The sequence below is a fragment of the Tachypleus tridentatus genome, chromosome 12, assembly GCF_004210375.1.
Source record: "Tachypleus tridentatus isolate NWPU-2018 chromosome 12, ASM421037v1, whole genome shotgun sequence".
In the NCBI taxonomy this organism is placed as follows: Eukaryota; Metazoa; Arthropoda; class Merostomata; order Xiphosura; family Limulidae; genus Tachypleus; species Tachypleus tridentatus.
Window position 1 is genome coordinate 73,874,352 of NC_134836.1, and position 144,179 is coordinate 74,018,530.

At 35.7% G+C, this 144,179-nt stretch overlaps 1 protein-coding gene and 1 pseudogene across 2 annotated transcripts in view; one reads left to right on the forward strand and one right to left on the reverse strand.

The window, feature by feature from the left end:
• Positions 1-2,648: 2,648 nt before the first annotated feature.
• On the forward strand, positions 2,649-121,347 carry LOC143233612 (putative polypeptide N-acetylgalactosaminyltransferase 9; annotated as a pseudogene). The gene is made up of 13 exons (XR_013018251.1): positions 2,649-2,864; positions 47,563-47,659; positions 79,421-79,987; positions 87,316-87,482; positions 96,909-97,073; positions 103,790-104,003; positions 107,453-107,570; positions 110,645-110,831; positions 111,909-112,037; positions 114,860-114,970; positions 115,472-115,585; positions 118,315-118,443; positions 119,366-121,347. The product of XR_013018251.1 is annotated as a putative polypeptide N-acetylgalactosaminyltransferase 9 (transcript).
• An 11,532-nt stretch (positions 121,348-132,879) lies between these two features.
• Positions 132,880-144,179, reverse strand: part of LOC143235372 (galactosylceramide sulfotransferase-like) — a 15,526-nt gene continuing 4,226 nt past the window's right edge. The window contains exons 2-3 of the mRNA XM_076473479.1: positions 137,822-137,949; positions 132,880-134,041 (exon numbers count right to left, since the gene is read on the reverse strand). Coding sequence (XP_076329594.1) covers positions 133,009-134,041; positions 137,822-137,907 — 1,119 coding nt within the window. The 5' untranslated portion in view covers positions 137,908-137,949 and the 3' untranslated portion in view covers positions 132,880-133,008. The remainder of the gene's footprint in view (positions 134,042-137,821; positions 137,950-144,179) is intronic.

Below are 144,179 nucleotides of genomic sequence, written 5' to 3' on the forward strand. Positions count from 1 at the left end.
TACTCTTCTACCAACGAAGAATAGGATTGACCGTCATATTATAACTCCCACACGGCTGAAAAGGCAAGCATGTTTGGCGCGACGGGGATGCGAGAACCCACGACCCTCAGATTACGAGTCGCACGCCTTAACACGCTTGGCCATGCCGGGCCAACTGCATTAGTATAACAATTGATACTACCATATTTTGTATCAGCTTGCCTATGTGAGAAGCTGTTGTATTTCTGATTTAAATTAACCTTTAGCTCACGTTGTATTACCCCACCCTCCTTAGAAACATTTACATGTGACACTGAGCTAGATATAGAGTCAATATTTTCTTGTGAAACTATCGAGTTGCTCAATTATTTACTATTAAATAAATTTGTTTTGTTTGTTTTTGAATTTCGCGCAAAGCTACACGAGGTCTACCTGCTCTAGCCGTGCCTAATTCAGCAGTTTAGCAGTATAAGTCTAGGGGGAAGGCCACTAGTCATCACCACCCACCGCCAACTCTTAGGTTACTCTTTTATCGACTAATGGAAAAGAACAAGCAACATGGAATCATTTAATAAATATTAATTAAAAATATATACAAATATTTCTAAATTTCCATCTAGATCTAAGAATAATTCCTTAGTCTCTTTGTAACATTAAATGACGGCGGTAAAGAGGAAGGGGAGCTTGGTAGAGCCGAACCTACTGTCAAATGTGTCTTAACCTCCTCTGTAGCCACCGCATCTGACAATTGGGTTTTAATGTGGTCCAATTAGCCTATAGGTAGTAGAATACGGCTTCCTCAAGTTTTTTGTAGAGACCACCTCAGCCCTGTCACTGATAAAGTGTTGGCATCGTCCCTGATAATACTCTCCCCCCCCGTATAATTTAATTAACAGCTCTTCCTTAATAAAGCTTGTTCTTTCTATTGAGGAAGGAAAGCAGGATGATATGTGCATAACAAAGGAAATGAAGTTTGCCATTTTGTGAATTAGCCAGGTTTGATTTAATTACCAGCATGTTCTTCTACAGAAATAAAGATCCGAGGTTCGAGACATTATGCCGTTGTAGTTGAGAATATTTCAGTGTAGCAATCGGAATTATTTTCATAAATGTGAGAAAATAAATAGATTCTGTTAACTGAATAACTGTAGTAATTCTGCATGTATTTCAAACTCAAGGCAAATGTAGACACCGTGAACATATTTAGTCAAAATACAGATATTATTCATTTATTCTGCTCAAAGTCGTTAGTTAGCAGCAAAGTTGTATACTCTTGCACCATGAACATATTTAGTCAAAATACAGATATTGTTAATTTATTCTGTTCAAAGTCGTTAGTTAGCAGCAAAGTTGTATACTCTTGAAACAAGATTGTTTATTTAAAGTGTGAAAAGGTAAAAATTACGATTTTTTTTCGAGAGGAGATCTGAGGTACTTGTAGCATCAGCTACCTCAACTCCTGTGCGAGTAGATATCTTTTTAAACGGCCTGGCATGGACAGGTGGTTAAAGTACTCGACCCGTAATCCGAGGGTTGTGGGTTCGAATCCCCTTCACACCAAACATGCTCGCCCTTTCAGCCGTGGAGGCATTATAATGTTAGAATAAATCATACTATTTGTTGCTAAAAGAGTAGCTCAAGAGTTGGCGGTGGGTGGTAATGACTAGCTGTCTTCTCTCGAGTCTTACATTGTTAAATTAGGGACGGTTAGCGCAGATAGCCCTCGAGTAACTTTGCGCGAAATTAAAAAACAAACAAACAATGTTTTAAACGTTTTATTTTATGTCTGTTAACGTTTTCAACCGTGGCATAACGGTTTAAAGAATGTTTTTTTGTTGTTATTTTTTGAAGTACAAACTTTTAGCTCATAATTCCTTCATCCCTTGACCGATTTGAAATTTAATTGCAGTTATGGATTCAGGAGGGCAAACCCTTTCTTAGATGTGTTTGATTAACTTACTGTAATTCTGCGTAAAAGAATTTCAGTTTGAGGATAGGTTGTTAGAGGTTCTGATGAGTAATAAATTCGAATTGGGCATATGCAGACCCCACGTTTGGTATTTTTGACGCACAAAAATATAGCTAATAAAAATTTATATAAGAAAATGCAACTAAAGTCGAGGTTCGTGGGTTCGTATCCCCGTCGCACCAAACATGCTTGCCTTTTCAGCCGTGGAGGCGTTATAATGTGACGATCAATCGCACTGTTTGTTGGTAAAAGAGTAGTCCAAGAGTTGGTGGTGGGTGGTGATAACTAGTTGCCTTCCCTCTAGTCTTACACTGCTAAATTAGGGACGACTAACGCAGATAGCCCTCTAGTAGTTTTGCGCATAATTAAAAAACAACAACAAAACAAAGCAACTAAAGTCATTAAAAGCTCTGGTATTTTGGAAAGCAAGTATTAAAATTAGGATTGAGATCATTTTTAACTGATCTTGTCGAGTGCGTTATAAAACATATACTTTTATATATTTTTTATTACCTGATGGAAGATATAATATATTAACATTTTCAAGGCAGGCTACTTTTTTGTCCATCCAACGTAAGTATATTATCAGTTAATTACACTGTATTATTTTTCTTAAAGTTTATGTGAAACAATAAAATAACATTTCCGCAAGAACGTTTGTGACCACCAGAGGGTTTCCTTCTTCGTAACAGTTAGTTTCACCACATCTAGTTCATGATTTGCGTGTGTTGAGTTTGAGTGTTATTAGTACACGTGTCTGGTTTATTATGGAAATTTTTATAGGCTTGTCTTTTTACGCAACATTTTAGTTTAAAATTAATGTTTGATTTTGAATACAGTATATATATATATATATATATATAGAATGTACTTGATATAAATCAAAATGCCTCTTCAATTTGAAAACTTTAACAAGGTAAGTAACTGAGTTTAATAATACGAGTGTTGATATAGGCCTACTGTCATTTAGTTTCAAGGTTATTTCATTATGAGTAGGCCTTGGTAAACATGAATTTGTAATATTTGTGTATAATTTAAGTGACATATAATGAGCTGGCCTACGCATATCTTTTTAGAAGGTAACTTCACATATTTTCCCAGTTACTGATTTATTACTTCGTAAGGCTAATTGTTAAGTTAATACTTGTTCTTGGTGGTAATGGTATTATGGTAAATCGTAAAACTAAAATTTTATGGTAAAATCACACACTGATGACATAGTCAGTATTAATAATATTATTATTAATATTATTTTCATGCACTGTGATTTATGAAAAAAAGAATGAAATGTTAGCGCTTGCACTAGTAGTGTGTGTTAAATATTTCATTCTGCCCACAAGGTCGCCATCTCCAGTACATTAAGAGAATAAACGTAAAACAGGTTACTGATATATTCATATATTACATCTATAAAGTTTAAGTTATATTTCAATATAGAAAGTCACTGTTTTCTCTTCAGGTTTGTAGGTTGCTGCTTTGGTTCTGTAAAGTGTTTGGTATATATCTGAAATCGTTAAAAGATATATAACCTGACATAAACCTTTGAATTTGAGCTAAGCATTTGACCTGTTGATACATGTTCAAATTCTTATATCAAATGTAAATATGTAGTTAATCAAGAGGAAAGAAGTAAATGATTTTGTTTTCCAGTATGTGTACACAAAATGGGGGCAAAGAATATATAAACAGACTGTTTTAATATAGAATGTTATGAAAATGTAAAGGAAATGTAGCTTCATTGAAAGAAATGAAAATAAAAACACAAACATGCTAAGCAAATGAACAAATCATTAGACGCACATTTATTATATTAAAACAAATGCACATTCTAATATATTTCACAGCTGCTACAAAGGAGTAAATTTTGCTCTTTCCCAAATATTTATAACTGAATGTGAATTTTTTTTTTTTAATCTGTTAAAATTTTATCTGCACCTTACAGGAGAGACTGTGAATCTCAAGATGTGTGAACCAGGGATTTATCACTTAGATAAAAAAAAATGAATAGAAAACCTATCATAAGTTAGTAAGGGGGGGAAAATATATTTTTTTTTCCATTCTTGTTGGATATTCAGTTTTTAGGGTTTTCTTTCTAAATGATTTCTAATGCCTTACTAACAATAGAAATCTGATATGCCTGTAATTTTCGAAGTCATATTTTCTGTTTATAATAGGGATCACAAATCCAATTTTCCAATCACAAAACCTTCAGTAATCGAGGATATCTTTTTACCATTAACAACCCCCTAAGTGTGATCATTTCATTGATTATGACTTATTGAAAATTCATCTTTATCTTTGTTGCTTCTTTTGTAGTTCACATAAGGATAAAACCTGTATTTAAATATTCTTATATTTTCTGTATCATCAAGAAATGAAAATTTATAAAACCTGTTAGGCCTAAATTTTTAAATCAATCCTTCATTATATTTTTAGTACATCATTATTAATTTTTTTACTGTTGCAGTCTGTAAAAGAATTTTATATTCTGTCTTGTATTGATAAAGGTGTATGTGTAAACCTGTATGTTTTGGTTGAATGGTATGCTGAATCAATAGAAGTAACTTAGGAAAAAAAAGTTGGTATTCTTGTGAATGTGTTGGATAAGGTTATTCATTAAAACCCAATAGCTAGTTTTAGTAATACTTATCTTGACACTAACTTTCCACAGAAAATTGTTATAAACAATGAGACTTTGAGCAACTCTGTTTAAAGTGAGTTTAACAGAACTTGAAAATGAACAGCTAATGACATCCAAACCATTTTATTAATTATTTAAATACAGTTCTTTAAAAAAAATATTGGTATTTGCAGTAGTTAAAGTTGTTTATGGATTTCTATAACACAATTACAAATCATTACATGTGAGAAACGTGCTAGAACACTTAAACCTCTTACCTTTCCACTTATATTAACCCTAAACTCTCATCAAGCTTTGGTTATAAACTCCAGTAACCTGTTGAAGATAAAGTGTAACCTGCTTGATAAACACTTGCTATTATATAGCACAGATACATATAGGTGTATAATGTAGGACAGTGACTGTTCTTACAACTTTAACCTATTTCTCACAGCATTTATTTGTTTTGAAGAACTGGTTTGTGCTGATATGAAATTCAGAAAAGATAAGAGCAACTCTGCTTGCTTAGCTGATTGATATAAAAAAAGTATGATGTCTCACACTTGGAATGCACCTGTAGTGGAAGAGAGATGGGAAGACTTTGTTATACTTATTAATTACTGAAGTTTGTTCAGGAGAACCTGCATAAGGAACTAGTTTTCTTGCTGAGCGTGGATGATGGGTAACAAATATTTTTGTGATGTTGCTATTTATATTTTGTTATGGAACAAATATTTTTGATAAGCATTAGCATAACTTAGTATTTTCTTATCTCTTTAAGGAAATTATTAACTTATCAAAAAGTTGACAAGGTCTTTAGGACTATACAAGTCACCCACCTGTATTTCAGATAAGGCCTAACTAGTGATTTGAAGAGAGAGAATTACTTTTAACTGGCATTGTCTGTAGATAAATCAGTCAAATTCTCTTGACACTGCTTCTGTGTCTTGTGTTAATTATCCAGTTCTATTCCTAAATACTTTTCTTCAGTCATGTTATTGAGTGGATTTCCATCTATATTAAATATTTCAATTAATGCAGCTGTCATTAGCAAACTTTACTAATTATTTGTATGTTTGTTTCTAATTTCATGCAAAGCTGCATGGGGGCTATCTGCACCAGTTGTCCATAATTTAACAGTGTAAGACTGGAGGGATGGCAACTAGTCATCACCATCCACCACCAACTCTTTGACTTCATTTACCAACAAATAGTGGGATTGGTTATCACATTATAATGATCCCACAGCTAAAAGATTAGACATGTTTGGTCGACGGGGATTCGATCCTGTAACCTTGAGATTGGTAGTTGAGCACCCTAACCACCTGGTCATGTCGGGGCTATTAATATTTAGGCCTTTCTTCCATATCAATGAGTCAAATAATCTAAAACAACAAAAGTTGTAATGCAACCAATAACTATTATAAATATTAGTAATTTTATTGTGTTTTTATGTAGTGTATATTTTGATATTTTATAATATACCTGTGTACGTGTATCTCGTATATAATTCATATTTTTAATTTTCATACATGTGCATATTATGTACCTTACAGCTGCTAATTACTCTTATAAAGAGCAAAAAAAAAAAATTAATTTAAAGCACTCTGTTTGAAAAGCTCAAATATCAGAGTAGTGGTGAAATTTACTGTTTTGTGACGGTCAATCCCACTATTCGTTGGTAAAAGAATAACCCAGGAGTTGGCGGTAAGTGGTGATGACTAGCTGCCTTCCCTTAGTCTTACACTTTTTTCTAACTTGGGGTCGGGTAGCGCAGATAGCCCTAATGTAACTTTGCGCGAAATTCAAAAACAAAACAAACAAGTAACAACAGTCTATCCTAATATACCGTATTATTTCGAATTTAAGACGCACCCCACTTTGAAAAAGGAATTTTCAGGAAAAAAATTGGATGATGATAAGAGAGAAGTAAATACGTTTTAAGAGTTTTTATTAACGAACCAAAAATGTTAATGCACTTAAAATGAAGTATAATAATAATTACACACACACACACACACACACACACACACACGAAATTTAAAATTTTCATTACAGTAATGTTTCTTCCTGCTTTATTTAATCAGAATGTTACTCCAATGTTTCTTCGGACTCACTGTTACATTGTGAAGTTAAAGCATCTTCATACTTGATTCACTATTGTCTCAAAAAATGTCATCTTTCGTTCCATCTTCAAAATCTGACAGCAGTTTATTACTAATTGTTACCATAATGATAAACCTTATCTTTTCATAAATTTCTCACACTAGCTACAATTATCCTTGAAAGGAACACCACTATTTCCTGCATATTCTCTGGTTTTTAACATTAAGACTTCTTTTGTTACAGACATTCCTTTATTTCATAACTCTCTGAAATGTGTTAAAACGACAGCATCAATTTCAGGATGTCTTCCTTTTCTTGGGCCAGAAAATGACTTTCTGCTTTTCTTTGAAGAACAGAACTTGGTTTTCATACCACGTCAACGACCTACATTTGCTTCACTTGCTGTGTACTTTTTACTGGCTGCACGATTCCCAATCTGTTCTGCGCACAAAATAACTTCTTTTAAATTCGGCATTTTACAATTTCCTTGGTTTAAAAAATACGTTAAAATAGCGTTCGAACAACAGGAAAGTTGGACAAAGACTGAAGACGGTGATAGACCGGTAGATACGCTGATATCAGCAAATTTGATGTTTTGTACTTGTTTTTGTAGTCATTTTAAGCTAATTTATTTAAAAATATAGTCCCATTTGTTTGTTAATACAGGTTTTTTCGAATTTTTTTGTTGTTCGAGGAAAATGATGTTTCCGAGACTTTCGAAGAATAAAAAACACCTTGAATTTAAAACGCACCCTAATTTTCAGTTCAGAAAAATGCAAAAAATATGCGTCTTAAATTCGAAGTAATACGGTATATTTAAACACAACGTTCATCGAACGAGAAAGACAATGCGTGTCTCAGGGTGATATAGGATGACTCTCGTGAAGCTCTAAGACTACAAGTGGAATTTGGTGACAATCACTCAAGCAGTTCGTGTCAGTTTTAAAATGAACACGCAGCAATCACGTGTTTTTTAGTACATTCGGTTAGTTTTTTTCATTATACCACATTTCTTTTTACAAACTAGGTATCTTCTTATCTTGCAAATATACATCAGTAACTGGGAAGGAGTTTTGTGTGCAAGAAATATTAAATATCATTTCCTATTTATTTCCCTAGTTCTGCAACGTTTAATTAATAAAATGTCTTTCCTGCTTTTTTCTGAACGTGCTACCCCTTTCAGCCATTCGCGAAATTCAAAACAACCATCCAGGTTCGTGAATTATTGGTGCTAGTACTCATTTTTACCATAATAAATACCAAGCTTACGTCATACACTTAGCTGCACACTGAAAACTGCACAGCAAATGAAACAAAATGTGTAGCAGCAACTGTTAAACATGAAAACTTTCGTAAACAAGACATACGTCTCACCTTGAGTGTAATATTGAAAACTGAAAATACGAATTTTCTTTAATACCATATCTATCTGTTTGCTCCTAACAAAATTTAGAAAAAAAACAAACCAAACAGTGATCAGACTGTAAATTGTTATAGTATTTTATATCGGTTGTATTGTCAAGTTGTCATTGGTTATATACGCAAAGGTTATCGGCCATTTATGGCTTGAATTTCAACATTTTGCCAAGGGGGGACTCTCCTCAGACATCCTCCAAATTAAAGGGGATAATCCCTCGCAAAAAATTCAAATTTACATCATTGTTTTGTATACTAAAAAGTCGAATAACGCTTACATTGTAGGCCCGGCATGGCCAGATGGTTGAGGTACTCAACTCATAATCCGAGGATCACGGGTTCGACTACCCGTCACACCAAACATGCCTGCCCTTTCAGCTGTGGGGGCGTTATAGCGTGACGTTAATCCCACTATTCGTTGGTAAAAGAGTAACCCAGGAGTTGGCGGTGTGTGGTAATTGACTAGCTGCCTTCCTTCTAGTCTTACACTGCTAAATTAGGAACGGTTAGCGCAGATAGCCCTCGTGTAGCTTTGCGCGAAATTCAAAACAAACCAAACCTACATTGTACCGTGTATTTTGGACTGATGATAATGGTTTCTCCAACATGGAAGTCCCAGTCATCAAAACGGAAAGTTCTAGAAGGCTGTCTCATCACCCAACTTAACACTAAATCCTTGTTTGGAATTAACGGAAGATTTACTTTCGACTAATTGACAAAGATTTCCACTAACGTTTTCAACACGATGTTTTATATTGCCTACACCCTGTTAAATCTTGTTTTTAATATTATATTGATGAGTCTTCCATTTCTTACAAATCTTTCCCTTAGTTACTGTTTTATTAATTTTGTGTTCATATTTTGTTCAGTTACCACAATTGTTTTTCATTCTCTTGTCAATTTTAATCCTGCTAACAAAAACAAAAGGTCAAAAATATTTATACAAAGCATTTTTCTTACTCTGCTGTTCCTCTCCTTAGCGGCATGTCTTTGGACTTGTGGAGCCAAAAATCACGTTTTGATACTCGTAGTGAGCACAGTTAGCCCATTGTGTAACTTTGTTCTTAATAACAAAAACAGAAAAAATACCGTGCTCCAGAAATAGTCTGTGAATAGAATATCTGTATATTTTAATGTCTTTTTTAGCCTAATTTCAATGTTACAGTGTTTACTGTTTGACAAACGGTATCTGGCCGAAACGTTGGACAAAATAAAACTGAAGAAAGTTTGTATTTAGTTACATTGATTTATCTTTTATTAATCTCCTACATTCCACAATAAGCTATGAAGTTATATTTTGTTTATCGGACTGGCCGTAACAAAACATGATCTTCTGAGCATATGCACTAAGCAATGTGATATAACGTAAATTTAAATAAAACCTGAAGTTGGTGAATTATTTACAGAGGGCGACACAGTTTTATTCAGATGTATTAGACGAATTATTTCGGGTCACGAATAAACCTGTTGTCAGCCCAACTGATAACCAACAAGTTAGTTATTTAGGCCTAAAGATGCATTGCCCTAAGGTATTTAGGTCTAAGGACGGGTTGTATTCATAACGGAAAATGTCGCATACCACAAAGTCCAGTAAACCTGTGGGCAGACTTGTAAACGTTGGTGAAAAGGGGAACATGTTAAAATATGGTAGGACTTGGGATAAATGACATTAGTCCTAATGGAAACATTTACTTTTAGGGCGTTAGGGCAGTACGCCGTTCGTCGTGTATGTGAAGCGTAAACGTTTTCAGTTTCGTGGTAAGTTGTTCATTTAAAATATTTTTCATATTGATCGAAAATTAAAGAAACTGAATATCAGAAACCAACCGGTTTTGTCTTACTTGTTCGAGAAAGTTCGGGCGAGAGATTATTAAAATAAGTGCCTAGTTTGCGTGTCTGAGTGATAGTAAACATAGTGTGTAGTAATTAATACGACTAACAACAATGTACACACCGCTAATGTATATTTTAGAAGAAACACATGTAACGACATTACTAGCTTGAGTTCTGGCCTGGCATAGCCAAGCGCGTAAGGCGTGCGACTCGTAATCCGAGTATTTCAAATTGCTACCAATCAATCGAGGAAAAATATTGCTGGAAAAATTATTTACCACCAGATAAAAGGAACTTTCAGTTGATCGTCTGATTGATTTCTACCTTCACTGTGTTCATGGATATCGCTTGGGATCTTGTATGAGGCTACAGCTGAAAACTGCGCTATGGGGTGAGTTGTTTAAAATATCATTGGGAAAGAATAATAAACATTTTGAAGAAAAACTCATATCTATGCTATTGTAATGTAGAAAATGATGCACCTTTTGCGTGCACGTTTCCTAATGTAAATGAACTTTTAGTGTTTCGCGACTTCAGATGAAACTGCCTTTTTCGATTGTCTGCTTTGCTTCAGGTTGTGTTCTCAAATATTGTCATTAACCTTCGTTAATTTCCCGTCGAACGCCAGTTCGGGTTTTACTATCAGCATGTTATGAAGAATAGAAAATGGATTGCCCATTGAGAAATATAAATTTTGTTCTTGAATTAACGAATGTTGCTGGATTTTATTTAATCGGGCGAGAAAACGAAGATAAGGTTAACGTCGGAGATTAGCTTACGGATTTCATGTTTCGGAAGGAAATATCTCTAAACCACGACGATGTGAAACGTTTCCTTGACGGTGTTGTATGAGGTTCCCCATCATTGAGATGACTGTAAACTAGAATAGGTAGGGTATCGCTCAAAGAATTCACGGTATATCCTTTCGTAAAATATAAATAGACTTGTCTTAGTACCGGTGGTTCTTTTTGAATGTTGTTTTGTAAACGAGTTTGATCTGAAATGCTTCTTATACATTCCGTGCTCCTGGGCATGATTATATCATTAAAACTAATGGTATAATTATTCTAGTTTTTACTATTTTCACAACGTTTCGACCAGTGATTTCTCCAGTCGTGGTCATGTGTTATATTACACGCACTTTTTGTGTGCGTGTCGCCACGAGGGAGGTTTTTCTTGTATCGCTAGGATTCGAATCTCCCATACCGTAATACCGTACACGGGCATTCTAATTACTTCTCTGGTAGAGAAGAAAATTTTTGAGATGTTTTGAAAGTGCCTCTATTTTTATCTCTAGGATTTTGTCTCAGATTTTTTTCGTAATACTGGGACGACCATCTACGTTGTTTCATCATTGTTTGTTCAAGAATTTTTATACTTGCGTATTAAGAGCAGCTATTTTTCACGGACTTCCAGTGCACAAATCTGAGGTTCGATTCAAAGGCTAGACGAATTAGAAGAAAAATACCAGAGATAAAAAAGAGGTGTTTCCAAAATATCTCAACAGTGTTCTCCAGATAGCTAGAGATTAGAGTTGACCTTATCCGACGTTTGGGAGTTTGATTCCTAGCAATTCCACATATAGTTTTCTGGCTGTTACACATACAAAACAATTGACTGCTCGAAGTGTTGTGAAAATAATAATACACATAGTAATAGTCCGAATCATTATACCATAACTAATACTAATACCTCGTCTCGTTCATTCTGCCCCTCGGTGTGGATTCCTGTACGTGGTGAGGGGACCGCCCAGGGAAGGTTCTGTTCTTTCAGTTTATCCACTCTGGGATCTAAACATCCACCCACGTGTTTGCCGTGCGTGGTAACCCGTGAAGGGGAGGAGAGGATCCTGGTGGTTGATGGGTCCAACTCTAACGCACCACTTTGACCTTGAATTCCTGTATACGGATGGCCTTGGGGTAGCCCCCTTGGGTCAGTTGGCTGGTCCACTTGAGCTAGGATCAACCAAGTACCAGTGTTGGATGTTCTCAACAGGTGTGGACATTCTGTCTGATGCTAGTGTTTGGGTATAGTGTTCATGAAACCTTGGCATTGCTGCATTGTCCTTGTTTGATATTGTAGTGCGTCCCCTCGTAGGGCTCCATGGTGGGTGGGGTCAGTAGGCACCAAAATATTCCTTTTTTATTATGGATCCTCCAAATAAAAATTTAAATAAAATAGTGAAAAAACTATCTTTAGGTAAATGACCATGTCTTGAAGATTTTGAACAGCAAGCTTCAACATTTGTAACACCTCTTGTACCTCATTTTTTCATACTACATTCTCTTTCAGACAAACCTTTAGGGCAAATGTTTCTCTTTTTCATTTAGAAGGAACTAGAGGGACTTGATAGTTCTTCAAAGTCAGTGAGGAAGCTTTGATCTAGTGACATATTGGTGGAAACATCCACATTTCAAACACAGTGAACTCCTCTTGCATTCAAAGGCAATTGTGGATATACCTATTGAGGTTACACCTCATGCTACTTTGAATTCATGACCAGGAGTTATTGTTGAGAGGGATTTGAATAACATCCCAGAGTCGGAGATTCTCGCTGGTTTTTCCACCCAAAGAGTTTCTACAGTAAGGCGTATCTGCACTCGCAAAGATGGAATTATGGTGCAGCCCAATGTCCTCATTCTCACATTTACATCACCACGTCCATCTGCCACCATCAAAGCAGGCTATCTTAATTGCAGAGTACAGCCATGCATTTCAAGCCCTCTGCGATGTTTCCAGTGTCAACCGTTCGGTCATTTGAAGTCATCATGTCGTGGTTCCTTGATGTGTGCTCGTTGCAGTGGCAAGGACCATGATGTCTATGAGTGTGAAACGGACCCTCATTGCATCAATTGCAATAGCTCTCACCCGTCCTACTTTCCTTCTTGACCTAAATGGTTGGAAGAAATAGAGGTGCAGCGTTTGAAAATGATCCATAGCATTATATATCCTGAGGCTCAAATATTTCTGTCCAACACCTCATCTCGGACGTATGCTGCTGCACTTCGTTCCGCAACTACAGTGGGAGTGCAAACAGATCTCTCTGTGCCTCCAAAAGAATCATTTTCCAAACAAATGAAAAGCTTTTTGATCTCCATTGTTAAAAAATTTGATGAATCAACTTCAACACCTATTTCTGTCCCTAACATAAATTCCAAATAATCCCAAGATTCACATATTTTGGTTCCAGGTACAGGCATTTCCTCAGATACATCTTCTCCCACCCCAAGATGGAAAAAAAAATCACTCGTTCACGTCCTCAGTCTCTGGAATCCCCTTCCAACAACAAAAACCTGCCAAATCAACCCAGGGCAGGATCCATGGAGGTCGATAAGACCTCCCTTGAATAAGGAAGGTAAGGAAAAAAGACGTGGTCATAAACAGAAGGGTCTCCACCCCGTTCGCCTACACGAAAATAAAAATGGCTACACAGATGCAATGAAACTGTGGAGGTTTACGATCTAATCTGGATGACATTCAAACACTGATTGCTTCCTGCCATCCTGTTTGTCTTTTTTTTTTACAAAAAACATTTCTTAAACCTGCAGATATAGTCACCTTTCGGCGGTTTTCTTCATACAGAAATCGCAGGCTGTGTGATGGACGAGTGCATGGAGGGGTGGGCACTGTTGGTTAATCAGCATGTGGCCACCCTGTCTTTGCCACTTGACACACCCTTGGAAGCCGTAGCTGTCCGTGTTTCCTTGGGTCACACCATCACTGTTTGTTCTCTCTACCTGTTGCCTGGAGAGACATATGATCAATCAGATCTTGGTGCTCTCATTGAACAGTTGCCATCTCCCTTTCTACTTCCGGGGGACTTTAATGGACATTATCCCATCTGGGGAAGTGTTGTTATTGATAGGAGGGGTTGCTCTGTAGAGCATATGCTCTCTGATCACAACCTTTTTCTTTTCAATACTAGTTCTACTTATTTCCATGCACCTAGTCAGTCCTTTACTGCTATTGATCTCTCAATTTGCTCCCCTTCATTATTTTCCCATTTTTCATGGAGGGTGGACAATAATTCACTAGGTAGTAATCATTTACCTATAATCTTGAGATAGACATGGCGTGGTCGATGCCACCCGACTCGCGTGTCCTGGTGGAAGCTAGATCATGCAAACTGGCCCTCTTTCACTACTCTCACAAAACTTGATACTGACATCGTCTGTTAGCCATAAATAGACAACTCTGTGGCAGCAGTAACTGACTGTATTATACAAGCAGGTGCTCAATGTATTCTTAAAATCTCGACACGTTTTCCACTATATCCTCGTTCATTGTGGAATCCTGCCTGCCATCTGGCACGGAAGGCTTAAAAACTAGCCTGGGATACTTTCCGTAGATATTCTACACTCGCTCGATGGGTAAGACGTCAAAGCTAGAAGGAATCTTGGATTAAGTTCACAACTTAGATTAGTGGGCAATATAATTCTGTCCCTCTCTCAATCTTGTTCTCTGATGGCCAAGAAGTAGCTGATACCCGAGACATCGCCGATACTCTAGGTGAAAGCTTTTGCCAGGTATCTAGCACTTCTACTTCACCCTCTACCTCCTTAGCCATCAAGACTCAAGCAGAGTGATCACCTTTTTCCTTTCAGGTTGATCATCTTTGACTATAATCACCCTTTACGCTGGTGGAACTCAAATTGGCCGTTCATTGATCTGGTAGTACATCGGTTGGACCTGATGATATACACTGACATGCTGCGTCATCTATCTCCTGCTTCTCTTGCTATTCTTCTGATTATTTTTAACTGGATCTGGCAGGAGATTGTTTTTCCTTATGCCTGGTGCCAGGCTATTGTCCTTCCTTTCTCCAAGCCTGGGGAGGATCCCAAGATTCTTTCAAATTACCGTCCAGTTGCTTTGACGAGCTGTCTGTGGAAGGCCTAAGAGAGTATGGTTAATGCTCGTTTTGTTTGGTTCTTCGAATCAAACCACCTCCTCTCGCCCATTCACTGTGGGTTCTGACGAAAGTACTCCACCATGGAGCACCTGATTCGACTTGAGCGTCAATCAGAGAAGCCTTTCTCAAATGACAACATCTTATATCAATATTCTTTGACATTGAGAAGGCTTATGATACAACATAAGCCCTGTATTATGTTTATGATTATGCCCTGTATCTATGGGCATAAGATGATGCCCACTTTTATTAACATTTTTTTAATAGACAGGAGATTCCAAGTTCGTGTGGGTTCCATATTTTCCGGTTTTTTTTCCACAGGAACTTGGAGTCCCTAAGGGCTGTGTTCTGAGTGTCATACTTTCCAGTATAAAAATTATTGCCATTACTGAATAACTTCTTCTCACTGTTGCAAATTGGCTCTATGTCAATGACTTTCACATCTCATGTCAGTTGTAAAACATGAGGTATATTGAACGGCAGCTACAGACTGCCCTCAATCGTTTACTGAAGTGGACTAAAGCAAACGGCTTTAACTTCTCTCTCTCTCTCTCTAAAACCGTTTGCATGCACTTTTGCCGCCAACGGGGTGTTTACCCTGACCCTGAACTCCATATCGGTGGAGTTGTGCTGCCTGAGACAAAGTTCTTGGGGCTTATCTTTGACATCACTGATTAAGCTGACCTTTATACCACACATCAAGCAGCTACAGGTCAAACGTACAAGAGCACTGAACATCTTCCGTGTCCTCCCTTCCACCACTTGGGGAGGGGTCGATGTTCTGTGCTAAAGATGTTGTGCTCTTATTCCATCGAAACTCGACTATGGATCACTGGTCTATGGCTCTGCTAGACCATTGGGCTTAAAGATGCTAGACCCTATTTATCTTCAAGGGCTTCGGCTCTGCACTTCCCCAGTTCAGTGCTTATACATAGAATCTCATGAACCTTTTTTGCACCTCCACTGCTTGCAACTATCTCTACTATATGCTTCGAAACTTCGTTCCTTACCAAAGCATCCCACCTGGGGTTGTGTTTTCCTTCCTCGATGGACCATGCTTTTTCAGACCAGATGGTTTGCCATTGCTCTTTGTGGCCTTTGTATCCAGGTGCAGTTGGATGAATTGGGTCTGTCTTTGGATAACATTGCTGTATCCACTGGTCAGCCCATCCCACCATGGCTTCTTACAGTCGCCAGTTGTGATCTATCTTTTAAGTCATCTGCAAAAAGTAGACACTCCTGTTTGGAAATACTGTCTGCTATTTGATGAACATCTTTCAAACCATCCTTCCATTCCTATTTATACAGATGGTTCGAAATCAGGTGACTTTGTGGGCTCTGCGATGGTTTATTGTGGCTCGATGGTTGTGCGTAGAATCCTCTCTACAGCTTCTGTGTTCACTGCTGAACTGTATGCCATTTCTCTTGCCCTGGATCACATAGATGCCAAGCAGTACTCAAATTGTACTATTTATACTGACTCCCTTAGTTTTCTAATGGCTCTGGAATTGCTTCACGTTGGTTCACACCCTGTTCTCACCGATATTGAAAACCAATTGGCCCATTTTTCATTAATATCTACTTCTATCTAATTTTGCTGGATACCAGGCCACGTTGGTATTCGCCGGAACGAGCTTGCAGACACGGCAGCTAAATCTATCTGCTCTGGCACTATCACCACTGTGCCTATTCCATACATGGATTATGGTCCTGTATTCAAGGCTCGGCTCCGTGCCAGCTGGAAGTCGACTTGGAGTGAGCATCGCGAAAACAAGCTTTTCTAAATAAAACCCTGTATTGGACTTTGGCTGTCTTGCTTCCGTAAGGATCGGAAAGCGAAAGTTGTTCTAACTACACTACGCATTGGTCACAGATTTTTAAGTCATCGTTTTCTTTTATTCGGAACTGATGCACCATTGTGTAGTTTGTGTAATACTGAGGTCACATTAAGCCACATTTTACTTTGTTGTCGTCGTTACGACTCTTAACAACGGCACAATTTTAAAAATGTTCTGTCCCAAGATTTTTCCATAACGTTAGACAGTGTTATTGGTGATGGTGACACTGTCCACCTTGGTAATGTTTTTAGTTTTTTAAAGGCCATCAATATTTTTAATGCCATTTAAGTTTTTTAATTTATACATTACACCTTTTTAATGTGGCTCCCTTTTAAAAATCACAGTTCATTTAGTTCGATTTGAAATTAGAAACTGGCCGTAATATTAAGTAACTCGAAACCAGGACTGGAAAGGCCAACTTCAGGTGACTGATGGTGGTTTTTGTTTTTAATTGTTAGTTTTCCTGGTGAGTTATGATTATTACAGTCACGCTACAGAAAATCCTTTACAACTTGAATTACTGTTGTTTCTCTCTTGACGTTATATACTAGATGTAAACATTGGTTTTATGCTATTTTTTTATACTTTGTTTTGTTTTACATTAATTTCCTTTTATGAATTTTACTAAATTTACTTTTAATCGAATGTTTGGCGCAGATAGCCTAGCTTTTTTGTGCCATAATACACTGAATAACCAACCAACCATTCATTCCGTAACAATAAAAAAACATTACGCACGTTGTATTACAATGTAATGCATTGTTGTGTTCTTACCAAGCATCTGCTTTCTACGCTTACAAAGCATTGTTATAATTAATTGATTATATTTGTTTGTTGAGCTATGGATGGCTTGATGAGTTTTGGATTTAGCGAAATGCGTCGTCGATAGCCGACGCTATTCTGGTTAAAACACTTTCTTTTTAAAAATCCACAAGGGACTGGTTAAAAACGGTTAAAATGATAATGTTTTATGAGAAATATAATTAATTAACAGATGATATTTAACATACGAATGTATAAACAACAAAAACAACATCGGTACAATTAACCCTCGTTTTGTAAGATAGTGTATTTTGAATAGAATCTCTCGCTGTGCTTGACATGTGAATTATGTTAACTCAGAACAAGTCTTTGTTTCGGTCGGTATAATGAATGATAAGTAAATGAAGTCCTGAGGCGAAATTTGGAACAGTGAGAGTGTATTTATTTATTGGAGTTTCTGTTGTGAAATAACTTAAATATAAAAAACAAAAACTTCCACTTCTGATTGAGAATAATCAATAATATGAGGTTATTGATTTTATTGTATTTATGAAAAGTCATACAGCGGTTAAAACAAACAGTTGGCGTGAAAGAAGCCAACGTGTTGGACCAGTTCTCATTCTGTGATCAACAATCCAAGGTTGGAAACGAGACTCATTTTAAGAATTTTTCTGTTCAACCGAACTTGGAGCTTACCGGAACAGCAGAAGGTCTCGTACTAACTTAAATGTTAAAAACAAACATACACGTGAAATAAAATCGGTTTCAATCAATGTTTGTTTTGGCAGCTTATTATCCCCTCTTTAACCGTTGAGTTGAAACCAATGTTTTGGAAGTGGAATGAATACTTGTATCAGCGATGGGCCAAGATCTTCGTGTTTGTTTTATATTTTCAATCTTGTTGGATGTAAGTTGTATGCGTCGATCAAGTTTTCATTTTGTCACAGTGATCAAACTGTTTCCAAAGATTGCTTTTACGAGACTTTCAACTAAAAACATTCAACTTCACATTGATAGGTTTCAGAAGAACGCTCTGAATTTGTGAGACTGACTATACTTACTTACCACAGTTTGTAGTTTGTTCCTTTGACTTTTTATTGTTTCAATATACTGCATTTGTTAATACCCACGATAGGATGAGCAGTTTTAAACTAATTTCACTGATGTAGTTCTGTATACGGAAGAATGGTTCTGTGTAATCAATAGATTTACGATACAACACAAGTCAGAATCGCAGTTTTTCTTCACTTTACAGCATATTGTGTCGCATATTTAAATAATCTATTTATTTAGAATTAGAACTTTAAAATACTGCAAAAAAGTTAAGTCGTGAGAAGAATATGAATATGTCGTTCAGAACCAACATTTCCTAGCTGTCACTGGCTTTGTTACTCAATTTCACCTGATCGATTTGGTCAAATTATGATCCTGATCTAGGAAGAGACTCCTGAAGTCCGGTAATGGAAATTAGGTTTTGAATTTGAGTTGTTGTTTTTTTTTTTAATCTGGTATCGCAAGGCTGACGGATAATGACAGTTCTCCGGTACTATAAAACCTAGCATTACTTTATTTAGGACTGAATTTCTTTAACCGTACTACGTGGAGGACATAAATGTCTTTTGACAGCCATTAACCAATCTGAAACCCGGTTATCTCAGAATATGTAAATGAGGAAGTAGGCTTAGAACGTAAACTGCAGACAATGAATGTCAGAAAAACTGTGTTTTAGTCTCTCTAATTGCTTTTCGCCGAGGCACTTATACCCCCATACTGTTCTGACATTGAAAACCGCTAGAAGTAATGTAAAAAGTATGAAAAGACTATTTTATAGGGATAGCATCTTTTGGTTGATGCACCGTATTGTGGTTTTGAGGGTCTAGGGCTCCAGGCAAACGTTTATGCACAAGGTGTCAATGGCTCGTAGGTCAAAACTTGTAGGTATCAAATTCAGTTGCTGATCATCACTCTAGGAGCAAGTTGCAAGAAACGTTGTTACTGTAAACTTATGACTGAGATAATTAACACTAAATAAATAGTTTTATAATATCGTTTTAGAATATATTACCGGATACTTTACTAGTATAATCAACAACAAAATGTTAGTCTAATTGTCAAACTTTAATTGTTGTTAGTCTAACTACAGTAGCTACAACAATTAAAGTTTGACAACAACAAAATAGTCTTATCTGTTACAGTTTCAGACATTTTGAAGTGAGTTTCTGGTTTTTTAAAACAACGTTTTAAATGCCATTTCAAATAAGTACGTATTTATTTTTGACCTAATTACAGCGTTGTTTAACCACAAGTGCAAGCTTAGAAAATTGCTGGAAATTTGGTTGGTTATTCACGCGATGCAAACATCTACGTTAAAAAACAGATTTTGAGGGTTTGTTGTTCATTAACGTATTTTTCTTACAAATATTACCTCTTGTTGAGCCCACAAGACTTGTACTTGGGCCCTGAAACATGTGCGGGCGTAGAATAGTGTTGTCTGTATTTAACTGTACTTTATAATGACGTATTCGCTCTGACCACTTTTATAAAAAACGACAAACAAGCTCGGAACTATATGATGGGGTCACGAGAGAGATGCCTTCTTACTCCACGTGTGTGTGTGTGTGGGATCTCTTCTATTACTCTAAATCTAGAGAATAGTTTTGTGTTCTAGAAAAAAATTATAATTGATTCAAATGTATTTCCCACATTCTCGACACGTATGACATCAATATGGAATAAAACGAATCCTACAATACAGGTGTGCCCTCAAAATTTTGTATCCCCATTATAAAAATGTGTGGAGAAGAGGGTTGTATTTTTAATCATCTTCCGTAGTGTTGCGTGGCGCCCCTTACAGATGCAAATAGGGGCTATAAAACCTATAGGAATGGGAAAAGGAAGGTGGGGTGGGGGTAGTGAATCAGTCATATTAAATGAATTTTTTTCATAAAACGATATTTATTTAAATATTTCATGCGAGATTGGAAACCCCAACATAATTTGTGCTTTTATGCTATACCCAAAAGGCAAAATATGAGACAAATTGTTAACAAGTTTATTCCGGGTAGTTCTGTATGACATGTGTGAAACTTTGCACATTCACTGCTGAACATCCAAAGTCTGCAAAGACGAAGTCCACGCTCACTAGGTGAAGTTTAACGTCACTCAACGTCAATAACGAGTATGCCCCCCGTGAGCATCAATAACTGCTTGGCATCTCCTGCCCATGGAAGCGATGAGATGACGAATCACATCCTGTGGAACGGCTGTCCACTCAGCCTGCAAAGCTGCTGCAAGCTGAGGTAGAGTCTGCGGTTGAGGTTGTCGCCCTCGCAGACGGCGGTCCAACTCGTCCCAAAGATGTTCGATGGGGTTTAAGTCTGGTGATTGGCGGGCCAGGGAAGAACGTTGATGTTGTGGTGTCTCAATAAGACAGTGGTGAGTCGGGCTGTGTGAGGACGGGCGTTGTCATGTTGAAAAACGTCGTTGACGTTCACCATGATGGGTTGCACATGGGGCCTAAGAATCTCGTAGACGGTTGCGTACGCTCTGATCGGAAATCCTACGCAGCCCTGGTATGGTTGAGGCAGTAGACGTCGCAGTGGTGGTCCTATCCCGAAGGTGACGTAACCGGATGTTGCTATCTTGTGCAGGCGTGGTCACACGAGGTCTGCCAGATCGTGGACGGTCACGAGTAGATCCATGTTGTTGGTGACGATTCCATAGCCTTGTGATGGTGCTTGGGTGGACATTCACAGCTTTGGCAACATCTGATCGAGATTCGCCTGCTTCCAAGCGACCAATGGCGTTGTTGCATTGTGCTTCAGTCAGTCTTGGCGTAACTGTATTGCGTGTCGGTGGTTTAACACTGAGCTATGGAAACCGAGAACCCGTCACTTTTATAGGGATTTTGCACATGTTGTACTTGCAGAACATGCAGATCTCTCAAACAAATTTATTGGACACGCATGCGTTTTGGCGAAAACTCCTATGTTTTCCTCCGTTTTCAAAGTGCACAACTTTTATTGTCATTTTGGTCTGACAATCAGTGCCTTAACACGTGTAACATCACATACTCTGAGCTTGTAACGTTATTACATATATTTCTCTTTAAAATAACATAAATATCTCTTTTGCGTTTCTTTTTTTGAAGAGTATATTTTCCCAAATCACAGGCCTGTCGTAAATGTCTTCATCGCGTGCCATTTGCGGATAGTTTCCTGCCAGCTGACCACTTATTCACTTATGTTTACAGCGAATAAAAAACATTTTTGCACGTGTCCTTCTGATGTGATTTGTATCGCAACAACTATAACCGATTATTTTGCGTTTCATTGTCACATTGCAGAGGGTGAAATACCCCCTAAAACATGCGTATTGTCAACAACAAAAAATCATGAAATGATGCAGATCATAAAGTGGATAAGTTTAATAAACTGGATCATTGTACTGTGTAGAAGTCTATCTGGTATTGTTTGTGTATTAGAGTATTTGTGCATGAACTTTGTGGAAGTGGTTTTTGGTACTCTATATGCTGTTGTAATTAATGTATTCTGTAATGATTGTAGTTTGGTTTGCAGTTGTTTTTTACTTACGTTAATCCATGCACGAGCTGCATAGTCTATAACTGGTCTTATATATGTTTTGTATATTTTAAGGATGTTTTCAGGTGTTCCATAATTTTTACCAGTTAGACTCCTAGTATAGTTTATTCTTCCCCAAATTTTAGTTTTTATGTTATTTACATGTTTTATCCAGGTAAGTTTAGAAATATGTTAGTCCTAAAAATTTTGCAGATGTAGCAATCTGGAGAAGCGCTCCGTTCATGTAAATCTGGGGTTGTATTTTTTGATGTTTTGTTGATTTTGAAAATAACACTAATTGTGTCTTAGCTGTGTTTATTTTAATTCTATATTTTTGGCAGTATTCACTTATTCTGTTTAGTTGTGGTTGTATGTCAGTGGCTGCTATTTCTGGTGTTGGGGCACTTTTCCAAATTACTACATCATGATCGAACTGTGACGAGTATCCAAGATTTGGGTCTTTAAGAGGCATATTATTCACATACATGATGAAGAGAATAGGACTAACCACCCCTCCTTGAGGGACGCCAGCTTCTGTAGTGAAGAACTCTGAGAAAGTTCCCTCTACATTTACTCTGCATTTTCTATTTTCCAAAAAAGTTAGATAACCAGTGAATAATTCCACGCGGTAGTCCCATTTCATTCACACGGAACCGAAGACCATTGTGCCATACAGTGTCGAATGCTTTCTCGATATCAAGGAAACAAGCGACAGTACATTCTTTTTTATTAAAGCTGTTTATTATCGTTTCAGTTAACCTAATTAAATGATCTGTCGTTTGTCTAAATTTTCTAAATTTGTTTTGTTCTGGTAATTTTTAAAAAGTAATCTCCAAAAATGTGGAGAGTCTATTACTTATTCGTTCAAGAATTTCACCTACGCAGCTGGTCAGGCTGATTGGTCGATAACTATTTAGCTTATTAGCTGGTTTTCCTTCTTTGTGGAACATTAATATATTAGCTTGCTTCCAAGAAACTGGGATGTATCCAGAATAGAAAGATAAATTAAAGATAGTTAATAGGTGGTCAAATAATTTTGGAGTGTCTGTTTTGTGAAGAATTGTTTGAATGCCATCATTTCCTGATGATTTGTTTTTTGAATTTTTGATTGCTTGTTTGAGTTCAGTTAGTGTGATTTTTTTTTTTGGTGAGCATAGTGTTATTAGTATTATTGTTAATATTGATTGGAAAGTATGGTTTGTATAATTTTGTTATTTGTTACGTGATTGTTTACTTTGTTACAGAAATAGTTGTTCATATGTGGGTCATTATATGTTTTGAACATGTTTTGTAGTTGTCTGAAAGATTCTGCTTTTTCTTTGTTGGTGCTCATTAAGTTGTTGTTATGCTCCAGTGTTGGGTATTTTCTTATAGTGGGTTCATTGGTGAATCTTTTTAGGTGCGACCAAAACTTTTCTATGGTCTGTTTGTTCATTTAGTTGGGAGCAGAAGTTATTCCATTTTTCTTGTTTTAGCAGCTTAATTTCTGCTCTGATTTTGTTTCTGATGCTGTTTATTTGTGTTTTTATTTCTTGATCTCTTTTTGCCATGAGCTGTCTTCTTAATTGTCTTTGTTGTTTTATAATTGTTAATAGTTGTTTGGTTGGTTTCCATGCATTGTTTATGCTTGTCTGTTGTTGCTTTGGTACAGTGTCCGTAGCTGCTTTTAGTAGGCACTCTATTATTATTTGATTATAACTATCAATTTCTGATTCGTTGTTAGCTATATGCTTAATTTTATCTGGTAGTATGTTGTTTAATACTTTTTGATATTCCTGCCAATTAGCTTTTTTGTAGTCAAATTTGTCTTGTTTGTAGATTTTATCTTTATGGGGGATGAGATCGAAGACACACCATATTGGAAGATGATCGCTGTCAGCATCTTTTCCCACATTAAAATTTATTAACTTTTGTCTAACATTAAATGAGGTGAGACAGATGTCTAAGATATCATTTGAATTAGTCGCATAGGTAGTATGTGTGGGTGTAGTATCGTTAATAATGGTTATGTTATTATCATCTATGAATTGTAATAGGTGTCTGTCATTTGAGTTAGTGGATTTACATTCAAAGTTCTTATGTTTACTATTCAGATCACCTATTATAATTGTATTTTGGTTGTGGGAAAAGATGTTGTGGATTACGTTTATGTCAATGCATTTAGTTGGTGAACAATAAATACCTGCTACTGTTATTATTGAGTGGTTTTCTAAGAGGATATTAACCATTATATTTTCGTTGTTACTGTTCATTTTAATTTCAGTAATGGAAAGGTTGTTTTTGTATAGTAGCATAACATCAAGTATAATGGACTGTTGCTTAAAAGAATCCGTTCTAAATTTTGCGTAAAGCTACACGAGGACTGTTTACGCTAGCCGTCTCTAATTTTGCAGTTGAAAGACTTAGAGGGAAGGCAGGTAGTTATCACCCATCGTCGACTCTTGGGCTACCCTTTTCTCAATGAATAGTGGGATTGATCGTCACGTTGTAACGCCCATAGGGCTGAAAAGGCGAGCATGTTTTGTGGGACAGGGATTCGAACCCGCAACCCTCATACTTGAGGGAGTCGCTTGTTTTAACTACTCTCACCACTTTGTAGTAGTGTGTTGTCTGTGAATTAGACAACAGACATTAAAAGGTCACATAAGGGATACTTAACGTTGGAGTTTGTAATGTCGTGACGTCAGTAAAACATGCGCCTACCAAAAATTACGAGAAGAATTATGCACTATGTGGGTTACAACACAGCATGAAATATGAACTCCAAAAATAAGAAATGAAAATATTTAGTACTCGTAATTTTGGTTTTATTTACTCTTGAAACAGAACACTTTTGAGAACTGTACGGAAGTTCATTTAATATCAGTATATTATGATAATTAATATTAAGTCATATATACTGTATTAGGCAAGTTGTTTTAAGCAGAAATATATTAAAATTATCCATGCTGCACTTTATAGTTGTTAGTTTGGTAATAGAGATTATGGATAAAATGAATCGTACTATTAATATGTTATTCATTTTAAATACGTGCAGGTGTGGTGTTATTTACAGATACTATGTATATATGGACTTAACGGATAAGTATAACACCATAATGAATTAATATTTTGTTTTGTTATAATGACTATTTGGTGTCGATCTTGTAAAAATGCTGGTCAATTAGTCTTTAGGAGCGATTAATAGTCTTTGAAATATATCAGTGTGTGGGTGTTAAAATGCGTACAATTTACTGAAATTTGTTTTAGAAGTATTGGTAAAAGGTACGTTAAAATTCAGTAGACTTTCTCCGTTGCATCTAAACCCTTTTTATTTTAAAGTTGAGTATCGAGGGACCGGTATGGCTTAAGGGCTAATGTACCGCGATACGGATAGAAGGTTCCAACTGCTGACCACACTTCACATCTTGAGCTATTGGAAGGTTGTAAAATGACAATCAGTCCATGTGGTGGCGGATGTTTCTGATTGGTTATCCTTTCTCTGGTCAGTTGTTCAAGGTCGGTAACGGCTTTACTCGCACCACGTCTTGATCTGGCCGTTTAGAGTGCCTGTACAAAAAAAAAAGTTGAAAACTTCCAACATTTTATTCCAAGGTACAAACGTAAGCAGATTAGATTCCTTTATTTATTTTTTCCAGTAGAGGGAACTTCTTTTGCAAGGGTTTCGTAACACAAAACAGTAAAGTACTTGTATGTAAGTCTTGATTCTCATGGGCCCGACATGGTCAGGTGGTTAAAGCGCTTCACTCGTAATTTGATGGTCACGGGTTCGAATCTCAGTCACACCAAACATGATCGCCCTTTCAGCCGTAAGGGCGTTATAATGTAACGGTCAATCCTATTATTCGTTGGTAAAAGAGCAGCCCAGCAGTTGCCTTCCCTCTAGTCTTACACTTATAAATTAGGGGCGGCTAGCACAGATAGCCCTCGTGTAGCTTTGCGCGATATTCAAAAACAAAACAAACTTGATTTTCACTGGCAAAGTTTCTAAATACGTGGAAGTTTACGACTTGTTAAAATCTTGAGGAGGTTGTTTGTTATGTGTATTTTTATGAATTCTATGTTATACAAAGACTGACGTTTTTTTATTATTTCAAAATTTCGCTGTTGAGAAACGTCAAAGGATAAGAAATTACCTCTTTGTCCAAGTTTATGCTTTCACCTATGTGTGTTTTTCAGTAAGATTTTTTGAAAACGGCTGAATCAATTTGGACTATGATGCAACTTAAGCCCTCGTGTAGCTTTAAGCGATATTCAAAAACAAAACAAACTTGATTTTCACTGGCAAAGTTTCTAAATACGTGGAAGTTTACGACTTGTTAAAATCTTGAGGAGGTTGTTTGTTATGTGTATTTTTATGAATTCTATGTTATACAAAGACTGACGTTTTTTTATTATTTCAAAATTTCGCTGTTGAGAAACGTCAAAGGAGAAGAAATTACCTCTTTTGTCCAAGTTTATGCTTTCACCTATGTGTGTTTTTCAGTAAGATTTTTTGAAAACGGCTGAATCATTTTGGACTATGATACAACTTAAGTGATATTTTTTTTTTGGGGGGGTTTAAGGCGAAAGATTAAAGTTAGATGAAGATCACAAAAGTAAAAAGAAATTCCATTTGTTGACACGGGGACCGATTTTTCACTGTTTTTACCCTATAACTCAATCAAAAATAGTAAGAATTTTGATGAAACGTGGTGGATATTTGTAGAGTACTATTACATATTGTCTTCTAAAGTAGGTGTGTCCAATGATAAAGATGGTCATACGGACACATTTTCGTATTATTTTGATAGCCGATTAGGATCAACGCTGCCTGGCGGAAGTATGTGCTATATAGAGTGATCCCTATATTTCTTAATATAAATGATATCAGATTAAAAATTAAGTAGGTAAAAAAAATATAAAATCGCATTTTGCCAGATGAGTTTTATAACCAGGTATTTCAAATTCGTATTTTTGTACAGATCGAGTATGGCCCATTTGATAGCGTGTCGGATTGTGAATCTAAGTTTCTTTGGTTCACGCCACACTTTGGGGCTGTGAGTGCGCTATAAAAGTGACTGTCAAATCCTTTTGTTGGATCAGGCAGGACAACTCAAAATTTATGGTGGGTGATGATGACCAGATGCTTTTCCTCTATTATATCACTGCTAAATTAAGAACGGCTAGCATATATAGTACTGGTGTAGCCTTGCGCAAAATTCAACAAAAACAGTTGCTATACTTAGCTATATAAAATTACGGTATGTCATAAATCACAATTCTTTTTTTTATTTGTTCCATGACCACTGTTTACATCTGTTTTCGATTGTTTGTTTATCTTTTTTTTTTCTGTTATACGCTTGCTTTTGAATGACTTATGTTTAGCCGTGGTATAACGGTTCCAAGTTTCTTTTTATAGTACAAACATTTAGCTCATAGCTACGTCATCTCTTTACCGATTTGATATCCAATTACAATATTTGACTAGGGAGTTCTAACCGTTTCGACTGATATATTTGACCCCGTGTTAATTCGTATAAAATTAATTTAACGTAATCCTGGCTCAAATAATTTTAATCTTAGAATAGGATGGTAGAGATTCTGATAATTTTAGTCGAATCTGGTATACTGCTTGGTATTGCTGATGCACAAAAATATATCTGATTTACTCTAATCTTGCTTAAACGAATTTCAAGTGCCGCGACTATTGATGATTTCCTCTTCTTCTATGTATGAAAAAGAACACGTTAATGAACCTGAAAAATCCAATTTTCAGCAAATGTTTAAATATACTTGCAGGAATATTTTTCTTTTGTCATTCATACGCAACGAAATTCTTTTTCTTTCTAAAAACACCAGAAGATAAGTACCTGGAACGAACACAATTGATGGCTTTACGTAATGTTTCGGGTATGACGTAGTTCTAAGTCGTTCATACGAACCACCTGTCGTTACTAGCTCCTGAGGTGTACATGCTAAGATCGTTTATTTTTGACACACGTTTTGTATGATAACATATTTTGAGTGTTAAATATTACCTTTCCCAGATTTCAAGACAATTTTTAGAAGTGGGCGGGAATTGATTAAGGAGTTAAGTTTCATTAATATTTATTTTATCTTTTTAAATTAAACTCCGTAGAGTTTCCTGACATAAACCGTGAAGATTCATGGTTCGCTTTCCATTGCTGGAAATACGTGTTTTTCATTTGATACTGTGGTGCAAGACTGTACTATAATCGACAGCCAATTTCACTACTTGATCAGATAAGAGTAGCTGTCAGAAAATGGAAGATTAAATATATCTATATAAATATGACACTACTGTCTGTTCATTTAACTACTTCACAAATTTGGGATGGGCTTTCATCAAAATTTGCATGGGGGTTCCATTTGGGCCATGCAGGGGGAATACACACAAATTATCAGATTTATATTATGCGTTTTTCGGTTTTTATGGGCTTTTTTACCATCAGCTCCGCGTAGGTTTATTGGATACATACGGAGATGCATGTTTTTTTACAGTTATACACAAGAGAATGAACTTTTCGTGTCGCAAGATAACCTTTTATTAATCACTAATTTACACAACTTCCGTCCCTATGGATGGGTACTCCAGCTAGTTATGAATAATAAGTTTATGGTTACGAATGATTTAGATTTATAAGCCCCCAAAATAAAATATATTTTGTACTTCTGACACTAGGTTGCGTAAAAAGGGTGTTCTTTCAATCTTGAATTTATTTTTTAAGGTTTTTCTCGAAGCAAGCAACACACGCCACCTAGACGTTATATCTTTTGTAACAGTTTTCGTACTTTCACACACGTGAATATGAAGTTATGTTAATCAAGGAAACAATTTATCATTTATTATTTAATATAATTAAACATAACTTGAGATACGAGTCGTGTGTTATTATTTTTAGTAATTTAATAATAAATGTTATAGGGCTGGAATGCTGCCAAGTTAGGGTAAAGATCTCAAACTAGAAAACTAACGTTTCAGTGATGTCGAGAAAGCCCATTTGTAGACAGAAATAAACAAGTAAAAAATTTTCTCAACCCAAACGAGCCGTTTTTACATATATAAAGCTAACTTTTATTCTTAGGACTTACATTGTTTTTATATTTAAAATGAATTAATCGTTAATTATTTGAGACTACTTGCGTAAGTGTTAAATTTAATTACCGGGAAAATAACGTGTAACTCAATTTCAATAATCTAATATAGTGTAATTTTAAAACCATTGACTTTTAAAACACGTTTCAAAAACTCGTATCTATTAATTTGTCATATACGTAACTGCACTACAGTATTAAAAATTTTGAGATTTGTTTTTTTTTGCATACACCTTGTTTTGCCAAAACAGTGAAAAACTGACCTATGTATATTATTTAAATAATATTAAGGTTTTTATGAACGTGTGAGGTATAAACGTGTATTATAATTGTAAAGTATATTTTATTAAATGTTTTAATACCGTAATCGTATGTCCTAATAATCGCATGCCGTACGACAAATATTTCAGTTTTAAAGTTTCGACACCTGCTATTTAGATGGAGAGGTTACATGGTGCCTAATTCCATATTCTGGGGGAGAGGGACAAAATGTGTGGCTCTATCAGAGTAGAGGATTAGGAACAACCATAGTGTTATGTAACTTTCTGAGAGTTTAGTTACGAAAAGCACCTCATTTTGAGCGTAAACCGAACAAGAATTTTTTTATATACAAGTGTCAAGAGTCAACTCCAATCTCTTTTGCTACATCACCACTCTAGTAATACTATATCCTGATTATTGTCGTATGCAACTTCATAATAAAGTGTTATTACGTTTTATTTCCATCCTTTCCCCCACACATTACGATGGCTATGAGTAATCTAGGAAGTAGGGTCTCAACTGCAAATGCTGCTTTATGAAATTATCTATAAATTGCGCTATACGCTGTTGACGGGTTGTCTTCACTAGGTGTCTCTGACCTGGTCACTTCTGTGATAACTAGGGTACACTTGAGGTTAAAGAAAACCGTGAAATGACATATTTATAAGCATATAAAACTTCGGGATCATCGAGTAGAAGCTTTCGGGTAATAAAGACAAATTGGAAAATTTAAAGAACGTTCTTGGAGTGTCTGTCACATGAAAGCTTGAATATACGATATACTACAGGTTGTTTTTTTACTATGTAAAATACGGTTTTATCAGCAGCATACATGATACACATGTTAACTTGTACTAGCATATGTTGATAAGGTTTACTGTGACTAAGACACGTGCTTAGCTTCACTGTGTAACATACGTTAGCGAACTAACCTTCAATATAACGCATATGTTCACGTGCCTGATTAGATAATACGCACGTGCTAAGCTTCAGTATATAGCATTTTCACGTGCCCAACGTCACTAAAGGACATAATCACACGATAAGCTTTTTTAATTGTAAAACACGTACTAAGCTTCACTAATGTACGTAGTCACGTGTTAGGTTATTTTTAATCCAAAATGGATCGCAGAAGGTATAGTTATATACAAAACGTTTTTACTCTAAAATTATTTGTATAATAAAAATTATCCTAAAGTATTTTTAAAGAAGGAAAAAAAAAATTTCTAGACTTGAAATGCGTAAGAACCGTATCTTCCCCTCAACTGATCTGTGTCAAAAAATTATCTGGCCATTAATGAAAGTGGGAAGTTAGGGTACTTTAGCATGTAATATACTTTGCTTTCTTTAAAATTAATATTAACAAACAAATCGCTCTTATAACGAAGGATTCTTTAACATACTTTGAAATTTAAAAAATATTTGTCATACTAGAATGAATTGAGATTGAAAACCAATCTCAATATTTCTAGGCGTTGTGTAAATGATATCACAACAGTTTGTAACGAGGACTCTATTTTCACTTGTGTACTTAAATTGCCATTTTCTTTAGTAATCTATTACGTATTGATCAATGTTAAGTTTTTCTATAGCACGTGCATAATGATTTGTCATTATACCACAGTTACACGGAGTCGAAACTCTTTGAAGCTTATAGCTGTATGCCCTACTTGAGCGCGTGTTGTAGCTCTTACTATTTGCTCATTAAAGCACATGTAATCAATTTCTATGAAGTATCCTTACGTTCGAGGGTTAGGAAAGTACGGGCTATTTGTTAGCTTTAAGTAAAACTACTTAGGTTGTAAGTAATTTGTATTCATAAGTGTGTAATATGAGAATAAGTTCAAAGCTGCCTAGATTAGTGTGAACTCTGGGTTTGATTGTATCAGACACGAGTTACAGCAGATTTTCTGAGATATAACCAAACGTATGTGCACGCTATCGGAAATACACCTCGAAACATCTTCGCATGCAAACAGTGGATTATTGTGAAATCTGTCTCATTTGAAAAACTGATAACTTTAATAGAATCTTTAAGGTCTCTAAAGATCGATCAATAAATCTGTTTATTACAATCTTAGTATATTTTTAGAACAAAATTATTTTGAGGTTTGGAGGTTCAGACATTCGATTCGCGGGTTTGAATCCCGAACATGCTCGCACTTATAGTCGTGGGGATGTTTAAATGTGTCGGTAAATTTCACTGTTCATTACTAAAGAGAAGTTCAAGAGTTAGCGGTAGGTAGTGTTGACCAGTTGCCTTTCCTTTAGTGAATTAATTCAAAATTAAAGACAGCTTGTCGAGATGGCGCTCCAGTAGCTCTCCGCAAAATTAGAAATAACCAAAACAGTTTTAAGAGTTTTATAGATTGGCAATAGAACTTCAATGCTCGCATTAAATGTTCCTTTGTTGATTACTGTAAAGTATATCAATAACTTGATTTAGCTTATTTTCTTATGCACTGCAGATTACGAAATGAGACACTAGTCCCCTTCGTACACCCTTGCGCTATTCCAAGTACTATTCTAACTCGAAATACGTGGCTTAATGCTACTAGAAGGTACGAATCAATTCAATCAGATCAGCTTTCGCTGTTCTTAAGGTCCTGAAATACGTGACGTAATGCGACTAGAAGGTAGGAACCAATTCAATCAGATCAGCTCTCGCAATTCTCAAAGCCCTGAAATACGTGACGTAATGCGACTAGAAGGTACGAACCAATTCAATCAGATCAGCTCTCGTTGTTCTCAAGGTCCTGAAATACGTGACGTAATGCGACTAGAAGGTACGAACCAATTCAATCAGATCAGCTTTCGCAGTTCTCAAGGTCCTGAAATACGTTACGTAATGCGACTAGAAGGTACGAACCAATTCAATCAGATCAGCTTTCGCTGTTCTCAAGGCCCTGAAATACGTGACGTAATGTCATTATAGGGCATGTTTTTCAAAATTATACCTCGCTTTCGGCTTCTAAATGGAAGTGAATGAGAGTTTTTGGTATTTCTCAAAGTTTTTAGTTCACAAAAGTAACACAGGTAATCAAAGTAAAGTCTTCTCTGACTTCCTGTATGCATCACTGTCTCTCCAACTGTGTTTTAATTCTTGTTTTTCATTATTTTTCATACTTTTCACCAACTTTAAGACTGAAATATATAACGTAATTTCTTACATTCTTGGATTGAAGCTTATATCTTTTCTTCCATACTTAATTAGGGTAGAATGTTTTTCGTACTTATCTGTATCTAATGTTCTACAGTACTGTTTTATTATGCATAAAACAGTTAAATATTGCCTCATTATGATGGATCAGCGGTAATCTCAAAGGCTTATGTCGATAAAATTAGGGGTTTTATCCTTCCTTCTAAATAAACACTTATCCGTGGAAGTGCTGCCATATAAACAATCTAAACGAGAAGACGAAATTCTGGGTTCGATACAATACAGGTAGCCCATTTGTTTTAGTTATGCGCTTGAATAGACGGTTGCATTTTTCGTAGAGTTGCGGCCATATAATCGAGTTAAATGGAAAGACGAAACTGCGTTTTGTTCATCTACATAACGAAAGCATGCTATTTCTACTTTGAACGTCTGATAGCAAATGCCGGTCTGTTGGAAAACGTCACACGCAAAACCTTTTGGAAATTTTCAGTTACAGCTAAGTTATACATATGCTTTAGAACCTTGAAAACTTGCCATCCTAAATGAAACCGGTTTCGAATTCTTGGTAATGCAAGAGCTGTAACATTTACTTACTAGAAGGAAATTAATAAACTAGCAAACTCGGGTCGACACAAAAACGGGTTCCACGGCTTGAAATACCTTAGTCTTACCTTCGTACATAGGCTGTTAAACAGGGTACTTGAATCGCAATTTGTGGGTCTCAGGCTCGAACTCCGTCATCGAACAGGCTCGCTCTTTCAGCCGTGTGGGCGTTATAATTTTACGGTCAATCTCCCTATTTGTTGGTTTAAGGATTTGTGGTGTGGTGGGTGGTGATGTCTGCCCCTTAGTCTGTCACTGCTAAATTTGGGACGGTTAGCACAGATATGCCTCTTGTAGTTTTGCGCGAAATTTAAAACAAACTAAAACCCTCGTGAATGTTCACGTGGATAAAAAAATCAATAGCCAAGGAGGGAGGTAGTAGTCAGCACTTGATCCTGCCAGGTCACGTGAACAAAGCAACGTACAATGAAACGTACATGCGTGTGGAGGTAGAAGTTTTCGTTAGTACCTGACCATCCCAGATCCAAAAGGATCTAAATCTCGATCCAGAGATCCATCAAATCCACTATACGCAAATGGTAAGCATCAGAAGATTTGGATAACTAACAGTTTACGTTATAACATACATACGTGTGTTAGTGTGACGTGGATGTAAAGTAGTAATACAATCATGATATGACCGAGTAATTAATTATCTCATGAGAATCTTAGTTGTAATGTTTTTGTAGTTCAGCCTGGAGAAACAGCTTACCGGGCGAGGTAGCTGGAATGTTTTTGTCTTAGTAATTATCGCAACATATTTGGCACGGTCAACTTTGGTGAGTGTCTTTGTGTAATTGTAGCCATTTCCTGGTCCAAAGTAAATGTCAGGGTATTGAGGTTTGGTGTTGCACTTGCTTTGTGCAGACGTAAATTATTGTGAAACAGTTCACAACAAACAACGAACCTCCGTATCGCGACCAGAGAGAACTGCTTATCGCGAGGAACGAGCAATGTCAGCTGTAGGCTATTGATAATGTCAATACGTATAAGGGTGTCTAAATCTAACACTTGTATCTGGGTAGCTTGGGATATTAAATCGTGAAAGCTTTGGTTAAATATCCTTAGATGTTGAATTTAATAAACAAACTGCATTCTTGTTTGAGACCGATGTAGTTCGAATTGTGTACAGATAGAACTAAGTGTGCTCACAACTATCGTATTGCACAGAATTTCCTCAAAGAAAATTCATTTTCTCGTGTCGCGAAATCGCAAAAACTGCTGGTAGTTTTCAAAAGCAAATATAATGTTAAATTTTAATTGTTTTTCAAAGAATTTTGTGCACAAGATTTTAGTCTTTTCACAGTATCGAAGAGCTGTTGTAATGATGTAGATATAATCACGAGAAGTGTGTGACGCTGTCTTATTCTACAGATAGCTCTCAGTGTTTTTGGTGTAAAAAAAACAACAACAAAACGCTTGGTGGGAAATAAATAGTAACTTAAGTCTTTAAGGCTGATAAACCACGAACAACATTATGAAAAATAATCCGTATTCCCCTTGTCTCTATTAATATTACTACCACATATTTAGCTCCAAGATATAAGGGTTTCTTTACTGTTAAGAACACACAAATGTTTCTTAGGTGACGTCAACATTTGTTAACGATCCTCCAGTTTCCCTCGCTCTCAGAACGATCATATAATGGCGTGTGAAGCAACTGTCGCCATGTAAGTGTTGTTTTATCGGTGTTACTTCCGTTCCATGTGGTTGTGATCTGATGTTGAGTTACTATGGTGTTACGAACATTAATGACATAGCCTTTACTGCCTTTATTTTGTGAAGGCTAGGACGTTCAGTCTGTGCTTTGAATTTTGAAACGTCAGAGTTTGACATGGTAAGATACTTATTTTAGGAAACTAATGTTGAAATTGTGCACATTATAGAAACACTACTTGGTATATTGCAGGGTTTATGACTTACAAGCTTCAAAGAAATTTACGAATTCCAAAATGTAGGCTTAGATGACAGGTGTTTTTTACTCCATGAACTGCTCGTATTTACTTCTAAAATGGGGCGATATTTCGACTTCTATACTGACGCTTCCTTTGGGCTGAAGAATTTGGGACGAAGTCTGTGAAAGAATAAGGAAAATCATATGCTTGTTGTATTGGACAACACATTTTTATCTCGTGCTCATAGGGTGTTCTCGTGCTACCATGTAGAGCTGCGAAGTAGATTCAGTGATTTGTGGAGGCCTTCCATTTCTGGAATGGAAACTGGCGTTTTTTGTGTGTGTATATTCCAGAAGAATAGACAAATGAGAGACATTTTACTTTCCAGAAGTAAACCACCGTAGGAAGAATATACGCGCATGTTACACACGTTAATGAAACAGATTAGGTCAACAATCGTGTGGACAGTCATATACATTAATCAGATATTTCAGTTGTGCACAGTACTCTGTAGTTTCATATTAGCACTTTTAATCATTATAGCCTAATGGTTTGTAATTAGAATTAACCTGGTTGCTGGACAGTGCTGAGCACTTCGTCTCGCTGCTTTAGTTGTAAAGTTTGTTTAAATAAAGGTATTTTAATTCACCGTAAACCCTTAAACTTTATTCACATTGACATATATTTCATAGACAATTTCGATCTTCTCTGCCGTGAGAAGAAAAATAGGATTCTAACAAAAAATTTTTTTTGACTTGAAAAGAAGACATTCAGAGCAACTGTGACGGTCAGTTCCACTATTCGTTGGTAAAAAAAAAATAGCCCAAGAATTGGCAGTCGGTGGGTAGTGATGATTAGCTGCCCTCTCTCTAGTCTTCCACTGCTAAATTAGGGACAGCTAGCGCAGAATACCCTCGTGTAGTTTTATGCGAAATTCAAAAAAGACTGCACTTGTGTTCTCGAGAACCCTTCCGAAGCTCCTGCGAATCACTTGTCGAAAGTTTACTGAAAACCCCACTTGTTTAATTTTAAACATGGTTAACGAATATACCTTTCCGTGTTTTTTATTTTTGTTTTCAAGAAAATTTATTGAAAGTTAATTTTGAGTGTGAAGTAAGATCAAACGTGTATTTTCGTTTGAGGAATAGTTTTTGTGGTCTAGTATTAGTGTTGGGGGCTTCGGGCTGCTGATTGGAAGCTCAAGGTTTGAAACAAGAGGCCACTTTTTCAGCTGTAGAAGCGTTATAATCGTAATAGCCAATCTTGTTTTTTGATTTATAATAAAGATAACGCCCGTGTAGAGACGGGTGATTCTAAGTGACTTCCGTTTGGATAGTAGGTGAAAACTAGAGAAGGCTGAAACACAACAATAGGGGTCTCTGACTTCACTGTTTGACCCTCTATGAGCGCATAAGGTTTTGTTAGGGTTGACACTTCCAATTTCAGCTCTTTCTGCGCAAGTTGATATATGTATTATCAGTGCTTCGAGTGTATGTTTCACACAGTTTGTTCGTGTTGTCCTCGAAAAATGTTATAAGCAGATTAACACCTGAACACATTACAGCTGAAAGCCTATGCATCTTGTGTCTGATAACTTTCTGTAATCAGGCCTTGTTTGTTTTTATCATCGCCTTTTCCGCGCAAGGAATCACGGGAAAGAAGTTCGAACGACTCTAGTTAACATGCCACGAGATGCCCAGTTCGTGACAGTCGTTCATCAGATGTGGCTTTTCCTGGTTACTTGAAACGAGCACGTGTTGTTTCTTGAACAATATCAAAACGTCTTTGCAGCTTATTGTGAAAATAATCTGAGTTAGATACGACGTAAAGCATTCTGTATATACATATGTACACATAGGAGGTGAGAGGCATTTTTTAAACTTTTAGGCTAACGTTGACATATTTTTACACTTAAAGATATCATTATTATTATTTATAATTAGCTTAAAAACAACACATAATGAATCAAAGATTGATACAATTAAAAAAAAATTGTTACGTCGTATTTTAACCTGTAATCAATCGAACAGGGCGAACCTATAAGTATTTTTTCTATCTGTCTGTCACTCATTGATTAAAGCGCTTTAGTGTATTTTTATTAAGTTTTAATGTTTCAGTTATAGGTAGTGATTGTCAGGTTTTGGAAGATGTATCGTTTTTAAGAATATTTACATCATGTATGTATATACTAAGGTTAAATCTCTGTACCAAATAACGTGGAAACTCTGTTCGCTTGGTTGCTGGTTGTGAGAACTTATGCACTAGGTTACCGGTTCAGATTTTTTTGCTGACCACATTTTAAATAGTTTTAAATCGGCAAACCATAATGGGATTTTTTTTTTTTTTTTTTACTGTATTGCACAGTTTTACGGACTACCCGAAGGGGACCACAAACTGAGAAGCACACCGCTAGATTAATCTCTAATTCTATAACGTGTGTGTTTTCCTCATAGCAAAGTCACATCGAGTTATCTGCTGAGTCCATCGATGAGAATCGAACCCCTGATTGCAGCGTTGTAAATCTGTAGACTGACCACTGTACCAATGGGGGACCTCTAAATCTATAACGCACGTGACTGTATTATATAATCTAACTTGATTTTGATTCGTTTTGTCTGTTATAGTTGAGTCGCTTACTAGTAAACAACAAAAGTTACTGGTATGGTTTATGTAGAAACCGGTTTCGAGTAACACATTCAAGATGTATCGTGTGATATACATGGCATATAATATGATTAATTTGACGTGCCAACATATGTTTACTTCCTTTAACATTAGCAACTGTGTATGGATAATGCATATAATAATTCTGTCCTATTTCTTCATCAAGTTGGTTCATTATTTTATTTTCCATCTTATAAAATTCAGTTTTTCTTATTATTTGTAACAATATAATACTTGTTGTAACATTGTGCTTAACACCAAACAGACGAAAACAATGTTGACGGATTTTTAGATAATACACAAAGTTAATCATTGGGTTGATCTGTGCTGTGCCCGCCACAGCTGTATAAACCCGATTTTTAGCATTATAACTCTGACTCGCCTCTGAGCCACTAAGAAGAAATCACCATTGTTTGGAATCAGTGGTAATACACTGAAAATCCTCTGTTATGATAACTAGTGTCGATGTCATCCTGATGCGATGTTAACATCGAAAGAAAAGAACATAAACCAGTCAGTCACGTTGTCTGTGAAGTTTTGCACTTGTAATAGTATTCTATGGATTACAGTTGTCTTTGAAAAAGTATTCGTATAGACAAGATAATCCTACGGATCCCAAACTGAATTCCTCAAGCATTAGTAGAAAATATTCTCTGAAACTTCCCTGAAACTGAAAACATCAATATTTTCAACGATAATTTTATTCATTGCAGTAAATTTATAATTGCAAAGAACAACTTGCAATGAAAGTAAAATGCATCAGAGTAGCCGTTATATAAAGTTTCCATTGAATCGTAGGGTTCGTAGTCGAAGTGGTTAAGGCTTTGGAAGGTCTAAAATTAAAACATTTATGAAACCCTGGGTCTTAGGGGGAATTGTGGGAAGGCAAGAGGGAATAGATCCCCCTTGTTATGTGGGGGGGTATTTGCACTACGCTAAGTCAGACTTTGTTTTTGTTCTCCTCTCCTCCACTTTGGTGAAGATAAGCCTAAAACACGCATTATTTAATAGAGAAGAAAAGATGTATCATCGAATAATATTTAAAATATTCATAATATTCAGAAAGTAGGTATGCCTGTAAGATTAACAACAAAAAGTAGGTATGCCTGTAAGATTAACAACAAAAAGTAGGTATGCCTGTAAGATTAACAACAAAAAAAGAATAATAGTGAGAAATAACCTGTATATACTATATACACTAATAAGTGGTTATGTTTTGATCATAATAATAAAAGTTGAATTTTGTTTTTAAATAGCGTGAAAAATTAAAATTCGTCTGCATTACCGTTTCTGCTATTTTTCTGTGATTTTTACTGTTTCCACATAACGTTTTAACTGTATATATGTTTTAAGTTGATTCTATAACTAAGATTTTGTTTCGAAAAAGTATTTAAGATCTTAATTAAGTTTATGAAAGTTTATATAATTTTTCATTTGCTGATATTTCCTTAGGTCAGCGGAAAGTCTACGGACTTGCAACGCTAAAATGTGGGGTTCAATTCCCCGCTGTTGACAAAGCAAATAACGCTATGTGGCTTTACTGTAAAACAAATAAAACACTGATAATTACAGTATTTCAACAGGCTTTAAATCCTATTTTATTGTAATTAAATATGTGAATGACAGAACATTGTAATTGGAATGAATACACACACACAGGGTGTCCTAAAAATGTATACACACTTTGAATTATTATAAATACAATGTTTATTAAAATATATCTAGGTTTTAAAATCCAAGTTTAAGAAGACAAGTGTAGAATCTTTTGAGTTATCGCAGGTGTTCGAACTGATGACCGTTCTGATCCAGGCACTGCTGATAACGCGGACAAATGGAATTGCAAACTTGACGAATCATTTAATTTGATATTTGGGTGCATTCTTTTTCAATTGCTGCTCTCAGCTCATTGATTATTGCAGGTTTTGTGCTATCAACCTTATCTTTGACGTATCCCCATAAATAAAAGTACAGGGGTGTGAGGTCTGGTGAATGTGGGGGGGGGGAAATTCAGTGCTACATCTCCGCCCAATCCATCTGTTCGGAAAGTTTTCGTCAAGATAGGTCCTCACATTACGATGGTGGTGAGGAGGTGCTCCATCTTGCTGGAAATAAAACTCCTCATCTCCAAATTGTTCTCAATGTGTGACACTACAGATTCTTGCAGCAAGTTAAGATAAACGAGACCAGTGACTGTGTTTTCGAAAACGAATGGTCCACTTACGCCCAACGCTGATAATCCACACCACACTGTAACTCCTAGTAAGTTTACGTGGTGTTCAACCGTAACATGCGGGTTCTGAGGTGCCCAGCAGGTGCAATTGTGACGATTAACTGAGCCATTTAACTTAAATGTGGCCTAATCGCTCCAAACAATCTTGTTTGGAAACTGTGCATCCTCTGCAGATTTTGCCAGGTACCACTCACAAAATTCAACTTTCTGATCAGGATCATTTTCATTGAAGGCATGGACTAATGCCGGAATACAACTTTTTCCAATGAACGCACTTCAATATGCAATGGACGCTCGAGTTTTGGAATTCCTCTCTCACGAGCTGTTTGCCAAACAGATTTTCTTGGAGATTGGTGGATACTTTCCAACAGCTCTGCTTCTCGTGTGGGACCGGTGGACGCTTGCGGTCTTCCAGAACGCCCTTTATGGACGTCTTAACCACTTCTATTTGTTTCAAACTTATCTCTGATGTGAGTAATGGTGAGTCGCGTTGGTGGATCTGTTTGAAACTCCCTTCTAAACCATCATTGCACTTTAGCTACATTCTCACACTTCCAGTAGCACTTTAAGATAAATTTTCTTTTCTCAAAACTAATTCTTGCTTCTGCCATTACTTCAAATCAGTTGCACTTGTAACAAAAAAAAAGTTTGAGTTATAATCATTCAAAGTGTGTGTACATTTTTTGGGACACCCTGTATATATATTCGTTGTTGTTGATTTTCTGTACACAAAATCTTTGTTCTCCAGAATTTATGGATATTTTAAGGTGAGAATTTAAATTTTTTAAGCATAAGATACATCCACAAGTTCATGGTTGAATACGCTTAAAACATTGGTTTGGAGTGACGTAAGAAATTAGTCTCAGTAATTAAATTATGTTTTGTGATTTCTATAAACTCCAAGAATCGAAAGAAACAAGTTTATAGCTGGAGTATGTTTACTTGTTACGTTTACTACTGTCAACTTAAATGAGGGTGGCGTTACTAATTGAGCCGTATTGTGTCGTTTCGGCCAAAGCAACACTTTGATTTCCATTAATAAAGCGAGTGTACAGGAGTGAAGGCAGGTATAGAGTGTGCTTCAGTATAGTAATATATCTTGGTAAACTTTAGCGATTTTCGATAAGTATGGCTTAAAGAAATTATTTGTTTTATGGAACTCAATGATTTATTGCTCTGCATGAAACCTAGAGCTTTGACAAGGTAAAACGACTGTTATAGAAAAATTTCAATCGCCACCTTAGTTATACAACTAAGATAACTGACGATCAGTCATGTAATATGAAAGTTTAATTAATTGGGTATTTCTTCTATATGGCTAAGCGGTGAATTTGCGCGCTTTTAACGTTAAAAACTGGGTTTCGATACCCGTAGTGGGCAGGGACAGATATCCCGTTATGTAGCTTTGTGTTAGAACAAAAAAAAAAAAATTTAGTTTATGCAGTGTATAATGGTTTTTAGACATCTGTCTCGTTTGTCATTCTGATGTGAACCACACATGCGTGAACTATGACCTCATGTTTATCGCAGAGGTCATACAATCGCCTTGTTATGCAGGAAACTCGTGATGATTGGTTGTGCTGTTAATAAATGTGACCTGCTTTAACACTAATTACATCTGAACAAGGCAGGGTATTATTTACAAAATGATTTGTTTGTTTGTTTTGAATTTCGCACAAAGCTACTCAAGGGCTGTCTGTGCTAACCCTCCCTAATTTAGCAGTGTAAGACTAGAGGGAAGGCAGCTAGTCATCGCAACCCACCGCCAACTCTTGGGCTACTCATTTTACCAACAAATAGTGGGATTGACCGTCACATTATAACGCCCCCACGGCTGAAAGGGCGAGCATGTTTGACGCGACGGGGATACAAACCCGCGACCCTCAGATTACGAGTCGCACGCCTTAACACGCTTGGCCATGCCGGGCCCGTACAAAATGAACAGGTATCTACTACCTGCTAATTCCTGCTAGCTACAAACGTAGGGTACCCACTTCAAGAATGAGTAAAATGTTAGCACCCGCAATTATATGCTAAGAAACTTCCCAACGACGACACGAAGATCTACTTTCTTCTTACAGATAGGCCATGGTTGACCCATATAACAGGCGTATACTCATTTTAATAAAATCTAGAACCAGGCCTAATTCCATTCTCGTATAAGAAAGTTACGCATATAGCAGAAATATGGTTGAGTATAGGATTGGTGGTCACACTGACATTCGAGTCCAGTGAAATAGTGGCATTCACGTCGCACGTTCTAGGAACTTCCATGGTGCTTCCTCTACAGGCAAGTATGTGGTCATGCTAACATCAGTTTCTAAACCATAAGAAATAATATTGATTATATGGACAACTGATGAGATGGACACTTCACACTTACCTAGCTTCAATGTCATTGAGCACTCACCTGGGATGCTCTTGGAAGAATTATTTTGCATCATATTGGCTCCAGAACATTACAAAAACTACTCTTTTTTTCTTTTTTTTTAATGCTGGGCTGATGCATTCCAAAATCTAATATAGAGATGTAAAAAGCACTTCTCCAGTTGACTCCATAACTCCACGGAAACTGATCGTTCAGGTACCAAAGCAACCCTTGTTCATCGTGATGACCATACTGTAGAAGTCCCATATTATCAGCTATAAAAACACTTCTATTAAATGTTCATTTACGAACGTAGTCTAAGGGATCAGCCATCTGAATTCCAGAACAATTTATGCAGTTTTAAATTAAACGTTTGGTGGAGATTGTCACAACCTAAAAATGACAAAGTCAGGTAAATTGTATGTATTTGTAAATCCTACACATCGCTTTGTACGATAACTCGGGTAACTGATTTTAGGAAATTAAAATAGATTTTAAATGGTTCTATTTCCACAAAGTTAAGGACTATTGGCCTCTGTTTTGTGTACACTGTAATAGGTGGGGACTTGGGAAAGTTTTATTGCTGTAGTTACCTGGCAAAGAAGTAATTAAACAGTGTTTCCCTCTACTTCCGTTTATTTTCACCCGTTAAAAGGGGACTACGGTGGCTTACAATGTGTACCATTGTGTACTAGTCACTTATCGACTTCATTTGAGACGAACTATACGGTATGGGTATTTTGACGTTAGATTAAGATCTACATTTAACCCGAGACTTCTGTAACACGTCTTCTTATGGTGCAAGTTCTTAGTTATGTTTGTTACCGTATATGCATTTAATTCTCTCGTGTTTTTGTTTTTAAGAAACCTGCACAAACATAATTAAAAAGGAATAATGTTATTGACAACCGACGTGGAGAGATTAACCATTCGAATTCGTTCCTTGGGAAACCAGAGCTTAGAAACAATATTCAATCTCCTGTTCTCGCGGATTCGCGTCTGCTGGATAATTTTTATGACCAAATAGCGTGTTGGAGAATGAGAGAATATAGTTCAGTGAAAGTTTGGTACAGGTGCTGTATTACTTATGTCTGATGTGCTTGTAAATTGGAATACGTAGACACGTAGTAACGTTGCGATGCAGGGTGAGAGAGGTTTGTGATTTGATTTTTTTGTTGTTGCTGTTGTTCAAAATATGCAGGTACAATGAATATATTAAAAGTACATAAGAATTTGAGGCATGAAGAGCTGGTATGCCATGATAAGCAATGCTGACGCGGATGAAAATTGCAGATTTGAATTATGTTTCACCATAAAAAGTATTGAAAGCGTACAAATACATAAACAGCATTGTTATTGTACGGTAATTTTATTTACTACCTTAACATATCATCAAAAGTAGGATATAAAAATTTACTCTTTCATGTGATTGTATTTAATACATTGAGTGATAAGAAATATCTCTAAAGCATGGGTTTGGTTTGTTTTGAATTTTGCACAAATTTACTCTAGTGGTATCTGAACTAGTAGACCCCAGTTTACCTGGGATATAGAATAGAGGGAAGACAACTGGTCAACAACAGTCATTTCCATCTACTCTTTTACTGAAGAATAGTGGGATTGATTGTCACGTTATAACGCTTCTACGGATGAACAGGCGATTATGTTGAATGAAGAAGATTCGAACCCGCGACTTTAGAGTATTAAAGATGATTACATTGTATATATTACACTATGCGAAGTTCTAAAGAAATTAAAACTTCTGCGCAACAAAAAACAACACAAAAAATAGTTTTTCACGATACCTTGATCACTAGAGGGCCAATTTACTGTAAAACCATCTTTATCACTGGTTTCTATATTCACAAAGCTTTTAATTGCGCTTGTATTCAACACCAAACTCGCAAAGAGTGGTGCATTTTATTTTTATTTGGAGATTTGTACATCTTAAATCTTCGTGACCTCGCATCAGGATGCCACAAGAAGGTTAGTCAACAGTGGCTTATAAGAATGTATTTTTAACTTCTTCTAACCCCATTAATTAGTGGAACAGCGCGGGAGTGTGTTGGGACCTCCACAAGTGCAGGTTAATATCTAAATGTTTTGGTAGGTTGGGGTAATTCAATTCACATAAATTAGTTAGCATTTAAGATATTTTCTGTGAAAAGAAATATGCAAGCATCAGTAACATTTTGAAACGCACTAGTTCTGTCATACACCAGTTACACAAATATCTCGAGTATTCTTATTGCATAAGAAACACTTAGTACCAAAGGAGTTTGGCTTGACTTTTCCATAAGCCATCGGCACTGCCAAAGCTACGCTGCTGTGCTTTCATCTCGATCTTGTGGATGAAGGGAACTGGGTTTCTATGGCCCAAGGACTTTAAGTATGTTATATGTAGCAATTCTTTGGAAATGCTCGCCTCCTCTGGAAGCACTCCACGTTTCAGCAACGTCCAGTATATTAAAGACAGAATTTATCAGCACTACAACATCACGTTATAACCATTCTGACGCATGCAGGTATGGCCTGGTGTCAGCTTTCTCGTGTGTACAGAGACCCAAGGAGCTGTCACAGATGATGGTTCTTAATGTCGACAACACCAGATTGCCATTGGTGGACAAATGTGTTTCCTTCACACTGATTGGAGGGTTATCTGCTCAGCTGGAGTTTAAAATAGTTCAGTTTGTTGGATTTCTACCTTCAGGATTTCATATTATTTACTTAAATTTAGCATCAGGTTCGACTCACGCTTGCTGCAAGTCATTAATTTCGGACTGCCTTGGACGTATTTGCCCCAAATGACATTAGGTCTTTCATGACAAGTATATTTGATCCACATAGATATTTTGTGATCTGCCTTTGGTCTCGTCATGTTTGATGCTTCTGCACTATCGACAAGAAGGAAACCTATGTTGTAAAAAGAATGGTCACATGATATTGCTAAAATCTTAGCAACCTGTTGAACACTTACTTGCTAAGATTTTAGCAATAAAACGTTTGAGTTGACATGTGATGTCAAAATCTGCAAGAAATACAGAACTGTGGCCTATGTAATAAAAAAACTGATATTTCAAACAACATCAGACTAAGATTGCATATTAATCTTTTTTTGTTGTTGTGGAGTATTCTGAGTGGAGAATAAAGATTCGATTGGCTACCACCACGGTGTTAATGTTAAAATCGCACCCTTTTGCTTATTCGAATGTTTGATACTTCGTCTATTTCCAGTACTGTAGTGAAGTCTACTAGATCCTGGAGTAATGATATTAGCCGTCATTTAACAATAACGAAGTTAACAATTTTACAATCCTGCTAAATATAGACGACAACTAATAAGTCACCTCTTTCTTGTCGACGAACTTTAAAATCTTTGTGAAATAACGTGTGGTATCCTCGGTGAAATCGATTTGATGCAACGTCTTTGTCGACCATTCATTTAATGTTTATGAATAAGAGAAATCCAACAGTTGTCTTCTCTGGTGATTCTCCTTTGTTCTCCAGCTCGAGGTAAAGTGGTTGGAAATTTTGAAAAGAAACGAAAAACGTTAAGCAGCAAAGAAAGAAATCAATTTCACGTGCCCTTTATAGAGAGATGCGTGACTGTGTAGCTCGGGTTGCTATCCAGGAAAAATGGTTTACTTTGTAGATTAATCTTATTGTTAATGTGCTAAGTGTGGTTAAAACACACTGATAAGGTTTAGTTGCATCAGCCTGCACGTTCTGATTTTTACTCTGGTCTGTCTATTAAAAATTAGGAACTGCTATCGAATTTATAACATTTGTGTAACTTTGAGCGAATATTCGAGCAAACATAAACGCACATTTCTTAAAATATTTTAAAATATCTCAGATTTGTTTGCTTTTTAAATAATTGTATTTCGTAATTTTTGTAAATACATAAACCAAGACAAAACACATGAAAGTTTTATGAACATACCGTTTTACCGGGTCGTAAAATCGTGGTAATAGACAATGTTTTCTTAACTAACTATAACAAAAGTGCCTGTTAACGAATATAAATTATTTTAGTTAATAATAAATATATAACTTAAAGACATGTAAAACGAGAACGCAATAGTAACTGAAAAAAATTGCGAAAATTAGTTATCTGACAGAACACGCGTGCGCTGGGGAACATTTGGTCTGGCTGAAATTCCAGCGTATGTGAATAGAATGCTCAGAATCACAGAAAATATTCATGTAGCTAAACAGAAAGTATGTATACTGGATACTTCTGTAGATAGTCCTAAAGACGGTATAATGCTTTACCTTTAAAAGAATAAATGTTCTTGACCCCAATATATCACCATATTGCCTTGTTTTATTTATTAAGGTCATTATCACTTGTTTAACTATAATAATAATAATAATAATTAAACTGATATGTAATTAAATGCAACTAAACACAACACTAGTAACAGATGGATAGCATAACCCTCTAATAATTATCATAAGCTCTATTGGGCCTGTCGTGGTCAGGGCGCTCGACTCGCATTCTGAGGGTCGCGGGTTCGAATCCCCGTCGCACCTGACATGTTCGTCTCTTCAGTCGCGAGGTCGTTATAATGTGACGGTTAGTCCCACTATTCGTTGGTAAAAGAGTAGTACAAGAGTTGGCGGCGGTGGGTGGTGATGGCTAACTGCCTTCCCTCCAGTTTTACACTGCTAAATTAGGGACCGTTTGCGTAGATATCCCTCGTGTAACTTTGCGCCAATTTTCAAAACAAGCAGTAAGTTTCTAATATACTAACCAACCATCCCTGTTAAAACTTGTGTGAACCAACAGTTTCTACTCTCCTGACCAAACACTCCTAAGTGACCCAACACAGTTTCTACAACTCTCATAAGATTAATTTTGAATCCAACTCGTTTAAATAAGCTCTGACTTCATCACTGACTACAGTATATCTTAAATTTTTGCTACTATAACATCCTTCACCGAAGCTTTTACCTTCGCCTATCGTCTATAAAATGAAATATTTGGTTTATATCGTTGTTTCGTCTAAACATTTGTATCTCTGTTTATTCGTCACTTTTATGGAAAAGGACGGTTTAGTCTACGCTTTGACACATCTGTTGCACACTTACTTCCGTGCAAAAGGACGTATTTCGACCACATTATATTGCGTATGTTATGTCGGATATTGTGTTTTTACATTTTTTATATCTATATTTCTGTATAAAACGACTTTTTCTGTTCTTTATGTTACGTCTTTGTTTTGCCAGATCATTTACCAATTCTTTCATCTTTACTACTTCTAGGTTATTACATTACCTCAAATATCTTGGCAGCTATTTTACAAGAAGTGAAAGTAACTGATGTAGGATTGGATGCTCAGGCCTGCACTGGAATATAAAGGTATAATGATTAACTTGCTTCTGTCATACCAGTCAGGGGTGGGGCTAGACCTTCGGGAAATCATTGCTTTGAACATAAATGTCACATGCTTTTTTTTATGAAACATTTAGAACTCTAATGTTTAATTTGTAAGGGAATTTTTTATACACATTTTTAGGGCTTGGTGTATTAATATTTCATGTCATCCGTATTGACATACCAATATTGTTTTCCGTATCCGTGGTTACGAAAAAGTGTCGATTTTATAGACATGAATGTATTTTTGATATGCATATATACGGCTATATGTTATTTTTGTACTGAGAAAATACACACTGATTACCATTAATTAAAGTTAACAGACAACTGTATTTACTACTTTTATTCGAAGTGGTTATCGTTGTTGTAGTGGACCCGTATGGCCAACTGGTTTGGGCGCTTCACTTTCAAACTGAGGGTCGTGTGTCCTAATCCCTGTCCCACCAAATATGCTTGCCCTTTAAACTGTAAGGGTTTTTATATTGTGGCGGTCAGTTCCGCAATTCATTGGTAAAAAAACAGTCCAAGAGTTGGCGGTTGGTGGTGGTGACTACCTGCCTTTCCTCTGGTCCAGGAGTTCCCAACTGGTGGGTCGCGACCCCTTGGGGGTCGCGAAGCCTTGGCAGGGGAGTCGCGTAGCCTTGTTAGAAGTAGCTTGGGATAACATTAATTTTATTTCATTAATTACATTTTCATGCTCTTACATTTTATTTTATTTTTGTTTCGGTGCAAAGCAAAACGTGTGCTACGTTAGTTCAATGTCATTAGGTGATATTATGGGTGTATGTATGCGTGCCTGTGAGTGAATCTGCCTGTGTGAATGTGTATGTGTCTGCAACTGTATGTATGTGTGTACTAGTGAGTAGCGAGTATGTGAGTGCACGCGCATGTACGTATGCTTGTGTCTGTTTAGCTGTGATTATGTGTGTGTGTGTGTGTGCTCGCTGTCGACACGTGAGTCACATGTCCGTTGCTGATTGGTGGATGACGAATCGCGCGACTGGCCACGCTCCCTTCCCTCCCAACACTTACCCCATCATTACTCTACCTGCACCCCCCACAAGTAGTCAGTGTAAGATCTACAGTTGCCAAAGCGTTCATTATTCAACATTTTTATTTTATTTTAACAAGGAGATAAGTAAGCAGTAGAGGTGAGTTGTGTCCATGGCTAAACGGCGCAGATACTCAGAATGCTACCTCAACATTGGCTTCACCACTGTGCTCGCCAACGACGGCATCGAGAAACCACAGTGTGTTTTGTGCCATGCTGTCCTGATTGCAGAGTCAATGAAACCATCAAAAATCAAGCGTCATCTCGAGACGAAACATCCAGAACACGCAAAGAAGGGTTTGGATTTCTTCAAACGGCATGAACGGCGTCTTAAAAGCCAAAGAATCGATAGAAGTGGGTCGTTTCAGCAGCAGAGTGCAGCCGTAGTGGAAGCTTCATATGAGATTGCATTCGAAATTGCTAAACAAAAAAAGCCTCACACGATTGGAGAAACACTTCTTAAACCCTGCATGATGAAAGCAGTAAATCTTATTCTTGGAGAAGCCAGTGCAAAGAAGATGCAGCAAGTATCCCTGTCAAATAATACTACACAGAGGCGCATTTCTAAAATGTCTATGGATGTGAAGGAACAAGTTTTGACTGAAATCAAGGGTTCCCCTTTGTTCTCCTTTCAGCTCGACGAGTCAACAGATGTAAGTTCATGTTCTCAGTTGCTTGTCTTCGTGAGATACATTAATTCAGGTGACATCAAAGACGAATTCTTATTCTGCAGTGCACTTGAAACCACAACAAAAGCTGATGATGTCATGGAAAAAGTTTCAACTTTTTCAAGACGAAGATCTTCAATGGGAAAACGTGTGTGGGGTTTGTACGGATGGGGCACCGGCTATGCTAGGATCGAAATCAGGATTCCAGTCGAGAGTGAAGAAGCTAGCACCTCAAGCAAAGGGCATCCACTGCATGATTCACCGATATGCTCTCGCCAGTAAGACTCTCCCTGCCTCTCTGCAGGAAGTGCTTGAATATGTAATCAAAATTGTAAATTATGTGAAGACTCGAGCACTCAACACTCGCCTATTCAAAGAACTAAGCAAAGACATGAATGCTGACCACGAAGTCCTTCTCTTCTACACAGCAGTACGTTGGTTGTCGAAAGGAAACGTTATTAATCGTGTCTTTGAAATGAAAGATGAAATAAAGCTATTCCTGGAGACTCGAGAAAGGAAAGATCTTGTAGCTCACTTCGAAGATGAAGCATGGAATAAAAGGGTTGCGTACATAGCCGACATTTTTGACCAGCTGAACAAGCTCAATTTGAAGCTTCAAGGAAGGGAAACGCATGTTCTCCTTTTTCAAGATAGTCTTCGGGCCTTTGTTTCCAAACTGCAGAACTGGCGTCGGAAAACCAATCTTGGAAACATCGCTATGTTTGGAAAACTTTGTGGAGTGACGGATGAGTCTCAGATCCAACTGGGATGAGATTACCGAACATCTTCAGTCTCTAGAAAAGGAAGTCGAGCGTTACTTCCCTGAGCTATCACAGGAACAGGAGGCCCTGGTAAGGAACCCATTTTGTACTGAACTTGATGTATCCAGCATCCCAGATGATATCCAAGATAAATTTCTGGATCTAAGGAACGACTCTTCAGCTCGTGATCTCTTCAAGGTGAAATCCGTGACTCAGTTCTGGTGCGCTATGTATCAGTCATACTCCAAAGTCAGCATGATAGCTTTACGTGTCCTTGTTCCATTTGCTTCTACCTACTTGTGTGAGGCAGGATTTTCCACTCTTGTCAATATAAAAACAAAGAATAGGAACAGATTAGATGTTGGAGATGACATGAGACTGGCTCTAACAAACGCTCGGCCACGAATTTCAAAGGTTGCTCCTGAAATGCAACATCAGGCATCTCACTAGCTGGGTTGGATAGCTGTTCAAACCTATGTTAATATTATTTTAAGAAATATATGTTCTTTTTGTGAATTCAGGTTGGACCAATGTGATTTAATTTGCTAATAAATAATTACAGAATTTTTAAATATTTTTTAGATGATTCTTTCCCTCTCCTTCACAGAAAATAAAAAAAAAATTAAGCTGCTGATAGTAAGCCCTAAGTAGGGGGTCACATGGGTTTCAAACTTTTAGGTGAGGGGTCGCGAGTGCCAAAAGGTTGGGAACCCCTGCTCTGGTCTATCACTGCGAAATTAGAGACGGCTAGCACAGATAGCCTTTCTGTAACTTTGCGTGAAATTCAAAACCATACTAAAATCGTTGCTTACCCGAAACTCCTAGGTTTTTGTGACAAATGTTGTCTCGTGACTGATCAACATTCTATATACTGACTCTAAATATCGACCCAGGAGTTTTATATAACTGAGAATAAGATATCTATCATGTTTTCTTTTTCCTTTCTCTCTTTGTTTAGTTTAGATTTTTCCGCCAAACCTATTCAGACAGTTGACACACTATCATAGTGTGTCAGAGTTTGTAATTTAATTTAAGCAAGATGAAATACGGTATTGTCAGAGATGAGTGTTATTCATCTATATTGGCGGATTCTAAAGTCGTGCATTTTTAGTTGTTTAGGGTTATTTAATATATCTAATTTTTTACAAAGTAAAGAATGTTCCGCTATATCTGTATCTTACAGAATATTATTACCAGTAACAATTCTTAACAGTAGTTTTAATAATTCGCTTCTGTTTCTGTGTGCCCTCAATAGTAAGTGGCACGTTGTTATAGACCCAAAATCCTGTTACACACTAAACTGCTTTCTGATAATAATGATTGTGTAAGGCCCCCGCATGGCCAGGTGGTTAAGGCACTCGACTCGAAATATGGAGGTCGCGGGTTCGAATCACCATCACACCAAAAATGCTTACCATTTCAGTCGTAGGGGATTTATAATGTTCTGATCAATCCCACTATTCATTGGTAAAAGAGTACCCCAAGACTTGGTGGTGGTGGTGGTGATGATTCTCTTCCCTCTAACCTTTCACTGCTACATTAGGGACGTCTAGCCCAGATAGTCCTCGAGTGGCTTTGCGCAAAATTCAAAACAAACATCTCTTACATATACATTTTCACGCATTTTATTAATAATAAACGTATGGACAGAAATATAGTTCCAAATTGTTTTAGTATAGTAGATTTTTTATTGTTCATTGTTGGTACATTGTGGTCAGTATAAAACGTGTTTCAGCTGTTAACAGCTTTTGTTTATTAAAAACTGATACCAACTTCTAATATCTGGTCGACGAGAAATGTGAAAAAGAAAATTAGACGTGGTGTCTAGGTAATGTAAAACCTTGAAAAATTAAATTTAATTAGTTAAAAATATTGCAAGTCCCTTTAGTTCTAGAATGTTACATTGTAAGCGATCAGTTATAGATTTGTATTTTTAATCGTGCAAATCTGGGAATGATTTAAGGTGGCGAGCGTTTAGCCCCGAAGACTTAATGTTCTGTATTTATTCAGTGATACCTTACAAACCAGTGTTGTACAAAGCTCTGAAATGTAGCTTGTTGCTAGTAAAGTTACCCATTGATGTTGTATGTTTAATGTTTGACAGATAATTGCAGTGCAAATTTTGGGGTCGATTATTGTTCTGCTTTCACCTATTTCTTTTACAGTTCATTATTGGTTTGTTTATTTTTGAATTTCGCGCAAAGCTACACGAGGGCTATCTGCGCTAGCCGTCCCTAATTCAGCAGTGAAAGACTAAAGGTCACCACCCACGACTGCCAACTCTAGGGCTACTCTTTTACCAAAGTATAGTGGGATTGAGAGTCGTATTATAATGCCTCCACGGCTGGAAGGACAAACATGTTTGGTGTGACGGGGATTCGAACACGTGAGCCCTTTATTACGAGTCGAGTGCCTTAATCACCTGACCATGCCGGGCCTTTTCATTATTGGAGTGAACTGTCGTCTTTAAATCGATTCGTAACTTGTCTGTCTGTTTCAAATGTCGATACCGGAAAATTAGTGTTTGTGATAATTATCGAGCCTGCGAGCCAAATATTATTTTGGCATTTGTCTGATTTTGATGTCAGAAGAAGAAATTCTGTCAATATTAGGTTATAGATAAAAAAAAAAAATTCTCTACCTGTTAAATACTAACGCAGATAATCTGCAGTGCCAGATTTAAAACATAATGTTCTTAATAGGGGTATGAGCCGTCCCTTCCAGTGATGTGAGCCTCAGCACACGACCCATTCATCCAATGCAAGTATACGCAATGCTAACTATTAACTATTCGACCTACTGCTTATTCATTTAAACAATCAGCTGCCTGCTTTGAATAAATGTGTTAATTCTTTAAATTTCAAAACACAAGCGCATCTTTGAAATAAGGTTTTCAAACCAATAGAAGCTCCACCTATTGATATTCAATGTAACTTCTGTCATTAATATACATACGAACGTACCCGAGTCTATAGGATGTCTCCAAATGTCAGTTTCCATAGACTGAATGAGTGTGTATGTGTATAGTGTTTACATATTAAGCCTGAAATGATGATCTTTAATCGGTATGGTCTGAAGACGTTCGATTCAGATCATGTTCACAAGTTCATCACTGTTCAGTGGTGTTATGTAAATTTTCCGTAAATAAACAAGGAAAACTTAATTTACCTCTGTTACACGAAGAAACTTGTAAAGTATTGTACACAGGAACAAAAAAAACACCAACACACTCACGATTTAATCACTTGTACATGTTTATAACGATAGTGTTTGTTTATCTTTATGCGAAGTGAAATAAAGAAATAAACAAAAAAAACATTTCTATCAGAAATATTCATCTTAACATCTAATCCTAACGGAATGATCAATTAAAACATTCGGATTTATTTATGTTAATTGGATTAACATTTTCGCGACCCCTTTATTATCTAGTACGTATTAACTTTGTATAAACTTTGAAACACTTTGCTAGACAACCAGCCTGAATGAGAGATGACGCGTTAGAAAATGTTTGTATGTATCGAACGTGTTCACGTAGTAACATGTACATATATATACACACCAATAGCTTCATCTATAAACTGCAAAACACCTAAACCGTTTTAGAAGTTTAAGCTGTCTTGTTTATGGTGTGCAAGATGCCTTTTTCTCAGGATGAGTTCTTGTGTTATTCTGAATTCCAAATATTAATTTTTTTTACAGTACGTTGAATCTCACAGACGTCACGTGCTGCGTGATAAATTGTAGTAACATCTGTGATATAGTGATAACTTCTTAGCCATTTCTCATATTTTATAAACAACTGTGTCCCACGTCCGAGACCACAGTTTTCTTACTGAGATTTGTTTGAGCACTGGCAGCTTTTTCGTGAAGTGTAACCAGTATTTGTTCTGCCTTCTTGTAGCTCCCATGACTAATCAATTTATAGATGGCTTTAATCAAGTTTCCAGGATATAAAAGTTCGAACATCAGTTACGTCCTATTTGTGTTATGTTCACTTGTTTTATAAAGTGTTATTCTAACAGATGGCAATTCGTAGGCTTTTATGGTCTTTGAAGGTTAATTGGATGGACAGGCTTACAGGGGAACACTATTTATTAGTAGGAGTTCTCGACATGATTTACACACGGTAATTTGAAATAATTATTTATGCAAATTAGCATAAAAATCCGAATTCCATCTCAGGGTTCTAAATTCCCCTCATATTTCACAAAGACCCCAGTGTACTGATCAAACTTATTCATTATTTCCAATTAATTCTGTAGCTATCCTAAGGGTGGTCGTCTGTTTATGTTATCTGAGCACGTGTGGTCTTGTGATTGTAATGTAAGAACACAGTTTCAAATATAACATCGCGAAATTTCAGGCTCTGGTGTTTCAAAAACGTACGAGGGCTGTAAATATCCCTGGCCATACAGTACACAGGGGCTGTTAGCGGGCTGATGCCATATCTCTATACCTTATTCACAAAGTTGAACAGCTAATATGTGTGAACTTATTTGTTTTTTTTTCTCTTCATTAAGTGAACCGGTGGCAAAATGAAGTTAAGATGTGAACATAACATAAGGCCTGGTGCATTAATTTGATGAATAGAGTTTTTATATCCAGTAAAGTTTAAAACAATTATTATTGTCCCTTTCTATTTAGTCTTGCACGTAACGTCTTCACTAAAAGCGTATGATAAATAATCTTTTGTAAGTGAGTGAATGTTTGGAATTGAGCACAAAGCTACACAATGGGCTGCTGTGCTCTGCCAACCACAGTTATCGAAACCCGGTTTCTGTCGATGCGAGTCTGCAGACATACCGCTGTGTCACTGGTAATCTACACCTTTGCAATTTAGAGACAAGGGTAAAGTGGTATTTGATTTTTTTTACTAGGAAATGAAACGCTAGTCTTACTGTTTGTTCAGTCTATTAAGAGGCAAACTTTATAAATGCCTATCTCGTAAAAACGAGTCAGTTTGAAGTAAATCTACCTTTGATAGGCATTTGTATGTACAAAGATATGTAATATTGTATTTTAACTGTTAGTCCGTGGAACATATTAATTTATCATACGCTCACGCACGATAATCTTCCCTCATCAACATGGTCAACATCAAGCGAGGTCTGTGTAATCGTCACCGTTTGTCAAAAATAATTTAATTTATTTCATCTTCTTCACTTTCTCTCTTGTTACTTGCACATGAATTGTGCAAGGTTTATTAGAGAACAAGAATATGCAGGCCTGCATCAGGTGATTTATACAAATGCAGGATTTACCAGAGATCAGAACTGCTCCTAAATACCGAGGAACGTGTAGCCCATGTAGTATTTGTTATACTTCGAAGTCAAAAGTTTAGTACAGGAAGTACTTTTATTGCTGGAGCTTTAGGTACGAAACGGAGATAATTACTGGAAATACGAGCATATGAAACTCGTTTATTAATTTAATTAATCATCTGAATATTTGCCAACTGTTATTATGTCGAATGTTAATTTGCCCAGTATATTAATTGTGTTTTAATTTGAGCGACTCTATTTCGAAAGGCTATCCACACGTTTTGTTACCTGCATACGTAACATTCAGACAAATCCAAAATATATTAAACTTCAGTTGAAACAAAGGTTATTGGTACTTACCCAAACCTTTCATTTTAATAGTGTAATAACACAGGTTATTACTTGAACCATTCAAGCATCTGTAGATGTCAGTTGGGAATGATTATCAATAGTTTCTAATACAGTGTCACGAACAGCCGCATACACCGTTTAATTAGTTTTCCTACATGGATTCTTAAGAAACCTTTCCGTAAAGTGAAGTCGTTTTTGTGTCATTCAATAAAAGTGTATTTATTCGTGGAAGTTAACGTTAGTTAAAATTACATATTAAAATATCATCCATAAAATGGGTTGTGTTAGAAAATGATTAACAAACCCGAACTGTGTATTGTAGGATAAAAGGTTTGCGTGCCGTTGCTTTAGTAATGCACTCTATTCTTGGTGGCTATTATTGCACTACTAGTGACGGTCTTGTCCCACTCTTTGGTCATACAGGTGTAACTCAAGAGTTGGCGGCGGGTGATGTTTACTTACTAGTTATCTTCCCTGTAGTCTCTCAGTTCAAAATTTCAGATGGCCATGGTAGCTTTATGCCAAAATTTTTGGAACAAATTTATACGTGTTGATACGCAGTGTTCAATAGTATATACATGGCTCCATTTTATGGGGCTAATTATTTTATGCCATTATGGAATATACATTTCAACACTATGGTAACCGCTTCACTGATCCCTGTTGACAACTAACTGAGCCGGGGTGAGAATACGTATAATTCTTTAGACTTCCCATAGACTTCCACCGAAGATTTGTCATAGGGATTCTGCTTGAATGAACATACTGATCAAATTTAGGGTCTGGAATAATTGTCATGTTGCCACGTGCAGCCAGTGCCTTAACTATGTAGGAAGAAGCTACTGAGGACCTAGAATATGGTACCAGTATATGCTAAAATAAGCAAATTAATAACTCAAGAAATAAAACTTGATAAAAACAGTGTTTAATACCATATAGTTTTTGTCATGCCACGGTCCAATAAACCTTAAGAAATGTCAGTAAAGCAGAGTTCGCTTAATAGCTTTGCGTGATGCTGGTCGAACTGTTTGACAAATTATTGCAGACTTGACATGCTCCCCAGACACTGTCAAGTGCACAATAGATCATGAGACCGAGACAAATAAATTTGAAAATAGGAAAGTTAAAAGGTAGAACACCTAAATACCTTACTGATGTCAAGTATCTACATTCAGGCAGCCTTCGGAACAGAAGGAAGACTGCCACTGATCTCAAACATGAGATAAACCATCATGTACCAAATGATAGAAAAGTATCTAGATCTACCGTATTAAGAAGACTCTAAGAGAATAGAATATTTGGCCATGTAGAAGTTAAAAAAAAACAACCTTTACTTCGGTCTCCAAATATTACCAAGAGATTGAAATTTGCTAAAAAGTAGGAAATCGAACTGTTGATGGTTGGAAAATGGTGTTATGGACAGGTGGGTTTAAGTTCGAAATATTTGGTTCGAAGTGTAGGTTGTAAATCCTGGCGGAAGAAAGGTGAAATAGTTACCTCAGTCTGTAGCACCTACCATGTAGCAAGGGAATTGAGCGATGTAATGTATTGGGCTATTCTTTTTTCCTGAGGCAACAAGGAATATATTTGTAAAATAGATGGAATAATGGGCCAATACAAGTACCATCAATTATTGATCCGTCATGGTATACCCAATGGTTTGTGTATTAGTGGCAAAAACTTCTACCACCAAGAAAATAATGACCCTAAACACTCATCCAACCTATACGAAAATTACTTAGCTAAGAAAGAAGCTGCCGGAGTTATTCAAATGATACAATAGCCTTCACAGAGCCCCAATCTCCTCAACGCAATTGAGCAGATTTGGGATTTGATAGATCAAAAACTTGATAAATCAAAAGTTACTTCCAAAGAAACTTTGTGGTAGTGTATTAGATTCATTCGGAGCAAAATCCCAAAGGACACTTTGATTAAATATGTTACAACAATTTCTAAAATACTATCGGCAGTTATTAAAGCAAAATATGGGACAAAATATTAACTGTATGCTGAACTCAGTCACTTCCACCGAGTTTCTGTTGTACCAAATATGAATATTAATAAAATGTTTCATCTGTGATTTACCTTCCACTGTTCTTTCAAAGGTAAATTGTTTTAAATAGTTTATTTATAGGAAATAAATTTTTTTTTATCCATGTTTGTTTTGTTTTGAAGATGAATCATTCCAGTGTCATCCAAAATATAGCAGACATACTTGAATTTTGAATATGACAAAGAGGGTTAAATATAACGTTTGTCTTTGAATAAGCTGTACACAGAAATTAGAGTTCCTAACAGAAGTCCTAAATTATGAATATAAAAGTTGGATAAAACCGTATAGAGTTCCTGTTAAAATGATGATAGTTATTATGGGCTGAAGGTTCTTCTAAAGTAGTTTTAACATTTCAGAGATATTTCACTGTAACTACCTAAGAACAGAACAATCTAATTAATTTCTTACACGTATAGTTCAGTTGGTGGTTTGGGTCAATCAAATGAACGTGTAATTCATACTACGATTCGTTCCCAACCATCTGGTTGCAGCTTGAGAACATTTACGAATGTTTGTGTTACGTAGTTACTGAGTTTAATAGTCTGTAGTATAGCGGTATGACAGAAAACTGTGTGTATGGATTTATAATTGTCCGGATTGCTTTACATGAAATTCCATACGGAACTTGCAGCAGTTTAATTTCATCCTAAGCTACTCAAAAGCTGATTTCGAACTGATAGACTAGAGGAATGGTTGCCAATCAACACCATCAGCTTAACTCCTGGGATACTTTTATCTGACCTGATAGTGTAACTTGACCAACTGCTTCATAATAACGGGCGCTAACGACGGAACTTCCGATCCATAGTCCATCACGCTAACCACTGGATCATTGTTGGCGGAATTTTTTTTTAAATCTTAATAATTACTGTATCATTATTCCACAGTATACTTTACCGAGTGTGATATTTTAACACCTTCCGAGCACGTGGCGTTTTTTCGCCGTCTGTATTCGTGTGTGTGTATGTAACAGTATGTTCACGTGATACACAGCTCGAACATTTGCTCAACACGTAACAAGAGAAACATCGTTTACGAACAGCCTTTTAGGCCCGGAATGGCCAGATGATTAGAGCGCTCGACTCGCAATCTGTAAGAGTGGCGCAAGAGTTAGCGGTAGGCGGTGATGACTAGTTACCTTTCTTATAGCCTCACACTACTAAATTAGGGACGGCTAGCACAGATAGCCCTCGTGTGGCTTTACGCGAAATTCAAAAGCAAATAAACAAACGGTCTTTTATTGTAGACACTCGAATATTCCAAAAGTGTGATGGTTTTAGGAGCTCGTGCTTCTGTGACAATACAGAAGTACTTTGCGGCACATAATATTTCTCCTATAAACGCCTGGTGGGCGTCACCTGGTTTAACCACTCGCGCTATTCTACAATAGTCTGTTGTCTCTCTGTAAGTCAGTAACACACTAAATGAAGACACATAAGGGACGTTTAAGGTTGCTATTTGAACTGATGCGACGTCAGTAAATTATGCACATGCCATGAATCTCTCTAGTCTTACAACGCCGAAAACCGGATTTCGATACCCGTAGTGGGTAGAGGACAGGTAGCCCATTGTGTAGATTTGTGCTAAATTCAAAACAACAATAATTATCCAAAAATGTAATTATCTTATTTATTATCATTACAAATTTTGTGTTAAACTGATTTCTTGAACCTACATTTCTTTTTGACGTCATGTACCCAGTTCAGGGAAGTGTGCCCTCATTGGCACAGTAGTGTGTTTGCGGAATTGCACCGCTAGAAACCGGGTTTTGGTACCCGTGGTGGGCAGAGCACAGATAGCCCATTGTGTAACTTTGTGCTTAATTGCAAACAAACAGTTAAATATACCTTTCAAATACAATACATTCTTTCATCCAGAGGCACAAATTCAACGATTATTTTCAGTAGATTCACTTTTCTATTATCCTTACGTGTAATGTAGAAAAATAAACTAAGAACTGGATATAAAACAGCCCTTATTTTTATAAATACGTTTTTTTGTTTTGTTTTTTACAGTTTGAGAATTCTAATCATACTATTTACGAATAATATTTAAACATCGGTGTTTCACTTATGAATTGTTATTCAATTTTACTGTTTGTCTTTTTCTCTTATGTTTTAATAAGACTGTTTATGTTTACAGTTAAAATAAACTGTAATATCAAACATTAATTCATTAGAAAACGCAGTAAAATACATAAACATTATTAATTACGTACCCAGTTGTGTTTACGAACTTCCATTTGACGGAAGGCCTGGCAGGAACAGCCGGCTGTTTAGTTTACTCGACTTATAATATACGAGTCGCGATGTCAAATCCTGCCACCAAATATACTTCCTCTTAAACTGTGAGGATATTATGATGTGACAGTTAATCTCACTTTTCGTTGTTAAGAGAGTAGCCGAAAAATTGGGGTTGAGGTTTGGGTGGCGTTGACTATGCGAAAGATAAGTTATTTAACATGGTATCTGAAAGGCATTCTCTAATGTGAATGCACATAATGAGGGGAACTAGATTATGCGTGTTAGGGGACCAAGAGGTATTGAATTTTTGGAGGCAAATCGATGAAAGTTGTGCATTTTGCACACACATTTTAGAGTCGGTGGGACCAAAGGAATGATAGCACCCCTTTGTGCTCTCACGCTTCTCTGGAACAGATAGTGAGTCATTTTATGCACTTGTTGTTTCCCTTTAAAATTAATTTTGATATACTGGTTAAATAGCAAACAAAAACATGAGAAAATACTTCAAAGTCTGTTTATGTTTGTCAATATTTCACCTTGTATGTAGGGCTACAGGTGGTCGTAAATATATACAATTCATAGTAATACTTAGATACTGTCTCTGTAGATTTAGTGTTGAGGAGTGGGCACTTTTGTGCTGAGACGGTTTCGAGAACCTTTTTATGAGGCGCAGGTATTCCACTAATGCTGGAAAATGGGCTGTCGTTCAAACTGTTTCAATGCAGTTAGCGGCGGGCGGTTTTGGGTTTTGACAGATTACAGTTAAAATAAAACCAATGAAACTTAACTTTTCGTTTTCCTGGTTTGTGGTGTGAGAGCTTCTGAAAAGAAAAAATCATTTTATCCGAAAGTGGGCTTTACTTGTCATACAGGACCCTCTGTGCCTTTACACCTCTTGAAATGATGACTGTTTTATTGTGTAGCTTCAGTTATTCTAACATTAAATAATCTCCATTTTGATTGGCTTAATATGAATTCTGTTCCACAAGGACTGGGCTTAGTATGGTGATTACATTGCCGGGCTGCTTATTCGTAGGTCCAAAGTCCGAGACGTTCTACTCAACACGTTTCGCGCTTGGCATTCCTTTCACCATGTAAAGAAAGAGTATTAGAATTTAAGTTTCAAAGCTTCACTGATAGTGCAAGCGACTCGTTTTCTTGTGTAAGAAACAAACAAATGTACTATGGTAAGTTGTCCGTTGAGGCCACGACAAAACATTAAACGTTAAGTTTTAAAAAGCACCGCTTTAAAGAACCATAAAAAAGTTTTTTATAAGTTTACGTGAACTCGTTGCATTTGTTTTTATATTTCTTTTCATATATATAATGGCAATAACAGATGGCGCTAATTATTCAACATCTGTCGATAAAAGAAGAAATGAAATGTGTTTGGTTTATGCAAGGAATCGTGTTCACTGAGCTGGATATTTTAATTCTGTAAATTAGCTGCTGTGCGAGATGGTTTCGCTGAGAGGGCGCTAATGATATTTATGCTAAGTGACTGTGGCTTTGTCCTCGCAAGGTACTTGTGGCATCTAGTTCATAAGAAGTCTAACTTATTGGGAAACGTTATATTCTAATCAACCCTGGTTGTCGAGAACAGCCCTATCTTGTCACCGCAGAAAATGAAGCCGTCATTAATCAAGAAACCTACCAACAATGTTCTCTTCCTGGGCATTGACTGTTTGGTGGCATGATTAAAAACACGAGACTATTGAAGTTATAAGGTCAGCGATATAATGAAAGGACGTTGAAAAAAATTTTGATTACTTCTAGTGACCGAAGAAAAGGATCGTATAGAGATATTACGACGCGCTCTGAAACATATTGTTTGGCGTTTGGATATTGCTTTGTGTGCGAGTCTGTCTATCCTTGTGGATGATGTTTGTTGAGCGCTGGTTTGGCCACTGTCTCGTTGCTGGGAGCCTCTGTAACTTGGTACCGATGTAACTAAAGCTAATTCAAGTAAAAGCGATAAAAAAGTACATAAGGAAAGGCTTTTTAATTAAGTTTGTCAATGGCAGCGAAACAAAGTAAAACTTGGAGCGTAAGATTATCTTACCTTGATCCTGGAACGTGGCTACATGGTAACAGTTCATGTTTAGATGATTGATCCTAGAACGTGGCTACATGGTAACAGTTCGTGTTTAGATGATTGATCCTCTAATTACACAAATTAGTCAAATACACAACTACAAAACTGTTGACAGATTTTAAGAGTCCATAGGGGGAAGCTAGGTAGCGGTCAGCTAGTTTAACTATCTTCTGTGGTTATAAATCCCAAATTCAAAGCATGTTACATAATGTGAAATAAATCTATGTACAAACTATATATCTATGCTTACACATTCTCGCATTTAATCGCATAATTGATGTGTAACCTATACACATGTTTAAATTAGGATTTGCGTGGCATAGCCAACTAAATCTTCGTACATCTCGTGTTGGAACACTTTACTAAATACCATATCGCTGGTTTTATTTTTTGCAGATTGTCAAATATAAACTCGTGTTTTGTTCAAAAATCGTGAATAATAAAATAAACGGATAATCTAACTTTTCTCGGTTTTAAGATATTTTTCTTCTGTGAATCGAATGTTCTAGTAACTCAGTTGATGGGTCAACCCGCTAGCTATTGTTTGTAAGACACTCTTTAAACTAATTAGAGTTTGATTCTGCGCTTGTGGTGTTTAACACGAAGCTGTTGAGCAAACATGCTAAGCCTAATTTTTCTCGAGTTTTATTTTCATTTTAGATTTTGGCCCGTTACATATGCCGATTGACTTTTTACATATCACGTCTACTTTCAGGTTTATGACTTCAGAATGATACATTTTCTGTTTATGATGCCAAAAATAAATAATTTGGATTCTCTCGCACTCCTACGGTTCTTTTTATTCGAGCTATCTTTCGATGAACTAGCGAACGTATAAAGAAAACTGCTTGGCTACTCGATAATGCAATGTAGACCTCGACTGCTAACTCCGCGTGTATTTCCATCATCATTTACCATTTTTTCAATAAATTCGCGTTTTGAAATGCTAATAGTCACGATTAAATTCAGACTGTAATTTTTCATTCTGCCCGTAAAACAGTTATTTAAATATTTTTTTCCAGATTGTTCTTAAATATGCACATTATCCATATCTCTGTCTGTGTGGAGTCTGTTCCGTGTGTGATTGTAATTACTGTCACGAACTGTTCCTGTTCCAGACAGCTATGATGTCTCGCTGAGCGGAAAGAACTAAACATTTCTTGACTGTACGGCATAATGATGTGAAATATCTCTTGGTTGATAGTCCGGGGGGGGGTATCCATTAAGGCTTCATCAACGTTTATCAAACCCGGCTTCAGTGACTCCCAAAATCGTGTCTGTATAACGATAGCTGTGGTTTTGTGCATGAATAGGAAATAATGACATATTGCAGTTGAACGCTGGGAAACTAAAATTAATGTTGTTATTCCTATACTGTTGTTGTTGTTTTTAAAACCACAACACGAACTTGAACATACTCAAACTTATACGGTCGATAAGAGGTTTGAACGCTGATTGTCCACCTTCGGTAATAAATAATTCTACCAATTTGCACGTGAATTAATATTTAGCTGGATACTGTAGTATAAATATTTCTTGAAGTTTTGTCTAATTCAATAGGTTCGCAATAGTGTTGCCCCCTAGTGGACTTGAAACGCTGGAATCCGAGTTTCGATACCCGTGTAGATAGTTGTGTAGGTTTGTGCTTAATAAAAAAAACCAAAGGCGATGGTGTTACATATGTTTTCAGGCATATTTATTTGGTTAGAATATATGGTCATGATACTGTATAAACTTGCTAATCCATTACCTGAACTTTACTGCTGTATTATGGTTTACGACACGGAAGTCAGATTATTGTCTGTTGGCGGAGTTCACTATAAGTTTCCGTTGATTTAAAACTTGAGACCGCATTATGAGCTGGTGTTTGCTTTTAGATTTCGAACTGCTACTAACTTAGGATATGAATGTTCGATTGCTTTGTAGTCAATAAACTTTAGTTGGTGTCGCTAACACTAGTTATACACCTAAGAAGTTAGTGCATTTCAAACTTCATTTACAACTTGTGTAAATTTGCTTACCACCTCCTGCTCAAAGATTCGCGAATTTTTTGTGGCGTCAATTCGAAATGTTGCACCAATTGAAGAGTTAAAGATATCCAATGCAAGTTTCAGGATATACCGTGATATTAATATGGTACAAACTGAAAGGAGAAATATCTAATGAGCTGTGTAGGTTTAGGTTATAAAGTTACAATATACGGGTGCACCAAAGTGAATACACCAAAAATAAATTAAATTCTTTTTTATTATTCGAGTTAACAGTTGAATTAAAAAGTATCTTCTAAAGGCTTGCGCATTTTATTAAAAGGTATTTTTATTTTAGATTTCAGAACAGCTCCAATGTTTAAGTTTAAATGACAGTTCCGGTTTAACATCTTTGGATTTTGGAAAACAGAAGCCTACCATAACAAACTATCTTGAGGAACTGAAACTTCTTCGCAATCTAAGAATCGGGGACTCGAATTCCCGCCTCACAAAATTTGCTCACCCATTCCGCCGTGGGGACAATACAGTGTTACGGTGAATCCCTCTATGCTTTGGTAAATTAGCTCTAGAGGTGAGTGATGATGACTAGCTGCCTCCTCTCTAATCTCGGCTTGGTATCGTCAGGTGGTTAAGGCACTCGACTCGTAATCAAAGGATCGCGGGTTCGAATCCATGTCGCACCAAACATGCTCGCCCTTTCAGCCATGAGGGTGTCATAATGTTATAGTTAATTCCAATATTCGTTGGTAAAAGAGTAGCCCAAGAGTTGGCGGTAGGTGGTGATGATTAGCCTTCCTTCTTCTGGTCTTTCATTGATAAATTAGGGACGGCTAGCGCAAATAGCCTATGTGTAGCTATCAAACCTTCTAATCTTTCACTGCGAAATTACGGATAGCTAGCGCAGATAGCCCTCGTGCACCTTTGCGCGAAATTAAAACTAAAATCCGTGAACATTTTATTAAACCCTTCAATTGTTTTGAGAAATGTGTTCTGATTGGTTATGGCTAATGTTGAAAAACATCTATATGCTTATTAATTAGTTAAATCAAACTTGCAACCCTCACGAGACATTTTTTTTAATTTTGTTGCTATCTCAAATAATAAAATTATTCAACTTTTTTTTTTCTCATGTATGCACTTTATTGGTATTCTTTAATATAGTTCCTGTGAAGTTTAATGATTTTTAACCAGAGGGTGCTATAGTAATTTATTTTAACAAACCTACTAGTTAATAAACTGCATTCGTTTAAAGAACCTTCTAGAAACTAAAAATACTGCGCTTGTATACACCGTTCTTTTCAAAGCTGTAATATGTAGGACATTTCTTAGGTTTTAAAATAAATGTGTTAGTAAAAGCAAAAAGAAGCAAATTTAAGTAAATAGTCTCTGATCTTTGCCAATATACGGCTTACTGATTAAAAAAAAAAAGTTATATTCGTAAACACAAACTCGTAAAGAAGAGATTGCAGAAAAAAAAGTTTTCCAGTCGTTTATCTTAATCCGAGGGTCGCGGGTTCAAATCCCCGTCGCACCAAACATTCTCATCCTTTCAGTCGTCAATCCAACTATTCGTTGGCAAGAGTAACTCAAGAGATGGCGGTGATTACTAGCTGCCTTCTATTTCGTCTTACACTACTACATAAGGACATCTATGTCACGAACTGTTCTTTTGTCGCAAGAAGAAGGAATCCTCAATAACTACGGCATATAATTCTTGTAGGCAGTAATAACTGTAGATTAATCTAAGAGACTTTTGTTTTTCCATTTTTGTTAGCTTTATTTTTGTGCGCCAGCAACAATACCAAGCGTGTGGGACTCGCGTGTACTTGATCCGAATTTATCATTCGCTAGCCTACCTTCAAATTGAAATTCTTTTAGGCAGGGTAGTAAATTAATCTGCGAGACCTTGGACGTGGTCAAAAGTATCAATCGAAGGGGTTGTACTCTGGATGTAATTGAATCGCAACTCTGTCATGAGATGACTGAACTATGAGCAAAAAGTTACTAATTGAAAAAGTCGGAGCCATTCGATAAGTCGTTATGCCTCGGCTAAAAAAGTGGCGCTCTATACACTGAGGCCGTCATGTGTTATGAAGGTTAAGTCTCGCTCTTTTATTAGAGTGGCCCAAAAATTGGTAATACTGTTGACAAGTTGGTTTTTCTGTATCCAGTTAGTCCAAAATTAGAAGACTAGCGCAGACAGACTGTGTAGCTTTGCGCAAATATCCAAAGACAAAACAAACGTTAATACATATTACTTGATGTAAGTTCAAATTGTGTCGAGGATAGTGAAACTTTCACGTCTAACCATACCACAATAATTCCTTCCTTCACTTATTTGAAAATTAAAAATAGGAGACTCTTCTTGACTTTGACGATTTTAAGAAACTTTAGCCATCAGTGTGATATGGATGCATCCATGAAGTAGTAATTCAGTTAAAGGTTTTCAGTGTTGAAATTAGCGCATGCACTCTTGCAAGCTTGTTAAACATTAAGATACGTTTTCGCAGTTCAGAATGTGAATAAACATAAGTTTGATTTGAAGTACTTGTGTTGTATAAATTTAAACCATATTTGTAAACATTATTGCGCTTCTTTAACGTGATTGGTTAAATCATGCGCGCGCGCATACGTAGATTTATACATCCATGCTGTGAATAGCCACTCCTACTGGTCCTTTTTAATCGGAAATTTCATGTTGTTAATGAAGTTGTCCTTGCGTCCTTTGAGGTATTTCTAATTTCTGGATTGCGTGAAGGCTGTCTTTTACGTGTCATGTTTGTCCCCTTCTTTTCACAAATCGAAATATTTCAGGCTATCGACTTATCTCGACAAAGCAGTTGAATGCTAGGCTTAGTGTGTCGGGGATTTGCAATAGCAATAAATCTTTGTAGCTTCGTTCTGTCTAAATATCAGACCAGCTTCTAGCTGGCTTGAATAGGAATACTCGAGTACTAAATGTTACTCAATAAAACCGTGACGCCTGTGAACAAAACCTGACAAGAGTTCCTATAGAAGATGATTTGCCTGTAAAAACAATTATACTGTTGGTTAATTTACGGTTACATTAAAAAATAGTCAGCTAACGTTTGTTATAGTGCACTTTATAGAGATGCCGTAGTATACAGTTAATTGTATATAGATTTGCTGGGCGTAAGGTTCAAATGGATAATTAAAGACCCGAGAAATTAAAAAAATGTTAAGATTTCTTTCTTACATTGGTAGGTTGATCGGCTAATGAAACACTATTATTGGCTCTTAAGAACACAAAAGCAGCTTGTGTGACATGTAACAACTAGCCTAAAGATTGGCATCACACTTTAACACAGTTACCTGTATGTGAAATAAAATGGTCAACTGACACTTTCCTAGGTCTTCTAGAATAAAACGACCTCGTGGTTAGAAATGACACGCCCACACACACCCATGTAGATGGCTCTCAAGACATGCTTGATTTAGTAATAATTACCCCAAACATTTTGCCACATATTTCCAATTGCTACGCATTAGATAACATAGGTGGGGATCACGACCCCCGACACTTCACACTGTCCCACCCACCAATCACTTCACGTGAACTTCCTACTCTTGTTTATGACCTTTCTCCAGACAGGTTGTGAAATGTTTCGAACATGTCTCGACTCGTCTCTCGTCGAAGTAGACCTGAGCACACCCAAAGAGCAAACAATCGATAATTTAACCTTTGTCATAATCTCTTCAATAAAAAACGCAATCTCGGCTATAGCCCCACGCAAGAAAATGTCATTCAACTTTAAATCGTGGACACTAACCCCAGAGATCCACTAGCAAATTACAGAAGGAAGACGTTTAAGATGTCAGTGTATCATTATGAGCGACCCCTACACCAAAACACTTCAGTAGGGAAAATAACATAATAACAGTATTAATAAAACGGTAGCGCGACATTAACTGGGATAATTTCTGCCTATCCATAAATGAAAGCAAAACAGATTCCGCCACCTTTTGGAGAAAGTTCAAGTCAATACGTAACACCCTACTCTTCACCAAAAATTCCAAAATGAACTATAAAAGACACCACTACAGTCTCCATCGATTCTACTAAAGCCGAATTTATTTGCCCAATATCTTACGTCAGCCTTCCAAACCCCAGCCCTTCCATCATTCGGTCTAAATCACTACAATATAGTCAATAACTTCATACTAAACAATGACCTTTTTAAACATAACTTCTAGGAATCAGTAGATAATGCCTTAAACCACACCTATGACAGCATAATGCGCCCGATTATGTGTACCGAAGTTAAATCACAAAAAAAAAACAACTAAAACAACACTGCTCCAAGAAGAAAACATAATCTCCCGGACAGATATATATATATATATATATAACGTATTTAACAACTCTGTGTGATCTATTACTTCAAACAGCTTACTTTTCCACCCATTGGAAAACGGCAATTATGATAGTCATTCCGAAAACTAGCACAGACATACTAAACCCAGCAAATTACAGGTCCATAAGTCTTCTTAACTCCACAGGAAAACTTATGGAAAACATAATCGCGAACAGGCTATTTTATCTAGAAACCAATGTCATTAATAACATTCAAAGTGCAGCCCGATGTCAAAGACAGACCAGCGATTACCTGGTTAGGTTAACTGAAACTATCTTTCAAACATTTAATCACAATCATGTGACAGTTGCAGCATTCCTGGATGTTAAAAAAACATTCGACAGCGTATGGTATAACGAACTGCTGTTCGAACTGTATCAACTCAAATTTCCACACAATTATTCGGTGGATCTCGAGCTTTCTCACCCACAGACAGGTCAGAGCACGATTCAATAAAACACATTCACGCTTATTCAGGCTGGTAGCAGGCGTATCGCATGGGTGTGCTACTAGCCGACTCTTGTACATAATATACTTCAACGACGTCTCGTTCCCAAACTCGCGTCATGGTATGACGATTGTGTTTGGAGCACGTCACGAGACCCATTAGTTGCAGCTAGTAGATTTCAAACTTCGCTCAGTCACATAACCAAATGGTGTACAATCGGTGGTGTATAGCTTGAGTCCTAACAAAATACAAGCAATTATGTTTCAACGACGTTGTGAAAAGAAACAATTTAACCTAAACAGAATTAACCCTACTAAACACCGATATAATATTCACTAAATCTGTAACATTCCTCAGAGTTACCTTCAATCAGTCTCTACACTGGACATATCACTTTCGCAAAACTTTCAAATGTGTCAACCAACGTATTACTTTCCTCAGACGCTTTGGAGTTGCTCACAAAGTACCATTACATATACTCGCAAAGCTTGTATAAAACCACTCACTGAATATAAACGCTGGTCACGTGTATCACGTACAATAATCTCATGCAAAAATTAGAAATACTACAACATCGAATATGGGTGACAAGAATTTGCAAGGGTAGTTAGGAACTCCGAGTATATACTGGCATGTTTCTCTAAAATAATTGCGTAATTCTACCAGTGAACTCGCATATTGGATAGAAATTTGGTGAAAGACGTTCGAATTCTAGAGCAACTTCTCTAAAAACGAAAGAACAGTACAGTTGTGGGGTGTGGTGAATATATCGGTTATTATGGATAGGGGACTGTGTTAAACTACTCTTTTAATGAAACCGTAGCGTTGGTTAAAACCTTCCCTCATTTTGAACTTGTATAAACAAACATAGTTATCTTGTTACGAATATTCTGAATAAAATAATAGACGCAGAAAGTGAATATTGTCAGCCATAGAGATATCATAGTATTATCTGTTATTTTTAGGTTTATGTTCGTTTTAGCTACGCCTAATTGATAAACGTCGTAACAACAGGTTGTAGTGGTAATGGATCATTTACTTCAGTTACGTATCTTGAGATTCTGTGGATGTTGCTGTATTTATCAGGTACTATGTTTGATGTTATGCAAATTATTAAATGTTTGCTATATTATCTTAACCCTTACATTTTGTATTGTTCTGTACATTCTATGTGGTTTACTTGTGTTTCGTTCTGATAAGCAGTTGTTCATTGTACTCAACATTGTTACAGTCGGAATCTAACATTTACTCTATGTACCACTGTGTTATATGAACGCCTATCGCAAGCGCTATGTTACTTTAAAATCTCCATTACAGTATACGCATTTATCACCATGTAGGGTGGTTGGTAGTGAGAGTGGCTTAGTATTTGTGTGAAATCCGTGGGTCCGTGGCTCGCGTCCCACTACCAAAAAATCACATTTCGCCCTTTGTGTTATAATATTAACGGTTGAATCCCACTATTCAGCATAGAGTAGCCTAAGATTTGGCGGCTAGTACTATTGATCAGCTGCCTTCTCTATAGCCTCTCAGTTCATGTCATGGTTAGAGACTGTTAGCGCAGATCGCTGTGCTATACCTATATTCATCGTGTAACTACTCTATTGGATTCAAATCTCCTTTCACTTCGATCATTATCGTTGAGTTATATTCTCACACACATGTATCATTTCTGTTGTTTTGCTAAATACGGGTCACTTTTATATTAATAGCGTTCACACTTGTGCTGCATTGTGCTATAAATATATTTATTGTATCTATAACTGTGTTACGTTCAGAATTTCTTTACATTTACCCTAGGTGTCATTGTTAATTAATATTAACTTCAGACTAAATTATAAAATAACTCGGTAGTTAGCATGCTAATTTAATGTACTCGTTGTATGTTCGAACTTCATTATAAAGATTATAATCCATTATTATGGTGTGACCGTCTTTTATAAGCTGGCGAAGAACGATTATAAATAATTATACTTTTTAGAAGACTTTCGTATTATGCCTATCATATTCTGAAATAACACTTCATTTATTTATTTCTTCAGAAATTTTTATGAGTTAGAAGAGTGTTTGGTAATATTTCCACCATATTATATTCGCCATATCCATTGTCGACGGCACGTTTCGCTGAATCCACTAATACGTTTGTTGTATCCTAGCGGAATAACTTGTTAATATGACAATGTTTGCTGAGTAATTAGAAATTCAAAGAGTAGTTAATTGCCGTAATGGCAAGTTATTTTTCTCTACGCTATACTATAAATGTGTTACCGCAGCCATAATATACTGTGTAAAATGTAATTTGTACTGTATATAAAAGACTATACTCTCCTTTTGACCTAAGAATAACTAAATAATTGTATGTGTTTCAATCGGCTCTTTAGTATTGGTTGCTTTTTTCATTTGTACTTATCTACTTCATGGAAAAATTCAGAACAATATTTGACCACAAATGAGTGACTATCACTGGTTAACTGTTTAAATGTCTGGGAAAATTTTGAAGATAAAAATAAAGGTGCAATGAGAACAGTAGTGTTTAATTCGCTAATCTCAATGTTATCATGTTTAACCATGAGATTGCGGGTTCGATTCCCCGTAACTGAACATGCTCGCTCTTTCAGTAACGGGGGTGTAATAATGTGACGGACGTTCTCACTATTCATTGGTATAAGAGGAACCTAAGAGCCGGCAGTGAATGGTATTGACTAGCTAAGAATTCCTAAGGCTGATAACCCTCGTGTGGCTTTGCGCGGACTTCAGAAGGAACGAACAAATACATTTACGCGCGGTTTCAATATTAAAGGTTATAAAGGACAAGCAAATAATTTTAACTAAGATATATTATTGCGAAGATCATTATAGGCCTAAAACGGACTATGGACTATCACGTTACAAAGTGAGAAAATGTGGTTTGATCAGTTGAAAGGAATATTGAACACATTACCTGTTGTAAACAATGATAAAGAAACCAACGTTGACTGTGGTTTGTTTCCGAACTATCGTGTTGGGAGGTATTGGGTACTGGAGTGACTCTTCTGTCTGTGATGAGTTGTCTCTTCGTCCTCAAACTATACTTCATCAGGGATGTCGGTCTGGACGCTGTTATGTCGTCTTGCTATTTATATCTGAGGGCACTGGTTGAATAAAAACATATTGACTGTTGATGAATATCGAGAAAAGGGCGCTACTTTGCCTAAAACTGACCAGTAGTGTAATTAGTCGTGTCTGTAATGTGGAACATTGAAAGCTCTGCTGTAATCACGCCTCTAGTGTGGGACTTTGGAAGCTCTATTGTACAGCTGGTGTGAAATGATGTACCTCTAATAATCATTTTCTAACGTTAATTCGTGAACATTCTTACCATACTAAATAGCCAAATAAAGGAGATCGTGGCGACCCCTCCCTATCACTGTACACTACTGCAAAGAAAACAGCAACATTATCGGACAGTTGGTGGTGCCCTCTTTAGAAATTTGTTCAACCATAAAACTTTCCTGCACTTCACTTTCACCCGAGAAACATGACCTGGGTGGCATATGATCGGTAAAAGGTGATATACATGGTGCAAGTGGCAAAGTAACAAACAGTACTGCAGGTCTGCATGAGTACAGGAACGGTTGGTTATCAAAAGGAAGACGTCCTAACAACCCTTTTGTTGCAAGAGCCATAATAATGGAATATGATGACGAGATTTTCTTCTGTCACGTGGCTGATATAGATTACCTAATTTAAAATATATGTAAATAGTATTTCAGAATTAATTGGCACGGGAAATAAACATTAGCTAACGTCCAGGTCTGCACTCATTGGTGGTCGCCATGGTCGTAATTATAACACGTTCAGAATATAACGTTGTACTGGATTTATCATACCTGTTACTGTTGCCTCTATCACTGAGATGGATGGTTTTGGGCTGTTGTTAACAACTGTTTTTTAAATAATATATTTGGAGTTATTGTGCCACTAAGTCGGAGTTCGGCACTAGTTTTTGTGTCATCTCTACATGAGAGAAATTTGATCTTGGCCAACTTTCTTCCAATATTAATTTTATTAATATCGTTAGTTAAAATGTTTGAAATAATATTTAATATTATTAATATTAATATAAATTTATCCAGTTATAAAGATTAGTTTGTTTTGTTAGCTTAATGGGCCACTATTAATCATAAGATGGCCGAAACTCGTGAGATATTGTTGGGATTATGGCTGAGAATATCTTTAACGTTGGTGCTCAACTGATTTAATTATAGGCTGTAGCTTTGTTGTGTATTAATTTTTTACATCACGTATTTCTAGTCAGTTTGTTATATAGAATTAGTTTCTCTTCGTAAGTTACTCGTGAGTTCTGGTAACAACTTGTTAATAAATACAACACGTTGCTGGAGAGCACAGTCAGAAAAGGACAACAAAAGCCACGATTCTGAAGCATAACAGACGCAAAAAACTCTTAACACTAATCTTAGTGCAATAGGCCTACCGTGCTAGTGAAGATCGTGCAATACAGTGAAATAATGTTGAAATAATTGGACATCAACCTCGCACACAAGAGAAAGATAAAAAGGACCTTTCTATATCCACCTGCCACGAGAACACTTGAACAACTCAGCAAGGTGGTTCGTTCAGATGAATTTCCTACGCATCAGCCAGTCTTAAACAACAAAAACCCAAGATCGAATCCATGCTGTTATCCATTATATACAGTGTTTCTCCGGACTTTCCTGAAGATGGCAGCAGATTAGCAGTAAATGTAGTACATAAACTATTAATTAGTGCCTAATTAATAAAACTAATAATTAGATTTAGGTGATAATATATCCTTGACAACGGTTGATATACTCTCTCACAACAAGATAATATTGGTTTTTGTTTTCTTGTATATTCAAGTATGTCATTATACACTTCTGTTTAGTCTGTATTGTTGAATTAGCTTCCTTAATATCCAAGTTAGGAATTTGTTGTGTTAGCCTATTTTTAGTAATAAGATAAAAGATATACAAGATAAAATGTTTTTTGGCGTACTCACTTTGCTTGTTTCATTGAAGTTGGTACGTTGTCTCCCTATTAATAAGAACATCCAACCGTCTCTCTGTGATATATTACCACATTATTCTAGAACTATTAGAATATGTGCTTATTGCTACGAGATGTTTGTTATTATTTAAATGTCGCATACAATTCGTTTGCTTTGTGTACTTTTGTGATTGTCTACAGAAGTTGGATTTGTTCTGTCCACCTACTGGGGGATTGTTGAACAGATAATATTCGTTCAAAGGCTCGATGTCTTCTGTGAACTATCTTGATATATATGTGGTGCTACAATTATCCGTCACTCTACGTACTATGGTTATGTTAAGACCTGTGCCAGAAGTGACAAAATGAAAGTGATAGAACACTTGCTTTGAGAGGGAACTTGGTGTAATTCGTCTTTATCAAGTTGTAAAAATAGTAGACCCAGTCTAACACTTTAGGATGTGCTAAAATATTAGATATGATCAGTTTCCTCGCAAAAAAAAAAAAAAGTCGTAAACACGTTATATTGACTGAGGACACCAGCACACACATCCACTGTTTAACAACGTGGTTTAAAAAGACATCAGCTCACACGTCCGCTGGTTAACTACGTGGTTTAATGACACGTTCCATAAGTCAAGTATCTTGCTTAATATATTTAATAAATATTTTTATATTTTAAATTAAACAACATCATCAACGCAAATATGAAAACAATAAAAAATGCAGTATTCTCGTGTTTACCGAGATATCTTGCGCATCAAACGTATCAGTGGAGAATCAATACGTTTGTAAACCATCTGTCCGTCGAGCGGTAGACAGAAGTTTCAGGAGATCTTGAAATAATGATTTATCCTAATTATCGTCTTGGTTACAGTAATATTGTTATGGTGAATTTGCTAGAAGGAAAATAACCTAGAAATTTATATTTGAACTTTATTTTTGTTAATAAAACCGTTCGAGTAAAAGTATAATATTCCGACTTCACTATATCTGCCATTATATCACTAGTGCTGACTAGGCCTTTCGCTATATACCAGGGCTCTTCAGGCCAGCTTGGATAACACAAACAGCGCAGATAGACTAATGCAGCTTTTTATAAGATTGTCAACTGTGTATGGATTAAGTTAGTGAAGTATAATCATTCATGAAATCTGTGTCGGAATACATCATTACTGCGGTAATTATTTATTTTAAATTTCATTTTTACCCGGGATGGTCAGGTGGATAGGGTGCTAGACTCATAATCTGAAGGCCGCGAATTCGAATCCCCGTCACACCAAATATGCCTGCCTTTTCAGCCGTGGGGGTGTTATAAAGGTACAGTCAATCCCACTGTTTGTTGGTAAAAGAGTAGTACAAGAGTTCAAGGTGGATGATGATGACTAGCTGCTTTCCCTCTAGTCTTACACTGTTAAATTAGGGACGGCTATCGCAGATAGCCCTCAAGTTGCTTTGCTCGAAATTAAACAGATATTTTAACACTATATATCTGCTATTATTACCACTTGGTAACAAGTAACTGGAAATAATTTGTCTTTATGCGATTAAATATTTTTTCACGAAAATTCTCTACCAGTAATAGAGCTGTAGAGATGATTTCACTATTACTTTGAGAAATACATAGAAGGAAGCTTTGCTCTATGAGAAACTTGATAATTCAGAATTATGGGTAAAAAATATCCAATTGTTATTTAGTGGAAGTTCTTCCCCCGAATGAGCAGCGGTGTCTCGCGTGACCATTATTGAAAGATTAGATTAGAATATGGTTTAAGCGATGGTTAAATGGCCGAGAGCTAAATAAATAATTCAAGTCGATATTACACGTGTAGCGCAAAGTGAAATAACTTACCCAATTGGTGTGTTCAGCTTTGCTTGAGGTCATGACGTAATTTGGCGTAAATGATGGTTAAAAAAAAAAGATTATCTGTTACCATAGTAACAATAGCAGGATGTAATTCATTGACCAGTGCTCCAGTTGTCGTGTTATTTCCTAAAATGCAAGCAAACGTTCCAACTAGGAAAATAATTTATACAAAAAATTATACTTATTTTGTTTATCTCTCATAAAAATTGTGAATTTCTTTAACTTTGTCATACGTAACTGGTAACTGTGATAGTACAAAAACAATTTGATGAAACTCGCGCTTAAAAAATTGACGAGGTAATATATCTGTAATTAAATTATAGATTAGAAAAATGGAAGAAGAAAACGGTTACTGCTTATATAGTTAGTGGTGAAGGTTCCGTGTTTTTATTTAGTGCTAAAATTATGCATTTAGCTAGTGGTAAGGTTACTATGTTTTGTTATTGTGTTTAATAAAAAGCAGTGTGAAGAAGGGACATTCTAAAACAAATGTAATTAAAACTGACAGTCAAACTAGTAGTTACGCTTGTTGCATTGATAATAATTTTACAGCATATATTAATATATTCATGAATTCGTGCAAGTAATTAATGAATATTTAATAATTTTGTAACATAGTCACGATTTCATGGAACTAATTAATACATATTTACTGTAAAATTATTTTCAATATTATAAATGTACTTACCAGTTTGGTCGCCAGGTTTGATTCCTTTATGTCGCACGCTGAATTTTTTTTGGCTGCATCTTTTTCTCCACATCTAAGGTGTTTATGATTATATGTCATGACTTTTTGTCAATACACACCAAAAGCCGCAACAAGTAACAAAGTGACACTAAACAGCTTATTATTCGGAACAGACATGTATTTTAAAAATCAGGTAAGAATCTTTAAAATATATAATGGTAGTTTTCCTCTCTAAAACAGCGTTAATATCCTCCTTTTCAGTGACGCTGTGGAATTTAGATTGACAGTTTCTTGTCACTGCCTGCTGCATGAGGCATCACTATTTACGCTGATTGCTTAAGCTAATGTCAGGTAACAAACACTAAACGATCTTTAATTAAAACAATGCCATGAAAGCTAGCATGTTTGTGCTTAAATGTTGATAATGAATAATCAATAATAACTGTCCACTCGTATGATTCTTGGCCCGGCATGGCCAAGCGTGTTAAGGCGTTCGACTCGTAATCCGAGGTTGCGGGTTCGAATCCTGGTCGCACCAAACAGGCTCGCCCTCCCAGCCGTGGGGGCGTTATAATATGATGGTCAATCCCACTATTTGTTGATAAAAGATTAGTCCAAGAGTTGGCGGTGGGTGGTGATGACTAGCTGCCTTCCCTCTAGTCTTACACTGCTACATTAGGGACGGCTAGCGCAGATAGCCCTCTAGTAGTTTTGCGCGAAATTCAAAAACAAATAAAAACAAAACAAATATGATTCTTTTGAAAACTTGAACTGGAACTGCTATTCTAGTTGGCTTGGTTTAAATAACACTTATGTATCTGCATGTTTTTCTCATCTTAGTTTTGCTGTTCTAAACCAGTCGTTTTTAATCCAAATGCACTTTTATTCTTAGTTGAAGCCGTAGTAAAATGTTAGACTATAGCTCGTTGCTTTTTTGCGTAGGCATGCACACTCATTTTCGTTAAAATTGAGATGTTTTTGTTGAATATATTTGCACATGTGGCTTATATTCACAAAATGAGACTTGTAATTGCAAATTGAAAATATCTATCAGCGTGTCAAATTAGAAAAAAAATACCAAAAGTATGTTTTCCTAACAAAACATTTTTTCACATTTAGTGCGAAGAAAAAACAGGAAGAAAATAAAAGTTGGAGATGTTACGTCTCTTATATTTCTTAACGGATTGTCTTGAAATTTTGTATTTCAAGTGAGAATCCAGTCTTGCACAACCATTAAAATATGTGGTAGTTTGGATTATCACAGTCCAACCTACAGCAGGTGGAAAATAACAAAACTATTACTCTTGTTAATAACACACAGTGTGCCTCATAGGTTTTTTGTTTTGCTACAAGAAATACTACTGCGTGTCTTGATTTAACTAATGCTAATGTTACAATGTATTTTGTTAGTGCATGGAGTACTATATACCTAGCTAGTGCTAATGGTACAATATCTTTAGCAAAACACGAACTTTACTAGAAGCACTAGCTAAAGTACTATTGGACATCCGACATTCTTAAACTTCTAGTTGAGCGTTCGCTAACTTTGTTTATATAATTTAGTATAATTGTGTTTAAAGGGAAAATGTTAATAGGAAAAAACATGTTTATTCTTAGTGTATGGAGCTAAATTCAAGGCTAATTCAAATCTTCTGTTGGGATTACGGCCGAAAACTTTTCTAACAGCGAGCGTATCTATAGTGATGAATTATTGTAGTCTAATCATTTTAACCTTTGGTGTATTGGTTTGTGGGTGTTTTAGTGCTTATAGTCCGCTTACTATGTATGTTAGTGATCATTAATATACAAGTTCTTTTTAAATAGCCCTTATTCATCCAATTAATTCACCTTTGATTAGAATTTGTTAATAATAAAATACGGAACATTATCATGAATTCTTTTCATTATCAGCAGTATAATTTTCTTTCCTTATCGTAGTTATTCAGTAGTCATTGAAATATTTACCTTAAAAGGAATCCGCGTTTTTAAAAGTTCAAATGAAATGTTTAGATTACGAGTTTTATACTAGTCACATGGCACTGTTTTTGTTACAGTTATGACTAGATTTGGACACTATAGTATGGATCTTTTCTCCATTTATGGAATTCCGTTGCAGTGCGTTAGTCAATGCTCAGTTTAGCTATCATTGCGTCAATTCCGAACCACCGACCTCGGTAATTATTAACCTGGAAACCTGAACGTGTGGTCTATCTACCATGATGTTAAAAGTATGAAATCCGAACTAATCTTTGTAAAAATATGAATTACCTACTCCAGCCTTTATTAATAATTATCAACTAACTCGATAAATCAATACAATGCTTTTATATTCTAACATTATTTTTATTATTATTATTATTATTTCTCAAGCTTTTGTTTGGTACTTACATTTCCAAAACATACTCCTAATGTATTAGTGGCTGCTAAATGCTAAGCCTATTAAGCGCAATAATTTTACTTTTCAGGCTTAGGCCTAGATAGCATTCAACGAAATATAAGCGCACAATATCTGAATTTATACTGTAGTATATATATGATGCCTGTTCACGAATTAACTTAAGATTTAGTGTTGTTATTAAGTGCAACGTGGAAGTTATTCAAGAATCTGTTCGTTTGTTATAGGTGTGACGGTAGTTAAGCGTATTTGAAATGCTATTATATATTTTTGTATTGGACTACAGAGGGATGTGACGTTACACTATTATATACCGAACACACTGTTGAACAAAATTAGCATGCTTAAGTGTTGATCTTACACTTATGTAAATGTTTTTATTTCATTTTACCAAATCGTCTTTTTCTTTTGCTAAGTTCAGGTAGTCTGTGCTTTATTATTACTATTTATTTGTATCAACATGGAGTAAACATATTTATTTTAAACAGGTGATCCGCGTTTCGTCCTGTTTTATGTTGAAAGATTTCATCTGTAAACACTCGTTACATCAGTGGTGTGTACAGAATTTATCAAGATGACTTTGTTTCCCCGAAGACGTAGTCTTATCCTAAAAGTTCTGGTGCTTGTACCAGTCACGTGGTTTGTAGTCACGGTGTTACTGGCTCTGAATGAGAAAGAGACAGCGAACGAAGATTTAGAATTAAGAAGTAATCTAAATACGAACATTAACATACTAAACAGTGAAAAAGGTATCATACGACATCCAAAATATAATCTCTCAGAAGAATTTTTGACCCCACAACCTCCAGATGTGCGTCATGAACACAAGAAAGACGATGAATTTACGGACGTGCCAGGAGTCTTGGGACGTGGGGTCCTTCCGCCTCCTAGGGACGCTGACAGCCCAGGTGAAATGGGTAAACCAGTTAAACTAAGTAACCTGACCCAGACTCAGAAAGCCTTTATAAAACAAGGGTGGGAAAAGAATGCTTTAATCAGTATGTTAGTGACCTTATCTCTGTCCACAGAAGTCTACCGGACGTGAGGGACAAAGAGTAAGTGAAGTTATAGTTTTAATAATATTACAAGTTTTAAAATATTTAACTAATTTTGCCGAAACATGTATGTTGATTTTAGAATATTTATTTGCGTAGTAAACGATATCCTGGTGATACTGTTAGAATATTATTGTTAATTAAACTTCCGTTTCAAGTTTCGCTCTTTGCCCAAGGGCAACAAAACGAAATTTATTGTATTTTCACACTTTGAAGCATGGACAGGATTTGTAACCAAGTTGTATCTTTATAAATATGGGGGCGAAAAGTGACCTTATTACTGAGTATATCGAGTGTACTACTGGTAAAAGTGACCTTAGGTATATCGAATACTGTGACCTTATTACTGAGTATATTGAGTGTATATTGTACTCCACAGGAGAAAGTAGTAGGCAACTGAATCCATTGTCCACCTACGCTAAAACCAGGGGTTCGGTTCCTCTCGGTGGACTCGGCAGATAGCCCGATGTGGCTTTATTATAAGAAACACACAAACTACTCACCCCGGTAATTCAGCCTATACTTTAAAACGTTTAGTGGTACCAGGCTTAGATCATTTTGGGTGATTCCTTTACATAGTAAGTGTTATCATAGTTTTTTGGTTTCTCCTAACTTTCACCAGGGGCACTACATGTAAAATATACAAAAAAGTGTTACTGCCTATAGTAATTCATACAAATTATTTAATTTTATTTTTTTAAATTTGTTTTAAAGTGACAAAGAAGTATATTTCACAAATATACCTTCACACCAATATTGATATGTTTAGCAAGTACAATTACGTGTTAAACTATAAACATTAACATTATCATTAATTTATCTTCACAAACTGGTGATGTCATCAGGGAAACCAAAAATAGAAATACCGTTTTGTAAAGCGAACTACTACGTTAAATGATTCATTAAAAACGCTTCGAATTTTGGCACAGAAAACAAATTATTAAGATGTAAAAACATCTCCACTGTATACTATTATAAAAACATACCAAAGGCGCAATAACCAGTTTAGTAAGGAAGCATAGTGCATTAGAATAAGGGGAAAATATGAACATGAATTCGTAACTATCTTCATAAATCGTGGGTCACTCACCATGCTGTCTTATGACCGTGTTACAGCTTTTTGTGGAAGATAGTTTGGTTCAACGTGTCTAATAATAACAAAATTCACCTGTAGAGAGCGTTACTTGAAATGCAAGTAAAAACTTTTAGATTTGTTTCTTTGAAACTTTTAAACAACTTTTTAATAAAGCGAAAATTTATTATAAAAATATAATAATCTGGAACTCCTCAGCTGGACTAACAAGACCCTTAACGGCAACACTCAACACGCAGGAGAAACGAATGGGAAGCGATTCTTAACACACAAGGAAGGTCTCGGTATCTCATTATATCGGTAACGTGAAGCGACTATAACACACTGGAATTGCGATACGTTTAAAAGGCTCTATTTCGTATTTTAATTTGACGTTTTTCACTTTCTTAAGAGAGTTGGAGCGTTCGTGATGACGTGAAACCCACTTGAATTAAAAATGTATTTAATTAAAATAAAGTACAAAGCAATGTTTTGACCTAGTTAGGTTATTTTCAGGTCGACCTGAAGGTAATTTAAGAAGGTCAAAACGTTGTTCAGTACATTATTGTATTTAAGGCTTTAATTACCCTACCATTCGTCTTGAGAGTACAGAGTTGGAGCGTGTTTTGTTCTTCGGGACAAGTAGTATATATTACAGAATACTGCAACGTACGTACATGTAGGAGCTGTTCAAATCAAACACAGCTTCTGTTCTTTTTGTGGTCTGACATGGCCAGGTGGTTAGAGCATTCGACTCGTAGTCTGAGGGTCGCGAGTTCGAATCCCCGTCGCACCAAACATGCTCGCCTTTTCATCCGTGGAGGCGTTATAATGTCACAGTCAGTCTCACCGTTTGTTGGTAAAAGAGTATCCCAAGAGTTGGAAGTGGGTGGTGACGGCTAGCGCAGATAGCCCTCGTGTAGCTTTGCGCGAAATTTAAAAAACAAACAAATAACTTACTCTTTTCAGCGTTCTAAACAACAAGAAAGTAGAGTGTTTGTACAATAATACTAGTCGTACAGTTAACCTTTCATCGTCTGAAAGTAATTAACTTTGTGAGTTTTAGGATAATTTGATTTTGGTTATAATATTCCATATTTCTTCTAATCGTTAAAGTCATTTTTAGTGTCCGACTAAACCACGCAAGTCTAGCTGTTCCGTTTTAAGAGTAGATGACTCGTTTTGGAGTCGTTCATTATGGTCCTTGGTTTGCTTCTCGCTGGATTCACAAGAGGAGTGGGGCACTTGGGGCGTAAGACTGCTAATACACCCAATTATTAGTAACCCATTCCTCAAATTAAGTCGATCCTTTCGAAGTTGAAATGGATTGGCTAAAGGCTGAATTAAGTGTTCATTTGAGCTATCATGAGAAATGGTTGTAGATGTTGTCCGGCAGTTTCGTGCCCAATAAAACCCACCTGATCCATCGCCACATCCCGAATAATCTGAAATAATGGTTCTGTAGCTACATGACTAATCCTCTGTTTTTACATGGGATTTTTATAAGTACCCATAACTTGTAGTATCCGTCATCATTACATATGTTGAATGTGTAGACCGACAGCTTACAGTTTCACCAATGAGTTAAAACAACTTCATTATTCGCCTGTGTACGAACTTACAATGTCATCAGACATTATCAGATCTTTTGGCACAGTGCCAAATAATCTGAGCATAACTCCAAGAAGTTATGTATACCTTGTAGCCTGAATAATCTATTAGAAAGGCATTCTTATTAACCCATTCAAAAAGTTCTCTGAAATAAAAAAAATAAACTTCAATAGAACCCTCTGAACTAAACATTTTCAGAAAGTCACTTGTACACCGTCTTCAGAAGGATGCACTGAACTAAACATTTTCTAAGATATTCTTACATTAATCTCCTCAAGAAGACAATATAATATAAACTTCTTCAGAAAAATATTCCTCATTCAGTATCTTCAAAAAAGCGCCCAATTTAGAACACTAAACTTAACACCTACAGAAAAACTTAATTCAGCACTTTCAGAAGTGCACTCTAACAACAACTTTTGAAAAACTCCTTTACATCAACGCTACGCCTCTTTCATCCGGGTCTCTAGTCATCCTTTATGATCCGTTGCCGCAAAAATACGCATACGATATTTAGGATCATGCGGTTGCTATAACATTGAGAGAGAAATCTCATTATTTGACGAGAAAAGATTAGCCTACGAATTGTAGGTTATGCTGGTAATAAAGTGCTGTCTCTGTCTCTTTCAAGTCTGTAAGCTGAGTATTAAGATCGGTTATGCACAGGTAGCAATTGTGTAACATTATGCGCAATTTTCGAACAAGTAAAAATTTTTCTTGGGCTTGCCCTGCTTCGTGTTACATAAGTCAGACAACAAAAAATCAAATTTATCAGTTTAGTTTACAAAACTTGTTATTTGGCCATAATAATAGTATCTCTCTGTGTCAGTAACTCTGATTACACATGTCATAACTTATAAACAATAGAGTAAATACTTCGGAGACAACAGATATAATGTACATGACAGGTGCGCTCCGTATAATGACGTTCCAACCACATTGTGTAGCTATCTTCGATGTTAGAGGAGTGATGTGAAGGGGTGATAAAATGATGTGTGTTACAGCTGTATAAACACGTATAAGTTTATCCAAGTAAGTTTGCAACGGTTAAAGTACCTAAATTACGATTATTACATCTGACAGTAAATAGCTTATGGAGTTTGAGCGATGAGTAAACAAAATGCTGATTAAATTATTTGACAATATCTTAGGTGTTAAAAGTGATTGACAGTAACTAGTTAGATATTCTTGAAAAGTGAATTTAGTTAAATGTCTCGTTGGATAATTAGGTTACCGTAAGGTAAAGGTTCATCCGTGTATTCTGCAGAGAGTGGTAACCGTCGTTGTATTGTACTCTTCAATAATCACCGTTTGTAGTCATAAGGAAGAATGGTCAAGTACCTGGAAGCACTCGTGTTTTTTAGTTTTTCAAAATTCATTGCATTCTTTGTTTGTGATCCTATGTGCTCTTTTATCATGACTAAATGCTGTAGCTAGGCATTCATCAAAATTAATGGACAGCAACTACTGTAAGTTGGGTATTCGTCACAACTGATGTATAGTAACACGCTGTAGGCTGGGTATCAATTAGAATTAATTGATGGTATCCGTATGCACTTAAAAGGAAGGTCAAATGCCTTTTTAGTAGTAAAAATAAACTTATAGTAGGAGATGCTAATCATCTGCACTGGGATGGCCAGTGTACATGCAGAGAACATACTTTTCCAAGAAAGGAATGCGCTGTGTATGTTATGAAGTTTTTATATGTTGATGAGTGGAAGGAGAATCCCAGTACCAGTGTCTTGACTTGTGCATAACTATTTCTTTCTCCACTCACACGAAAGAAAACACAGAGTAAAACATCACATAAACCTTTTTCCTGTGCTGTAGATATGGGCTTTCAGGTTTGTCCGTAGGAGAATTATATTGTTTGAATAAGCATTTAGTTAATTTCGGGTGTTTCAGTCGTGTAGTATAAATGAAACTGACTGTTTGTACTTGTTTGATTGTCTAGTTCTTTTTGTTTTAAAAAATGACTGTACATCCAAAGACTTCTCTGTGAATATATTTAGGGTCCGAAGATGACTTTCGTGGAGGAAGATTGATGGCAATGACTCCAAAATATTCTCTACAGCAGAGTGTTACAGCGGTTACCCGAAGTGGCTTTGCTATATAAACACACACACGCACGATAGTACGTATTAGTCATGCCTTCCCCTTTCCCCCAATAAAAGTTGGACATGTTTTATTTAACTAGTGTTTATATGCTTGAAATCCATCGATTTAGTCGATATTCAACATTTTTAATTTCGTGGTACAAAAGTTCAAAACCACACTTTTAACCCACCTTATATTCTGGCTATGATCAGCTTATTTCATTGCCCCAGTTTGTATGCGAATCGTCTGTTTTCCTGATGAAAAGGCTTTTATAATAACAGTTGAAACTTAAAAATGAATGTTGATGATTCCATTATAAATTACATGCTGCGATATGAATCACGAACAATCTTAAACTTTATTAGAATTTCAGCATCTGTGATTATGGATATGAGCTACACGATCAGCTGTGAATCACGAACTGTACAGTTGAAGTTTTCTATATATATTTAGTTTGTGTTTAAACGCAAATCTACACAATGATCTATCTGCGTTAGGTATCGAACCCTGAATTTTAGCATATCAACCATTAAACTTACTGCTGAGTTACTGGAGGGGAATTCATATTTAGAGAAATAAATAAACACATGAGGGACAAGTAAAATATAACCATCGTGTAATTACTGGAAAAAACCAACTTGATGTTGGGGAAATACCACTCCATTTAATTTAAACCTAAATTTTAATGTACTTATGTTTTCTGTTCTAAGTGTGGTTTAGTGTTCAAGAATACCGGGCTGTAGGTTCGCTTCTACCTCCATCTATGGATGCGTTATTAGTTACAGACAATCACACTATGCCATTCAAAAACGAACATAGCTTTTGGGGCAGGCTTTTTATCTTATCAATTAGTTATGGTTACACTGGTCGTTTAGCATTAGTTGCTAGATTCTGCTTTTAATATAGTTTGGGAGCAGTTTCGATTTGTGGACCACAACTTAGTTTACGTTATTGGAGGAAAGTGGTACGTCTGCTTTATCATGGGCGCCGCAACCAGAAGAGATCAGCAAATCTAAGCCCTCTACACTTTTCTAGCCATAGGAATATGATATCTCTAGAACAAATTATATAAAACGTTATTCCAAATGAAGATTTTAAAATGTCCTCTGTTGAGCAAGGTGATGGTATCAGAATTCCAATAAGGAAACGAAAGACGGTACATTTAGATGTTCTTGGTAAGTACTGCTAATGGTGTGTGTGAAAACGTTACTACAGGGTGATGGGACTGTACAGATGTTTCACTATGTCCTCTGTTTGGAGCAGCACCGCTAGTTTCCAAACCCTTGTATTTTTGTTTATAGACTTACATTGTTTAGTAAAACTAACACATTTGTAAGCTTCTCGGGGTCTCGCAGTATGGTGTTTGAACAATCTAGTTTCTATTCATGTGTCGACTCGGGCCTTACCCGTCTTTAGGTTACTGGTACTTCAGTTTCTGAAGAATTTGTTGCATACATGGATTGGAAGGAATTAATTAAGCTCTGATTGCAGGGAGCAGAACCAGTAAATAGCCACGAGGGACACAATATTTATTACATCTGAACTGTAGTTCTGTCATACGTGCCTCTCCCCGTTCTGTATATGGACTTAAGTGTGTGTGTGTGTGTGCGCGCGCAAGTGTTTCTACAAGTGCTTATTTCTTAGAGCTTTAACATTTGTAGTATATGACATACTTTCAGGCCGAGCGTGGCTTAGTGATTAATCTGCTTGACTGCGAGTCCAAGGTTCCTGATTCGCGTCACGTTGTCTCGACAGTACGCTCATTTTGCTGACCTGGGTTTGTTAAACGATAAACAACATTTGTTGGTGAAGGCAACAAGAAACCACGTGAACATATCTGACAGGCACAATAACTTCGTGAATTAGTGTGTTCTTCTCTTGTCGGTTTCGAGGGCGGTCTAAACAAAGGAAAAAATTATAGATTTAGTTTTGTTAATGTTTCTTGTATGTAACTAGGTTACCTTTACATTGTTATAATTTCTAGCGTGTGGTATATACTTTATTACAAATTCTAGTGTGTAGCACACCTTTGTATTAACTTTCCTAGTGTTTACTTTTTCTTGTGTGTTCCATTCACCCACTTTGCTTCTAGCGTGTTTCTGTGTGTGGGGGCGAACCTCACTTCGTTAACATTTATAGTGTATGACATATCCTCGCTTTATTAAATTCTGAAGAACCTATTTAAAAACGTTTAATTATATTCATTTTAATATTGTTTAAAACGAAACAATCTTGGCAACATGGTTTAGCTCGCATTTTAATTTTGTTTATAATAAATGGGAATAATTTAATTGTTTGTGTTGCTTTTAAGAAAAAAATTAGAAACATATCTGAAGAATAAATTATATTTGCAGGATTAAAAAATAATTTTGAACGTATTTTTATCCTTTCTGCAATTCTGGGTTTCAGAGTAAATTTCTTGGGTATATTTTTTAAACTACAGTCGGTTAGTTATTTGAATTTTTTATCTTAGTCATGCGTTAAAACGCATTAATTTTAAGTGATCTGAGAAAACAGATTTGATAGAGTTTATTGCTGTTTCCTCCAGATGTCGTGAAAACACGTACTTAGACAACCTGCCGCAGACCAGTGTGATCGTATGTTTTCACAATGAAGCGTGGAGCGTCCTCTTGCGGACGGTTCACAGTATACTGGATAGATCTCCTCCGCACCTACTAAAGGAGGTGATCTTGGTGGACGATTTCTCTGACCTACGTGAGTTCATACAAGTTCTGACAGTGGTATATGTCTCTTTGCAAGTGTCCGAATAACAAAATTGTTTTTTTAAATCTCTTCTGGGCAATGATTTTTACTTTATTAATGCAGTTATTCGAAACAAAATGTAGACATTGACGTACTAAACTCACGAAAGAAGTATGACAACATTTAAAAATAATTATCAAGTTCAAATCTAGGTAATTGCTGATATTGTTCATTGTTCGCCATATTGATGACTTAGGGATCATTTGGTCATTTCATAAAATCATATACTTTTAAAATAATTTATCTTTGTTTTAATTATGAATAATGATACCGCTAGGAAAACGTTCTCCTGCAGATGTGTAGTAAACAATGTATTTTAAAGTGACGTACAGAACATTGACATTTTAGAATGTGAACTGATATACGTATTTTTTTTTGTTTTATTCGTAATAATAAGTGAGGGAACAAACTTTTTTTGTTTTCTTTATCTACTAATCAACTTTCAGTCATGAGGCCTGTTCCAGTGATAATGCTGGTAATATAGTTCGAGGTGTCATTAGGCTTTGCAAGTCGTGCATTGCACTCCTTCCATTGCATTTGCCTTTTTTTTTTTTTTTCCTTCGCTAGCTTCAAATGTGGCATTCAATTATCGCTAACGTGAAACATTCATTAGCCAATAAGAAGCAGTATCACCATCTCTTCTTATCCTGGTTCCCATTGCTGTTTTGTCGCTTCTAATGGAAATGCTGATACAGTGAATACAGATCAAATGTAATCCAGCAAGCTGTGGAAAAAATTGTATTAAGGATTCACTGAGATAGGAAGGACTTGTGCGTGTTTCTTTTTTAAAGTGTATAATAAAGACATTTTTGTTTTTAAATCGTGATTTTAAATCGCATTATTCAATGTCTGCAGGCCCTAATCTAGTATTTTAATTTTATGTATTAATGGCTGATCTTGTTAAACTTTAAAAGGGATGTTTAATATTAAATCTGTATAGATTATTATTCGTGTTTTGTAATTTCTTTTGTAGAGCATCACATTGTTAGGGAATAATTTCATCGACTAGCAGGAATCGACAGTTCGTTAGGCCTAAATTTTTGTCTTTTTATGGCAATTTTCTGACGTGGGCATTGTGCTAACACATATCACATTCGTCTCGTGTTATTCACAAGAAAAATAATACAGAAAACTGTTGGGAAAATTAGTATGGTAGTACACGTGTGCCCTTAGAAGCACACTGTTTTATAGAGCATGATATAACTGTAATTGTTTGGTTGAAAATTTTGTTTCACGAGTTGTTTACTTCAAATGGCTGAAATTAGGAACATGAAAGGAAAATTATTTCACGAAACGGATGAAACGCGTATTATTATGTAATTAGTTTTCACTAGTGGTTTGTTTCAGTTTGACACGTTTTTTTTTTCTTTTATATTCTCTTGGTCTCTTTTTGTTTCGTTTCCTTCCACTGTTTTATGAATACTTCACGAATATTAAATTAATATTATAAATATTATAGCATAAATCCATTATTTGCAGTGAACCAAATAACAAAAAAGTAGATTCACATCCCTTATTTAAATCGCTTGTTAGAAGATAATCTTACAAGTATGAAATATAAATGAGCTAGATGTTTCAATGTGACAATGATTTAACCCAACATTACTCTAGGAAAATGTTGTTAGTACGTATTAACAAAGTTCAGTGCTTTTTTACGAGTGATCATTATGGTATGTTTCAGATAAGACTTCATGTTTGTTGTTGTTACACAACTCTGAGTTTCTAATACAAGCGAAATAGACTTTATTAACATGGTTTTTTCTCTTTACTTCACAAGTTAAGCTAATGGTGATCTTAGTTACTATAGTTCGTTCATTTGATATACTGAACTCATCTACCACCATTATGAAGATACCAGTAAATATTGTCGTTATATGTATTTTCTTTTCCATTGTGTCTGGTTCCTCGACGGTAATTCTAAATGCTTATAACACTAAAAATCGGGTTTCAATACCTGCTATAGGCAGAGCACAGAAGCCCATTGAGTAGTAACAAACAAACCATTATTAACTCTACAAATATCATCGATTTCTTATTTCACACTTCTGATTGGTAGTTTGTTATACCGTTAAACTCAGCAGCACTGCAGGAACAACGCTTTTACAGGGGAACCGAAAAAAAAACAACACATTTGTAGATAGTACCAACTGAATATTTTTCAGAGGATAATGGAACACGGACAATTAGACTCGCTCTTTATCTGGTGATTACTAATCAGTGGTAGTTTTATAAAGTAATCAAGATGGCTTATCAGATTTTGTACATTATAAATTATAGCATAGCTTATTTAACTTCAACTATTTAATTAGAGTAGCCTAAGATTTAGTAACGGGTACTGTTTTCTAATTACCCTGTCTTAGGCTGTCAGCTCATAATTAGAGACGAACCCTTTGTGTAACGTTTCGCAAATATTCCAAACAAACAGTATAAAATCTGAATATTTTTCTTCTAAAATTTCAACAAGCTAAGAGTTAAAGTTGCAAAATGCAACTCGTGTAATGTTGACGAGATAAAACAGGAACTATCAGCCAATAACAGATAAACAATAAATGTTACAGTTGGGACGTCATTGTATTAAGGTCACGGTTATAAATACAACGTTCTGTTGAAACACTGCAATAATAAAAACAAACAAATAAAAAATGTTTGAAAAGTAAGCTAATATCAAAACCAATGTAAACCAGATAGTAAGGATGGTATTTGTGTCACCCCTACATAATAGTACAGACACACATTGCAGTAAAATGTTAACAGATTTGTGATTCAATAGTTATATATATTGCTATATGTTAATTCTTGTCTCTACTATTATGTAGGTTTGATACAAACGCCATCACTACTATCTTGTTTGTATTGTTTTTAACGGATTATATTAGCCAGCCCTACGTTTACTTCCTTTTTATGAAGCACTATAGAAACAGCTTCGATCTTTTTCTGAAATATTAACCTTCTATTCATGAACTGCAGCCCAGAATGTTTTATTTCTTTGTGTGAAAAATATGTTTTTTGGTTTACTTGTGAGTTATTTATTTTGCTTATTTTTCTTTCCCTTACCACGGAAATGATAATTTATAATATTTATTTTCGTTTCTGTTACTAACATATCCTGATGTTGGGCTTGAAGTGCGCTCAGCGGGTCTCATTCCCCTAATCCCCCAACCACCGTTTTTAAATATCTGCAAGAATATGTTTACTTGAGTAGAAAGTGCTGAAAGAGATTGACTAAATTAGAGATTCGTTTCCCGTTAGAAGCCGAAGGAGAGATCTCAACATGACCCGTTATTTTAATCCAGTGCGTGTGGTTACTTCAGTAAACGATTGCTCCTAATCTCAAGATTTCGGGCCACGTGATATCCTGAACATGCTAAATAATGACTTGTATTCTGTGTACTGCTCGATCATTTAATCTATACACGTCTCTCGTGAGTTCTCTGATATCGACTGTTTCAATTTTAAGGCAGGATTTTTAGTATAACATATTAAAACACACTATTTTAGATCTCAGGGCGACACCAACGGTTTCTGTTCTGTAAACGATATTGATCGATTTGTGATCGTTTCGTCCAATCGTGTTTTTTTCATTATATCGTGAGTTTCCTGCGTGGTTTTTTTAAAGCCAGACTTAAATGTCGATTATAGATTGGTAAACGAAAAATATCGTTCTCGAAGTGCAACTTCTACTGTAACAATCGTGGATGGACGTTTTCACTCCATATCGAAATTTATCCATCCATACGTATTAATTACTTTGGCAGATTGGTTATAATTATTTATCTGTCACAAAAACGGCAATTGCCTTTTTTGGTGTGTTAACTGGCTACGGATCGGAGAACCAAAGTTCGAGCTCTTGATGAAAATTATCCGCGCACTCAGCTACTGGTTATAAAAGTAACAGCCAGTCCAACTTTTCATCCTTTTGATTGGCTGCCCTCCTGCTCAAAAACAATAAGTGGGGAACAACTATGCTAAAGCCTGTAGGCTACTGAACCTGATGTATTAGGTTATGTGCCATGTACATCTCTCAGGTTTAAAATATCAAATACAGTTTAGTTTTCTCTCAATTAAATAGCTTAATCATATAAAACCACAGTGATGTCATTATCTACATTTGATTGAGTGAGTGAATTTTGTTGTCATTGAACTAGTTTAAGAGTGTATGCTTTATCTCTTTGAAACACTATAGTAAAAATAAAATAATCGTTAGAACATTTTTTTGCTTCAGAACAAAAGGTTATATCTGGTTTAAGAGTGTGCTCTTGTCTCACTGAAACACTATAATAAACATAAAATAACTGTTACAACATTTTCCATTTTCGAACAAGAGGTTGGATGTGGTTGGTTTAAGTGTATTGTTTCATTTAAACACCACAATAAACGTAAAATCATTGTTGGAACATAATTTTCTCTTTTTGAACAACAGGTTGAATCTGATTTGTTGAAGAGTGTGCTCTTGTCTCATTCAAAAACTGCAATAAATATAAAATCATTGTTAGAACATCATTTTTTGTTTTTGAACAAGAGATTGGATGTGGTCAGTCTAAGAGTGTGGTCTTTTTCTTTCATAATAATTCGCATTTAGTCACTCGGCACAGCTTAAAGGAAATTATGTTGCAAGTTTTTTTCTATAAGCGCTGAAGCTCTGAATGATTCATTCATGATTGTCCAAATGTGTAAACCATTTCTTGAAGAATCTTTTCTTTCCTCCGGGATTGAATGGATAAGAATTCTCGTAACTTCTACTGTACGTTGTGTGACATGTTAAAGGTCTCCATTCGTTCTTCGTGGGCTTGGAAGTTTCTTGAAAACAGAGAAAGGCTAACTTGTTCTGAAAGGTTCAGATAAGTATGCTTGCGTGTCGGGGACATCTGTTATTGTTGGAAGTTCCAACTTTGTCACCACGATTTCGAGGAAAAAGGCAGGAGCAAAATGAAAGACTTGGAAATTGGTATATGTAATAGAAAGAATATTTTCAATCAGAAGAAATATTTGGAAACCTGCAGCAGTCTCCAATCACAACTCAAGACTATTCCTCATTTTTGAGATAGTCTACCAAATACTTGTTAGGTAAGTAGTAGTTATCACATATGCTCATTTCGGATACCTTCTCTTTTTATAAGAACACTAATTTCTAAGTTTCTTCCTTGGCAATTAGGATGTGAAAAATTGTTATGCACTTTTACTTAGTAAGCATTTATATTTCTGCATGTTATTTAATAATAGAGCATGCAGGGTTGGAATCTGCAGTTTTCTGTTTCGTAAGAAAAGGACCTCCAACATCGATATTTCTATTATTCTATCTATCCTCGTTACTAGTCGGGTTGTTGGCATTGTTGCCCGTTACGGCTACGTCAACACCGTTTGTGTGATCCTTGTTGACGTTATCCATGAGATCTGACGTCATCAGTCCTCGTGTGATGCTTCTTGTTGGTGGCTGGTTTGTTTGTAGAGCTGTCGAGTCCAAGATACTAGCAGTCTTTAAGATAGGTGAGAGGTTTTAAAATAGTGTACTTTACCAGGTATATTTACCTTGGACTTGTACGGAGATGGGAAAAGCGTCTACCTGTAATTATTAAAAAACAGCTAGAACTGGCAAAGTTTAGAGTGAAAATAGACCATAAAATCTGTGTTGTGAAACTTCACGAGTGGTTGGCAAACGGGAAATGGTTGTATGGTAGTTTGATATCACCGTTGTTTGAGCTGTTAACTGTAGTCACGCATACACTCATTAGTTCAATACTACGAGTAGGATGGTGGTGATAATCATTAGCACTGGAAAACAAGGGAAAGAGTATATAACAAAATGGCACTTGTATCACAAACTTGAAAAGATGGAAAGTTCTGGGAAAAAACAACTACGGTTATGAAACCCAGTGTCTGGCTTAGCCGGAGAGAAGAAAATCCAGTAAACAAATGCTAAACAAACGGGTAAAGGTGAGACCCATATCCCCAAACCCATAACGTCCAGAGTTAACCAACACACATATCGACTCAGTCACAAACGATGTTTCCAAACACACACACTCTTCTATTTTAATAATATTTACACGTGTAATTTGAAAACAAATGTTGTTCATTTTGATGGTAAGTGAGGCACAATGAAAGTTACTCGTACTTAAATATTCAGAATATTGTACGATGTATGTCAGACCTTACAAATGGTTTTCGCTCTTTACATCGTACATGTTAAAATTGACGAATCTGATATTTGTACGTTAAAAACAACAGTGATTTTTTTATGTCTGACTCTTTGTTGTTGTTTTTTACTTACTTTACTGTTTATAAACTCGTTATCTTCCATTTGTTTTAGGGTGCGTATTGTGTTTATTTTTTGAAAGCCTCAAGAAGTCCGTGTGTGGGTAACTTAGTTCTTTCTAACCAACTGTTTAACCTATCGGGCTTTACTTCCTTCTAATTAGCCGTTACGCCTACTGTGCTTTAATTCCTTCTAATCAGCTGTGTAATCTATGTGGATGTGCTTTGCTACCTCGAATCATGTTTCGTTACCACGAAACAAAAAAAGTGCTTTTTTCTTTGAGTTTATGGTTGCTTTATTAGAGTGACAGTCAGATTCCAGTATTGATCCTGATAGAGGCTGACAGTTTGTATTATTGTCTAGGTACTTTCCCTCTAGATCAGCGTTTCTCAACCCTAAATAAACTTCAAAAAATATTCCGCTGTCCGTCCAGAAAGTTATGGAAACGTGACACGTAGAAATGTTGTATGGCGGGTTCACGCGCCTGACATTAATTTATGGTTAGCATTTGGCAAGGTATTATGGAGTTTGCGTTATACTTTTTCTGTTTTGAAACAGTTAAAATATTATCTAATTCTAAGCCTTTTTTGCGGCCCACCGGTTGAGAATCACTGCTCTAGGACCCGGCATGGCCAGGTGGTTAGGGCGCAATCGACTCGCAATCTGAAGGATGCAGGTTCATATCCCCGTCACACCAAATATGCTCGCCCTTTCAGCCGTGGGGGTGTTATAATGTACGGTCAATCCTTCTATTCATTGGTATAAGAGTGGCCCAAGAGTTGGCGGTGAGTGGTTAAGACTAATTGCCTTCCTTTTAGTCTTTTACTGCTAAATTAGGGATGGCTATTGCAGATAGCCGTCGAGTAGCTTTGCGCGAGTCTCAGCAAATAAACTTAACTGGAAAAAGCTCTTTGTTTCCATTATTTCCAAAGTTACATTTGATAGGTTTATTGTGGTGACGCAAGCTCAGTTCGGTTTTGTGGTTCGTTCATCTGACCGATATTATTATATTTAAATGTTTTTATTTTTTTGTTTTTAAATTATTTTGCACACTCAAAGGTTTATATAAATTATATATCCCAAGCTTTTAATAGCACCCTTTTTAAACAAGTAGTTTAGATTTGTAGTGGTTGTTTTGTACTTTCCAGATGTACCTCGTTTAGTAACAACCAAGAAAACAACTGTTCTGTGACTAAAGTTAAACACAAATCATTCTAGTAAACATCGACGTAACAGAAATTGTCTTGGGCCGGAGATGTTTCTACGCTTGTCTCTCTCCCCTTTTGTTTTGTTTTTAGGACATTAGTGGCCCTGATTCTCTGATTGTTATCAGAGAGCAACCAGTCTGAGTGGAGAGTTTGTCGCCTTGTATGAATAAGAAACAAAAATAGATATATTGTACAAAGTTGGGGAAATTGTTATCCTTCTGTCCAAACCCGTGTGTGTTCTTAAGTCTGTTGTTACTCCAGTGTTTCACACCAGGGTTCCTTCATAACCATGGCTTAACAACCGTTTGTTTCATCAGGAAGAAGCGTACTTGAATTTAATTGAAGTGCACATGATTGACTTATGAATTTATCATCAACGTTAATTATGATAACTGCTGAAAATCTGTGTGATAAGCCCCAACCCCTCACTTTTCACGCTTAAAAATCGACTTTCGATACCCCTTGTAGGCAGGTAGCCAATTGTGTCGCTTTAAGCTTAACAACAAACTATATGACAAAACAAGTGTTAATTTCGTGAATCTCTTCTTGAGATTCGTGCTATAAGAACACAGTGGGATTATGGGTAACATCAGTTCTGTGGGTCTTCTTTTCCATAGAAGCATTTGTTTTGTTTTGCGTAAACTACCCATCGAAATAATTCTTTACCGAATATATGGCTTTTAAAATACTACAGTTTCTATTTAAAAGTTATCTGAAAGTAGGCTTTTTAAAAAAACAAAACATCTCCAGTGTCAGCTTCTTAACACAATTGGTTTGTTCGTAGCTGTGTACTTCGACTTCTTATTCTGGCGTTATAGGTATTTTTCTGACGTTCGACAAACACAGTGCCCTCTATAACTATAAAATAAAAGTACTCTCTCAGGAAACTAAATGATAGTAAAGATTTGTTTACGTAATACAGGATTATACGTCATTTGCCTGGCAATTAAACTGATGTTATTTATATTATTAGTTTATGTTCTGCTATGGCCACTTGTATCAATATATATGTATAAAAGCCGGTTACACTCGGTTCCTCTGAATTTTGTAAGTTACACGAGTCCATTTCTACTTTTTCTCGTATAATATTTCCCCTTTCAATTATCTGTTCCCACTTTAGTTGAATTTAATTATTAACATAGATATAAATAGTTCCTAAACTTTGGCATTTTTTGCCATATAAATGCCTGTCAAAAAAAGGAGCTTTAGGACCCGATCAAGCAGTACATTGTGTATGTGACACATTATCCACATCATTTTGACATCAAGCTAGCTAGGATTCAAATAGGAAAGTTGAGAAGACTTCTATGAAGAACAACTCAAACATTTGCATAAATCTATGCATGGAATTATTAACAAAAAGTTTCTTTTTAAGCAGAGTAAAAATACTGATTATTTGTAAAGAAGATGACTTTTTCTCAAAAGGATATATATACACACAGTCACATTATCATAGTATGTTTTAATCTTTTATCCAAAGGCACCAATATATAACTTGTTTACACTCTTTAGGTAAAGAAGATACCTCTCATGTTAGGTTTTGGTTTCTTGAAGCTAGAAGGCCCTTTATATTTCTTATGGCTGTTTACGGGTGGTAAAGTTGCACTTGCATATTAGAAGGTTTTGGTTTCCTGTCATTTTTAATTGGTTTTTGTACTAGTTGGTTCAGAGTTATCAGTCATCTCATTGCAAATGAAGTACCAAACAGGTGACCCATGACCCTATCACTTGATTTTTACATTGGGTATTTCCCACCTGTGACAAAACATTTTAATATCCTTGCATGTTATACCCTTCACTTCAACTTTTGTCAAGGTTCTTTATTAAATACCTGTTTGGTCAGTTCATAAAATTTGAGAATACTTTTTCCACCTGTTTTAATTTTTGAATTTATTGAAGAAAAACTCTCTTTGACAGCTCATCTTTCTCGCCAACTAAAAGACTACATCACCATGTACCCCAAGGTCAAGTTGGTTCATACACTGAGGAGAGAAGGGTTGATTAGAGGTCGGCTTCTTGGGGCCTCAGTGGCTACAGCACCTGTTCTTACTTACTTGGACTCTCACTGTGAATGTACTGAAGGTAAGTGGTTTATTAATACATTATACCCAAGGATATCAAAAGAGGTAGAACTTCTATTCCATAATACAGTTTGTGTCCATATACCAGTTTGTCCACTATTGAAAAATTTTCCAATTTCCTTACCTGTGATAATTATAAACTTTCAGGAGTTTCTCAATATGCCCCAGGGGGATTCTAAAGCTCTTTATTTCATTCAGTTTCCCATTTTCACAAATTTGAGAGCCATTTTAGTTTTCCTTCATATCACCATTTAGTGCCATGTCATTCTTGTGTAGCAAACATCTGTGAGATACCTGGTGTGGGCACTTTTGCTATTTATTGGTTAAAGTTAGATTAAAATACTGCTTTCCTAATAGAAATCACCCTCATTCACTTTCAGCTTCTGTATGAATCAAGATATAAGATGAAAACATGAACAAACTGTATTACTTCTTATTAAAATTATTGGCTTATTAAGTTCTGTGGTGGGCATTGCACAAATAGCTCATTGTGCAATTTTGCACTTAAACATTTAAAGATTATCAAATCTCTGACTTTCTTAACTTCTGAATAAAAGTTCTAAGCATTCAGAGGGATATGTTTACATTTTATTTTGTACTAAGAAAGTGTTTCGGGATATATTTATATATTCTCACAGATGTGATACTTAGATTTCTTTATGGTACAAGCTATGCGTTTCAACATACCTACAGTAAGGGGTTTAAGGTAATCACATATCAATCACCTTTGTAAGTGTATGATCAGTTGTTTATAATTAGCATAAAATACCTCTAATTGACTGTGAAGTTGAAGATTACCCTTATGATTCACAGATGCCTAAAGTAGTGATTAAATTCCATTATTATTACCAATAGTGTGGTTTCTTATGCACGCCCACACGTCCTGTTAGGTATCCACCTATTACACCTGAACATTTATACCTCTGAGTGAGGGTTTGAATGCAGTTTCAAAATGACCTTCATCAAAAATCCAAAGATGACTGAGAACACAGAATGATACCAGGTTTCTGCTTAGTAACTCTGTAAACCTACTCCTAGACCCTCCTTCATGTATAGTTAATCTTCCAGGCATGTTTTGTGGATATAGCCTACTTCATATAGATTAAGAACCCTCAACACCCCTCATTGTGGATTTCTGTACATGGTGAGGAGACCACCCAGAGAAAGTTCTGTTCTTTCAGTTTACCTCTTCTGGGATCTAAACATCCACCCATCCCAGGATCCATGGAGGTTGATAGATCTCCCTTGAATAAATACAATAAAGAAAAAGACGTGGTTGTGAACAGAAGGGTTCTCCTTCTTGCCTACAAGATATCCAATTTGCCTACACATAAATAAAAATGGCCACCTTCATACCATAAAACTTTCTAGATTTATGTTCTAATCTTGATGACATCAAAACACTGATTACTTCCTACCATCCTGTATGTCTTTCCATGCAGGAACCATTTTTAAAACCTGCTGATACAGTCACCATTTGGCAGTTTTCTCTGTGCAGAAATGACAGGTTGGGTGATGGATGAGTGCATGGAGGGGTGGCACTGTTGGTTGATCAGCATGTTCCCACCCTGTTTTTGCCACTCTACACACCCTTGGAAGCCACAGCCATCTGTGTATCCTTGGGTTGTACCATCACTGCTTGTTCTCTCTACCTGTTGCCTGGAAAGACCTATGATCAATCAGACCTTGATGCTTTTATTGAACAGTTGCTGTCTCCCCTTTTTAATCCTATGGGACTTTAATGGACATCATCCCCTCTGAGGAAGTGCTGATATTGATAGGAAGGGTCACTCTGCAGAGCATATGCTCTGTGATCACAGCCTTTCTCTTTTCAATACTTGTTCTTCTACTCATTTTCATGCAACTAGTCAGTCCTTTACTGCTATTAATCTCTTAATTTGCTCCCCTTCATTATTCTTCCATTTTTCATGGAGGGTTAACAATAATCCATGAGGCAGTGATCATTTTCCAATGATTTTGACAGAGACTGGCCATGGTCGATGCCACCCTACCAATATGCCCAGGTAGAAGCTGGATCAGGCAAACTGACCCTCTTTCACTGCTCTCGCAGAACTCGATCCTGCCATCATCTGCAAGCCATCAATAGATGACTGTGTAGCAGCAGTAACTAACTATATTATACAAGCAGCTGCTCAAAGTATTCGTAAAACCTTTATGTTTTCCATGATATCTTCGTCCATGGTGGAATCCTGCCTGCCACATGGAACGGAAGGCTCAAAAACAGGCCTAGGATGCTTTTCATAGGTATCCTACACTCTTGAACTGCATTGCTTTCCAGCAGGCCTGTGCACATGCTCAGTGGGTAAGATGTTCAAAAGGTCAGGAGGCAATATAATTCTGTCCCTTTCTTGATCTTGTTCTCTGATGGCCAGGAAGTAGCTGATACCCGGAGTATCGCCAATACTCTAGGTGAAAGCTTTTGCAGGATATGTAGCACTTTTGCTTCTTCCTCTACCTTCTTAGCCATCAAGACTCGGGCAGAGTGATCACCTCTTTCATTTTGAGTTGATTGTCTCTATAACTATAATTATCCCTTTACACTGGTGGAACTCAAACTGGCCGTTCATAGGTTTGGCAGTACATCGGTCGGACCTGATGATGTACACTATGAAATGATCCACCATCTATTTCCTGCTTCTCTTGCTATTCTTCTGATTTTTTTAAACTGGATATGGCAGGAGAATGTTTTTCCTTATGCCTGGTGCCAGGCTATTGTGCTACCTTTCTCTAAGCCTGGACAGATCCCAAGATTTCTTCAAACTACTGTCCAGTTGCTTTGACAAGTTGTCTCTGTATGAATTTAGAGAGGATAGTTAATGCTCTTCTTGTTTGGTTCACCTAATTTGACCTAAAACATCAGTCAGAGAAGCCTTTCTCAAATGACAATATCTTGTATTAATATTACTTGACCTAGAGAAGGCTTATGATACTACACTTATGAGACCTCCACTTATATGGGTTACATAGCCATTTGCCCATTTTTTATTAAAACTTTTTTAAATGGACAGGAGATTCCAAGTTCATGTGGGTTTGGCACTTTCCCGTTCTTTTCTACAGGAACTTGGAGTCCCTCAGGGCTGTGTCTTGAGTGTCACTTTTCAGTGTAAAGATTAATGCCATCACTTAACTCACTCTCACTGTTGCAAACAGGCTCTATGTTGACGACTTTCACATCTCGTGTCAGTAGTCAAACATGAGGTATATTGAGTGGAAGCTACAGGCTGCCCTCAATCGTTTACTGAAATGGACCACAGCAAATGGCTTTAACTTCTCTCTCTCTAAAACCGTTTGCATGCACTTTTACCACCAACTGGGTATTCACCCTAATCCTGAGCTCTATATTGGTGAAGTTGTGCTGCCTGTGCTCCTGAGACAAAGTTCTTGGAGCTTATCTTTGAGAAAGCTGACCTTTATACCACACATCAAGCAGCTATGGGTCAAATGTACAAGAGCACTGAACATCCTCCATGTCCTCTCTTCCACCACTTCGGGAGCAGATCGATGTTGTATGCTGAAGATATATCGTGCTATTATTTGATAGAAACTCGAATATGGATCACTGGTTTGTGGCTCTGCCAGGACCTCAGCCTTAAAGATGCTGAACCCCATTCATCATCAAGGACTTCAGCTCTGCACTGCAGCTTTCTGCACTTCTCTAGTTCAGAGCTTATACATAGTCTCATGAATCTATTTTGCACCTCTGCCATTTCAACTGTCTTTGCAATATGCTTCAAAACTTTGTTCCTTGCCAGAGCTTCCCACCTGGGGTTGTGTTTTCCTTCTTCAGTAGGCCATACTTTTTCAGATCAGACGATCTGCCATTGCTCTTTTTGGCCTTCGTATCCAGGTGCAGTTGGATGAATAGGGTCTGTCCTTGGATAACATTGCTGTACCCACTGGTCAGCCCATCTCATCATGGCTTTTGACAGTCCCCAAATGTGACCTATTGTTAAGCCATTTGAGAAAAGCAGACCCCCCCCCCAATTGAAAATACTGTCTATTATTTGCTTAACATCTTTCAAACCATCCTTCCATTCCTATTTATACAGATGGTTTTTAATCAGGTGACTGTGTGGACTCTGCCATGGTTTGTTGTGGTTTGGTGGTTACTGAACTGTACACCATTTTGCTTGCCCTGGATCATGTAAAAGCTAAGCAATACTCAAACTGCACTATTTATAGTGACTCGCTTAGTTCTCTGCTGACCCTGGAATCGCTTCATACTAGTTCTCACCCTATTCTCACTGATATTCAAAACCAACTGGCCCATTTCTCTTTAACATTTACTTCTATTCAATTTTTCTGGATACTGGGCCACGTTGGTATTCACAGAAATGACCTTGGCGACACCACAGCTAAATTTGTCTGTTCTGGCATTATCACCACTGTGCCTGTTCCATGCATGGACTATGATCCTGTATTCAAGGCTCATCTCCTTGCCAGTTAGCAGTCAACTTGGAGTGAGCAACGTGAAAACAAGCTTTTCCAAATAAAACCCTTTATTGGACTTTAGCTGTCTTGCTTCTGTAAGGATCGGAAAGCGGAAGTTGTTCTAACTACACTACACATTGGTCACAGTTTTTTAAGTCATTGTTTTCTTTTATCAGGAACTAATGCACCATTGTGTAGTCTGTGTAACACTCAGGTGACAATAAGCCACATTTTACTTTCTTGATGTCGTTGTGACTCTCAACGAAGGCACCATTTTAAACATGTCCTGTATCAAGGTTTGTCCATAGCATTAGACAGTGTTATTGGTGATGGTGACACTGTCCACCTTGGTAATGTTCTTAGTTTTTAAAGACCATTAGTCTTTTTAATGTTACTTAAGTTTTTAAATTTATGCATTAGACCTTTTTTAATGTGGTTCCCTTTCAAGAATCAAAATGGCTGTAACATCAAAAAACTCGAAACCAGGACTGTTAGTCATCCTAGCGAGTTACAATTAAAATTTTGCTTAAATCTTTTAAAACTTTTATTACCTTACTTTCTTAAAATGGCCATAACATCAAATAACTCAGAACCAGGACTGGAAAGGCCAATATCAGGTGACTCATGGTGGGTTTTGAACTTACTGTTAGTCCTCCTGGTGAGTTATGATAATTACTGTAATTTTTCTCTTACTGCTGTAGACTAGATGTAAAAATTGGTTTTAATGCTATTTATGTTTTCTTAAAACTTTGTTTTGTTTTATCCTTAATTTCCTTTTATGAATTTTACTTTACCTTTAACTTTTTACAGGATGTTTGGTGCAGATAGCCTAGTTGCTTTTTGCCATAAAATGCCAAACCAACCAACCAACTAAGAACTCTTACTGGGACACCTCTAGTTTGCCTTCTGATTCGAGTTTAATTAGTTCCAAAACTGTGGAAATAGTTTGCTTACAAAACATTCAGAATTATAGAACATGAATTTGTAAAGGATGTTAGCTGTTTTCATGCCTATATAATCATATACATCTAATATCAACATCTGTCTCAGTTAATAGTCTAAATTATAACCTAAATCTAATTTTTAATGGTATTACAAAATGTGATCTCTTTCAAATATTGAATCTTTTGAAACAGCACGAAAAGGTCAATAGATTGTTCAGGTGTAATCTGTTGGGAAAGGTTGAGGGACTGTTCAGTATCAATCTGTTCGAAAAGGTCAAGGAACTGCTCAGAAAATCTTGGAGAATTTTTCACCAGTAGTCTGTGTGAATTATTTAAACTGGTATAGAATATTTGTGTTCTCCTGAGGGATTAAAAGGTCCATTGTGACTCGAAGATACTTTAAGTTACCTGTTGAGTTCTTCCATTATCTCTCATTACTTCTGTAACTTTTCGAAATGGGGGAGGTTCATAACCAAATAAAAATATGCATGTTTAAGCTGAATACATGTATTAAATTTTGTCCTCCAAGCTTTTTAATGTGGATATAAACAGTTTAAAATATGGTTCACACAGAATTTTCACAACTTCAACATGAAGTTGGTTGCCAGATTTGGGTTCATAATCCGAAAAACCTTCTTTTAGACTTCCATCATATATGAATGACCTTCTGGATACCTTTGAGCCCCCATTGGTATTCCTCTTGACAGAAGGTCTGTGTTTTATGAAGAGGACCCCAACCCAGATCACTGCAAGTCCAATTGGCAAGTTTAGTTTTACTAACTACTAAACTGTTTGAGGAATAAACTCATGCATGATATGAACTATGAACTATTTATAAATGTTGGTCTTAGCCTATATTTTTTGTATTGAGTCATAGATAAACTAAAATAATGGTGAAATCCTCCTTTAACTGTTAAGTAAACAAAAAAAACATTTCAGTCATGTGTTAGCAAGCTTATGGCACAAAATATTTAAATCAGGAGAAATACTTAGCTTAAGTTGATAAAGAACAAAACAGTGAAAGTGACACATCAACAGAGAACACAGAAATTATTACAGAAGTAAGAAAACATTAAAAAGCCAGCTCGTTTCCACGAGCCAAGGGATCAAGTGAAACTGTTTCCATGACGAGCTAAGTACGTACATAGTTATTGATTGTTTTTTCAGGATTCTGTCCAAACTGTTTTGTAAGTACTTGCACAAAACCTTATTTGTGGTCAGTGTGCACAGTTATTGATTGCTTAGCGAAATTCTGTCAAAATCTTTGTTATTTTATAGAACTTGTGTTGTAATGCAGATTCTTTGTTTCTTCACTACACAGGTTGGTTAAAGCCCCTGTTGGATCGTATTGCAAAGAATTCAACAACAGTGGTGTGTCCTGTGATTGATGTGATTAATGACAACACATTTGAGTATCATTTCAGAGATTCTTCTAGTCTGAATGTTGGTGGATTTGACTGGAACCTTCAGTTTAACTGGTACAGGATTCCTGATAGTGAAAAGAAGCGTCGCAAGCACCCATGGGAACCTGTAAGGTACTTATGAAAATTGTTTCTTTAGGCGTATTATAGTTGGTAGACTTTAAATGTGGGAATTTGCGATGACAAGAAACCAACTTGAAGTAAAAATGTATCTTAGGATGGCTGGTATGGGTATTACACTTTGATTAAAATAAAGTATAGAACAACATTTCAACCCTCTTAGGTCATATTCAGTTGAACAACGAGAGTTTGCAACTGACTGTTGCCGGGCACATCTTACGGACAAGAGTGTAAATGGGTATGAGATTGTTGGAGGTATTGCAGTTAAATGTTACATTATTAATTAGTATAGGTGCAAAAGTGTGCCTTTATTTTAGTTTTAGCTGTTGAAAACTATGACCCATAATGTCAACCTATGAATCATTTAACTACAAACTTGGTAAATACATAGTATGGGCATTTTCTAAATATGTAACATCAGCTGGCTCCTTTTCAAAGGCTCCCTTAATTTTAAATTCTATTCTTAATCAACAAAATCATAAAATCTTAATGGTCAGTTTAGATGTTATCTCCCTCTTCACAGAAGTCTCAATCACTGAAGCCTCCAAGATAGCTTTAGAACTTTATATCCAAGACCCCAACCCATTGATACACATCCCCAGCAACCAATTAGCAACCCTTATAGAATTCATTACCACCAAAACTAACTTTATGTTCAATGACCAAAACTACCTACAAATAAATGACTTAAGTGTGGGGAATCCTATGTCACCAGTTCTAGCCAAATTTATATGACATAGATTGAATCACAAGCAATCAATTCAGCCTTACACCCACCACTATACTGGTACAGGTATGTTGATGATACAATTGCTGGATTAACATCTACCTAACGCACACTTAGTTTTTTCAATCAAACTAACTCGATACACCCCAACATTAAGTTTGCCTGTGAGCAGGCAAAAACTAACCAAATAGTATTTCTTAACCTCAAGATCATAAAAACCAATACACAATTCAAAAGAAGAATTCTACAGAAAAATCACCCATACTGGATTATACATTTCCTGGGACTCAGTGCATGAAATAAAACAAAAACTCGTATATTGAGAAACCAAATAATCACAGCCACAAAACTATGTTCACCTGATAAAATTAATGATGAAGTCAACAACATAAAACAACACTTCATCAACAAATTTCCTCAAAAAAACCATGGAAAAAATTATCCACACACACCTAGATCTACAATAAACAAACAACAATAAATCCCAAGATACAACAAACTAAAAAACCTTATACTGCTGCATACCATATGTTCCTGATATCAACGAAAAAATAACCAAAATTTGGAAAAAAAAACTTGTAACAAAATATGACATTCAGTAAACACCAAATTTATTCAAAAACTGGGTAAAAAACTAAAGTCCATACTAAGAAAACAAATATAAACAAATGGAAAATCAAAGAAGCCCTACTTATACAACAACTAAAATCAATATAAATGAACACTTTTATACCTATCCTAATTAATAACCTGACATCTAACTGCAACGCTCCCTACAATCCTGTACCAGTTTACACTTTTGTCTCTAAAACATGTTCAGCAATGGTCAGTTGCAAAGTCTCTCTTTGTTAACCTACAAATGATCTATGAAGATCGACACATTGTTCTCTGCTTTATTAGTAAAAGTTTTAATACCCATACCAGCCATCCTGAGATACATAAAATGTAGGAGTGGCCAAGGTACTCAATAGGCATGCTAAAAAAATCAATGTTGACAGAGAGTGTTAGTTTAAAAAATGATTGTCACTCTTTTTCATTTGTTTCTCCACCCATCAAACACAGAAACAAGACAAGGAAAGATTGCTAAGATACCAAGACAAAGTTATCAACTCACCAAAAGGTTCATCGTTTTTCTCTTTGTCTTAGTTGAGATAACTGTACAACTACTTCATTAACAACATCAGTTTTTGCCTAAATCCACTCCATGCATTTCTGGGCAGTGCACAATATCATTGCTTAGCAGCAATAATTATTAGTAGTTTTAAAAAATCATAATTCTAGTGTAAACAAGGTTATTTCCCCTTGAAGTTAGCTTTCTTATACATATTTGGTGTTCCTTTTAAAAAGCTTAAATACAGTGTGAAATGAGAATTATCAGCCAATAACAGATGACTGCAATATATAGATAATTGGTGTTATTAAGGAGGGAAAAAAAGTCATTAAACATGGTATTCAGTTTTATTACACATATTCATAGAATACACTAATGTAAGAGTAGCAAGTAATTAAAAGAATGCAAATACAAATATAGTGATGATACAGTTCTACATGAATCATCCCTACATGACTCATTTAAATTTTAATGTTACACTGTAAAATACAAGAGTGTAAAATGATAGCTTGGAAAGTGTTTGTAATAATCAAAATGTGCTTTGTTTTGATTCAACTTTTTAGGTCTACTTAATGCATGATAATACGTTGAGAATTATCCTTTTGGCGTAAAAAAAACAATCCTTTAATACTTCAAAAACAATGTTTTTGACAATTAAAAAATAATAATTTGTGTTGGATACTTCAATAATGTAAATTATAAGTATCTTATTAATTTTATTAATGATATTTTATGTGTATACGTAAAACAGATATATTCTAATAATTGAAGATAAACTCTTAGTTGAGAAGATAATCTTATGTATGTAAACATTTAGCAGAGAAAGTTAAATTTTTATTTTATTTTGTTAAAATACTATACTAGCATGTATTACACACAAGTGATTAACGTATGCCTAAATACTTTCTTTTCTCTGTTATCTAGTCATTTAGTCTTGATTTACATCCATTGAATAACTCGAACATTGTGAGCCATAATGAGTTTTCTAAAACCTGCATTTACAGTTGCTCGAAATATGTAGCATATATATCACAGTGGTTGTGTGTAGACTATTGTTTCCTTCTTTCAAAGTTTCTACGTTATTTTGACAGGCCTAGTGTTTACTGGTTTCTAAAAGTAAAAATGTAGCAGTGTAAGATCAAGTGAACATGCAGAATCACCACTTGGCAGGATTGTTCTAGCAAATTTAGTGTCCAAACCAGTTATCGTAAGAAAAGAAAAACGATGCTCGTGAAACAGTAACTCAACTTTAAGTCAGAGTACTAAATAAACATGAGACCTGAGACACAGTTTGAAAGATTTATATTAAAATTATTTTATAGTAAAAGAGCTACTTTAATACATTAGAGTGGATTGAACTTAACTATGAATCAGGAATATAAAAACAAAACATTATTGTTTATTTATAAATTTCTTTTTTTCTCCGAAACTACGAATGTCTATAAATAAAATATAACGTAGGCCTAATTGACTTTTTGATTCATCATATTCTCATCATTGATCTTTCAGCTTTTTGAGAAAATAAATTTGGTAAAAAAATTAAACATCATTACTATTTGTAAGTCTCCAACTGTTAACTTTAGGCATATTTTCCTTATTTTGTAGGTCTCCAACTATGGCAGGAGGGCTGTTTGCAATAAACAAGGAGTTTTTTGAGAAGCTTGGAACTTATGACAGTGGGTTTGATATATGGGGAGGAGAAAATTTAGAACTGTCATTTAAGGTGTGTCATGGTGGTTTGGTTTATGCAAACTTATTTGTCAGGTCTCTTGTCTTTTCCATGTAGTAAAGTTGTATACCAAACTTCATTTTTCTTATCTATAGAAGTTATAATACTGGTTAACAATAAATACATCTATGAAGAGAAGGAAGACAGTGTCATCTTTATTTAACAGACTGTGCAGACAGAGTATTGGTGATGGGCAGAAAATTGTTGAAACATTATCTCTCCACACTTGTAGTTTTCGACATCAGGCAGTTTTTGTCCATTTCAGTATACTTGCCAACATAAATGTTTTCAAAGAATTGTGGTAAGCGAGGAGAAATTAAAAAATAAAACAAGTATTATTGAATTTATAATCATGTGCAAGCCACTGTTGAATCTTTTACAAAAAATTCTCCAAACTCAGCTTTTGTTGATGGAATTCAATTAATAACAGAAAGTTATATTTTCTCACATTTTATTGCTTAATCATTTTATTAATGAAGTAAAATCTATTTGTTGTCTTATTTCAGTGTGACTTAGTAATTTTATATACTTGAATTTTATGTGTTTCAGAGAAATAGATTAGGCTGTATCACTGTTGTTAAAGTCTTAAGAAATATTTAAAAACTTGTCTATGTAGCTTTAGAATGTCATGATGTCAACTTTTCGGCATTTGAAGCTATTTTGTAGTTTTCTAATATTATGTAAATTGTTGGAGATTTTTCAAGGGAATTTGCTTGTAGTCAAAGACTCCTTTAACCCTAAAATTCTAATGTACATCAAGTACTTCTCAAAAAGAAAAACATCCTGTGTGAATATCGAAAAGAATGAACTGATGAGATAATTGACTGTATTCTGGCTCTATTTATTTATTTGATGTATAGTTTCATTTCTAAAAGTTTTAACAGTTAGATTATTTAAAACTTTGTTTCACAAAAATTCCTTACATTAGTCTACTGTAAACATTCCCAAAGTTTTTGTATGAAACCTAGTAAGTCTAGTTCATTAAGGTAGAACCTGAGAAGAGCAGGAATAGAAATCTACTGAGCTTTGTTACTATCACAGTGGAATGTTGTCTCAACTTCAAAATCACAGTTAAACTGTAACTGCTTATTTGAGTATGATAATGTAACATCCATGTAACTAAACTTTATAGTTCTGGGTATCAGTCTCACCTCATTACCAAATCAATAAGGAGTAGCTGTCTGAAAGTGTTAGTAAATTTATTAGTGAACTAAAACATAATTTTGGTTAGGCTTAAAATTAGGTTAGGTAATATAGATCACATACCTGGTTGAAGATTGCAAAAAGGCAACTTTAATGAACAGGAAATGAGGGTCAAAGGTTATTTCTACTAGTAGTTGTCTGTTGAGATAGGGATTTAGTACTATAGAGGGTTGAGAGCTATTGTTGTTGTTTAGTATATAATGTATAATCTATGATTACTGTATTGTTGTGTTTTTCATTAAGAATATTAGTTTAAACGTTTAAAACATCTAATTTTATTTATTTTTTTGTTGTTTTTATATTTTCATTATAAAGATTGTGTTATTACCTTAATCTATGTATTTAGGACATACACCAAGTCTCGTAAGCTGGCCAAACTTGATGTTAGAAACAACAATATTCAACTGCTGATAATTCTAATCTTTATAGATAAAATCATAAGAAAAGTATATTAAACTAGCTTTAGTTATTACGAATGTCAGGTTGAATTTTTGTTTTGCTTGAAGAATGTTGATTGATCTGGTTGAAAATGAATAATTGTAATCATATAAGTAATGTTATTCATGAATTAATTATATTCTATGTATGCCAGGTAAATTTGTATATATCATAAATTGACTTATGTCTGTCCATATAAAATGTTTTCTAACTTCTCAACCTCTGATCAACTTCTATCAACCAATCAGAAGTTCTTAGATATGCTTGAGATTATTATAAACCCATTACATTATTTATTTTTACAAGTTTGACAAGCATTTGAATTTTTCACATGCCACATATGGCAAATGATGCACATGTGTGCCGTCCTGTCATTCCTGCAACAACAGTGGAATAGACGGTACACATGGCACGAGTTCACTTATTAGTTATTATTAAATATTTTCTGAGGTTTATTTTGAAATGAGCTTTAGGATATAGACTGAGATTTATATAGTTTTTTCATAAATTAGACAGAAATATTTAAACATTGAGAACAATATTGTTTGAACTCATTAGATACCTTATCAGTATTGTACATGTTGTTTCTGACCCACAATTAGTGTTATCACAGATCACAACTGACTTGAGCAGTCAGGCTAAGCAAGGCCTAGTAGTAAGTGCATTGTTGATGCATGTGTCAAAGTTAAACAATTTTCATAATGAGCATGGTCATTGTAGGAAATAATCTCAAAAAAATAAAATAAACTGTGCATAAAACAACTAAAGCATCTTTTAAATGTTTAGTGCTTGCAGATATTTTTGGGTGTATGTATATATATTTGAAAAACTGAATAAATGTTGGACTGGCCTTGTACACACACTACAAAACGTTCTAGTTATTTACATATACATAGACAGTCCAATCATCTGATGTAATTATATCATGAGCAGTCTGTAGGACAAAGATTAAGGTACATCACTGAACACTATTTCATAGGCAGGGTATTTAAAGACACCTGCTATTTGTCTGTCAAGTTGAAAGTTGAAAAGGAATACATTTGCTGTTGAAGTAATCAACATTGTTGGCTATCAGTGAGAAAGAAAATTGGACAGTTGCTTAATGTACAACAGGTCACACTATGACTCACTTGACTAATTACTTTACCAGAGGTCTAAAGTCCATTATCTCCAACCATGTTGCATAAAATACATAGCCACACTTTCTGATAATCAAAGTTATTATCAGAGCAAAAGGTTTTCTGTAATTTGAATTGTCATTTTAAGGTATTGTTAATGTTTAAGACTGTCTGGACTGCTGTTGTTGGTAAGTACCTAGTATATGACTGGAAAATATTTAATGCATGTCACATTAAGTTATAATGACATCTGTTTCTAATAATTGTCAACTTTAATAAGAAACCTCCTCTCTTTTTACTTTACTACAGATATGGATGTGTCATGGGACATTAGAAATAATACCTTGCTCCCATGTGGGTCACATCTTCAGGAAGAGAAGCCCCTACAAATGGAGGTCAGGGGGTCAATGTATTAAAACGGAACTCGGTCCGTTTAGCGGAGGTGTGGCTGGATGACTTTGCCAAATACTATTACCAGAGAATTGGCTATGATCTGGTAGGAAGGAGATTTCTGTATTAAATCTTTATTGTAGTTAAAATTATAAAATAATTTAAGACAAACTTAAAATTGGTGTTTTAAAATCATAAGTTTAATTTCTGTATTTATTTAACCATTTTAGTTTTTCAAGTTTAACAGATGGGGGAGGGTACCTCTGTATGGTGCATTTTCAAATAATGAATTTTTAATTTGTTTACATTACTACTATTAAAGTAATGAGAACATTTACTATTCATGGTAAATACTTGTAATGCCATGTAAAAAAATTGTTCAGAAAATTGCTGTATCTTTTACCTTTATGAGAACAAAATCAATTTTCTTTAACCTTTACACTACTTATTTCCTTTTATAGTGTTTACTGCTAATGGGAGCCATATTTCAGTTGTGTAGGAAGGAGTTGCAAAGTGTGGTTGTTTGGCTAAATATGCAGACTGAACAACGAGAGGTTAAAAGTGTAACCTGCTAAAATCAGCATAATCTAGGGTGGGTCTTGGGGTATGCTCACCCAGAAAATTAATATAATTATATTACTTAGGGCTATTTGTCCTATTCTTAATGGAAAAATTGTGAAATACACAGGAGAGACGAAAGTAGTAACTAGTGGTATTAACTACAAAATGTTTTTTGTTTATTTCGAGTAGCTTGTGTGTAGACTAGAGATAACTAGTTTAGCAGTATGTTTAAAATGGTTATAAATTCCATACCCCACAGTAATTCTATGGTTATAAAAAAAAAATCTAAGGTTTGCTTTAGAGCTTCCAGTTTTTAATTCATGTGGATCATATGACAGAGCTGAAAAATATACTTATGGTACTTTGAATAAGGATCCATAATGTTATCAGATACATATTGTACATATACTATATGATAAAAACCCTATAACACTAGCATTTTTGAAAGTAGATCTTTCAAAGTGCTCTGGTTATGGGGTCTTCATCATACTGTATTAATACTTCTTGTACCTGATTTTCTGATGTCGTATGCATGTGCAGCATAATTCTTTGTTAAGTGAGCAGTTTAATAATATTGTTTTAAAGTACATGGATATTGTTTGGTCATTTTTACTGTTACTAGGGTGACTTTGGAGATGTAAGTTCAAGAAAGGAGTTGAAAAGAAAGCTGAGATGTAAAAGTTTTGGTTGGTATCTTAAAAATATTTACCCAGAACTCTTTATACCAGGAGAAGCTGTGGCTTCAGGAGAGGTAAGATGTTCATCTAGCCATGGTAGTAGTTAACATGTGTGTATGTATATAAAATATTATTCCAGTAAATATCTCAAATACTGATTAATATTTATAGAAAAGTAAAACTGACGTAAGAACATTAAATCAGTTTCTTGAATTATGAAACAAATCGTGCCTGTGTGTGTGTATAAATGTGTACATGTTTTGTTGCATGATTATAGGTTTACAGTATTAAATTTTGTGTGATTTCTTTTTTTTTTATTGTGATTACTAATATACAAATACTTATCTCATTGTTATATCAAAATAATTTTTACAAGATAATAAGATTAAAAATTATTAATTATGTTCTAATATTCAAGACTTAGAAGTTGTAGGTAGGGGATGTGTAAAAAGTTTCATTGTTTTTCATGAACACCATTTAACTGCCGAATGTATTTGGAGAAATGTTAAGTGATACAGAATGTCAAATACCACTATTTTATAAGCCCACCCCTTACTACAGTTTTATTGAAAGTCCCATGGGCATTTCACTAATTATCCTTTTTATTGTTGTAATAGTTAAATGGAAAAACTTGTGATTTTACTTTAATATATGATTTCTTAATTGTAATGATATAATAATCGAAACTGATAACCTTGAAAAAGTCTTGTATTGTAATCTGATTCATACTTTACTAGTTATCTCATAATGTCACAATCTAATTATCATTCTTATAAAAGTTTCTTGACATCATGATATTATAATAATTATATCAAATTATCTTTAGTCTCTTTATATGGTATTACATTGTCTGAATTTTAGATTTTGAGAACTATAACTATCTCAATATTAAGTTTTAACAGCTTTGTGTGTGTGTGTGTGTGTGTGTGTGTGTGTGTGAAGTGTCTGTCATTAACAAAATTGTCACACTTGAAGAAAAGCATATGAAGAAAATGTTTGAGGATTTACAGTCCAAAGATGTTGCTGAAGGTGTAAATAATCTTTCCAGATTAAAGAGTAAAAATAGAGAGAGAGAAAATGGGACCAATCTGGTGAACAATGTATCAAATTTCCAGACTAAACATGAAGAAAATAAAACTACTTTTTAGGTTTTGTATTTAGCTTTTTTAGTGTGAGATTAAGAATAGTTAGAATTAATTAAACAGGATTATCTAACTGTATAATGGTAAATAGACAGTCTGTCAACTGAGAAAAACAATATTAGGTTTGTACATTACATGAAGCTACAATGTGTTTGAAAGATTAAGGGTTGTTTTTTTTTGTTTGTGTTGAAGCATATAAATATTTAGTATAAAAAATAAATCAAATTCAAATAATTGTTACTCTTCCATCTGGTTAGAGCCGCGAATTGTATGCTATATTACTTGTGCACAGCTACATCGTTTGTTCGAAATAGATTTAGTCCATAATGATCCAACACTTTTACCACCTTGTACAGTCACTACTTATTATTTTTCTCATATATATTACTTCCATGCAGTTTTATTTTGTAAAGGTTTTGTCACCTGCATTTTATCTCTTAGATATACGAGACTCTTTAGTGTAGGCATTATAATTTAATTTATTTTGTGAGTTAATATTGAATGATTGTTTAGTTTTTGAAGTAGAAGTATTGAATATACGTTAATAGTGTTGTAACATTTCATTGCATAATTCTGTATGAGTCGTATGTTGTGTTTGTAATTAAGTTGTTTTATACAGTTTACTGATATTGTTGACATCAGGTTATTTGAATCTTTGGGTTTCTTTTCACTACCTGGAATCGTTATTGTTACCTTACAGTGGAGCTCGTATAGTTTAGAGAAAATTTGAAACCTCAGTTTATCAGTATATAAATATAAGCAATCAGGTGGGTATAAATCACATCATGTAAAGTAAAATGAAGAGGAAATTACAATTTAGTTAAAGAAACGTGAAGTTAACCAGCATGTGAGTTAATCGGTGTTATTTTAAAGTGACTTTCACAGTTGAACCAGAGATAAGGAAAATAATTTGTCCTGTCATAGGGTGTTCTAAAGTAATTAAACCCACCTGTGTAGACTTTGACAAAAAGGAGACAATTACTTGAAGGGCCTGGCATGGCCAGGGTAGTTAAGGCACTCAACTCATAATCTGAGGGTTGCGGGTTCAAATCCCTATCACACCAAACATGCTCACCCTTTCAGCCTTGGGAGCATTATAATGTTATGATGGATCTTACTATTTCTTGGTAAAATAGTAGCCTAAGAGTTGGTGGTGGGTGGTGATGACTAGCTGCCTTGCACAGCTAAATTACGGATGGGTAGTACAGATAGCTTCAGTAGCTTTGCTTGGAATCCAAAACAAACAAAACTGTTATTTTAATTTCAGTATACAATGGTGGTAACACACAGGGTAGCAAAGGTGAATTATTCACATATATGTATTCTGAGAAAAGAAGGTAAAGAAAAATCGTATGTCTTGTCAATTAGATTCTAAAGTAATTGAATCAGTCTAAGTGAACTTTTGACAAGAGAGTATTATTTAGTTTTAGATACAATTGTGGTATCCTTTAGTGTAAAGAATATGTGTATGTACATTTGACTTATTTCGAATATATAAAGTGGAGTGTGTGCTGTCCATTTATTGTCAAGTCACAGGCACCTACTGTAGAATAATCCTTATCCCACATACACACAAAATCCTGAGAGTCTGTATTCCTTCGTTAATCCAAGATTTAAATAAAATTTCTCCAACAAAGTTCAGATTGCTTAAATTTAAATGTTTAACTTGTATCTTTAGTCCTAACTCTTCTATTTCTGAGGTTTATTGAAAAATTTTATTCTATCCAATCTACTAACACTCTTCTAACTAACAGATTCACAACTTAGGTGATGGGTCTATCATGTGCATTGACAGTCCTGCCCGTAGGGATGACCTCCACAAACTTGTTGGTCTCTATCCATGTCATGGACAGGGTGGGAACCAGGTGAGTGGGATGATTTGATCCCTAAGTACAGATCTTGATGGAGTGATCTGTAAGAAGGATGGAAAAACATCCTAATTCCTTGCATGTGACAACTAACATTCTTACTACAAATTCCCTGCTCCAAAAGTTTGTTTGGTAAGTAAATTCTAAACTTTTAACCAGCAGATATCTTTTTATTGTGGCTTTAGAACCAAAAAGTGCATGTTTAATTTCTGTGTGACTCGTATTTCTTGACATTCTGTGAAGGTTAATTATTCCTGGATGTCCTACAATGATTGTTATGTAAAATGATACTATTATACGTGCACTAGGTAACAGTGCATGTTTACATACTGACTTAATGATAAATCTTGACTTTACTGTGCACTCAACACAGTTTTACTTAGTGAAGTATATAAATTATCTGCAAAGTTACAAGAATGTAAAATATATCTGCTGGTTGTAAGAAAACTGTTTCAAGATTGCTTATCTGTAATACTCTTCTACTCCTGTGCACGTCAGATCCAAAGCCTAGCAGAAAAGTCTGAAAAGTGGTGTATGGAGAAAGGTCCCTTCAAATTAGGGGCCTACTATAAAGTACAGATGTGGGAATGTGTACCTGGAAGAGACAGGCAGGTAAGGTTTTAGCGTGATACTAGCAAGAGAAGAATAGGGTTCATTTTGATAGCCTTTGTATAAAGAAAGAGTGTGTAGCATGTCATTTGGTCCTGAAGCTATAGCAGATTTTGCTGCTGTCTCTCTTAAGGAAGCAGAAAATAAATAAATTTTATAATTGATGCTATGAGTTTGGTTTTATTGTAAAAATATGATTATCGTAACACAATACTAAAGTAATTTTTGTGACATATATAATGTGATACAGATTTAATAATATTAAGTTTTCAAAGTGTAAACAACTGTTCTTTTAAGAAGTAATGTAAAAATAATTTGGTGTTAAGCCTTCTTCAGAAGCTAGGCTTTGTAGAAGCTACTAATGAACTGATAACGTAAAGTATTTAAATGGCAGTTACCAAGAAAGATGAACATAATGTAGATGACTATTGTTTATTATTATACAAGTAGATTTAAAACATCTATTGAAATTATCACATGATGTTATTGTTGTGTACAAACAAGAAATGTGTATGGTTTTAAATCTGTATTTGAACTTATGGCTGTGACAATTAAAAATATAAAATTGAGTATCATACTTTAATGGAACTCTTGCTTATATGATACTGGAAAAACTTTTTTATTGTGTGATGTGCAACCTCCTACTTCACAAAATTTTTATCCTGTATGTGTATAGATTTGCAATAAGGACTAAGATTTTCTGGTTTCACCTCCATTTCCAGTCATGGAGAACTTTCTTGATGAAGAAAAACACACTTGAAATAAAAATGTATCTCGGAATGGTTGGTGTGGCTATTAACACTTTCTAATAAAGCAGAGAAAAATGTTATGACCTTCCTAGGTCATCTTCAGGTTAACAAAGATGACCTAGGAAGGTTGAAACATTGTTTTCTACTTTATTAGTAAAAGTGTTAATACCCCACCAGCTATTCAGAGATACATGGAGAGCTCTATTTTTCTTCATTCTCAGGGTGTAGATATAACATCATGAATATGTAACATGAGGATCTAATGCACAAGTGCCATCTATATAAATATAATAGTACTATCTATTGTATGTCTGTGTGAATACTTTGTAGGGTGTGGATGGATCTTCACCAAAATTAGTATAGAGGTTCATTAGGTCCATGGGGAAATACAAAAAAATTTTCAATTTTGCATTTTGTGTGTTTTTGTTTTTTTATGAGTATTTTTGCAGGGTTTTTTTACCACTACTTTGCCCCCTGTTGGTGGTTCTTCACCAAATGTGGCATGAAGGTTTTTTGGGTTCATGAAGGGGCACATGCAAATTTATGGTTTCACATTTTGTGTTTTGCTGGGTTTTGTTTGACATTTTGGGTTTTCTTAAAATTGTATATAAAGGAAACAACTTTTCATGCCCTAAGATAACCTTTTATTTATCATGCATTTATGTAACTTCCGTCCATGGTACAGGTACCCCAGCTAGCAATGTTGCACAGATAGTATCCTGAACCTCCCCCTTTAAGTAATGCATTTTTTTCTTGTCCTCTCTTCTCCCCAGTATGAGAGATATTGTTGCTCATTTCTAATGACTTCAACAAAAGAATGGTACATACCTCTTAAAAACTACTGTATAAAGTTTTAAGGTTGTTTACAAAGTTGATTCTGGTTTCATCTTTTCCTTGTTTGTGTTACACGTCCTTTAACTAAAATTTTAGTTACCCTGGATGACATGCGCATTTCATAGGTGTTGTAATGCACACTGTGCCCTCTTTTTCAGTGATATGCCCATCGTGGTTGGGATCCACTGTCTTAATTGATTTCATCAAGATGAACAATAATCAAGTGAAAAAAAAATTATTTATCTGACTTTCCACATTTTACTTACAGTTTGTCTCATTACACAATACAAAATATGCTTTTGTATTGTGTAATGAGACAAACTGTATTAAATATTACAGAAAACATTTTACAAGAATTTGAAGACAGTATTCCAAAGTAGCTTAAACGGTGTTTATTAGGACTACTGAGTGACTAGAAATCGTAGTTTAAACAGTGTTTATTAGGACTACTGAGTGAATAGAAATCGTGGTTTAAACAGTGTTTATTAGGACTACTGAGTGAATAGAAATCGTGGTTTAAACAGTGTTTATTAGGACTACTGAGTGAATAGAAATCGTGGTTTAAACAGTGTTTATTAGGACTACTGAGTGAATAGAAATCGTGGTTTAAACAGTGTTTATTAGGATTACTGAGTGACTAGAAACTAGTTTAAACAGTGTTTATTTGGACTGCTGAATGAATAGAGGCTGTAGTTGAAACATTGTTTATTATATCTGCTAAGCAATGAAAAACTATTTTAAACAGTGTTTATTATGACTGCTAGATGGCTGGCAAATAGTTTAAATACCATTTATTATGACTTTTAAGTTGTTCAAGTACGTTCCAGTTGGGTATTTGTAAGGGCAATTACAAGGTAACTAGGAATTGCTTTAACCTGCTTACTGTGAATATTTTTAGGTAACCTGAAGTCAGTTCAAAGAGTATTTTCATGGGAAATACTGGGTAACTAGAAATTATTTTAAATATTATGTTACAATTTTTATGGAGTAAAATATATGTTTAAATTATAACATTTTTTATGCAGCACATAATGTTCAGAGCTAAAGATGCTATTTCTTCTGTAACACTCAAGGTTACATTTTTACCAGTGTCTTAGTTTTTGATAAGTGTATCAACATTTTGTGATAACTGGTTCTTCTGTACTTTAGTTCTGGATGCTAAGTAAAGAAGGGGAAATTCGACGAGATGAAGCATGTCTAGATTTTGCTGGACAAGATGTGATACTCTATCCTTGTCATGGGTCACACGGAAATCAGTTGTGGATCTATAATCCTAATGTAAGAAACCTAAGTGAATTATAAATAATGTTATGTCAAAATATTTAAATAAATAATCAATACCATGACAGTAGTGTACAAATTAATTTAAATATCCTTTTCTTAAGTTTTGAATAGTTATCAATGATATAAATCCATTGTAGATTAAAATGTTGGAAAAACATTAGAGTAAACAAGTTAGATTTTCTTTTCACTTATTCATTAATGCAGTGTTTTCCGAACTTCAAATAGCAGTACCTCCCAAACTCAGCAAAGTTTCCATTGTGCCCTTCCACACACATTACCATGCACCCATTAAAATAATATTTGCAAGTGGTAGCACCAGAATCAATGTTTTCTTTCTTTGTTTTTAATAATGTTTTTTAAAAGGAAAACAATTATTTGAAGAAGTTATTAAGTGCAAGAGGAAACTAAAGGGAATTGTCAGTAGCCGTAACTGTAATTAGATCTCAGTTGTTAAGAATTGGAGATACAAGCTAAACGTTTCTACTTGAGAAACAAAATTATACGACTAGATACATATCTCCATACTTAAAAACACAACCACTTAACACACAATCAGTTTCTTGTTTATCTTTGTATTCAGAAGACCCACATGTAAAGTATAATTAGCTCTTTCTTACTTTGTGGAAAGTTTTACAAATGTGGGATGAGTGGTCTTAGTAGAGTAACCTGTTGGTGTTTAACACCATATATGAATTTTAAACTGAATTATTTTCAAATCAAATATTTTTACTCGTACATTCAGCTAATGCTTTACTATTGTTTAAGTTTTCATTATATGTGAAAATAGAAATTGCTGTTTGAAAGAAATTAGAAAAAAATCTTATTTCTAAAGAACTACTTTGAGAACTACTGATCAGTGTATTCTGGTGTAGTAGTTTATATACTGGCTCTGTTTCTATTTCTGTAAACTTTACAGAATCACAGCATCCAACATGGCAGCAGTCGGAAATGTCTAGAAATGTCACAGAACAAACAACACGTACTTGTGAAAGACTGTACGGGAATCCCTCGTCAACAGTGGAAGTTCCAAAATTATCACCCGTCCAAAGCAACACAAAATTCAGTCCAGCAAGTTTAGAAGAAATTATTGAGGCCAAGATTGACTAATTTGGTCACTGTGTTTAACAGTGATGTGCAGATTGAGGATAGAGTTTGTGAAACACAAAGTTGTGTCAGTGTGCCATGTTACATTAAATTGCATTGCTCAGGTTTAGGCCAGGAAATATGGGTTGGCTCATTAGCAGTAAAAGTGCCCTTCTGATCTCAGTTTGGGGGTTAAAGTGTTCTGTCAAGCAACTCGGATGCATTTGACCCTCTTCAGATGTATCTGTTAAAAAAGCACCAGTAAGTAGAGTAGACAATATGAATGTGTTATTTCATCATAAACATTCCACATTTTAAAGAAAAAGCACGTATCTGTGGAGAAAACAAAAGGGTGCCTTAATATATCTTAGTGTGTTCAGGGACCTTATTGCTAGTCGACTAATGTTCCATCATTGTAACTTATCAGAGTAACTAACCAAAAGCAATAACATGTCAAGACTGTGTTATATACTGTGGTGGCTCCTTCCTGGATAAGCTTTGTATATGTACTGGTGATCTTTGTTTGTGGCTGATTCACTCATTCCTGTCTCATTTTTGTGTTAGTTTGTGGAAGAGTTAATATCATTTCTTTTCAAAGTTTTTCAGTCATTTATTCTAATGTATTTAATTAATTTCTGGCTCATCTCTAATATTCACTAGAAAACCAGAAGGGGAATTTTGTAAACTAGATGATACTCGTATTTTATTTTTATAGTTTCACTGATGTTCCACTCATTACAGAAACACAATAGCTAGAATATTTTAATATTTCTTGTAAGGCCAGAAAGCTGGCAGCATGTTGTCATAAGTTTTATTGAAACAGACAGTCTGCTTGGGGATTTTGTGATTAGATAATGTTTTAATTCACTTCTTTTAATTTTTAAAGTTGCACATGAAGAATATACACAGAAGCGGGTCTCAACATTGTGTAATCATCAGGTCACAACCAGATAATGTACACATAAGTGGGTATCAACACTATCTAAACAACAGGTCACAACCAGAGAACATACACAAAAGTGGGTATCATCACCATCTAATCATTAGGTTACAGATGAATAATATGCACAGAAGTGGGTCTCAACACTATCTAATCATCAGGTCACAGATGAATAATATGCACAGAAGTGGGTATCAACACTATCTAATCATCAGGTCACAGATGAATAATATGCACAGAAGTGGATATCAACACTATCTAATCATCAGGTTACAACCAGAGAATGCACACAGAAGTGGATATCAACACTATCTAATCATCAGGTCACAACCAGAGAATGCACACAGAAGTGGATATCAACACTATCTAATCATCAGGTCACAACCAGAGAATGCACACAGAAGTGGATATCAACACTATCTAATCATCAGGTTACAGATGAATAATATGCACAGAAGTGGGTCTCAACACTATCTGATCATCATGTCACAACCAGAGAACGTACACAGAAGTCGTTATCAACATTATTCATTTATTAAATTACCAATGAGGTTGTGTTAGAACTTATAGCTATGGTAATGTTTTTATTTATTTATTTATCTTTATATACATTTTAAGAAACATTGTATGTATAAGTAGTTCATCTAACAAGTGTTTTATTTTAATATTATCTTTATTTTTTTAGATTTTATGTATTTTGTATTTCTATTTTTACATCTCAATTTTGCACAAATAAACATTTGCATGTTCTAAAGAGTGGGTGAGACATTTACCCTTCAGTTCCAAATAACCTTTGAACCTACTTATTTTGCAGCTCAACTGTTAGAAGTGTGTAAGTTAAGTATTAATAATAAAAGGAATGCTGTTTTATTGTACATTATGTTTAGAGAAATCTATTTGTTGTTCATATAGAGGATGATGTAAAGTTTACTTTGGGAGTAGGAAACTCATCAGATATTTGACACAACAAACTTAGTGCCCTGTAATAAACTGAAACATTACTTTGATGACAAGTGAAACTAAAAACAATGAGTTAATCTTTCTTCACGGTGGACTTCTGCCATCATTCAAATTCTGTGGTGATGTTTTGGACTCAAGCATTTTGAAATGAAAGACTTGTAGTTTGAAATATATAGGTATTAATTGATAGAGCTGGGCAGTTAACTCAGGTAATTGAGATAGTGGATTACACATGAGCATTTCTTACACAGATTAGTGTTGCATAATTGAAATTACAATTAAATTAATTAATGTCATGTAAGTAATTAACTAATCAAGATTAATATTTCTGATTAGTACAGTTTTCAATTATTCAAACTGTTTTGTTAATCAAAATATTATGATTTCTCCTTTTGATTAATTGTTTAGCTTGTTTTATGTTGTGACTATTGAAAATTACTCAGCTAAATAACAACAAATTTTTCAGTTATTAATAACCTTTTTTGTTATTCCAACTATCTAAGTCTCATTTTTAATAGCTAGTTACTGAAATGTTACTGGTTAATGAATCTAAAAATTAATTATCAAATCTACTAATCATCCAATTTTATTAAAAAGCTGGCATTTGTTCCTTCTAATTTTAGTGTATATTAATTGTTTTGAAAATTTGAAAAGGTAAATATAATACAAATGCTTTAATACTTTTTGTAAAGACCAGATAATGTACTTTCAAGAGTGTAGAAGAAAAGCTGAATGTAAAATCACCTTGAAATTGAAAAAAAAAAAAAATTTCAGGACATGATCACAGGCTCCAAACTACTTGTGAAAATTTTTTAAGAGACTACTTGTTATATTGTTGGTTACTACAGGGATTGTAAATCATCACAGGTGAAAACTGTTTAAACATTTCTATTTGAACATGTTACAGTCATCAGTAAACTGTTGGTTTTCAACATCAATTCTACTGAAATATCATATTTACTTCATTGTTACTCTGTTCCAGGTTATGATAACCTTATAAGTAAAGGCTCTAGGATTTAATATCTGCAACTGATGGCTCTGTTACAGGTTATGATAACCTCTGAAATAAAGGTTCTAAGGTTCTGCAACTGATGACTCTGTTCCAGGTTAGGATAACCTTATAAGTAAAGGCTCTAAGATTTAATATCTGCAACTGATGGCTCTGTTACAGGTTATGATAACCTTGTAAATAAAGGTTCCAAGATTCTGCAACTGATGGAATATCTTCATTAATTTTATTGAAAAGCTAATACACGAGTTATGGATTTACATTGTGTCAGTGTTGCATTGTATGTATTTGAATGAGCTAGTCCTGAAGAGAAGCAATAAACAGAAATAGATGTAGAAATAAAGTTGGTAAATCAGTAAGAACACATTCTTTCAACAAACTATGATTATCTCTGGCTCTTGATGGTCTGAAGAACACAATAATATCTGATATAAGTGTTTAAAGGCTTAAGTTTTATTACACTTTTTTGCAGTTTGGTTGATATGATTAAATTGTTTCACAGGAGATGACAAAATTTGTGTGAGAACCATTTTTTCAAGTTCGGATGTGAAGTCTAATTTGGAAGGATATTTGCGTTTCTTTCTTTTTTAGTACAAGCTCATGTTGTATAGAATGTCGTGCCTTACCGACTAAATAAACCAAAGTTCAGCATTGTTTTGTTGGTGGAGAGACGAGTCTGTTTTTCTTTAGGCAGTGCAACTATGAAGTGTAAAGATGTGTACTTATCAAACAGTTAACCAGTAACATCTTCTGTTGAAACCTGTTTTATGATGATGTTTAATCTTCATACGTGAAGAAACAAACAGTATAATTATTTTGGTATGAAATATTATGTATACTTATAGAAAAACATGTTAAAAACTAAACTTACATGCAGCCAATATGAAAACTTGTGTTAGGAAATTACTTTGAAGGACAAATTCAGAAGTAAAAATTATAAAAGTGTGAGAAAAATATCTTGTTGATTGTGAGAAAAATGGTTATGCTGCCATAAGAATAAAAACAGTAGTAATTATGTCTGTGAAAGTGTTATGTATAGAATAGACTATCAAAAAATGTGTGTATAACAAAACAAAGTTAAAACTGGTTATAAGGAAGATATTTATCCAACTGTATTACAAAAAGTATACTTTAAAAGCTAAAGTATGAAGCTTACATATTGTCATTTTTTTGTGTAGGATTCATTACAGTAGGTGTTTGTGACTTGTTAGTGAAAAATTTTAACAATAAATGGACAGCACATAATCCACTTCATTTAAATTAATTTTCAAAGCAATCAAACATATGTGCAAATATTTGTTACACTATTGGTTATCACAGTTGTATTTAGATCTTTAAATAACTGTCTGCTTTCTGTTAAGGTCCACATACACGAGTTCAATTACTTTAGAACACCCTATGGCAAGACAAATTATTATCCTCTACTCTGTTATTATAATACAAGCAGTGAAACTCACCTTAAAAATTGCCCATTACAGCTGAACTTTCACGAAATTTAACCTCACTTTGTCACTTTTATTCTCACTAACTTGTTTGGCCACATATATGTATCTTAACTGATGCCTAGATCTTTCTGAAAGCTATGAGATGTTATGATGTAACATTACTTACTTAAAGCAACAAGAAAAGGTCGGAGTGTTCAATTATTGTGACGTTGAAGAATCACAACTAAAACACACAACAAATGATTTCATAAACAATAACCTAAACAAACCCGCAATAAATTACCAGTTTTAAAAAGATGAAATCAAACACTCGCACTTTATACCTATTTAGATTACAACTGTCATGTTAAGCTTAAACGAAACATTTGTGTGTCTGTAACAATTACACAGAGTAATGCCGTTTTAATTTACTCTTAAGTTATCTCATATGAAGATAACTCTTAGTTAGTCCAAGGCATATGCTTTGAAACGTTATAGTGTTTAATATTAAACTTATCGTAATCGGTGCCAAAAATACCTCACAGTAATACATTTCTATCTTATGCAGGCTTCATATTATCGAAATACATTTATTTTAGAATGTTTTACGTATACAAAAATTAAATACATGCACATTGTTTTTGAGAGTACATTGTTGACCATTTTCTGATCCATGTCATCAATATTTTCATCATACACATGTATTCTTTAGACTGTATCATCTCGATAAACTTAACAGACATTTTATAAATGTTTCGAAAAGATTCCCTATTGTACAAGAATGGAGAAAAACAGGAAATGTATCACGACATTATTATAAAAAATTAACCAGTATGTGAGACCAACGAACGAGTTGCTGTTTAAAACACTACTCAGTTTTTGTTTGTGTTTTTTTAAAGGCAACTGAAGTTTCTTTTTATAGATTATATTTTATTAAGTTATTGGTTTTTAGTTAAAACTTATGGTCAAAAACAGGATGTATCGCTACTCTATCATACAATTTTCACATACGCTGCTGGCCAAAATTTTAAGGCCAATGAGCATAAAGAAAAAATATGCATTTTGCTTTGTCAGACTCAACCACTTAATTGAGTAGAGCTTGGAAAGATGAAAATAAGAAAAGGGAAAACAAAAATAAAAAACGTTTATAGCATTTAATAGGGAAAATGTAAACACTGTGAAATTAGCGTAAATACTAGCTGGTCAAAAGTTTAAGACCACCCTGAAATGAAGCGTTAATCGATAAACACGTAATGAAATTTAGTCATTTACGTTCAAGCATTAGTGTTGTCAACATCTCCCATTGACATCTCCTGGGTTACATTGGGTAAAAGCTAAAAAGTTGACTGTTTGAACGTGGTAGAATTGTTGAGCTGCAAAAGCAAGGTCTTTCAACGTGCCATCGCTGGTGAGATTAGGCGTAGTAAAACTGCTGTTGCAAATTTCTTAAAATGCCCTGAGGGATACGGAACGAGAATTTCAAGAGGTTGGCCCAAGAAAATTTTCCCGGCGTTTAATAGAAGAATTCGACGGATTGTCCGACAAGACTCCAGTCGATCGTCGAACCAGATTAAGGCCCTTATGGACGCACAATGCAGCTCAAGAACCATAAGATGACATCTACGAGAGAAAGGTTTTGAAAACCGTAAACGTCTTCAAAGGCCACGTCTCCTTCCACACCACGAAACAGCTCGGTTACACTTTGCTGAGAAGCACCAAACATGGGACCAAGAAAGGTGGACGAAGGTTTTGTTCTCTGATGAGAAAACAATTTAGCCTCGATGGTCCATATGGCTTCCAATGTTACTGGCACGATAAGGATATCCCACCAGAGACATTTTCTGTACGACACAGTGGAGGAGGTTCCATCATGATCTGGGGTGCTTTCTCCTTCCATGGAGCAATGGAGTTTCAGGTTATACAGGGGCGTCAAACAGCAGCTGGCTACATTGGCATGTTGGAGAGAGCATCCATTATTGACTGAAGGCCCTCGCTTGTGTGGAAATGATTGGATCTGTCAGCAGGACAACGCTACATTTCACAATGCCCGCAGGACAAAGGACTTTTTCATGGCGAATAACGTGATTCTTTTGAACCATCCAGCGTGTTTGCCCAAACTGAATCCAATTGAAAATGTTTGGGGGTGAATGGCAAGGGAAGTCTATAGAAATGGACATCAATTCCAAACAGTGCATGATCTTTGTTATGCCATCTTCACCACTTGGGATAACATTTCAGCCAGCCTTCTGCAAACGCTTATATCGACCATGTCAAAACGAATGTTTGAAGTTATTCAAAATGACAACCGTGCAACTCACTACTCAGACCTCTTGTTGGGCATTTCCTGCTCTGTTTAGGACTTCTTTTCTGTATGGCCTTAAACTTTTGACCAGCTGGTATTTAGGTTAATGTCATAGTGTTCACATTTTCCCTATTAAATGCTGAAAAAGTTTTTTTATTTTTATTTTTCCTTTTCTTATTTTTATCTTTTGAGCTCTACTCAAATAAGTAGTTGAGTCTAATGATGCAAAATGCATATTTCCTTATTATGTTCATTGGTTTAAAGATTTTGGCCAGCAGTGTATATCCTCAGTAATAACTGGTGGTCAAAAACAGGATGTATTACTATTATATGATACAGTTTTGATATGTATCCTTTATAAAAAGAGGATGTATCACTACTATTTCATACAGTTTTCGTATGTGTTCTCGGTATAAACTGGTTGTTAAAGGTAGGATATATTGTTCCCATATCTTACTACCTCACACTGTCAGTTCAGCCAGACTCCCTGCTTTAGGCCCCCACTAGTATAGCTGTAAGTTCACAGATGTACAATGCTAAAATAAGGGGTTTGATTCCAATCGGTGGGCTTAGCAGATAGCCCTATGTGGCTTTGCTTTAAAAAAATAAACACATAATGTCTGTGTAAACTTTATCGAGGATTCCTAAGGTTTTTACTGCAAAAGTATATAACTTTGGGAACTTTCATCCTGTGTAAGGTTTTTATCATAAGAGGATGTAATATTGGACACTTTCATTCTGTGTAAGATCCCCTCGGTGTGGATTCCTGTACGTGGTTAGGGGACCCCCAGGGAAGGTTCTGTTCCTTCAGTTTACCTCCTCTGAGATCTATACATCCCCCCACGTGTTTGCCGTGCGTGGGGACCCGTGAAGGGGAGGAGAGGATCCTGGTGGTTGAAGAAGCCCAACTCTAACACACCACTTTGGCCTTGAATTCCTGTAGATGGGCAGCCTTGGGGTGGCCCCCTTGGGTCAATCAGCTGGTCCGCTTGGGCTATGGTCAACCAAGTACTCGTGTTGGATGTTCTGAACAGGTGTTGTGCACATTGTATCTGATGCTGATGTTTGGATATAGTGCTCATAAACTTTGACGTTACTGCAGTGTCCTTGTTTGACATTGTAGTGCGTCCCCTCGTAGGGCTCCATGCTGGGTAGAGCCAGTGGGTACCGAAATATTCCTTTTTTATTAAAGATTCTCCAAATAAAAACTTAAATAAAATAGTGAAAAAGCAATCCCTATGTAAATGACCATGTCTTGAAGATTCTGAGCAGAAATCTTCAACATTTGTAACACCTCTTGTACCTCATTTTCTTTTCTTACATTTTCTTTCAGAAAAAACCTTTTCGGCAAATATCTCCCTTTTTCATTCAGAAGGGACTAGAGGGACTTACTGGCTCTCCAAAGTCAGTAAAGAAGCTTCAATCTGGTGACATATTGGTGAAACATTCACATCTCGATATAGTGAACTCCTCTTGCATTCAAAGGTAATTGGGGATATACCTATTAAGGTTACATCTCATGCTACTTTGAATTCATCGGGAGGAGTTATTGTTGAGAGGGATTTGAAGAACATTCCAGAGTCAGAGATTCTCGCTGGTTTCACCTCTCAAGGAGTTTCTGCAGTGAGGCATATCTCCACTCCTAAAGATGGAATTACGATGCAGACCAGTGTTCTCATTCTGACATTTAGATCACCACGTCCATCTGCCACCATCAAGGCAGCCTATCTTAATTGCAGGGTATGGTCATACATTCCAAACCCTCTCACATGTTTCCAGTGTCAGCAGTTTAGTCACTCGAAGACGTCATATCGTGGTTTCTTGACGTGTGCTCGTTGTGGTGACAAGGACCATGATGCCTATGAGTGTGAAATGGACCCTCATTGCGTCAATTGCAATGGCTCTCACCCGTCCTATTTTGGTTCTTGCCCTAAATGGTTAGAAGAAAAAGAGGTGCAGCGTTTAAAAACAATTCATAACATCACTTATCATGAGGCTAGAAAGTGGCTGTCCACCACCTCATTGCGGACGTATGTTGTTGCGCTTCATTCCACTATTACAGTGGGAGGCAGACGCATCTCTCTGTGCCTCCAATGGAATCGTTCTCCAAACAAATGAAAAGTATTTTGACCTCCATAGTTAAAAAGATGATGAATCAACTTCAACACCCATCTCTATTTCTTACATACATTTCTGTAAATCCCAAGATCCACTTCCTTTGGTTTCAGATATGGGCATTTCTTCGGATACATCTGCTCCCATCCTAAGATGCAAAGCAATCATTCGTTCACGTTCTAATTCACTGGAATCCTCTTCCAACAGGAAAGACCTGCCCAATCGACCTAGGACAAGATCCGTGGAGGTCTATAGACCTCTGTTGAATAAATACAGTAAAGAAAAAAGACGTGGTCGTAAACAGAAGAGTTCTCCACCCAATTCGTCTACACATAAATAAAAATAGCCATCTTAATACAATGGAACAGTCGGGAATTACGTTCTAATCTGGATCACACCAAAACACTGACTGCTTCCTACCATCCTATATGTCTTTCCTTACAGTGAACATTTCTGAAACTGACGATACAGTCACCTTTCGGCGGTTTTCTTTGTACAGAAATGACTGGCTGTGTGATGGACGAGTGCATGGAGGGGTGGCACTGTTGGTTGATCAGCACGTGTACACCCTGTCTTTGCTACTCGACACACCCTTGGAGGCTGTAGCCATCCGTGTTTCCTTAGGTCGTACCATCACTGTTTGTTCTCTCTGCCTGTCTCCTGAAGAAACGTATGATCAATTGGACCTTGATGCTCTCATTGAAAAGTTGCTGTCTCTTCTTTTCAATACTGGTTTTTCTACTTATTTTCAAGCACCTAGCCAGTCCTTTACTACTATTGATCTCTCAATTTGCTCCCCCTTACTATATTCCCATTTTTCATGGAGGATTGACAATAATGCACAAGGCAGTAATAATTTTTCTGTAATTTTGAGAGAGACTAGCCGTGGTCAATGCCACCCGACCCGCGTGTCCCGGTGGAAGCTGGATCACGCAAACTGGCCCTCCTTCACTTCCTTTGCAGGAATTGATTCTGCCATCATCTGTGAGCCATCAGTAGACGACTGTGTGGCCACAGTAACCAATTGTATTATACAAGCAGCTTCTCAGTGTGTTCCTAAAACATCGACACGATATCCTCGTCCGTGGTGGAATCCTGCCTGCCACATGGCACGGAAGGCTCAAAACCTGGCCTGCAATACTTTCTGTAGATATCTCACACCCTCGAATCACATCGCTTTCCAGCAGGCCCGTGCACATGCTTGGTGGGTAAGACGTGAAAGCCAGAAGGAATCTTGGATTAAGTTCACAACCAGCATATCTTCTACCACCAGTTCCAAAGTCATATGGAACAAGATTCGAAAGGTCAGTGGGCAATATAATTCTGTCCCTTTCTCGGTCTTGCTCTCTGATGGCCAGGAAGTAGCTGATACCTGGAGCATCTCCAATTACTCTAGGTGAAAAAATTTGCCGGGTATCTAGCACTTCTGCTTCTTCCTAAACCTTCTTAACCATCAAGACTCGAGCAGAGCGATCATTTCTTTCCATTTGAGCTGATTGCCTCTATGACAAAATCGTCCCTATAGACAGGTTGAACTCAAACTGGCCCCTAATACGTCTGGCAGTACATTGATCGGATCTGATGATGTACACTGTGAAATGCTGTGCTATCTATTTCCTGCTTCCCTTGCTATTCTTCTCATTGTTTTTAACCGGATCTTGCAGGAGAATGTTTCCTGATGCCTGGCACCAGGCTACTGTCCTACTTTTCTCTAAGCCTGGGAATGATCCCAAAATTATTTTAAAATACCGTCCAATTGCTTTGACGAGCTGTCTCTCTAAGATTTTAGACAGCACTCTACCATGGACCATCTAATTCGACTTGAGACGTGAATCAGAGAAGCTTTTCTCAAACGACAACATCTTGTTTCAATATTATTTGAGATTGAGAAGGCTTATGATACAACATGGAGGTAGGGCATTTTGCGAGACTTCTATATATATGGGTTATGTGGCCATTTGCGTATTTTTATTAAACATTTTTTAATGGACAGAAGATTACAAACTCGTAGGGTTCGATCCTTTCCTGTTCTTTTCTACAGAAACTTGGAGTCCCTCAGGGCTGTGTTTTGAGTGTCACACTTTTCAGTATTAAGATTGATACCATCACTGAACAACTCCCTCTCACTATTGCAAACGGGCTCTATGTCGACGACTTTCACATCTTATGTCAGTAATCAAACATGAGGTATATTGCGTGGAAGCTACAGACTGCCCTCAATCGTTTCCTGAAGTGGGCCACAGCAAACGGCTTTAACTTCTCTCTCTCTAAAACCGTTTGCATGCACTTTTGCCACCAACGGGGTATTCACCCTGATTCTGAACTCCATATCGGTGAAGTTGTGCTACCAGTGGTCCCTGAGACAAAGTTCTTGGGGCTTATCTTTGATGGTAAGCTGACCTTTATACCACACATCAAGCAGCTACGGGTCAAATGTACAAGAGCACTGAACATCCTCCATGTCCTTTCCTCCACCACTTCGGGAGGGGATCGATGTTCTATGCTAAATATACATCGTGCTCTTATTCGATGGAAACTCGACTATGGATCACTGGTCTATGGCTCTGCCAGAACATCGGCCTTAAAGATCCTGGACCCTATTCATCATCAAGGACTTCTGCTTTGCACTGCGGCTTTCTGCACTTCCTGAGTTTAGAGCTTATACATAGAGTCTCATGAATCTTCTTTGCTCCTCCGCCGTTTCAACTGTTTTTGCTATATGCTTCAAAATTTTGTTCCTTACGAGAGCTTCCTCGGTAGGCCATACTTTTTTCAGAACAGACGATCTGCTATTGCTCTTTTTTGGCCTTCGTATCCAGGTGCAGTTGGATGAATTGGATGTGTCCTTGGATAACATTGCTGTATCCACTGGTCAGCCCATCCCACCATGGCTTCTTACAGTCCCCAATTGTGACCTTTCTTTCAGTCATCTGAGAAAAGTTGACACTCCTGATTGGAAATACTGTCTGCTATTTGCTGAACATCTTTCAAACCATCCTTCCATTCCTATTTAAACAGATGGTTTGAAATCAGGTGACTTTGTGGACTCTGCCATGGTTTGTTGTGGTTCGCTGGTTGCACGTAGGATCCCCTTCACAGCTTCTGTGTTCACTGCTGAACTGTATGTCATTTCTTTTGCCCTGGATCACAGAGAAACTAAGCAATACTCAAACTGCACTATTTATAGTGACTCGATTAGTTCTCTACTGGCCCTGGAATCGCTTCATGCTAGTTCTCACCCTGTTCTCACTGATATTCAAAACCTACTGGCCCGTTTCTCTTTAACATTTACTTCTGTTCAGTTTCTTAGGATACTGCCCGACACTGCAGCTAAATCTATCTGTTCTGGCACTATCACCGCTGTGCCTGTTCCATACAAGGACTGTGGTCCTATATTCAAGGCTCGGCTCCATGCCAACTGGCAGTCCACTTGGAATGAGCAAAGTGAAAACAAGCTTTTCCAAATAAAACCCTATATTGGACTTTGGCCGTCTAGCTTCCGTAAGGATCGGAAAGAGGAAGTTTTTCTAACTTGACTAAACATTGGTCACAGTGTTTAACTCATCGCTTTCTTTTATCTGGAACTGGTGCACCAATGTGTTGTATGTGTAACACTCAGATCACAATAAGCCACATTTTACTTTCTTGCCGTCATTATGACTCTCAACGACAGCACCATTTTAATCATGTCCTGTACCAAGGTTTGTCCATAATGTTAGACAGTATTACTGGTGATGGTGACACTGTCCACCTTGGTAATTTTTTTAGTTTTTTAAAGGTCATTAATCATTTTAATGCCATTTAAGTTTGTTTTTTTTTAATTTATACACTAAAACATTTTTAATGTGGCTCCCTTTTAAAAATCATAGTTCATCTAGTTCGATTTAAAATTAGAAATTGGCTGTAACGTTAAATAACTCGAAACCAGGACTGGAAAGGCCTACTTCGGGTGACTAAAGCTGCTGTTTGAACTACCTGTTCGTCATCTTGGCAAGTTATTATTATAATTTTGCTACACTTCTTTTAAAACCTTTTTATTACTTTCCTCTTTGAAAATGGCCATAACGTCAAATAACTCGGAACTAGGACTGGAGAGGCCAACTTCATGTGACTGACGGTGGTTTTTGTACTTACATGTTAGTTATCCTGGCGAGTTACAATAATTACAATTATGCTACAGAAAAATCTTTACAACTTGTATTACTGTAGTTTTTCTCTTAATGTTTTAGACTAGATGTAAACACTGGTTTTATGCTGTTTATGTTTTTTAAAGCTTTGTTTTGTTTTACCTTAATTTCCTTTTATGAATTTTACTAAATATCCTTTAATTTTAACATTTTACAGGATGTTTGGCGCAGATAACCTAGCCGCTTTGTGCCATAAAACACCAAATCATCCAATCAACCAACTGTGTAAGGTTTTTACTGTAAGAGTGTGTATCATTTGACATTTTCATCATGAGTAAGGTTTATTAGTAAACCTAAGTTTACCACAGTAAAATGTATCACTGTTTAGGTAAATGTTTCCAGCTTTGTTAAAATATGCCTTATGATAATGCCTGAGATACATTATTCGAGGAACAAATATTGCCACCTCATCTGTTCAAGGCTAGTTTTTACTTTGTATTACGAACATTTCAAAAATCAGCTATGCGACTACTGAAACAACATTATCATCACGTGATAAGTTACTGTCTGTTATCGCGACGACATTTCTTCAACATACATTACAACAAGAATGTCTTCTGCTTTTCTCGAAGCATGTCTGTGTAAATCAGTTCTTCTTCAGTCATCTTCACACACGTGTCATTATCTTCTCTCGCTTTCAGTTTCGTTACTTTCGAGTTTCTATAAACAGGTTTTTTACCCTCTTTGATATCAGTAACTAAGTTTTCTCCTTGCACGCAGTATTTAAACCACAAATCTCTTCTTTCTCGGAGTTCTTTTACTCCAGCAGCAAGTTTTTGGACTCCGAAATTTTTAATTTTTTCTGCCAGTTTATCCTTGAAGAAATTGTATAGCATAAGATCAGCATAATTAAATTTCTCAATCTGTAGACGAAGGCGAGAATTGATTGGCTTAACAAATTTATTCTCTCGAGCGTTCAATTTAAATACAATGATGTCATCAGTTTCCCAACATAAAAGGTTCTTTAGAAGAACCAATGATTCATCCATCTGCTCAGCGATCATCACTAGATTAAATTCTCTGTTTATTTCTTTGGCGAATTCCGTTAAAAGAGTTACGTTTTCGAAATCTTTCTCGTTCAGACCCAAGTCGAAGGACATCTGGTTTCTTCCTATTTTGCCGACTAACCGCTTGTTTATGTTCTCCTTTGTTTGATTAATACCAAAGTTGGTAATCGGTGTTTTGAAAAAATTTTCTAACGAATAATACGAATAAAGCGACTCGAACAATTCCGCTGGCTTCCTCAGTATAGTAAAAAAAAGGGCATTTCTTGGCATCACACGTTTTAACTCGTGGTAGTTAAACCTAATGTGATGTGCAATGATATTATAATGAATGTTAAGAGCTGAAACTTTAAGTTTTGGGACCATACTGTGATGAAAAGGTCGAGGGTGGCCAATGTAATTTCCTGTTTGTGGCAGAACAAATAGTAAGTCGTGACGATCCCCGAAACGCATGAGGATATTCTGTATACTTGAACTTGCTGCCTTGTGCATCTTTAGAAACACGATATCAGTTTTTTTCGTTGTACATGTTGGTGTACGGTTTTCAAGAACGCCATTTTTCAAAACCCTGAAATAAAGATGCATTTAAAAACATAAGAAATAAATAAATGCAGTTTTTAAGCTGTACTGTTACGCAATAATTATCATATCTGTATACTAAAACCAAAATAAAACCATTATTTGAACCGTCCTAACACAGTCTGAGGTATTGGAGGATTTTTAAAGATATTTTCCAGCATACACGAGGTTTAAGTACTTTCAAACACTCATTGACAAGACACATTTATTCTCCTTTACTCTATTATAATAATTAGCAGTGAAACTCAACTTAAAATTGCCCATTACAGCCAAACTTTCACGCAGTGTAACCTCACTTAGTATTACCTTTATATGTAATACTCTATTTTATATTATATTGTATTAATATAACTATAAGTACTTACAGTATTACCAAGTTGGTCAGCGGTAGATCTGCAGACTTACGACTCTTAAAAATGGGTTTAAATATCCGTGGTGTGTAGAGGACAGTTATTCCGTCGTGTAGCTTTGTATGAACAAACAAACACATTCACTTCAGTGTCTTAAGACTATGACTTCAATATTTTGAAGTATTCTTTCTTTGAACTAGGCTTTTTAAAAATATGAGTCGTGGCCCCAGTGGAGTTTCAGAATGTATGAAGTGGGTTAGCTAATGCTCCAGAAAATACATTTTTCTGCAAAGTCTACAGACAAAAATTAACAAAGCCTTATATTTTATACCATTTTTGCTAAGAATGTTAAAATAAATACCATAATGTCAATTTTTCTGAAGCTTTGTGCCATGTTTATACGAATTTGGATTTTTTTTTTCTTACTGGTGAAGCACAAGAGAGAGAAGCATAATCGACTAAAAGATGTGGAAACAGAACTACGAATAGGACTTAAAATACCAGTAAGCTTGAGAAACTCTCACTGAAGCTCTGTGATAATTTTGAGGCATTGTGTAGCTTAATAAACGTTTGAGAACGTATGGAAGAAAACAAGTGGTTAACTGGAAATAAAAATGTTATCACAGCATTCATTCATCCGATATAATAGATTTTTTTTATAATTTAATAACTCATAGTGTTCTATTCAAATCCATTTTGTCACTGAAAAGTTTGACAAAGCGTTATTATTATTTTTGCGATTTCTCGGAGTGTTTTTAATGTGGAGTTAGAGCGAAGGTTATATTTTTAGGTAAGAGATGGCGCTACAAAAATGATAGCAAACAGCTTTCTTAAACATTTGATTTCTATATGCAGATATGGTACCTTTCACAAGTATGTATATACAGTTTAATTTATTCGACGATAGAAGTTTTATCATCTCAAATGAAATAGCTAATAATAAGGATATATTTTCCAGTTCTAACGAAAAGCATTCTTTTTATATCTTACTGATCCCGTAAAAATATTGACATACAATGATATTTCGTTATACTATTAATAAATTATATAATATGGTAAAATGTAAATAAATGTTACTATAGATTGTACATCTTCACTTACCAACTGGACCGATCATTAATTTAACACATTGAAATGTAAATATATGACGTATCTAACAGATAACTGTATGTGCTCATCCGCCTTACAGCTAACCGTAACAATATTTGATCAAAAATGTTTGTCATTTTGTTATTAAAAAGTTAAACAATGTTGAAAAAGTTGTAACAATATTCACTCTAATCTCCGTTATATTAACCCGATTTAAAAATACTAAATATATTATGTAATAAGCTAATTTGTAAACAGCAAACTTAGTACCAATTACACTTACAATAGCCTCAAAGTATGTTTTTGAAAATCTATAGCCCATGAATAGTTTGTTAAATTTGTATCATTTCTCTCTTAGCTATCGATATGATATTTCCAGTAACCTAAATATAAATACTTCTCTTTGGAAGTCTGTTAAACTTGCAAATATGTTGAATTTATTTTTATAATAGGTTTCAAATGCTGTACTCCAAACTTCACCTCAACAAAGTGAAATAAGTGTTTTGTTTCATCTAACCTATACATGAAACTTACGTTTTATAATACTGTTCTTTTTCACATCAAAATGTTTTCGAACAGTCCTCATTTTTTCGAATTAAGTTATGCAATATCCACTGCAATTTGAACCAAAAATTTCAACCGCATCTTAATTTTAATTAGTTAATAATTCATATTAAACTGTGCGTATGAATTAGTAATATTTAGACCTATTTCAATAATTTGCAACGTGTTTAAGGCCTGGCCTAGTATGCTCAAGAATATTGAATGTTAAGTTAAATTGTAAACTCATTTGTCAGAAAGGAATCGAAATTTAATAATAAGCACTACGGCAACAAACATGTTTTTAATCGTGTCTTTCTGAAACAGATTCTATCGTCACCGAGTTCTATAGGAAACAAATGAAAAATATACATAAAAAAATAAAGAAGGTAACTTAAAACAGTTACGACTGTATCTAACAGAGAAAAATAAAATACAGTATCTGAAAGAAATTAAGATTAATATTCATTATCTGAATTTCATTTGTTCTTGATAAACTTTCTTTGATTAAAAATTATTTTTTGGACAAACATAAGGACTCGGCAGGGCCAAGTGTGTTAAGGCGTACGACTCGTAATCGTAGGGTCGCGGGTTCGAATCCCAGTCGCACCAAACATGCTCGCCCTTTCAGCCGTGGGGGCGTTATAATGTGACGGTCAATCCCACTATTCGTTGGTAAAAGAGTAGCCCAAGAGTTGGCGGTGGGTGGTGATGACTAGCTGCCTTCCCTCTAGTTTTACACCACTAAATTAGGGACGGCCAGTGCAGATAACCTTCGAGTAGCTTTGCGCGAAATTAAAAAAAAATAAAAAACAAACATAAGGTTAGGATTTTGCTACTAAGATTTTTCTTTTGAAAATGTGTGCGCACATTCAAAGTTTCATTTTAACGAATATAAACAGGAAGATGTAAATATACTTTATTAAACATTTTACACAAAAACATTAAAAGTTTATCAAAGTTTTTAAAAAGGTTTAACGTTAGATCATAGAATAACTTTAACATTTTATTTATTAATAAATAAAGTTATAACGTTTTTCTGTGACCTTTTAACCAAAATATTAAGTACGGTAAAGTTTAGCCTTAACTAAACAAAAGCAAACGTATACATGTTAGTGTTTCCTCTATGGAATTTCGACTGTACGAAATAGTTTTATCTAACGTTAACCCTAAAAAAGTAGACCTGTGGTAGATTTTGGTGTCTGTAATTAGAATTATTTTGTATTGTTCTAGGAACCTTGTACTTAAATAAGTAGTTACAATAATTTGTTAATTTGACCACATGTTTTTCAGTATTACCAGATAGTATATGCTTCATTGCACATCATATTTAAAAAAAACAACAACGCAAAAAACCACCGTGATTTAAATTTATTTCCGTTGCAGCTCGCTAACAATAACTGATATAATTCCAAAGTCCAATTAAAAAAAATGGTTGTTCCTGTAGCTGTATGGATTTAACATATATATATATGAAATAGAAATTTTAAAAAATAAACATATCAATATTTCTTATCTCAACGACTAAACTCAATGTGTAGGGATAATTACATGAAATTAAGTACAATTTACTGTTGTGGAATGTACCTTTTTTTTTACCTTCACTGTTCACGCCTGGACTTAAAAATTATTTACGATCCATTAGAAATTCCGCAAGAGGACGATAAAAAGTTTAAAAAAGCGTTGATCTTTTGTTAAACAAATGTGTTTCATATATAGTTTTAATGCTAATACACCTATCCACAAATATATATCACTGGGAAAAAAGTATTTGATATATTACAACTTACACAACAATATCTGTGAATATAGTAATAAACAAAATGAATAATCCGATAAAAACAAGCAGAATATACACTTGTTGGAGTCTTCCCATCGTTCTTTGGTTGTTGCTAGACTTGTTGATGAAGCTGTTCACCTGTGAGAAAAACAAATACACCACATAACTTACAAGTGTAATGGTACTTACGAGAGCAGAGATAACACACCTAGCTTTTTTTTATTTTCATCACTCACAATATACATGCAACTTTCTTGTATTGGTAAAAGGCCTAGCATCGCCAGATTGTTAATGCGCTCGACTCCTCCTCTGACGGTCACGGGATTGAATCCCCGTCACCCCAAACATGTGCGCCCTTCAAACTGTGGGAGCGTTATAAGTAAAGTCAATCACACTATTCGTTGGTAAAAGAATAGCTCACGAATTGGTGATGTGTGATAACGACTCGCTGGCTTCCTGTCACGTCTGGGTCAACGGGTAATCTTTGTCTCCAGCTGGTACAGCGATAAGTCTACGGATTTACAACGCTAAAATGAGGGGTTCGATTCCTACCGGTGAACTCAGGAGATAGCCCGATGTGGCTTTGCTATAAGAAAACACACACGCTAGTTTCCCTCTAGTCTTACAATGCTAAATTTGGGACGGTTTGTATCTTTGTTTTGAATTTCGCACAAAGCTACACGAGGACTATCTGCGCTAGCCGTCCCTAATTTAGCAGTTTAAGACTAGAGGAAAGAAAACTATTCATCACCACCCACTGCCAACTCTTGGACTACTCTCTTACCAACGAATAGTGGGATTGACCGTAACATTATAACGCTTCCACGGCTGAAAGGGCGAGCATGTTTGGTGCGACGGGGATTTGAACACGCGACCCTCAGATTACTAGTCGAACGCCTTAACCCAACTGGCCATGCCGAGCACATTTGGGACGTCTAACGCAGATAGCTCTCGTTTAACTGTGTGCGAAATTCAAAACAAACGTATTGGTAAAGAAAATTTATTACGATATAAGCTTTTCCAGCTTATTCAAGTTTTTTTAAAGATGGAATGACTCATACCAGTATACTAACTCTTTTTCGTATAAACATAAATAAACCGAAATATGCTTTTTGTAACAGTTTTACTGGTATAAGACATGATTGTTGTATAAATAATACGTGACATTTGAATGAGTGTATGTGTTTGCGTTTTGTTTCTTATTAGTTCAGCTTTTTGTACGAAGGGTGTGAGCCAAATTTTCAAATGTCGTGTATGTACTTATATAATGATTAAACGTAATTATGAGAGATACATTTTTAGAAATTTTCTAAAATAACTATTATAAATGGGATAGATAAGAAAAAAGAAATTTACGATAATAAAAGAGCTTGTCTGGGAATGTGATGGCCAAGAGAAAGGAATCAAGAGACCTGAAACTTTGTACACATACTATGGTAATTATGAGGGTGAGCATCCGGGTATTATTTTTTTATATTTTACTAAAAATAAATTGGTCAATTTTTGCTCTGTAACCTTTGAGGTCCATAAGAAGATCTGTGTAAAAGCAGGGGAGTAGATTTTTTTACACCCGATGGGTTGGGGAAGGGGATGATTTTGCAACCACTTATGTGGACTGTTCAATTTGCAAATTGGTAATCTCTGATTAAGTGAACCTGAAAGCTGTAAACATGCAGTCACAGAGTAATCTTGTTGTCACGATACTTGCATGTATACTTAGGCCTACTGACTGATACTTACGAACTATCGCTTAGATCGAAAAGCTTGGAAGCACGCCTGTATTAAAGATGTGCATTTCGGCTACTAAAAAAGCCTACATCTAGGCCTAATTATGTATTTCGATTGGTCAGAACACGAAAATCACAAGAACAAACACACAATTTGTAGGCCTGTGATGCAATAAAATATCTCAACAGACCAAACTGTGGGGGGATGATTGTATGCATCATACCCCCCACCCAAAATTAAGGGGGATGTATACTCCCATCCCCCCAGGATCTACGCCCCTGTGTAAAAGTATCAAATTTTTGTTTAATTCCCATTTACTGAATGAACAAGACGTGAATGTCTTTTCACAGATACTGTTGAAAAGAAAAAATGATAAAAAATTGGCCAAAAACTGCGAAAAATTAACATATTTTATATAAAAATTGACAAAATTAAATAAAGTAATGAACCAAATATTTCTTAATCAGTTAAGGGCAACAAAGAGGGAATCAAAGGCATCAGGATCCATGAGCAGGTCTTCCGAATACTAGAAAAAGTTTAAATAAAAAAGATCGGAAAATGACATGAAATAAAACAGTTAAAATAATTTTGGCTCATGTGAAAAAAACAAACTTGAAGAGTGTTAACTTTTCTCGGATTCATACAATCCAAGGCCCATGGACCTCTTATTGTACACTAAAATAAAGTATATTTTACAAAATTTAATATGTAGTTTTATCAGGTCATCCCTTAAGTAATGTCCGATTTTAGGTTCAGAAAAAGAGAAAGGATTTCAAACGCTTTTAATGCTATTTAATCAAAAATTTATGTTCAACTATTATTAATTACTTTCTGCCAACGATTCACAAGCTTCGAATGCCACTTCTATAAAATTCTTGGGGTTTGGAGGAAAAGAATGTAGAGAGGTTAGTTTTGACATCTTCACGTGTTCCAAGGTCTTTTCCATCAAACTTCGGAATAGATGATAATCAGATGGGGCAAGGTCTGAAGAATAAGGAGGATGTGGAAGTCTTTCCCTGTCTAGCTCTTTAGTTTTTGTAGATGTGATCCTTGCCGTATGGGGCCGTGCATTATTCTGGTGTAAACAACACCTTTACAAATGATCAAAGTAGGCCTCTTTTCTTTCAGTGCAACATTCAAGCGCTCTAAGTGTTGACAACAGAAGTCCGATGTAATTGTTACATTAAGTGGCAGCAACTCAAGGTGGATCACACCAACAATATCCCACCAAATGCTTAACAAGACTTTACTAAGATGGAGGTCCATCTTGGGCTGTGCTTCAGCCACTTTACCTGCTTAACATTTTTATAATATATCCATTTTTCACCTCCAGTCATTAACCTATCCACAAAAGGTGAGTTACGTTCACGAAGTGCAGAGAAGTGCAAAAGTCCACTCTTGTTCTCAGGTTGGCTTTTGTCAAATCATGGTAGACCAATTATCCAAGTTTTGACACCTTTCCAAGCTGTTGCAGATGACAGTGAACTGTTGAATTGGTTGAATTAAGCTTCTGTGCTTGTTCTTCAACTGTTACAGCACAATCTTCATCAAGTGTAACCAGCAGCAAGTTATCATTAAACTCACCAGGACGACCTAAACGTGACGTATCACTTAAGCTGTAACCATCTGATCTGAACTTCTGAAACCACATTCGACATATTTTTTCATTTATAGACTTCGCGCCATAAACACATTGAATATTTCTTGTAGTTGCTGCTGCACTATTGCCTTTTTAAAACTCATAAAGCATTATATGCCTAATGTGCTCCTCAGACACATCCATCTTCATAAGAGTTTATTTGATTAATGATCTGAAAAAGTGGAGTTGAGTTAGTTTCTTTTATTTGTCAGAACATTTTTATACACCTCCTACTACATATTTTAGTCATTAACACCTTCTACAAAGACAGAAATGATGACTCACTTTATGTATTAAATTTTCGGACATCACTTATGGGATGACCTGATACGTTATGAAATAGCATCAACAACGGTACCGGCTTCAAAGCCGACTAGGCCAAAAAAATTAGAAAATACCGTGGAAATTATGTTTTATCTATATTAGTGCAAACTTTTGTTTTTAATTGAGTGCAAAGCTGCATAATGTGCCATTATTCTTTTATATTTATTAAATTATACGTTGAAGTATGAAGATTATTGAGTTATTTTGTTCTCTTCGTTAATTAAGCTGGTTTTATTCATCAACATGTTCGTGAGGGAACGTCTAATTTTATGAAGATCCAGCAAAGCCTGATAACTGGTAACTCGGTGTGAAACCAAGAAAACAATATGAGGAGAATACGGAACAAAAACTCCAAATAACATCACCCTCTGTGGCCCAATGATAAACTTAAAATGCTAAAAAGTGGTATTCAGTTCTTGCTGCAAGCAGTAACCTATTATACAGCTATGCACTTAATAGTAAACAAACTCACTAATATTACAAAGTTGCCCACGGATTGGCTCAATTGTAGTTTTTGTTGAATTTTGGGCAAAATTACTCGAGAGTGCTAGCCGTTCCTAGTTTTGAAGTAAGAGATTACAGTAAAAGCAAATAGTTAACACCTCTCGTCAACGACTCTTTGGGCTTTTAGCAACGGATATTATGGCCTACCGTAATATCAAAATACCTAACGGTCTTAAGGACGAGCATGTTCGGTGACGGATTTCGATTCCACGATTCGTAAACTGCGGGTTGAGTACCTTAACCATGAGACTCCTCTTTAGTAGAGCTCTGTTTTCTAGAGATAGTGATTTAGGTTCGAATCTATGCGATAGAACAATGTTCCTTGCACTAAAAGCTAGATGGCGGATGGTAGGGTGCTACTAACTGCCTGCCTTCCTTCTGGTCAATATCTCAAAATTAGGGTCAGCAGTAGCTGGTTGTTATTGCCTTGCCATAAAATTAGGGACAGTGGTAGTTGATTTATATAACTTTGCTATAAAACTAGGGACAACAGTAGCTGATTTTTATAGCTTTGCCTTAAAAATGTCACTTTTAACGTTGTTGTTGGTTACGATGCGTAATTATTACGAACTAATCAACTAATGGAAGAAATATGAAACACCCTAAATCCAAGTTGGTTTTATCTTCCCACGTTTTTATATCAAAACACCCGTATGATGATTTGTAGAAAAAAACCAACCAACAACAATGAGTGTGATAAACAAATAAAACCCTGTAATTTCATGATATTCCCTTGAAACCTCTGCCATAATGTTTTGTGTTATAATTTAGGCAACATGTTTTTAAATTATTTGACTTAACATGTAAAAAGCTGTGCTGTAAATTATTCTGTCTTAGTGTCGAATCGAACGGAATCAGTAATTCTACGAGATATTATTAAGTTTCTGCAGTGTCGAATTGAACGGAACTGGTAATTCTATGACGTAATGTTAGTTTCCCAGGTGTTGAATCGAACTGGAATGGTGATTCTGTGACGTATTATTATGTTAATATCGATGCTTGATAAATTTTTCAATATAGTCAGTCAATGGTAAATTTACGTCCTTATAACAGTCAGTGTGTGTTTCTTATGTCATTATTTAAATTTATTTAAATGTAAAGTAATTTATGATACAATATGAAATATATCGAATCTTTTAAACGTAAAAACCAACGATACTCACGTGATTAGATTTTCTCATTTTCATAGGTTTCATTAATATGTCTGACAAAATTAAGATCGAACGATATGGATAGAAAGATTCACGCAGTGTTTAAAAACATTAGTAATAAACCTTCTAATTCATACTGTACGCCTACATATAAAACATTCTGTAGGTTTATTGAGGAAGTGACGAGCAAGAAATAACAAACGAAAAACTGTGTTAGTAATTTTCTAGGCTTGGTTTCACTATACAGTAAAGATTAAGTTGTTGTGGTCTAAAATGTCCTATGATTAGACTGAATAAACGTCAGCTTTTTAAACAAAATGATAGACACTTCAATTATGAACTGCAAAATCAGCCAATATTTAACAATAATATGTCTATACAGTGGTTTGAGTGCTTTATATTAAAACCATTTTGGAATACTACCAAGCAGTTACAGTGCACATCGTCACTTTTGATCATGCTCTGTATGATGGCCGTTAATTTTGCAATAGCTCTAAAGTGTAGTTTTCATTGAAAAAAAATCGTTTTAAGATTGTCAGACCCTTAGCACACCATTTCTCTCTGCATGCTTTCCACAATTAATCTCATGTGTGAGAAAGATGGTTTTCCTGCACATGTTTCAACAGAAAAGTATAGTGATAGATGACTTGACGAGTATGTGTTCGTATGGAATAGAATAGCACAAATATTCATTTATTCTCCACCAACTTTTTTATATATGATTTGTGTTGTTTTTACAAACAGGGTTCCATTTTTTGTGTGTGCTGTTAGAGGAACGTAGACATCTTTTAAAACCGGTTTTGAACTCATAGACTAGAGGGAAGGCAGTTAGTCAACACCACCCACCATTTACTCCTGGACTTCTGTAATTGAGTAGTGGAATTTGGCAGTCATTATTATAATACACTCGCTGCCATAAAGTGCAAAGTGCGAATTTTTATTTGAAAGAAAAGGGGTGCAAACCATGAATTCACGGAATAGCGGTCCAGTATGCTAACAACTAAGCCACGTTTGGCCTAAAG